General features: G+C 39.4%; 5 protein-coding genes across 5 annotated transcripts; 1 reads left to right on the top strand and 4 right to left on the bottom strand.

Moving 5' to 3' along the window:
- Window positions 1-16,815: 16,815 nt before the first annotated feature.
- On the bottom strand, window positions 16,816-32,815 carry LOC133553593 (probable ATP-dependent RNA helicase DDX41). The gene is made up of 17 exons (XM_061901969.1): window positions 32,648-32,815; window positions 30,289-30,384; window positions 30,050-30,200; window positions 29,881-29,955; window positions 29,742-29,802; window positions 29,288-29,424; window positions 29,135-29,207; window positions 28,671-28,824; window positions 26,460-26,596; window positions 26,132-26,294; window positions 20,211-20,342; window positions 20,052-20,123; window positions 19,870-19,966; window positions 19,526-19,675; window positions 17,757-17,828; window positions 17,238-17,348; window positions 16,816-17,165 (listed from the first exon to the last, which is right to left on the bottom strand). The coding sequence occupies exons 1-17, from the start codon at window positions 32,672-32,674 to the stop codon at window positions 17,029-17,031; spliced, it is 1,845 nt and encodes a 614-aa protein (XP_061757953.1). The 5' UTR covers window positions 32,675-32,815; the 3' UTR covers window positions 16,816-17,028.
- A 2,700-nt stretch (window positions 32,816-35,515) lies between these two features.
- fam193b (family with sequence similarity 193 member B) lies at window positions 35,516-60,125 on the bottom strand. Its single transcript, XM_061901970.1, has 10 exons — window positions 59,768-60,125; window positions 54,246-54,524; window positions 50,070-50,250; window positions 46,842-47,060; window positions 43,370-43,781; window positions 43,118-43,301; window positions 42,785-43,018; window positions 38,836-39,859; window positions 38,670-38,745; window positions 35,516-35,940 (listed from the first exon to the last, which is right to left on the bottom strand). The coding sequence occupies exons 1-10, from the start codon at window positions 59,909-59,911 to the stop codon at window positions 35,844-35,846; spliced, it is 2,850 nt and encodes a 949-aa protein (XP_061757954.1). The 5' UTR covers window positions 59,912-60,125; the 3' UTR covers window positions 35,516-35,843.
- An 8,290-nt stretch (window positions 60,126-68,415) lies between these two features.
- On the top strand, window positions 68,416-77,552 carry mxd3 (MAX dimerization protein 3). Its single transcript, XM_061901972.1, has 6 exons — window positions 68,416-68,614; window positions 73,647-73,746; window positions 73,848-73,877; window positions 73,938-74,052; window positions 74,126-74,291; window positions 76,486-77,552. The coding sequence occupies exons 1-6, from the start codon at window positions 68,545-68,547 to the stop codon at window positions 76,605-76,607; spliced, it is 603 nt and encodes a 200-aa protein (XP_061757956.1). The 5' UTR covers window positions 68,416-68,544; the 3' UTR covers window positions 76,608-77,552.
- Window positions 77,553-77,588: 36 nt separating this feature from the next.
- Window positions 77,589-92,050, bottom strand: prelid1a (PRELI domain containing 1a). The gene is made up of 6 exons (XM_061901971.1): window positions 91,895-92,050; window positions 86,509-86,631; window positions 82,733-82,958; window positions 82,521-82,634; window positions 82,269-82,347; window positions 77,589-79,172 (listed from the first exon to the last, which is right to left on the bottom strand). The coding sequence occupies exons 2-6, from the start codon at window positions 86,598-86,600 to the stop codon at window positions 79,051-79,053; spliced, it is 633 nt and encodes a 210-aa protein (XP_061757955.1). The 5' UTR covers window positions 86,601-86,631; window positions 91,895-92,050; the 3' UTR covers window positions 77,589-79,050.
- Window positions 92,051-100,126: 8,076 nt separating this feature from the next.
- Window positions 100,127-105,776, bottom strand: npy7r (neuropeptide Y receptor Y7). Its single transcript, XM_061899611.1, has 2 exons — window positions 105,456-105,776; window positions 100,127-101,863 (listed from the first exon to the last, which is right to left on the bottom strand). Exon 2 carries the CDS (start codon window positions 101,809-101,811, stop codon window positions 100,699-100,701), a length of 1,113 nt encoding a protein of 370 aa, XP_061755595.1. The 5' UTR covers window positions 101,812-101,863; window positions 105,456-105,776; the 3' UTR covers window positions 100,127-100,698.
- Window positions 105,777-144,179: the final 38,403 nt, after the last annotated feature.

The following is a 144,179-nucleotide window of genomic DNA, read 5'->3' on the forward strand; positions in this document are numbered from 1 at the left end:
TGGGTATTTCAAACACAAGCAATATGTTTGAACTGTTCCAAGATCCTTTACACCAGTGGTCCCCCAAAATCCGGCCCGCGGGAAGTTTAAAGTTTTTTTATTTGTCCGACCGCTTCCACGTTAGCTACCTCTCTTTGTTTATAATGTCTATTTTCTGGTGGATCTACTCTATATTTTATGCTCCCCTCTTTTTGCTGCAGCTGTTTTCAGGGGTGTCCAACTCATTTTAGCTGAGAGGCCGCATGGAGGGAAATCTGTGCACACGCGGGCCGGACTATTAAAATCATGGCATTGAAACTAAAAAAATGAAGACAACTTCAGATTGTTTTCTTTGTCTTACTTTGGCCAAAAATAGAACAAACACGCTCTGAAAATATGACATTTTAAGTATAGAAAAAGATACCCTGCAGTGATAAAGTTTAGATCAGGGGTCCCCAAATTACTGTCCGCAGGCCAAATGCGGCCCGCCAGTGTCCAAAGTCCGGCCCACGGGAAGTCTCAAGTTTTTTAGTTTTTTATTTGTCCTTTCTAATTTATTTTGTATCGCTTGTTACTCTCATGGTCTCCTAGCCGCTCAGGCAAATCACATTGTCTAAAAATTTATTTTGCCATCAATAACGTGACATCATCGTTATATATACATACATACACATATATATATATGTGTGTGTGTGTGTGTGTGGGAAAAATCACAAGACTTCTTCATCTCTACAGAACTGTTTCATGAGGGGTTCCCTCAATCATCAGGAGATTTTAATGGAAGCATTCACATACAATGGTTTGTGTAGGGCACAGAGTGGGTGGGTACAGGGAGGCGTAGGGTGTGGTCATTGACTCGTTACCTAGGAGGTGTTTCCGTCTGTGGCGGCATGTTGAAATGATTTCACTGCGCTTGTTGAGGGATGATAGATCTGGATGATATATAATAAACAGTTTCTCTTTTAAGCATAGGTTGCATCTTTTATTATCACTGTTGTAAGGTGTGCTGGATGCAAGAATTTGCCATGTTATTGAATATTCAACATTATTGTCTTTGAGGTTCCAAATGTGTTTGCTGAGTTCTGTAGAATTCTGCAAAGTCCGGTTATATGCTCCAAAATATATGCCCAAAAGTATATATATATATATATATATATATATATATATATATATATATATATATATGTGTGTGTGGGGGGGGGGGGAAATCACAAGACTACAGCTCTACAGAACTGTTTCATGAGGAGTTCCTGACGATTGAGGGAACCCCTCATGAAACAGTTCTGTAGAGATGAAGTAGTCTTGTGATTTTTCCCACACGCACATATATTGCGCTCTATCACGGTATCGAGCACTGTATATATATATATACATACATATATATATATATATACATACATACATACATACATACATAGATATATACATACATACATACATACATATATATATATACACATATATATACATATATATACATATCCATCCATCCATTTTCAACATTCACACTCACATTCACACACTAGGGCCAATTTAGTGTTGCAAATCAACCTATCCCCAGGTGCATGTCTTTGGAAGTGGGAGGAAGCCGGAGTACCCGGAGGGAACCCACGCATTCACGGGGAGAACATGCAAACTCCACACAGAAAGATCCCGAGCCTGGATTTGAACCCAGGACTGCAGGAACTTCGTATTGTGAGGCAGACGCACGAACACCTCTGCCACCGTGAATATATATACATATATATATACATATATATATATATACATATATACATACATATATATATATATTTTTATATATATATACATACATACATATATACACTTGCGACTGTGTTGGATCCATTATGGATTGAACTTTCACAGTATCATGTTAGACCCGCTCGACATCCATTGCTTTCCTCCTCTCCAAGGTTCTCATAGTCATCATTGTCACCGACGTCCCACTGGGTGTGAGTTTTCCTTATGTGGGCCTACCGAGGATGTCGTAGTGGTGTGTGCAGCCCTTTGAGACACTAGTGATTTAGGGCTATATAAGTAAACATTGATTGATTGATATATATATATATATATATTTTTTTTTTTCAACCCAATGCGGCCCCCGAGTCACAACGTTTGGGGACCCCTGCTCTACGCTCTCAAAGTAGAGACAAGAACATTTCTGTAAATATAGGTAATTTTTTTAAATAATATGTATGTACCAAAAAAGGTACATACACATTTGTGTCATTTCAAATGGTACTTTTAAGGCAATAAAACATATGTCTGGCTTAGATAATACCTATTAAATTAGGGCAGTATACTAATTGTAGTGTAAGGCATTTAAAGACATTAAGATAATAAAGTTTATCATACTTCATTATTGTATCATCTCTATTACAATAACTTTATTCTTAACATGATCTTTTTTTATTGTCACTTGTATCCTTCAAGATTTTAATCATTGTTGTATCCCTAGCTTTTATTTTCTTGAACTATTTAGGAGGTTCCATTGGGTTGTATAGAGTAGAGGGTTTTAACAACAGTACTTAAACTGGTACAAATTGATAAGGTACACAAATGTGTACCTTAATGTGTACCTGCACTCAAATGTACCTTGAGTGCAGGGTAGAGAAACATCTCTCAAAAAGAGGTACACATCCAGCGACAAGCATTGTACCCTTTTAGGTGGTATCTCTACTTTTGAGAGTGAGAACAAGAGCACTTTGTCGTTAAAAAAAACTCGCTATAAAAAGTGATAGTCAAATATCATCTACATGACAGCACCCTAGTGTTTTTGTACACACTAAAAAATACTGGGTTATTTTGATAACCCAATTTATGGGTTGCTAGTGGTGGTTTGAATTTTTGAGTTACTTTATCATAAGTTATCAATTTTTTGGGTTAGAAGGGTATTATTTTCACTCAATTTCTGGGTTTTCAAAATTATGAACCACTTTTGGGTTGTTTTTCAAAAAGTAATGCCTTTTTTGGTAAAAGGCTTTTCTTTAATTAAAAAGTTACTTATTTCTTGAATGGAATTTTATGATGGATTTCTCTCGTTAACATCATTTACAATCACTCAACATTGAGTTAGCTTACTCAACTCTTGGGTTAAATCATTAAACCCAATAGTTTGGTTGGGAGTAACCCAACATTCAGATATCATTACTCAACTTTTTGGTTCAATAATTCAACGCAAAAGTAAAAAAAAATTGGGAAAAAGTTTAAAAAAGTAACCCAAAATGTTGGATTGAAATAACTCCAAAAAGGACTTATTTTCTGAACCAGCAGTTGGGTTATAGTTGGGTTATTTTTCAACCCAACATTTTTAAAGAATGCAATCTGCTGCAAACACGTTACTTCCTCGCAAGTATTGAAACTAAACTCGGGGGTCGGTCGAGTGATATTCCCGGCCTGCCAGTTGGAACCCACTACTTTACATTGTGTCCAAATATTTTAATTTAACGGTGACATACCGTAATAAAAGCTAAATATTAGTGGAGTGAGGGGAAATGTACTGCAGGTATTAGTCACCGCCTGCATTTCCACCAGTTCAACAGTTTTGACATAGATTTTATTCAAGTCTACAGCAGGGAACTACAATATATGCTCAAAAGCAATTTGTTATTTTATTAGTGCTGTCAATATGTTACATTATTTAATCATATTAACCACTCATTTGTATTTTGATCAATTACGAATAGTCAAAGTAAATTATTTGTATATGTGATTTCATTTAACTTAAGAAAACAAATGCTTTGACACTAACGCAATGTTATTGTCAGAAGGTTTTACTGGAAGTCATGTCATTTATTTGTTCAGAACTTAACAGTTTTATATAGTCAGTCTCTTCACTCATCTTTGCACTGACCTGATCGGTGACCGCATAAAAACTTGCTCCACTTTACAGACAACCATTCGGGGTTAAAGTAAAAGAGCATGTATGGTCGAATAAATTGCACGATTAATCTGCATTTAAACATGATTAGTGCAATAATGTTTCGATTTATTGCACGAGTTAGAACGCATTAACTTTGACAGCCCAAATATGATCTAATATACACTCCCTGTCAAACGTCTTAGAACACCTCATTTATTATTCAACATCCTTTGCTGTCAAATGTTTTGTTTTGTAAACACAGCTACTGTAAGGTCTACAAATATTTGGAAAGCGACATTTTTTCAATGCTTTTGTCTTTACAGTATACACCATTCACAATTGATTAGAAATAAATCAGCATGCATTTGAGGTGTAGACTTTCAGCTGTAATTTAAGAGCTGTGACAAAAGGATGTCATTTACCACTTAGGAATTAAAGCTGGAGGTACAGGATAACATTGAGTGTGCTTAAACACACACTGATGACATAAACACTGTTTAAACACTAGGATGGAAACCATTTGCAGTAAATGAAGGCCATAGACATCATTAAATTATGAGTGTGGGGAGGCGCAGCCGGCGAACGAACAGCGGGGCGGGGCACGCTGGGGCCCGGCCCAAGATGGCGCCGAGGAGGCGGAGAATGCGGCTGAGCGGAGAAGCGGGGTGTGCCGGGAGCGACGCTACGAGCGGGATCAGGTGCGTGGCTCACACACCTGGAACAATTGACATTTCTCCTTACGCTGCATAAAAGGGGAGAAGGGGGAGAGATCGGGGCTGAAGGAGTTGGATGAAGAGCGGAAACAAACAGCAGACAAGGACGACGACGACGACGGCGGCTGAAAAGCAGACCGGGAACGAGCAGTGGAGGAAGGAGCTGAAAAGCGATCCGAACTGCAGCCAAGCTTTATTGCAAAATAAAGAAGTCAAACCTGCTCAAGCGATCATCTCCTTCCTGAGTGGCCCATGGAACCCGAGCGACAGGGAAAGTCGTTCACAATGAGTAATAAATGAGATTAATATATTTGCAATTATGTCAGTTGTAAATAAAATGGACGTATCTACATAAAGTAACTGCAGATGTTATTCCTAAATGCCATATTTTTTGTCAAACCTTTTAATTAAAGCTAAAACGCAACACTTCGATCATGCCAATATGTTTAGTGATTTATAATCCATTGTGGTTGTCTAGTTTGAATACAGTAAAGGTAAAATAAATTGAAAAGAAAAACTGTCACTCTCCAAATACCGGTACTAGTTTCAGAACAACAACATTAATGGTAAAGGATGTACCGGTAAAAGTTCTGGTTGAATATTTACACATACTTCTAAAAATGAGGTAGTGCTGTTATTTAATTTCGACAGTGATTGTCACCCAACGTTCTGATAGCATTTCACAAAAGCTATAGTATAATTGGCACGGTGTAAAACAGTACATCATAATGAGAGGTCTTGTGACACTAAATGAGCTAATATATAAACCTATACGCAAGCCAAAGGATGCCTTCTCCAAGAAGAATGGCTTTAACTGCCAGCTAATAAAGCGGCAGACTGTAATAAAGCTAATGATGCTGCATGGTTATCCATAACCGTTAAAGCTGCTCTTTAGTGACAACAATTGGGAACATCCTCTCTGAAGGAGAGGTACTTGGACATTTTCCAGGGCCTTGGAAGTGTTTTCTGAACACCCTGAGTGTCAAATTGGCAGAGGTCTGAGGAGCTGATGGGCTCATCCTCCTCTGCCTTCATCTCCTTCATGTCATACCCTGGCTAGAGGTAGTTACCTGCAGGGGGATGCTACTCGAGCTGGATCAGGAGTTCCAATGGGGACTAAAACACACTGTGAATCTTTCATCTGAGGCATAGACTGCTGAGGCTTTTTTGTAGGAACATAGGCAGGGGGCTCCCAGGTCATAATAAAGGATGTCATCTGTGACATTACCCAGCCTCAGAGGAAAACCTCAATGCATCCTCCCCTCTAGAACCTTTCTCGTTTGCCTTAATAAGAAGAAGCTGCTTTGCAAAGTCTACAGGGGCGTCATTAGAGCGGTCGGCTTACACGCTCATATCCTGAACCTCCGCAAAGCAGCAACAGGTGGGCTGCTTGTGATTGGTAGGAGTAGGAGAATATGTTAGATAATGACCTTCTGAGGGAGCTGGCTGGACACAGGAACTATTTTACACACATAATAGATACAGAATGAGAATAATGTCAGGGACCCACTAGACAGAAGGATGAACAAAGTCACGCTTGCATTCCTATTCCTATTTATTATCTCATGCATACAATTTGAGTGGTATATTGTGCATACAAGTAACGCACGAGGCTAATTGTAAATACAAAAGTCACAGACCTTCACATTATTAATTCTGGCATAGTAAAACAGTAGAAGATACATCAATATCAGATTGTGCGAGATACTTCACGTTACATTTTAGTGAGAATCTTTAAAAAAAAGCTAATAAAGGAATATATTACCAGTTTTGAATCACTATTGCATTAAAGGAATGATTCATCTCCCAGAATTACATTAATATTATGATAACGTCACCTCTCTGTCATCCCCAGCAACCAGGGAGTATCCTGCCAACTAACTGACATCCATCCATCCATTTTCTACCGCTTATTCCCTTTGGGGGGCAGGGGGCGCTGGTGCCGATGTCAGCTACAATCGGGCGGAAGGCGGTGTACACCCTGGACAAGTCGCCACCTCATCACAGAACTAACTGACAATCCATCCATCCATCCATCTTCTTCCGCTTATCCGAGGTCGGGTCGCGGGGGCAGCAGCCTAAGCAGGGAAGCCCAGACTTCCCTCTCCCCAGCCACTTCGTCTAGCTCTTCCCGGGGGATCCCGAGGCGTTCCCAGGCCAGCCGGGAGACATAGTCTTCCCTACGTGTCCTGGGTCTTCCCCGTGGCCTCCTACCAGTTGGACGTGCCCTAAGCAACTCCCTCGGGAGGCGTTCGGGTGGCATCCTGACCAGATGCCCGAACCACCTCATCTGGCTCCTCTCGATGTGGAGGAGCAGTGGCTTTACTTTGAGTTCCTCCCGGATGACAGAGCTTCTCACCCTATCTCTAAGGGAGAGCCCCGCCACACGGCGGAGGAAACTCATTTCGTGGTAGAGGAGTTTGCGTGTCCCAATGATCCTAGGAGCTATGTTGTCCGGGGGCTTTAAGCCCCCTGGTAGGGTCTCCCAAGGCAAACTGGTCCTAGGTGAGGGACCAGACAAAGAGCAGCTCGAAAACCTCTATGAAAAGTAAAAACAAAGGACCCAGATTACCCTCGCCCGGACGCGGGTCACCGGGGCCCCCCTCTGGAGCCAGGCCCGGAGGTGGGGCACGATGGCGAGCGCCTGGTGGCCGGGCCTGTACCCATGGGGCCCGGCCGGGCACAGCCCGAAGAGGCAACGTGGGTCCCCCCTCCAATGGGCTCACCACCCATAGCAGGGGCCATAGAGGTCGGGTGCAATGTGAGCTGGGCGGCAGCCGAAGGCAGGGCACTTGGTGGTCCGATCCTCGGCTACATAAGTTCGCTCTTGGGACGTGGAACGTCACCTCACTAACTGACAAACCATCACAAATATATGATGAAATTAATTAATTAAGGGGTCCTATTACGCAAAACCAACTTTCCTCACCTGTTAGTGCCTGTGTTTGTGTATTTGTGGTCCCCATGAGTCCCAAAAATGTTATAATCAAACCAGAGGCCGAAAAGACACGGCAGAGATATTTATAAAACCATCTTGTCTTTTTCCAAACTAGCTTCAAACCAGCCATTTTTAAAGGGGAACATTATCACAATTTCAAAAGGGTTAAAAACAAGAACAATCATTTCCCAGTGGCTTGTTTTATTTTTCGAAGTTTTTTTCAAAATGTTTACACCTCCCGGAATACCCCTAAAAAAAGCTTTAAAGTTCTTGATTTTCGCTATTTGCGTTGCCACTATCCATTTCCCTGTGACGTCATACAGGGCTGCCAATACAAACAACATGGCGGTTACCACAGCAAGATATAGCGACATTAGCTCGGATTCAGACTCGGATTTCAGCGGCTTAAGCGATTCAACAGATTACGCATGTATTGAAACAGATGGTCGGAGTATGGAAGCAGATAGCGAAAACGAAATTGAAGCTATTGAGCGAATAGCTATTGACGCTATTCGGCCATAGCATGGGTGTACCTAATGAACTGGCCCATAGCATGGCTGCCTTATTAGCATCGCCGGTAAAATGTGCGGACCAAACGATCAGGACTTTTGCATCTTGTGACACTGGAGCAACTTAAATATGTCGATTGGTAAGTGTTTGTTTCGCAATAAATGTGGGTATTTAGTTTCAAATTTAAATACAGCTAGCGTAAATAGCATGTTAGCATCGATTAGCTGGCAGTCATGCTGCTACCAAATATGTCTGATTAGCACATAAGTCAACAACATCAAGAAAACTCACCTTTGTGATTTAGTTGACTTAATCGTTGCAAATGCATCTGCAGGTTATCCATACATCTCTGTGCCATGTCTGTCTTAGCATCGCTGGTAAAATGTGGAGACACTCTGGCACATTCAATGGGGGTCTGGCGGCAGATACTTTCGCATCTTAGGGCCAGTGGTGCAACTTGAATCCCTCCCTGTTAGTGTTGTTACACCCTCCGACAACACACCAACGAGGCACGATGTCTCTAAAGTTCCAAAAAATAGTCGAAAAAACAGAAAATAACAGAGCTGAGGTCCGGTGTTTGTAATGTGTTGAAAATGAAAATGGCGGGTGTATTACCTCGGTGACGTCACGTTCTGACGTCATTGCTACGAGACCAATAAACAGAAAGGCGTTTAATTCGCCAAAATTCACCCATTTAGTGTTCGGAAATCGGTTAAAAAAATACATGGTCTTTTTTCTGCAACATCAAGGTATATATTGACGCTTGCATAGGTTTGGTGATAATGTTCCCCTTTAAATGTTAGACTTTAATGATAGCTCTTGCCTTAGATAGGTCAGTGGACATGTCCATATATAATTTGTTTACCCGAAGAGCTTTGTACGAGTCTGCCATGTTTTATCATTAGTAGTCAATAAGGTCCTTATCTTTTCTCTATCCTCTTTTTGTGGGGCTGAGAACTCCCTGGACCAAAGAACCACAAATACATGTTACGCAGACCACAAGGAAGTGATTTCAAAGGGTGTTAAGATTTTTTTTTTACCCTGTTTTTAAATAACTTTAATTTAAGTCTACATAACATGTCAGGATGGTTCTTTGGTCAACAATGTGAATGGATTTTGTTTAACAGATGTTTGTAAGCCAAATTGTTGCTCCTTTGAAAACAAGCTATTTTGAGAAGTGGAATTGATGGATGCAAATTTGAACCCCTCCCTACCACGCCCTCTCACGCCCAGTTAGCATTTGCCCCCGCCCTGCAGAAATGTTTTGTAGTTATCTGGCTTTTATTTTGCGCTTTGGACATTTCTTTTAAATGACTTTCACCACAACACAACATCGCAGGTTATATGAGACCAGCGGTTCACCGTGTTTTATTGTAGGGGCAATAAGGAGACTATGCGGGTGGATGAATGAAATGAAACAGACGCCAGGCTGCAGGTCTGTAACTACATACTAAGGTTAAACTTCTGCAGAGCCTGTATCTCTCTAATGCTAAATCCTGGACACATCCATGCGTATATTGACAGTAAAATGCTTTTGTATTCTATATCATGTTAGTACTTTCACAGCGGTTGCTTTGAACACTTATAAACAATGGAGGCTCAAGTCGGCTAAAGTAAACCACGCTATGAGCGACGTCGTGAATATGATAAAATATTATATTATTAACTGGTAGGTTAGTAGGTACTGATACAATTAAAAGTAGTTTTAAGGAAAATTATTCTTTATTTTGCCGGTGGACGGTGATTAGAGATGCGCGGATAGGCAAGTATATCATCTGCATCCGAAATCGTCATCCACCCGCCGTCTACCCGAACCGACATTTTATCAGGACCGTACCCGCCCGCTGAATTACATCAGAGGTTGGCCACTTTTACCACTCACAGAGCTATTTAAAACTGTTTCACAGGGTAATGAAGTCAATTGGAGCCACTAACGTCCTCGCGACTATTCAATAGTGTTCATCCTGATTACAAGAATATGGGCGTGCTGTGAAGCCATTGCCTTAGATACCTTCAACAACATGTACGAACCGATTGTTAGTCCAGCGACATGTTGTATGTGGCTTCCGCAATCACACGTATGAGATTGAAAGGCATACTGGGTGACACAGAGTACTCTAATGGTTGTGATATAAACAACTTTAACACTTACTAATACGCACCACGCTATGAAGCCACACAATACAAGATTGACAAACACATTTCAGGAGAACATCCTCACAGTAACACAACATAAACGCAACACAACTAATACCCATAATCCTTTGTATTCATGACAGCCCTGGATATATTTTACACCCGCGCGCCCCCAACCCAGCCCACCTTACCGACGCATGGGGGGGTTTGGGGTGTATAAAATAGTCAGGAAGTGTCATGAATACAAAGGATTATGGGTATTTGTTGTGTTGCGTTTATGTTGTGTTACTGTGAGGATGTTCTCCCGAAATCTGTTTGTCGTTCTTAATTGGTGTGGCTTCAAAGCGTGGCGCATTTTACTGAGAGTGTTAAAATTGTTTATATCACAACCATTGGTGTACTCTGTGTCACCCAGTATGCCTTGCAGTCGTGTGCGTGTTGCCGCGGGAGCCACACACAACATAATGCTGGACTGACAAGCAGATTGTGTAAGATGTAGAAGGCAACAAAGCCAATGGCTTCATAGCACGCACTAATATTTAATATCTGGGTGACTGCCGGCAGTCATTCCAGAGAATAATAGCGTCTCCTATTGTCTTCTTCGCTTTACGACACGGGTCTTAAATGGCACTTTGAATGGCAAAGGATACCGATTGCAGAACCCATCCATCCATCCATTTTCTACCGCTTATTCCCTTTCGGGGTCGCGGGGGGCGCTGGCACCTATCTCAGCTACAATCGGGCGGAAGGCGGTGTACACCCTGGACAAGTCGCCACCTCATCCATGTATATCAAATATCTCCAGATGGTTCAACCGCCACCCGCCCGAATCTAATTAAAATCTATTTTTTCGTCATGTCAACCGCCCGAACCGCGGTTTACCCGCAGATCCCGCGGATGAGACCGCAAACCGCGCATCTCTAACGGTGATGCTATTGTCTTACAGTAGAAGGCTAAGCTAGCTACACAACAAATTAAACAAAAACAAACATTGCTAACGTATCAGTCACACATTTCTAACCTACTGTTATTTCTTACCAATTTACTGCCTCATCTATTACCATAAATAGTAGTCCTCGAGCCCGCTATTAAAAAGTTTTTTCAGAAAATCCATCTTTTTGTGAAGGTCTGTGGTTTAAGCATGACTATTTGCACACGCTCAAAGCGACTTCTTCTCAGATTAACATTCATTGCCCTGAATCATAAAATTTAAAAGTAAGGCACTTTTTACTTAAACTTAAGTTAGTGTAGTGACCTTCAATAGTTAAAGCAAACAAACAGGCAAGTTCCTTCATTGTGTTTCATCGTGGACATGATGTTGTAGCACAGGCAGTTTTACATAAATTTAAATGGGCTGACTCCAGGAAGGTTGTTTGGGTAAATATCTACTATATATGGCTAATGCGCTGATGTCACACTTGAACAAAATGTCAAACTCGAACAAAATTTCAAACGGACGGTTTGGAAGAAGTAGGAAGTAAGGCAAGATTGTTTTATAAATATATCTGCAATGCCTCCAAAGTGTGGTTTCAAAATTTCGAGACTTATGCTAATCCCAAATACATATAAGCAGGTACTATCAGGTAAAAACAAGTTGGTAATGCATAATAGGGCCCCTTTAAATGTAGAACAAAAAAACACACAATGTGACCTGTTTAAAAGAGACTTTTGATGATCTCTGTTTTCGCTGACTTATTAATGTTGTTACATTGTTGGGTACTCGTGTTTAACAATGCCAAAGTGTCAAATTATAAAGTTCATGCATTTGGACGAAAGCTTGCAGACACTTTTGGATGCTTCTGAACACTGTGTTTTGCAGTATTTTTTTAACAGTGGTCCATTTGTGATGTCACAGATTGACGGATGTACAAGCTGTGTCAACCTCCCTCTGCCGCCATGTCATTCCTTCTCGTTTCATACCTTCCCGCCTTTTGTGTTTATTTGTCCACGATATTTTACACAAGAGTGATTTGTCAAGATGGGCCACTACGTAATTGGATTAGCCGCTGAACTCTGACGGAAAAAGACACCGCCGCCTAACATATATTATTCAGACCACAAGAACGTGTTAAAATGTAAATTAGAATCATCAAAACAAGTGAGCCTTGGTGGATATGTATGCAAATATTATGAGAAATTCTAGTCCAACGTGGTAATTACAGTATTTCTACAACAAGGTATCTAACCGTGGGTGGCCAAATAGATTTTTTACATTCCTGCATATATTGTATAAATGGTCATCCACTTATATACATGGTTCCCTCAATTAAACACTGTTGGTACAATCTCCCTATTAAATTAAGCCCCGTTACAAAGTAGTATTTTTTCCTGAGTATCATTTTGCATTATCAAGTACCCAAACAAAGAATCACATGTGTTAACTCAGTATCTGTTAAGAACAGATCATAGTTGTTTTAGAGTTAGGATACTATAGGCAGACTCCAGCCAAAGGAATCAATCTTTATTTCAAGTGTATGTTTAGTTTATTTGTTCATAAAATACACCTCATTGTTGTGTCAGAGGAGGCTCTATCAGAAAAGTGAACTGTTTAAGTGATGAGGCGTTCAAGCACACTGTGTTTGGCAAATAGACAAAGACTGTCTAAAATCCTACCTGTAAATGCACATTAACGTCACTAGTGGGCCTACAGTTGTTGCAGTAGATATCAGATTCATGCTAAAAAAATTACTATTTCAAAATTGTTAAAAAGAAAGGAAGGTGAAGAAGGCAGTACATGAATGACAACATGATGTATTCAAATATTTCTGATCAATGCGATTTGTTAGGAACAAAAAACACCACACCAACCATCTAACCCGAAAGTTGTGTTTCTTTTAAATGTGCTTAACTTTTATAATCAATGTTCTTTTAAGTATATTTCTTATGAGCGGTACACCCTATGAGGTCAAAGCACAAGTGCATCAGCAAAACAGAATAAATGTACTTTCTCACTTTGAGGCAAGGCTGATTTAAAAATGCTTGCATTCTACAAATTACCTCATGTGTCTGTATTTTCTCGCTGACATGTAATCCATTAGGAAAGAAAATAAATAGATGTGTCTAAACCAGCTCGGAATAAATTAGTGGCTGTAGCTGCTGCTCAAACATTTCTGCTGATTTCTGCCGAATTTATAATGCACTGCTTTTTTACAGCAAGCTCCTAGTTTTGCTTCTGGTGTTTTCTTTAAAAGTATAAACAGGCCACTATATTAGATAAACCTGCAAAACAAAATAATACTCAATTTCAATTGACATTGTCAATTTAGCAGTATGTTTATCAATGTGGAGTTTACAGGGGTGTAGATTAGAAATGAGTCATACTTGCCTGTGTTGTTAACATTTTGTGAACCATTAACTAAATAAGGGATGGAGAAAATCCAAATAGATTATTACACGAAGCACCTCTCATCCTGATTTCCTCACAACTATATTACAGGGGATAATTGTGTACTCACATGACGACAGATCAGCCGCCATGGGAAAAGCTCTTACCGGTTGTCTACCTTAAAAGTTATTATCCTTCCGTCACGCTATTTCCAAGAAAGCCCCTCCGTTTGACTTAGCAGGATCCTTCTGTAAACACAGTGGCATGGTAAACATCACATTGAGTACACCAACTTCTTATCACCGTTTTATGGCTTAAAGAGGTAAGATTCAAGCATAAGAATTAGAGAAGTGACATGTCAGGAGTTGGAGCTTCCTCTATGTGCTATCTCGATTGCACGTACCCCACAATATAGAGCATGGGTCACCAACGCGGTGCCCGCCGGCACCAGGTAGCCCAAAAGGACCAGATGAGTAGCCCGCTGGCCTGTTCTAAAAATAGCTCAAATAGCAGCAATTACCAGTGAGCTGCCTCTATTTTTTAAATTTCATTTATTTACTAGCAAGCTGGTCTCGCTTTGCTCGACATTTTTAATTCTAAGAGAGACAAAACTCAAATAGAATTTGAAAATCGAAGAAAATATTTTAAAGACTTGGTCTTCACTTGTTTAGATAAATTCATTTATTTTTTTACTTTACTTCTTATAACTTTCAGAAAGACAGCTTTAGAGAAAAAATACAACCTTAAAAATTATTTTAGAATTTTTAAACACATATACCTTTTTACCTTTTAAATTCTTTCCTCTTCTTTCCTGACAATTTAAATCAATGTTGAAGTACATTTATTTTTTTTATTGTAAAGAATAATAAATACATTTTAATTTGATTCTTCATTTTAGCTTCTGTTTTTTCGACGAAGAATATTTGTGAAATATTTCTTCAAACTTATTATGATTAAAATCCAGAAAAAATATTCCGGCAAATCTAGAAAATCTGTAGAATCAAATTTAAATCTTATTTCAAAGTCTTTTGAATTTCTTTAAAAAAAAAATTCTGGAAAATCTAGAAGAAATAATGATTTGTCTTTGTTAGAAATCTAGAAATCTTGTCCAATTTGTTATATATTCTAACAAAGTGCAGAATGGATTTTAACCGTGTATAAAAAATGTCATCAAAATTCCAAAATTTGTCTTAATCAGGAAAAATGACTAATGATGTTCAATAAATTTTTTTTTTTTATTTTTTCAAAAAGATTTGACTTAGCTAGTTTTTCTCTTCTTTTTTCGGTTGAATTTTGAATATTAAAGAGTCGAAATTGAAGATAAACTATGTTTCAAAATAAAATTTTCCTTTTTTCATGTTTTCACCTCTTTTAAACCGTGTTTTTTTCTATTATTTATTCTCTACGTAAAAGGAAATACCCATTTTTTTATGTATATAGATTTATTTATTTAGCTATTCTTGTTTAAATCATATATGTAAACACTTAAAATGTAAAGTGATTTTTTTGTGTTTAATATTAATAAACTATGACCTAGTATAGTTCAAAGGTTAGAATAGCATGCAATGCCAGGCTTCCCACTAACTGACAAAGAAACAGATAAATGATAAATGGGTTGTACTTGTATAGCGCTTTTTTACCTTCAAGGTACTCAAAGCACTTTGACCCCACTTCCACATTCACACACACATTCACACACTGATGGAGGGAGCTGCCATGCAAGGCGCTAACCAGCACCCATCAGGAGCAAGGTTGAAGTGTCTTGTTCAGGACACAACGGACGTGACGAGGTTGGTACTAGGTGAGGCTTGAACCAGGGACATTCGGGTTGCGCACGGCCACTCTCCCACTGCGCCACGCCGTCCCAGATAACAGATTTGGTGTCCAGTTCAAAGTGTGACATGATTTATGTAAAAATTTGAGAGTTGACTTTTGTATTTTACATGAGTTATTATTTGTACAAACATGCTGCAAAGTAATTCATGATTTGTTAAAAAACGTAAGTGGCTAGCTAGTTAAAATGGGATATTGTGATTTCACAAGACTGTCTTAGAAGTGATCATTTGAAAATGTTCAATTTGAAAAATTTGCACTTAGAGAAAATATAAAAATAAAAGTGTTACATATTGATATTTATCTGTTTCTATATATATTTATAGTGAGAAATCATTAAGATGATCAGTGTTTCCACAAAGATAAATATCATTAATTATTAGTAATAACATAGGGTTAAAGGTAAATTGAGCAAATTGGCTATTTCCGCCAATTTATTTAAGTGTGTATCAAACTGGTAGCCCTTAGCATTAATCAGTACCCAAGAAGTAGCTCTTGGTTTCAAAAAGGTTGGGGACCTCTGATATACAGGATATTATCACCTTAACCTGGTTAAAAGCAGTAAAGGTCCGGTCTAACAGAGATGTTTCCCCGTTGTGTGTGAAACAGGAAAACAACGTCTTTAAGACAGAAGGAACTTTGCAGATATTAATATATACTAGCACCAACACTGAACAGATTGTTCTTAATTGCATGGAATAAACCTAATTACCTTATTCAGTGACACGAGAGTCCAAATAGTAGAAACAGCTTAGATGCGCCCCTGCAAGGTAAAATCACAATAATCAACATTTTGTTAGTCTCACTTAAAATGTAAACCAAAACAAACTATTATTGTGATATATATTTAACTCTGATCATAGTAAATACAATTTCCCATGCTGCCCACCTCTCGTCCCTAGAGTTCCATTTCCATTTTCTACCGCTTATTCCCTTTTGGGGTCGCGGGGGTCCCTGGCGCCTATCTCAGCTACAATCGGGCGGAAGGCGGGGTACACCCTGGACAAGTTGCCACCTCATCGCAGGGCCAACACAGATAAGACAGACAACATTCACACTCACATTCACACACTAGGGCCAATTTAGTGTTGTCAATCAACCTATCTCCAGGTGCATGTGTTTGGAAGTGGGAGGAAGCCGGAAAACCCGGAGGGAACCCACGCATTCACGGGGAGAACATGCAAACTCCACACAGAAAGATCCCGAGCCTGGGATTGAACCCAGGACTGCAGGACCTTTGTATTGTGAGGCAGACACACTAACCCCTCTGCCACCGTGAAGCCTAGTCCCTAGAGTTTCAACCCACTATTGAGAAACACTGCATTAGATGGAGCAAGATTGTTAGTACAGTACATTGAAAATATTTTCAAAAAAAACTTACTCGAAACTTTGGTTTGCCCGGTGATGAAACACAAAAAGCATAAAGTGACATGTATTGACTTGATGATGTGAAGACATTTTGCTTGATCAGCATCTGTTGCAGAGAAGAGATGATACACCCAAAGTACAATGCCTATTGTTTTCTCAAAAAAGATATAATACATTTATTTACAATCATCAGTGTGTTAAAAAATTTTACAAAGTCTTGACTGACGACAGAGCTGGGCTGAAGGTTCAGATCTACTTCCTGGGATAGCCATACCAGGAAGTGTGTTTGTGTAGCACACACAACAGGACACAGAACAGCACCTCAGTTATTGGAGGAGAATCGTTCTTTTCGCAAAGACACTTAAAAGTCCATAGAGCTATGAGCCAAGTAATCTTTCCGCCCGATGTTGGTGACCTGCTTGGTCTGCATGGCCTCCAACTTGGGACAGTCCGTAATACGATGACCAAGACCACCACAAAATGTACAGCCCCTCTCCCCTGTAAAAACACAAGAATCCTGTGTTAAGACAACCACAGTCAAACACTCCACCACGACTATAAATGGCTCACCTCCAATATCAAGCATGGTTTCATCTCCTGACTGGAGCACTTGAAGTACTGGTGGGACTTTTTGCTTGGCTTCAATGAGAATGGCCTTCAAATCCATCAACACAGACTCATCTGTGAGGGGAAACATACATGGATTTCTGCCATTATCATCCAATGATATTGCCGAAAATAGTTTTATACAATTGGTATATACAATGCTAGTTATACAATGTTAGTATGGCCAAATTCAGAATTTTTGTTGCATTCGTATATTCTGACTTGAAAGTGGCAAAAGGCTAACATTGAACAAGCTTGTATTGACAAAATTATACTATTTGACATGTATGTCAAAATGTAATAATGAATGAAGATGGTAAACCTACTTTTTTTTTATCAATGTCTTAGTCTTTTGATATTTTTTTGTACAATTTCCAGTTAAAAAATACCCAATCAGCAAATTTTACATTTGAACTTCAAATTTGGCCCGGTGGATGAAGTATTTTTTTGTAGTTTTGTTTTATTATTGGTGCTCTTCCTTACCACAGCCTTTATTGATGAATGTTGTTGCGATACCAGTTTGACCAGATCGTCCTGTTCTTCCAATTCTGTGGACTGAAAATACACAGAAATAGTTTAAGGGTTACATTCACAGCAATTATGATTAACCAATTTTCCAATGTTGAATTGGAAGTCAAAACATCTAAGATGCTAATGTTTGCTCTGGCAGTCAATGGTTAAAAAAAAGAAAATAATCATGGCAATTTTCTAAATGGACATTTTGGAACCCCTTTTGTCTAAACTGCTTCTGGAGAGACTACTTGGCTGCCAGATTCGGTTCGCCGAGATGGATTATGATATAGGACCTGCTATACATGTTTCATTTATGATAAATATTTAAAACCCTCTTCGATCTTACATACTATGTCCAAGAGGCTATTTGAAGAAATGTCCACTTTGGTCCAGATTTAGCACATAAGTCAAGGTTTGTTCTCACATAAATCCAACGGTCAACATCAAAAAGAAGTGTATTCTCATGTTATTTAGGATGCACTATAAGGGCAAAAGTATTGGGACAGCTACACATTATGTCTACTAGAAGAAATAATGAAGGAAAAGTAAGAGTTTCTTTGTAGCAATAAAAAAAATGTTTCCACACTTCTAGGGACAAAAAGGACTTTTTAATGTCTGAGAAATGTTGTACTTTTTGAGGTCAGATGTAACCAACTCTGTTTATTTAATTCAATGCAGTTTGCTGCACCAGAAAATGGGCATTTCAAGATGATTGATTGAGGGGAAATAAAAAGATTGAATCAACTCTTGCACTACCTGATTAATCAGAATCAGACAAATTATTAATCCCCGAGGGGAAATTGAAATTTTCAGCACAATCCCATTCAAGATCAGACAAACATTACAGGGAGACAGAGAAGGATCGCTGACGGGTCTGCCAACTTCCAGCGTCCCTTATAAAAGAAGGTGAGATACAGGTAAACAAGTGGGGGGGGGGGATAAAAAAATAAAAGATTAAAAAAAAATTCAAAAAAAAAAAAAAAAAAATCGGTCAAAGCCTGGGCCCCTGGAGAGGGGGTCCAGACTGAGTCCAACGGGAAAAAAACAACTCATAGCCATAGTACACATCCCTCTTACATGTGTGTAAGACGGAAACATCAAACGTCAAAGAACAGAAATGACATGAAAGACATTAAAGTAGCGGAGCTGATGCAACCAGCCACTTCTACATCCATCCATATATCCTTTTCCACCGCTTATTCCCTTTCGGGGTCGCGTGGGGCGCTGGCGCCTATCTCAGCTACAATCGGGCGGAAGGCAGGTTATACCCTGGACAAGTCGCCACCGCATCGCAGGGCCAACAAAGATAGACAGACAACATTCACACTCACATTCACACACTAGGGCCAATTTAGTGTTGCCAATCAACCTATCCCCAGGTGCATGTCTTTGGAAGTGGGAGGAAGCCGGAGTACCCGGAGGGAATCCACGCATTCACGGGGGGGACATGCAAACTCCACACAGAAAGATCCCGAGCCTGGATTTGAACCCAGGACTGCAGGAACTTCGTACTATGAATGAAAAGTAAAAGAAACATATACACTGTGGTGGCATTAAGAAGTCTAACACAAAACCTAACCAAGATACTGTGGCAGTGTGAACAGAAGACACCCAACGTTGTCTAAACAATTGGAACAATTTCCCTTGTGGATCATTAAAGTTTGTCTAAGTCTAAGTCTAAAGTGATGCACACTTTCAACGCAACAAAGCACAATCATAAACGCACACTATTATCTCACCATAGTTTTCAATCTCCTCAGGCATGTCATAGTTGACTACATGCTGGATGGCTGGGAAATCCAAACCCTTGGAGGCCACATCTGTGGCCACGAGGACATCTTTCTTGCCTTCTTTGAATGCTTCTATGGCTTTTGTTCTTTCCTCTTGGTCTACAATAGGATAGCATTTGAAGTTAACGTCATCCATCCATCCATTTTCTACTGCGTATTCTTGAACATGTCAAAAAAACATTGAACACAATTCCCCAGAGCACCTGCCGTGACAGATACAATATTGACATCTAGTGGTAATGATGTGAAGCTGCAGGCACCGTTGTAGATTTTGCAATGAACACTATGCATACCTTTTCCTCCATGGATGGCCACAGCCTCCACACCTTTCAGTAGCAGATACTCATGGATGGCATCTACATCAGCTTTTTTCTCAGCAAATAACAAAACCTGTTGAAATGTAAACGAGTTTGACTTTTACCAAATGTGAATTCATTTAATGCGTGTCAGAGCAGTACAGCCGAATGGTACTAACAGGAGGTGTCGTTTTCTGCAGACACTCTAAAAGATACACCATCTTTGCCTCCTCTTTGACGTATTCCACTTCCTATTGGTACGAACAAATCAAGAATCGGGGTCAAGTCTAATTTAAAAGGTTAGTGTTGATTGAATGCTGACATAACGAAGCACAAACCTGTATGACATCCAAGCTGGCAGCCCCGGCTCTACCCACGTTAATGGTGATGGGTTTGACCAGAGCACTCTTGGCAAAATTCTGGATCTTCTTGGGCATGGTTGCACTGTAAAGCAAGGTTTGCCTTTGACCCTAGAGGAAGAATACATTTTAACATTAAATTTCCAGCTATTTCAGCGTGATACAGACGCACTGCCTCCATTAGATTTGTATTCAATTGGAATTCTAACAAATTATATATTTTATGTGATTTCTAGGCCTGCAGCATAGATTATTTTATTAATCGGGTAATCTATTGATTAGTTTGTTCAATTAATCGAGGAATGGATAAAACCCACTTTATAGCCTGAACGTGTATTTTAGGGAAAATATTTTTTTTAATAAATCAACATAAAAAAAAACAGAAGATACACTTACAATTAGTGCACCAACCCCCCAAAAAACCTCCCTCCCCCATTTACACTCATTCACACAGAAGGGTTGTTTCTTTCTGTTATTAATATTCTGGTTCCTACAGTATAGAATATAGTCTGCAAGGGATATAGTCTGTGAAGCCCACATGATTGTGTGTGCTGCTGGTCCACTAGCATTTTCATTAATTATTATTTTTATGTAATTGTTTTATGTAATTGTTTTACTTTTTTTTTTATTCAAGAAAATGTGTTTTATTTATCTATCTTATTTTATTTTCTTTTAAAAAAAGGTTTATCATCACCAGACCAGGTTTTCAATGAAATTAGATTGTTTAAAAGGTTCTTAAAACGAGGTCCAGCCCAGATTATGTCCAGGTCGGGCCCAGCAACACAAACCTTCATTTATGTACACTGAAAATTAGGGAACACAACAACAGATTGCATATTATCTATAAACAAAATTAAATTTTCAAATTAAGCATTTATATACAGCCAGAATCTATTGATTAGTTTGTTCAATTATTTGAGTAAAGGATAAAACCCACTTTATAGCCTGAATGCGTATTTTAGGAAAAATAGTTTAAGTAACACATTTTCTGCTTGCTATATAACCTTCATTTCTTTCCCTAATAAACCCACATCATCAACATTGAAATTACACTTTTGTGGGCATTAAGTATGTGCAATATATACTATATAGTATAACAGGGGTCAGGAACCTTTTTGGCTGAGAGAGCCATGAAAGTCAAATATTTTAAAGGGTATATCCGTGAGAGCCGTATAATATTTTTAACACTGAATACAACTGTCAGCTTCAAACACTGATGACATCTATTAAACAGACAAGAAGCAAGGAATTAAACAGAGACAGAATTCAATTTAGCTCAATGAGGAGAAACCGGTAGACCTGTACCCTTGTATAGTGTCGTCCCACACTCTGACAAGAATATTCTACGCCTCCTCTTTTATTTAGACGTTCCCTGATTACAAAAACTAAATGCGTGTATCTCTTATTCTTTTTAATAACATTATTGTTCTGAAGCTAACCAATAATAGATAAAATACTTTTGACCATTAATGCGACTTCTTGAACAGGTGCTGTAGATGGATTAAAATGCATGAGAATGCAAATCTGTTAAAAATAACTTTGAAGGTTATTTTTAACAATGTAATTAACAGTGAAATTATGAATTACTTATCGTGTTAAGCAACGTCAGCTAAGATTTATCTGAGAGCCGGATGCAGTCATCAAAAGAGCCACATCTGGCTCTAGAGCCATAGGTTCCCTACCCCTGTAGTATAAGAATGATATACATTTGGTTGACGATGTAAATTTGGTTAACAATATATATTTAATTGAGTAATAGCTAAACAGGCTACACTACACACAGTAGGAGGATACAATAAGCCTAGTTAACGGTTGGGCGGATCGCTACAAATATCAACAGTAACTACACAAAGTCTAGTATCAGCGTATGGTCAATATAATAATTTTAGATCGATATTATTCATTGGTACAAAATACTTTTTTGTCGTTTTTGTTATTGTTAACAAACACAGGAAATAAGTCCGTGATCACAGGTGGGCAGAAAAAAATATTCATTTGATATTGTTAGACCGTCATCCTGTGTTTGAACATCAAAAACTAAGTATCAAACAACAGAAGGATAAGTGCTTAGTACATTTTAACAGGAGTAAAGATAGAACAGTGTGACAACAGAAAGTATCCAGATATTAAGAGCAAATTAACAAGTACATTAATAATAGCAGCGTTTCCCCTAATGTTCTTGGTAATTGATCGTGGTACACTGCCACAACAAAATAAATTCTGTAACACCTTAAAAATGTGTGTTTTTACATGCAACAAAATTAAAGTAGTACAATGTAATCTAGCCTCCAGAAAAACTTGCACAAAGTCTGACGCTCTTTTTAAATATTATTACCAATTTTATGCCACAACCGGCCGAATTCCAACACGTATTTCCTCCCGTGCACACATGTCCGTTTCCGTGTTTCATTCCCAGACACACAACACTTCCTCATTTTATGCCAACATGGTGTGTTCACAACCATGGGAAGAATAAACATCAATGATACACAATGGTAACATTAACACCAGCAGGTATTTACAGTATGAAGACATATACAGTAGCCTATTATTTGCGCACTACAACTGACCACCAGAACAGCACTGAAGAAAGCAGATGTGATGACGTATGCCAGTGGTTCTCAAATAGGGGTACGCGTACCCCTTGGGGTACCTGAAGGTATGCCAAGGGGTAAGTGGGATTTTTTTTTTTTTAATTCTAAAAATAGGAACAATTCAAAAATCCTTTATAAATATATTTATTGAATAATACTTCAACAAAATATGAATGTAAGTTCATAAACTGTGAAAAGAAATGCAACAATGCAATATTCAGTGTTGACAGCTAGATTTTTTGTGGACATGTTCCATAAACATTGATGTTAAAGATGTATTTTTTTGTGAAGAAATGTTTAGAATTAGGTTCATGAATCCAGGTGGATCTCTATTACAATCCCCAAAGAGGGCACTTTAAGTTGATGATTACTTCTATGTGTAGAAATATTTATTTATAATTGAATCACTTGTTTATTTTTCAACAAGTTTGTAGTTATTTTTATATCTTTTTTTCCAAATAGTTCAAGAAAGACCACTACGAATGAGCAATATTTTGCACTGTTATACAATTTAATAAATCAGAAACTGATGACATAGTGCTGTATTTTACTTCTTTATCTAATTTTTTCCAACCAAAATTGCTTTGCTCTGATTAGGGGGTACTTGAATTAAAAAAATGTTCACAGGGAGGTTGACAACCTTCTGACGTAGGCAATATGCACAGGATTGTCTGGGGCTCAGGCAGCATGTCTGCAACGTGGACGTACTGTAATATATCCGAGATGGATGCAAGTTACCGGAAGTAGAATTGCCGTTCAGTCTTCTAGCCACCCATAGCATTCACCATTCATCACTCTGAGCAACGTTTTTAAGTTCTTCCAAATATTTTAAACTGTTTATACAAACAAAACCGTACTATGATGATTGTAGAAGTGTTTTCATGCATATTTGTACGTGCTATTGCAAAGTAATGAAGCGTGCGTTGTTTGCATTAGCTAATATGCTAACATGTTTATTAGTGCCTGTATTAGTATTATTAACTTACAACTGCATTCTTTTGTATTGTTTCAGTTTTACAGATTCATTGTAAATTCACCAAGACATCGCCATGGAACTATTTACCGTATTTTTCGGATTATAAGTCGCTCCGGAGTATACGTCGCACCGGCCGAAAATGCATAATAAAGAAGGAAAAAAACATATATACGTCGCACTGGAGTATATGTCGCATTTTTGGGGGAAATTTATTTGATAAAATCCAACACCAAGAATAGACATTTGAAAGGCAATTTAAAATACCGTATTTCATTGAATTGCCACATGCATATAGTATGCGCCTGCCTTGAATTACTGCCGGGTCAAACTCGCTTCCCAAAATAATTAGCGCAAGCTTAGTATTACCGCCCGGTCAAACTCGTGACGTTACGAGTGACACTTCCCCTGTCATCATTTTCAAAATGGAGGAGGCTGATTTCAATACCGGTAATTTGAAACCGCATAAAGTGAAGAAGATTAAGAGCTATTCAGTAGGATTTAGGGTCCAAGCTAACATCACACTCAGATTTTTACTGCATACCTTTGGTAAGTGCCGGAGTGAGAAGAGGTTTTAAAATAATTAGCGCATGCTTACTTTTACCGCATGCCTTTGGTAAGCGCAGGAGTGAGAAGAGGTTTTAAATTAATTAGCGCCCCAGGGCAATTTAAGGAAATACGCTAAATAAAGAATAGTGAACAACAGGCTGAATAAGTGTACATTATCCATCCATCCATTTCCTACCGCTTATTCCCTTTGGGGTCGCGGGGGCCGCTGGTGCCTATCTCAGCTACAATCGGGCGGAAGGCGGAGTACACCCTGGACAAGTCGCTACATTATTTGACGCATAAATAACCAACGGAGAAGGTGCCTGGTATGTTAACGTAACATATTATAGTTATTTGAATGACTGTTACCATAACATATATAACATGCTATATGTTTACCTAACCATCTGTCACTCCTAATCGATTAATCCGATGAAATCTTCTTCCTCGATGTCACTTCTAAACAACTCTGCCAACTCCAAAGGTATGCGCTGCTTTCTCTTGTCGTTTTCTGCTGCATATTTCACTACGTCCATCTTGTAATCTGCAGTACATGATTTCCTTTTCGGGGCCATTCTTTTTCAGCCAGTCTCAGTTTTTATAAGTTACCGCCAACGTTGAAATGGTCCATTTTAATAGCTACAGCAGGAGCATATAGCATATAGCAGTTAGTATCCCATGACCCACAATGCACTTCTGCCATGACCCTCCCCCGCTGAATAGTTATTTGTTGACATGTGTGTGACAATTGCTGACATGTGTGTGACGATTGCTGATGTTTTCTTCGTCTCTTCCGCGAATGAGATAATTAATATTATTTAATATCTAACGGTAATGTGTTAATAATTTCACATATTAGTCGCTCCGGAGTATATGTCGCACCCCCGGCCAAACTATGAAAAAAACTGCAATTTATAATCGAAAAATACGGTAGTCTGTTTAGCAAATTGGAAAGCGAGCTTCAGCAACTAGTGGGTCCATTACAATGACTTTAGTTTTGTTTCATCAGCCGTTTTACAGACACCTTTTGGAAACAATTTAATTAAGGTATATAAATAAAAATTTACAAAATATTTGTGTAAATAACTTATTTTGCAACATATACATCTGCGGCGGCTTCACGGTGGCAGAGGGGTTAGTGCGTCTGCCTCACAATACGAAGGTCCTGCAGTCCTGGGTTCAAATCCAGGCTTGGGATCTTTCTGTGTGGAGTTTGCATGTTCTCCCCGTGAATGCGTGGGTTCCCCCCGGGTACTCCGGCTTCCTCCCACTTCCAAAGACATGCACCTGGGGATAGGTTGATTGGCAACACTAAATTGGCCCTAGTGTGTGAATGTGAGTGTGAATGTTGTCTGTCTATCTGTGTTGGCCCTGCGATGAGGTGGCGACTTGTCCAGGGTGTACCCCGCCTTCCGCCCGATTGTAGCTGAGATAGGCGCCAGCGCCCCCCGCGACCCCAAAAGGGAATAAGCGGTAGAAAATGGATGGATGGATACATCTGCGGCTTATATACAGATGCAGCTAATATATGGAAAAATATTGTTTTTCCCTAAAATTTTGCGGTTGCTGCTGACAGTTTATTTTTGATTTCTAGAAAAGAAATGCAAATTATATGGTGACCACACTCCTAACCATTCCACCACCGGTATCTCAGCAATCAAAGGAAAACCCTGCATAGTTTACTGAAAATAATACAACCGTAAATGAGGCTATATGTAACCAAAATGTCGAAACTTATATATATTGTGCTAAGTAAATGTACCAATAACAAAAGAGGGTTTTACCTTGAAATAAGAAAAGATGGTCCTGATGTCCTCCTCAAAGCCCATGTCAATCATCCTGTCAGCCTCATCTAAAGCCAGGTAGCGACAGATGTCCAGACTCACCATCTTCTTCTGTAACAAGTCCATGAGACGACCGGGTGTGGCGACCATCATGTGCACACCACTGCAAACATGGAGACACACAAGGTCTGATTGCATGCAGCTGAATATCATTGTATGCTAAATCACAAAGCAACCAAACCTTACTAATATCTTCAAAAACTAAAGGTTTCTTCTTCTGGAGTTTTGAATAAAAAACAAGTGACCTCCTACTGCTTCTTACACTTACTGATTCACAACCTCCATTTGCTCCTTGACGGACATCCCTCCAATGCAGAGAGCCGTTCGAAGCTGTGGGGCTCCCTCCTCCTCTAGCAACTTGCAATAGTATTCAATGATGCTGTGTGTCTGTCTTGCGAGCTCTCGCTGGGAAAAGGGAGAGGTTTAAAAAAATAGTTACAACATTGTCCCATTCATTATTTAGCACTGTATGAAAGGTCATTTAAACCAATGAACTAGGGCTGGGCAATATATCGATGTATTGCGGGTTTGTCTCTGTTCGATATAGAAAATGACTATCGTGATATTCGAGTATACGTTCTCACGGAGTTGCTTTTAGCTGCGGACATTACACTAAATGCGTTTCCCACTCTTTCTTCTCTCTCCTTCTCACAGAGACATAAACAAGCACACATTCTTACATACGTCCCACATGCAACGTCACACCTCCTCCCCGAGCAGAGGTAGCTACATGGATAACATTAGCTGTGATGCTAACGGTGCATTGCGAGTGATAATACGAGAGAGAGAAGGTGCGAATCTGGTAACAAATGGAGGAATAATTTAGTCACAAGAAAAACAGCACGGGGTCCATTGTGTGACGGTGGTTTGGTTTCAAGCGGGCATATGTTGAAAAATTATGCGGCAAAAGCGTTGCTACAAAAAGTAGCATTACTGCTAATATGTGGCATCATTTGAACAGTCTCCCGCTAGAGAACGAAGAGTGAATACTCCGCATGTCAACATCTCCGTTCAGTGCCGCGCCCACAAAATGCCGAAGCAACAATTTCCAGATCAACACTGCGTGAAAAAAAAAAAATCAACAAAAGGAGATAACGTCCGCAGGAACCTACCACGGAACGAAGTATATATATATACACTGTTTAATTTCCTATTATGCAGCTCATTTTTATTTAACAGTTTTTGAAATATCTTGTGTGACATCATGTACAAAAGTGCACGTTATTTGTTTTACACTATTGTAGTTGCGTTCTGTACAAAAAGTGCACTTTAATTTTGTGTTGTTTTGATATGTCATCTTAGTGACATCCATCATGCACAAAAGCGCACTAATAGCTTGTTTTATAGTATAAAATACTACACGGTCTAGCTCCATCCTATCTTGCCGATTGTATTGTACCATATGTCCCGGCAAGAAATCTGCGTTCAAAAGACTCCGGCTTATTAGTGATTCCTAGAGCCCAAAAAAAGTCTGCGAATATAGAGCGTTTTCCGTTCGGGCTCCAGTACTCTGGAATGCCCTCCCGGTAACAGTTCGAGATGCTACCACAGTAAAAGCATTTAAGTCTCACCTTAAAACTCATCTGTATACTCTAGCCTTTAAATAGACCTCCTTTTTAGACCAGTTGATCTGCCGCTTCTTTTCTTTTTCCCCTATGTCCCCCCCTCCCTTGTGGAGGGTGTCCGGTCCGATGACCACTGGCTGTCCAGAGTCGAGACCCAGGATGGACCGCTCGCCTGTGTATCGGTTGGGGACATCTCTACTCTGCTGATCCGCCTCCGCTTGGGATGGTTTCCTGTGGACGGGACTCTCGCTGCTGTCTTGGATCCGCTTTGAACTGAACTCTCGCGGCTGTGTTGGAACCACTATGGATTGAACTTTCACAGTATCATGTTAGACCCGCTCGACATCCATTGCTTTCGGTCCCCTAGAGGGGGGGGTTGCCCACATCTGAGGTCCTCTCCAAGGTTTCTCATAGTCAGCATTGTCACTGGCGTCCAACTGGATGTGAATTCTCCCTGCCCACTGGGTGTGAGTTTTCCTTGCCCTTTTGTGGGTTCTTCCGAGGATGTTGTAGTCGTAATGATTTGTGCAGTCCTTTGAGACATTTGTGATTTGGGGCTATATAAATATACATTGATTGATTGATTAATTTTAAAATGTCTCTGAAAATCTTGCACTTTCTGTTTTGGAAATGATATGAATGTTTGTGCCACTGCTTAATAACTGTTTAATAAATACAGTTTTGCCAAATTGACTTAGTTTGGCTTTCCCTCTCTCCATTAAAGTTTAAAATGATTATATATTAATGCAGTATGAACAAGAATATTTTAATGTAGACACATAGAATCATCATACTGCCAAGGCTAAAACATCGCATTATATATTGTGCAACGTGACTTGGCCCAAAAATATTGAGATATTAATAAAAGGCCATATCGCCCAGCCCTAAAATGAACTCAATAAGATATATCTTACTGAAGGACAGATGATGAGTCCGTACGGACCCTCTCTCTTAAAGAAGGGCAGCCTCTTCTCCTGCTCCAGAGAAAACATGATGATGGGTAACGTGAAGACCAACGTTTTGCCCGAGCCAGTGAAGGCGATGCCGATCATGTCACGACCTGACAGACTACAAGCACAGTAATTTCATTGATGTGTGCAGTAATTACACACTGTTGTAAATGTGTCCTGAGAGATCCAGGCCTACATGGATGAGTCATGTTACGAAACCTTTACAAAGAAAATATTGCGCAGTTTTGCTTGACAACGTCAGAGAGAAATTAGGTGAGCAATGTGTTTATTGATGTTAAAAAAATTCTACCATGCCATACTTCAGCTACAATAGAATGAACAGACTGTAAAACGTACATGTTGCCATAACAAACTGAATGGTAATTAAAGTTAAGACTTTTCATTGTAGCTGTGCAAAGCTCACTTACACTGTCGGGATTCCTTGAATTTGAATCGGCGTCGGATGTACGATTCCTTTCTTCTTCAAACCTTTTAGAATAGCTGTAAATAAACAGAGATTTGTTGGCAGAAAGTAACTTTAAAGTTGTTTTGTGTGTGTGAACCAGCAAATGGAGTCAAACCTGGGGGTAACTTCATCTCTCTGAAGCTTTTTATTGGAGGAGGGATGCCGTCTCCGTCAACCAGGATGTGAAACTTCTTCCTGACACGCTCATTTCTGGTCTCTGGCATATTCAGGATGTACCGAGGAGCCTTCCAGCTACAAAGTGAAGTGAAGTGAAGGGAATTATATTTATATAGCGCTTTTCTCTAGTGACTCAAAGTGCTTTACATAGTGAAACACAATATCTAAGTTACATTTAAACCAGTGTGGGTGGCACTGGGAGCAGGTGGGTAAAGTGTCTTGCCCAAGGACACAACGGCAGTGACTAGGATGGCAGAAGCGGGGATCGAACCTGCAACCCTCAAGTTGCTGGCACGGCCACTCTACCAACCGAGCTGTACCGAACAGTCCGGATTTAACACAAGCTACAAACTTTGGTAAATGTATAAATAATTAACCAATAAAAAGCATACCTTGTTTTGATTGGATCATCATATATGATACCCTTGGCCATTTCCTTCACAGACATTAAAGCTAGTAGAGGAATAGATGTGTTGTCAATATTGGGAATTTAGCTTGTTTAAATTCTTCACATCAGTAATGAATTATTACCTCTTCCCTCTGCGACACTTTCAAGAATCTTCTCTTCCTCTTTCAGTTGCTTCTCCTTGGCTGACTCTTTACGTGCTATAAATGCAAAACACAAACATTTTTTAGAAAATGTGCAAAGTTTGAAAAAAACGTTCAAAATCCCAGAGTGGATCCGGCTTGAAATGGAGACCTTCTGCTTTTTCCTTGAGGTGCTGATGCTGGTCCAAGAGACTGACATTGGAGCGCGGACCAAGTCCTTCATCCTCATCCCTTTGCTCCTCTCCGCTGTCTCTGTGCTCCTCATCCACCGCTTTACCACGCAGGCGTAACATCTTCTGAATCTGCCATTCGAGCAACAGATGTGTTTGCGATAAATTTCTATTCCAGGTCAATGTATATACGTGAAGACTCACCAATAAGATGACTTACCATTTGTTGTTTTCTGATTTTGACTGGAACATAGGGAACATAGTCATCATCCTCTGACCCCTTTGAGTCAGAACCGTCATCATCTCCATGGGATCGCTGTCCATAGATTATTAAAACTGGAATTAATACTTTTAGGTTTTGCAAAAGTACAGGGAAAAAGAAAAGAAAACAACTTTTACAGATGACATCGATTGGTAATTCTACAGTGGTTATGACACAAAATATATAATAAACTGGAATAGTATACTTTTATTCATCTAAATTATAATGTACACAGATTTCATCGCATGCAGCATGCTATGTTAGCTACAAAGAACGGAATATGTCTCACTAAAGCACAATTTTCTTAATGTTAAAAGGGTCATTTAAAACACAAATACAAATACATGGAGTAGACATCTCAACAAAGTAAAAGAAATCACATTTTTGTGGAATAATAATGGGAATCTCATTAGAAAATATACAACATTAAGTGACGAGAAATATTTCAATAATGAATAAAGCAATTCCGTTGAGGACCAAAACTCAGTTTGAATGAAGCATTTCCGTCGTAGACTAATAATCACTTTATATTCTCTACTGTTTGCTAGTGGTATCTTATTTGAAGTAATGCACAGAGATATGGGGAAATAATTAAAAAGTGCAATTCATTCACTAACTTTGTTACAAAAAAGGTTTGTTAAAATGATGACATTGAATATTGAAAAATACAAACCCTTTTTCTTTTAAGGTTTAAGGTCAAGAGTCTGGGTGTCATCCTGGATAGCAACTTATCATTGAAGTTCCATATCAAAAATGTTACTCGGTCAGCATACTTCCATCTACAAAATATCTCTCGCCTACACTCATCTCTCTGGCTCACCAGTGCCGAATTTCTGGTTCGCAAGACAAAACTAAAATACTACACACAGGAAAACACCCAAAAACTCCAAATAACTCACGACGTGATGTGACAGGTCGTGACAGTACACCTAATTAGAGACAAGAGCTGTAGTGATGCATAGTTGGTTATTGTTGAATTGCGAGAATTAATTTTTTACAGTAAATATCGGCTGCTGAGTTTAATTTTTTAATGTTTCCTGCTGGTGGTGTGCCTTGAGATTTTTTTCAATTAAAAAAAAATGTGCCTTGGCTCAGAAAACATTGAAAAATAGTGCACTAATGTAATGCTGTTTAACAGGATCTTCAAACTAAAACTGTTTAGAATGTAAAAAAAGGAAAATTGTGGGAAACATCAGGAACTTTATTGAAAATGAGATGTTATTCATCTCATTAGGTAAAACGTAATTGACTCAACTACATATTGAATTGAACTGCACTAACGACGCCGAAATCATTATCTATGTGTTTGTTTCGTCTCGTCTCGATTTTTGGAACGTATTATTTTCAGGTCTCCCCATGTCTAGCATTAAAAGATTACACTTGGTACAAAATGCGGCTGCTAGACTTTTGACAAGAATAAAAACGTTTGATCATATTACGCCTATACTGGCTCACCTGCACTGGCTTCCTGTGCACTTATGTGACTTTAAGGTTTTATTACTTACGTATAAAATACTACACGGTCTAGCTCCAGGTTGCCCTACATATGCGGTCCTCTCCAAGGTTTCTCATAGTCATCATTGTCACTGTCACCGAAGTCCCACTGGGGTGAGTTTTCCTTGCCCTTATGTGGGCTCTACCGAGAATGTCGTTGTGGTTTGTGCAGCCCTTGGAGACACTTGCGATTGAGGGTTATATAAATAAACATTGATTGATTGATTGATTGGTTGGTAACACTAAAATTGGCCCTAGTGATATGTGAGTGTGAATGTTGTCTGTCTATCTGTGTTGGCCCTGCGATTAGGTGGCGACTTGTCCAGGGTGTACTCCGCCTTCCGCCCGATTGTTGCTGAGATAGGCACCAGCGCCCCCCGCGACCTCAAAGGGAATAAGCGGTAGAAATGGATGGATGGATTGATGATTTTATGACGGTGTTACAAAATGAGAACATACAGAGAACAGTGTTAGTACTTGCTATTAATTTAAAAAAGGAGTAGGAATAAATAAGCTTTGCTTCTTCATACTTATTTTCGGACATGTTGAAAAGAGAAATGATAATATGTCAATTATATGACGTTTCACATTGTGACTGCAACCAAACAATTTAACGTGCGTCGTAGCCAAGTTCGCAGAACATTTATATAATTTAAGGTTTTTGAACACATGCATAATTCACTAAACATGTCAACATCGTCAAATAATTAGTACAAATTCTTGCTCAATACAAGTTTTGCTATATATGCTATTAGCTAGTTAGCCAATGCTATCGTAGCTTGTTCTGTCGCCGAAAGAATGAGGGCTTTTAGTTTAATCTTACCTTTTTAAGTCGATTGTCGTCTTCCATTTTAATTTAATTGATATCCTCGTGGGGTGAAGTGTGGCATTAAGTGTTTAAACTATCCTGAATTTGACAAAATATGCATCTGTGACGTACAATTACGAATCAGGGCATTATGGGAAATAAAGTAAGGCGAGCGAAATGGTTCAAAACAAATACTAAAAAAAAAAAACAGTGAGTGACGTCACACAATGGCAGCGAAAGTGCCAAGAAACCAACAACTGCATCACTATGGCAGGGCATCTGTCGCTTCATCCTGGACAATATTTATGACAAATTTGTGCTTTACTTTAAAGATGTGATTTTTGGTTTTACACTGTACGAACAAAAGTTTGAAAAGGAATTCTACCTTTGCAACCTCATTATTTTATTAGCTAAGTTTTATATTCATAAATGTAAGTTTCTTAATACCGGTCCTATCTTTTGTGCCTTTAAAAAAGATCTGGAACTTTACATTAAAACACTCTCTACCTCTAACAACAAAAAAGCTGTGAAAACGATGATGCTGTGTTCCAAATTTAAGTTGTTTGATGAATCTGAATAAGCCTACGGCTTTGCATTTTGTTTATTATTTATATATATATGTTTGTATTCTTTTTTTATTATTTTGAACTTACAACCCCCTGGCGCTGTTTTGTACTGTTTTCATAATGTTTTATAATGTTGTATATTGTTGTTTGTCTTACTGTTTGTAATTGTTGAAATTTATAAATAAACCTTTAAAAAAAAAAAAAAATAAGAAACCAACAACTGCTATTGGCTAAGTTTTATATTCATAAATGTAAGTTTCTCAATACCCGATTGGTCTTTTATGCCTTTAAAAATGATTTAGAACCCTACATTAAAACACTCTCTACCTCTAACAACAAAAAAGCTGTGAAAACGATGATGCTGTGTTCCATATTTAATTATTTACTGAAATTGAGTGAGCCTATGGCTTTGCACTTTATTATATATATATATATTTATATACATATATATATATATTTTTTTTTATTTTAGTTACTTTGAATTTACTTCTTCCGCTTATCCGAGGTCGGGTCGCGGGGGCAGCAGCCCAAGCAGGGAAGCCCAGACTTCCCTCTCCCCAGCCACTTCGTCTAGCTCTTCCCGGGGGATCCCGAGGCGTTCCCAGGCCAGCCGGGAGACATTTAAAGCGGAAGAAGATGGATGGATGGATGGATGAATTTACAACCCCCTGTTGCGGTTTTATTTTGTTGTTTTGTACTTATTTTGATTATTGTTTCTCGTCTGTTTGTAATTTATAAATAAAAGTTTAAAAAAAAAAAAGGAACCGTACAACCACACTTAATTGTATTTTTGCCATAACTGTATCAGTTTTAAGGGCTTCACGGTGGCAGAGGGGTTAGTGCGTCTGCCTCACAATACGAAGGTCCTGCAGTCCTGGGTTCAAATCCAGGCTCGGGATCTTTCTGTGTGGAGTTTGCATGTTCTCCCCGTGAATGCGTGGGTTCCCTCCAGGTACTCCGGCTTCCTCCCACTTCCAAAGACATGCACCTGGGGATAGGTTGATTGGCAACACTAAATTGGCCCTAGTGTGTGAATGTTGTCTGTCTATCTGTGTTGGCCCTGCAATGAGGTGGCGACTTGTCCAGGGTGTACCCCGCCTTCCGACCAATTGTAGCTGAGATAAGTGCCAGTGCCCCCCGCGACCCCAAAAGGGAATAAGCGGTAGAAAATGGATGGATGGATGTATGTATCAGTTTAATCTTTAAGAATGAAAGATTTTTCACAGTATCAAAGTGATATATTCTCAATAAAATAAACCAGACAACGCTCTAAATCTGCATTGAGCTATTTTTAGAACAGGCCAGCTGGCTACTCATCTGGTCCTTAAGGGCTACATGGTGCCTGCGGGCACCGCGTTGGTGACCCCTGCCTTACATGGTACTGTCAAAATCTAAATAATTGTAAAGAACATATTAAATGTGGAAAAATAAATAAATAAAATATTTTGAACTTTTTTTTGCGAGTTAAAAAAGTGAGAACCGATGATTTTCTCTGTTGGCCGGGTATGGCTCCGGTGCCCTTTTCTGCTTTTCGCAAATTACAACTTGTGATTGGATTCTCATTTGGGAGTGACAAGTGAAAATCCCATCACAGTCACTTTTAGCGTAAGGCTACCTAAATGGGCTACTGTCAACAACTCGTGATCTGATTGGCTATCGCAACTGTCTAAACGGCAGAATTCATACAGCCTGGCAACAAGCTAGCCGAATTCTGATTGGTTAAAAGCTCCACCGTAAAAACGAGCCACACTGGAGCCTAATAAGACATGAAGAGAATATGATGAATACTTTATGGAAAGTAGATTAAAATGAACTTTTAATAATATATGATCATGATTTATGTTAGGCCAGCAGAGAAGGCCTTGCTGGCCCTAAAGGCATACCACTGCATCTAAGTGATGTCATCATGGGTGTAGCTTGAGTTAGAATTTTCCTTAGAAGATAATCAACTCTTGGACCAACTGGGGAAGAAGAAAGCACTGTGGTTGACCATCTTTCTGGAGACATACACGGGCTAGCACTTCAACAGACAGAATAATTTAACATGCATGGGTACTCCATAGGATACAGCCTTAGTCATTTGAAGTGGTGTGTATTTTGCCAAACTTTTTTTTATAGGAGTGTATATCACGCTCTATCTTTTTTTGGTAAAAATTAAACTGGAATAAGGAATTAAACTGGAATAAGGTCAAGCGTATATACCGAATATATTGCTTTCTGCTTGTGAGTAAACACATGCATTTTTTTTTCACGTGGACTTAAATGACAACTGATAAGTAACAAGGTCACAAAGAGCACCAGAAGACATGTGGCACGGTTAAAATGTCAAGATTTCTGATAAAAACATTTATTTCATGTAAGGTAAATGTTTACATACTACATACGTCAGCACATGGATGCAGTGGATCAAACTTGTTTCCGGTCATTTAGTGAACAATGTAATAGTAGCAAAAAAATGGGATAGCTGGCCTTGATATTGATCCCTGGCGAACAGGCCACCAGTTGGACTGGTTGGAGTCTTAAACCAGCGTGATGTCGTGAGCGAGGTCCTTCCACTCGGCGAAAGAAAGAAAGGCCTCGGATCAAACAGCTCTACTGAAAGAGTTCGTGGTGGTGGAAGATGTATTTGCTGGCGCTGGGCCGAGCTATTGAGCTGCATTGGAGGGGACTTTTTTGAGGCTGAAGTTGGACCAATTCACTGCTACCTTCTGGCGGGTTTGTTTTGCAGAATCGAGGCAGAACCTAGAGAGCACAATCACGGTGGCAAGGGTAGAAGAGGCATTGGGAAACAACATGACATTGTTGGTTAATTTGAGATACAGGACAGAGCTTGTGTACAGTGCAACCTCTAAAGTTTAATGCTTCTTAAATGATATAGCATATCACACGTTTCAGAACAAACATGTCACAAAAATTGTACAAAAACATAAATTTGAAATGGCTCGCAAAAATTGGTGCTTCTAGACATTATGTCAACAAAAACGATAAAGTAGGAGTTTTTGAACTTACAGAATCTAAAACAAAAAAATTAAACATTCATGTTTCCTGGGCTCCATGGACATGTGCGCAACATTTAAAGATAATGTTCATGTCATTGTACATTTAATACAGGATTGTTTTGTAATTGTAAGACGAGGGCTCTCAAAAAATATCTCTTTCTCAGCTGTGCTCCGTAAGGGCCGCACCAGTACTCAATTATAATATAATTTTCCACCACTTATGGCAGTAATGACAATCTCAAACAAACAGAAGAAGTCTGGAGCTAAAGTCATTGAAGTTTTAAAAGTGCAAAAATTATGACTAAAGTGGTGAAGCTGTAGTTAATTTGCACTTAAATTTGATTGGCAGATTACTTAAGTAACATATAAATTATTATTTTCATTTACTATTAATTCCGTTGGAATTTATTTGTTTTAGCACTACAGGATTGTATGTACAGTTGTGATCAAAATTATTCAACCCCCACACAATTTTGGTGTTTTAGCAAGTTGGACATTTATTCCTTATTTTGTTTATAGTCATATCAAATAAAAATGCATTAAATAGACAAATGCAACTGGAATTACAACATTATATTTTGTAACATACCAAACTGTCATTTCTCTTAATATCTCATTGACAAAATTATTCAACTCCTTGAAGATCATAACTCTTAAGAACAGAATTTGAATAAGGTCTTTTCAATAAGGTGTTGAAAACACCTGTAGATGTGAATAGAACCATAACGAGCAACAATTAAACTGATTGAAAAAGACTGTGACGCTCAGCTTCTTGTAGATGGTCAATGGTGTGTTTGCAACATGGTGAAGTCCAGGGAGTGGTCAAAGAAGTCAAGAGAGGAGGTAATTTCTCTTCATAAGAAAGGATATGGATATAAGAAAATAGCAAAGACATTACACGTTCCAAGAGACACAGTTGGGAGCATAATTCGCAAGTTTAAAGCTAAAGGCACAGTGGAAAAACTACCTGGGGGTGGTAGAAAGAGGATGCTGTTTGCGTACAGTGGTGAAAAACTCCCGGGTAACAGCTGAGGAACTACAACAGGACATTGCAGAGGGGGGAACGCAGGTTTCATTCCAGACAATAAGGCGCGCATTACAAGATGAAGGCCTCCATGCCAGAACTCCCCGGCGCACCCCACTTCTGACTACCAGGCACAAGCAAAATAGACTCCATTATGCCAAAAAACATCTGGACAAACCCTAAAGGTTTGGGGAAACTGTTCTATGGAGTGATGAGACAAAACTGGAACTCTTTGGGCCTATGAATCAACGTTATGTCTGGAGGAGAAAAAATGAAGCTTACAAAAAGAAGAACACCTTTCCTACTGTTAAGCATGGTGGGGGGGTCAATCATGCTCTGGGGCTGTTTATCTGCCTCAGGTACCGGGAATCTCCAGCGCGTTCAAGGCATTATGAATTATATTTCTTACCAGGATATATTAGCTGCAAATGTCATAAAGTCAGTGACGAAGCTGAGGCTTGGGATACGTTGGACCTTCCAACAGGACAACAATCCCAAGCATACCTCCAAATTAACATCAGAGTGGTTGCAGAAGAAGGGCTGGAAGACTCGCCAGACCTAAATCCTATAAAAAACCTGTGGTGGGACTTGAAGAAGGCAGTTGCAGCACGCAAGCCCAAGAATATGAATGAACTGGAGGCCTTTGCCCAAGAGGAATGGGCTAAAATACCTGTAGATGGTTGCAAGAAGCTTGTGTCCGGTTATGTATCACGTTTGAAGGATGTAATTACTGCCACAGGGTGTTCTACTAAGTACTAAAGATGCATGTAACTAGGGGGTTGAATAATTTTGTAAATGATATATTAAGAAAAAAGTCATTTTTTGGTATTTTGTAAAATACACTGTTACAATTTAAGTTGCATTTGTCTATTTGACACATCTTTATTTGATGTGACTATAAACAAAATACAGAATAAATGTCCAACTTGCTAAAACACCAAAATTGTGTGGGGGTTGAATACTTTTGATCACAACTGCATGTATGTAAATGTATCAGTTTTAATGAGTCCCTTCTTTTGCAGAGTATTTGATTAAATTTATTTTGTATTTAGCCTGACCCAAGCCTTGATAATAACCTTTGTGATTCGCACACGGTTATAATATCATTTGACATGGTTTATCCTGTTAAAAGATAAGCAGGTTAGATAGAAGTATTCAATAAGAATAAAATCAAGAGTAAGATTAGTAATTCAGTCTTAATATTTGAGTGGGCATTGGGCCCATCCCACGCGACCCCAAAAGGGACAAGCTATAGAAAATGGATGGATGGAGAATGCTAAATTGTTACCTAAATCCGGTAGCAAACTGACATCCTGGGATGAGTTGAGTTGATTACAATTTACTCAATAAACATAAATGAGAAATTAGAACAAATCTGAGCAGCGTTAACATTATGGTCCACTTTGAAAGTTCCACTGTATTCTGACATATGATTTGTTTTTGTTTACCTTTTGAAGTATTCCACTTCCCGATCAATTTCATCCATTTCTTTTGGATCCACATCTTTTGGCAGAAATACATCATCTGCAGAAAAAGTTACAAATACAGAAAGAAATAAGAATTTGCAATCATGCACACAGTAACATAAAGGTATGTAAATCAAGAATCTCGCACCGATAGCAGTGGATTTTTCCCCCTTGTTCTTGTTCTTCTTACTTTTCGCCTTGGATTGCGCCTGCTGCTGCACATTTGCCGCAATGCTGGGATGAGCTTTGCTCTCGGGATCCGGCTCACATCTGCTTGAACGTATCTCAGGGTCACTTTTAACTTTGTGCACATTTGGGGGGCCCCCGTTTGCAGCAGTGGCTGCATTTCTGGATGGTCTGCTCTCCTCAGTTTTCTTCAAGCCGTTCCTCTGGCTGTCAGGCGACTGCTGGAGCTGCTTGAGTGCTGCTTTTGAGGCATTCCGAATGATTTCGGACACCCTTGACTCGCTGACTTTTGGATTGTGCTCCGAAACAGATTGCTCCTGTTTTGGCTGTTGCTGCTTTTTACTCTTCTTTGACTTTGTACCAGCATTTCCGACGCTGCTGGTTTTAGGATCGGCAATGTCCTCCTTTGTTGTAACTGTTCCTTGGTTGGATACCTGTAACAAACTGTCAAATCCAGAAGAAGTGCATTTTTCCGGGGAGCGCACCCGAATGAGCTTGGAGAGACTTGGCGTAGTGTTCAAGCGCTGGATGTCCTTAGATCCGCCTGTGACCCCTCCAGATGGGACGGTGGTGGTATCTGGGGATGTGTTGGTGTCCTCCCATCCATTGACCAGGTCCAGATGGTTCCTAAAGGTTCCCAGCGAAAGAGGGGCTAAGTCAAGGTCTATCTGCTGCAAATCGGAGGACCCGTTGAGATGAGACAGTAAATGGTTGCCTTCCAGCGTAGCTGCCTTTTTAGGGAAATCATTGACATCTAGATTGAGGTCGTACATGCTAAATGAGGCCCGAATCGAGTCTTTGATGGTGTTTTTAATCTCTTCCAGTCGACTGGTGAGGAAACTGTTGACTCGCTCAAGTTCCAGCTGTGGCCAGTCCAGTAACCGTGAAGCCTCTGAAGTGTCAGACATGGGCTCGTCCGTGGACTCTGATGGATTGGAGAGGGGATCACTGCCTGCAGCACCCATGTTGCCCTGTAGAGCTTTTTCCTGCAAAATAATATGCATGAGGTTGATCACTAATCCAATGAGCGTTAGAGTAAAACCTACACGATTATCTTCCACTGACAGCACTGCATGTAGTGCGCTACTGTATACAGTCGTGGTCAAAAGTTGTAAAGAACAACGTCATGGCTGTATTGAGTTTCCAAAAATTTCTACAACTCTTATTTTTTTGTGATAGAGTGATCGGAGCACATATTTGTTGGTCACAAAAAACATTCATGAAGTTTGGTTCAATGAAATGGGACAATGAAAAAGGAGGATTACCTCTAAATTCGTCTGGACAACCTAAAATTACCAGCCCGGAGGTTGGGTCTTGGGCACAGTTGGGTGTTCCAACAGGACAATGACCCCAAACACACGTCAAAAGTGGTAAAGGAATGGCTAAATCCGGCTAGAATTAAGGTTTTAGAATGCCCTTCCCAAATTCCTGACTTAAACGTGTGGACAATGCTGAAGAAACAAGTCCATGTCAATAAACCAACAAATGTATCGGAACTGCACCAATTTTGTCAAAAGGGTTGGTCAAAAATTCAACCAAAAGCTTGCGGAGGGCTGCCAAAGGCGCCTTATTGCAGTGAAACTTGCCAGGGGACATGTAACCAAATATTAACATTGCTGTATGTATATTTTTAACCCAGCAAATTTGGTCACATTTTCAGTAGACCCATAATGCATTCATAAAAGAACCAAACTTCATAATTGTTTTTTGTGACCAACAAGTATGTGCGCCAATCACTCTATCACAAAAAAATAAGAGTTGCAGAAATGATTGGAAACTCAAGACAGCCATGACATTATGTTCTTTCATCATCATCATCATCAATATCATTTATTTGTATTCCTTTCATGAAAATGCATATTTACAAGCCACGTACAATTGACACTTTCATTGTTTTTTTTTTGTTTTTTTCTTATACATTTCCATGATCAGAAAGGAGAAGATGGAAGAATTATATTTTTATATTTATCTGCCCCTTTTTTAACACAAATGACATTATTTTAAATGACTTTATAACTGTTCCCTCCACCAACACCCAAACTCCAACATACTTTTCCATTTTCCTTTAAGCATTTTCACAATGACACGTCCAATCTAAATCAAAACTCAGTTTGATATAATTTCAGTTTTTTCTTTTTATAACTCTTTTTAAATACAAAGATATTCTTACAGCTTTTTAAGTCTTTGTTTTACATCCCATCCATCCATCCATCCATTTTGTACCGCTCATTCCCTTTCGGGGTCGCGGGGGGCGCTGGCGCCTATCTCAGCTACAATCGGGCGGAAGGCGGGGTACACCCTGGATAAGTCGCCACCTCATCGCAGGGCCAACACAGATAGACAGACAACATTCACACTCACATTCACACACTAGGGCCAATTTAGTGTTGCCAATCAACCTATCCCCAGGTGCATGTCTTTGGAAGTGGGAGGAAGCCGGAGTACCCGGAGGGAACCCACGCATTCACGGGGAGAACATGCAAACTCCACACAGAAAGATCCCGAGCCTGGGATTGAACCCAGGACTGCAGGACCTTCGTATGGTGAGGCAGACGCACTAACCTCTCTCCCACCGTGAAGCCCGATTCATATTTTGTTAAAGTATTGTTTTACAAGTGTATGAAAACTTTTGACCACGACTGTATATATATCAGTCTTGAACTTAATCCAAAGTAGTCAAACTCATTATTGTGCTTACTTTGTGTTCAAATAAATTAACCAACTCTAATCACAATGAAGTGTACGATTCGATACTTCATTTGAAACATTGGCTTTGGTTGTTAAAGAAAGTCATAGTATGTAACTTTTTTTTTTTTTTTTTACAAATATTTATTTTAAATAGAATCGGAATAACAAATACTTTATTAATCCCCGAGGAGAAATTCAGAGCATTTTCAGAGCATTTTCCTCAATTTCAACAGCCAATCATATTGAGTAACAGTTACGTTACAGACTGACCACAGATGTAACGATAAATGATATTAATGATTACCCGATGATAAAACTCCCAACGGTCAGTATGACCGATTTAAATTAAAATTATCGAAAAAAATCATGATTGATAATGAAGTGAAGTGAAGTGAATTATATTTATATAGCGCTTTTCTCTAGTGACTCAAAGCGCTTTACATAGTGAAACCCAATATCTAAGTTACATTTAAACCAGTGTGGGTGGCACTGGGAGCAGGTGGGTAAAGTGTCTTGCCCAAGGACACGACGGCAGTGACTAGGATGGCAGAAGCGGGAATCGAACCTGCAACCCTCAAGTTGCTGGCAAGGCCGCTCTACCAACCGAGCTATAATCACACTTATAAAAACACATTGTCCAAGCAACAAAGCTAATCATTTGTGCGAACTGAACCTACATGCTGTGCTCTCTTACACCAGAATGATTGAGCTATACTCAAAAGAATACGACCCCAATTTGCGTCTATCATTGAAAAATCACTCTTAAACCTTTACAAATTAAGACAAAGGAAGATCAAAATTTAGAAACACTCCAAAAAAAAAAAAAAAAAACATGGCTCTTAGGAAGCCAGAACAGTATTGTAAGTTTTTTCTGACAAGAAAGTATATTTTGTATGACAATATTTTATAATTAAAACTTCCATCGTGTTTAACAACTTTTTGAGGACGTTCAATAATTTTGCTTACAAAAACTGTGAAATGTTCCTATCATTACATCTCTAATACTGACTGAGCAACCGCAAAGGTCAATGTACGTTTATTCTGCCTGCTGACAAGACAGAAGTGGCCAATTCTAGAAATATTTAAAAAACATCACAGGTGGCAATATCATCATTGACTTCTTAGTTATTGTGCTTTTTTTTATCCTTCATTTATTGCAAAACTGAAGTGTAGCACAGCTGGAAAGAAACAAAATAACATGTAACATTTTACAGTTGCCATACCTTCTTTTTTTGTTTGTGCCGAGCCCTTTTAGCTGCTTTAGCGCTGTTAACAGGTTTGGGCTCTGAACTGTTGATGAAGTCCAACAACTCGTCCACATCCCGGTTGTCAATAGCACCAGCCACTGTCAGCTCAGAGTCCTGACGCTGAGGCAGCTCCTCCTTACGTCGGGTCAGTCGCGACCGGAGCTTCTCCCGGATCTCGGCATAGTTTCGACTAGTTGGAGCAGCTGGAGGCTATGACCAAATCAATGTTTTTCAATGATAAAAGTGTCTTTACTTTGACTTCACATCACATTTAAAACGAGGGTGACAAAATAAAAAAAAAGGTTTTACCGCATTGTGTCCGAAGAACTCGCAGTAACAGCAGTCGCAGTACTTTCCGTCCTTCTGGTTGGTGGAAGAGGAGGCGCAGGAGCTCCTCTCAGAGCTGCTGTCTTCATCCTCCACCTCCTCCAGCTCTGGTGACGGGTGACACAGCGTCCCGTTTGTCATTTTGTGCCCCTTACAAGCCTGGTCCCTGCATTTAAAACAAATATACATTTTCTCATTCGACAATCATAGTTAATAATCCTTATGAGTACTGACCTGCAGGCCCCAGTCGACAAACTGCCTACATTGGTCGAGGCCGCTGTTCCCGTACTGTGTCCATTACACGGGTGGTTACAGCCTGCCACCGGTGGGCCCGATTTGCCTTGTTGAGTGTTCACAGCAGGAATGTGGGAGTTTTTGCACGGAGTGGGCTTGTGAACTGATGTTGGGCTGTCTGAATTGGAAGAAGCCATTTTAGCTGTTGACCCATGGAGGTTTGGTACCAGAGGAGAGAAAGGGCTATGAGCTGTGACACCGGAGGGGGATGAAGAGGTTACGTGGTTGTGTTGTCCCGAGCTCGATTTTGGGGGCAGGAGGGAGGAATGTTGGGAAGACAAGCCCGTGGGACTGTTGGGGGGTACCGACAAGTCTGTGTGCTGATGATGGTCGCTGGCGTGGAAGGCTTCACCTGGAATATCACACGTGTCAAAACACATGACGTTATTTTATCTACATTTAAACCTAGTGTATGTCATTGGCTGATAATCTTATTCTAACCAAAAAATATGAAAACAACATTTTATTATAAGAACAGATTAAAATATAAATGCCTGTATTTGTCACAAATAGAATAAACATTTTTGAATAAGATGGCTGGGGCTCATAGTTGTCTCGTAAGGATCGTGTTGCCAACTATTTTGTGTCTTGAAGACTCTGAGCAGTTACTTTCCTAAGCAGGCAGTGACGGGTGCTGTCGGTCAGCTGGTGCTGCCGCAGCGCGAGCAGAGTGGGGACCCTCTCAGGGGGTGGGTGTTGCAACAGTTCGCGCATGCACACGTCTTTCGCCGTCTGGACTTTTATTGTGCGTTTGATCTGTACCGGGTAGATCAACATTTCCAGGTTTGTGGCCGGAAGTTTCGACTGTAATTTTAAATGTAATTGTTTCATTAGTGTCCCACTTAAATAAATCACTGAATTCGATTTGCCCACTGTACACAGCCTAAGTCACTTACTTGCCTTATCTGTGTGTGTGTGTCTTCCCGTTACAAAAGTAGAACATCTATCGAGCTAGCTCATTATGTCAGAGAGGAGACCCCCACGCCTCCAGACTGCAAATGAAAAGCGCATGAGCAAAACTTTTTCCATCTGGGTTTTGCAGAGCGAGATATAAATGTAAATATTTATTTACCGTCTTGTCCAGCTAATACAAATAACAACAACATCCAAATTCCATTGTTTATGGTAATTAGCCATTCATTAGATTTGGTTCATTAGTTAATTTTATTGTTTTGATCAAATTTATACTCTAAAAAACAATGTAGAACACAATTGATTAAAAAAAAAAAACAACAACTCAGAATCAACACAAGAAAGTTAATTTGCAGTTCTAATCATACTTATCATTTTTACTAATCACTTTTGTGTTTTTCCTAAAGCATCCATTGCAATAAATTATGCAAATGAGGCGATGACATCATCTAGCGCAGGGGCGCTCACACTTTTTTCTGCAGGCGAGCTACTTTTCAATTGACCATGTCGAGGAGATCTACCTCATTCCTATTTATAATTTATTTTTATTTATTTATGAAAGAGACATTTTTGTTAAGTTAATGGTGTTTAATGATAATACAAGCATTTTTAACACACATAGATTCCTTTCTTTCATGAAGACAAGAATATAAGTTGGTGTATTTGATTCTCATGACTTGCATTGATTGGAATTAGACAGTGGTGCTGATAAGGTCCGCATTTTCAAATGGAGGAAAAAAAAAGTCCTCCTTTCTGTCCAATACCACATGAAAGTGGTTGGATTTGGCATCTCATTTGTCCAACTTGCATACTCGTTTTTAAACACTTTGTTATGAGAGTAGCATATGTGTGCGGCCCTTTAATGTCTGGCAGCAGGTGAGTGACGTCAGTGACTGTGCGGGTGGGCAAGCAAGTGAGAAAGCGGTCGCTGAGGGCGGGGGAGAAATACATTGGCATCAAACTCCGTAGCTTGCTAGCTTGTGCACGCTAGCTTTCTGAGACTCTTATTTTGTTAGCACAGGCAGGATGAAACAGGTCTTTTATGGTGAAGACAGGAACTGTGCAGTCGGTCTTTAGAGTTTTGACAGTAGGTACGGAGTCTCTAGATATAAAATGTGTTTCTCTGCGTCTGCCCTGTTAGTGATTTTTTTTTTAAATATGAGCTCGCAGCAGCCAGCGTCATCTCACAAGATCCTCGGGTGCCGAGAATGTCAAACAACTGACGAAAGTGAAGTCTTGGTATGATTGATGATTGCTCATTTTTATGTCTATTTTTTAATGCCTGGCTTGAGATCGACTGACACACCCTCCGAGATCGACCAGTCGATCGCGATCGACGTAATGCCCACCCCTGATCTAGCGCCTTTCTTTGCTGAGGGGTTGGTGCTTTTGTAAAGTAACGTTGTATTGTTACTGATCTTCTAAGTGAGTGTGTGTGTGTGTGTGTGTGTGTGTGTGTGTGTGTGTGTGTGTGTGTGTGTGTGTGTGTGTGTTACATGGGGCGTAACTCACATGCTCGAGGCATGAAGTGGGTGGGATATAATGTTTGCAGCATGTTTACAAATTAGAGCAATCTGGACCGCCGTGTAACTGTGGCAAAACGTTTAAGGACATATGAATTAGTATAACTTACAAAATGAATAAACTGGCTATTAACTGATATTATAACTTTGAAAGTAAAAATTAAGCATTCAGCAAAACTTCTAAGGTCAAACACAATCTATTCAACCTCCGATTTGTTCTGATGTTGAAACATCATTTTCCGTAAGAAATAATACAAAATAATCCATTGCAGATTCAATCCTAAAATAGCCGTCTACTGTAGATATGCACCAAAATTACAATTCTTGGCCACAATCTAAAATAATGTAACCGAAGCCGAAAATTGTAAAACAAAACCACAGAAATATAGAATGCAATTATTGTATGTATTGTACAAGCCAAATACAGAGTGGCACATCCGACGTTTTGGCACACATTCCTTTTCAGTGCGGTGTTGATAAAATAATGAAAATGGCAATCGTAATGTTTTGATTTCAGGTGGAGGACATCTTTGCAGAAGATTCCCCTGTTGATATTTTCACATATTGTAGATCGCTGTATGAGGATCTTTCTCGGATTTACCAAAGTGCATTCACACCGCAGTCATTTTGCCTCCACTTCAGACAAGAGCATGCTTCTGCTTACGTCATCACAACATCCTATTTTGGCGCCGTTTCGGTGATAAAAGTATTTTGCTGAAAATTTGGTGCATCACTAATCTACAGGCAATGTTTTAGGTATTATCTAATATTTTCAATTTTCATACAAATGAAAAAAGCAAACAATGAAGCAATTCATCTTCAGATACTTGCTAAACAAATGCACATTTTACCTGAAAACTTTTGTTGAAATCCGAATTGAGAACTTTGATAATACGTTTCTTTATATGTAATAATTCTTTAGAGTCCAATTCATATCCAACCAGGAGATTCTCTGAAACCCAAAAAGTCCTACACACCTGGTGGCGTTGGTCGACGGCACATCGTCTTGAAATGCTTGGGAGTGGTCTTGCACAGGTCCGCTGAGGTAGAGATGGGGTTGCCAGCAGAGGAGCCGCTGGAATTCTGGGTTGACGGATGACTGTAGGGACACACTTTGGCTACCGACGTTTTAGCAGACTTTCCGGGTGCTTCGTGGAGTCCTCTTTTCTCGTGGCAGACTGCTCCCGTTAATAAACCTGCAAAAAGAAAGTAAAACTCAGTCAAAAATATCATTGTTTTTAATTCCAGTGAATGATGATTACTCATCATCTAAAAATACAACCCAGAGAGATGCATCTGATAGTGAGTACAACAATGTGACCTGATGACAATTGAGAAGAGAGTAGAAGGGAGCAGTTTGAAATGCCAAAAGATAAAAAACGTGTCACACTTCCTTCGATTATAAAAGCATTAGAACTTGGACAAAACAGACAATAATGTAAGTAACTTATTTTACTAATGCTTTCCCAAGCTACGAACATTGTGACTAATCTTTAGATTTTTCTTTACCAACGGCTAAATTAGTTTAGTTTATTATTTCTTCGATCAGTGGTCAACAAAATAAACAAAATGTTTTACATAAACAAACAATTGTACATTCATAAATTGAAAATGTTGCAGACTGAAAGGGTTTAGGCTGAAGTTGAACACTTATTGCACCTAACCCTATAAACAATGTCAAATACAAGATGAGCTTCCAAAAAAATATAACATTTCCTTTGCACAACATTATAAATACACCTTGTACAAAACATAAACACTGTTCAATTATATACACAGTAAAGAAATGTGAAATATCCTTGTACACGTGTTAGTTAAACCTTTGTACCAATCATTATTTATATCCCACATTTAGTTTGTAATTAACAATAACCATAGTATAAAATACTGTGTTGATTCAAGAGTGATATATTTTTCCAAGACATTGGTCTTAAAGTGTTTTTTAAATGTGTGAACGGAACTGGAAAATTTTAAAGAATCATCCAAACTGTTCTACAGATGAAGCCCCTTGACAAAAAAACATCTACCTTTTAAGCTTGTTCTTTATGAGCTTTATATGTCACAAAAGCAGTGTTGAATTAGAGAACGGATTAAGCAAAGAAATCAAAGAATGTACTAAACTGATCCACTTTAAGAAACAGTTGAAGCTCACAGTTCTTAAAAAGTACAAGGAAGAAGAATCGTGACAAACATCTTACCTTATCGCCTAATTAAAAAGGGAGAAAATCCTATTCCTTTCGTAAAGGATGAATAAAAACGTCAATGACTTTTTTGTTTTGTTTGATCAGCCGTTTTACTGCCCTGTTACAGGCACTGTTTGGAAACAAGATATGTGAATAAAAATTTAAAAAAATCTTTCTATGCAAATATCTCATTTCACGGTGTACCGTGTATATCTGCAGCATACGGTCTGGTCCGGCTTATGGCCCGGAAAGAACGGCAATTATTAACCAAATTCAACCATACAGGTGCTGTTCATATTATTAGAATATCATGAAAAAGTTGATTTCAGTAATTATATTCAGAACGTGAAACTTACATATTATATCAATTCACTACACACAGTGATATATTTGGAATGTTTATTTTTTTTAATTTTGATGATTAGTAGTGAAAATTACTGAAAATCCCAAATTCAGTATCTCAGAAAATTAGAATATTAGTTACGACTAGTACCAAAAAATATTTTTTAGAAATGTGGGCCAACTGAAAAGTATGAACATGGAAAGTTCCAGCATGTACGGCAATCAATACTTAGTTTCAGCTCCTTTTGCCTGAATTGCTGCAGCAAAACGGCGTGGCATGGAGTCCACCAGTCTGTTGCATTCCTCAGGTCTTATGAGAGCCCAGGTTGCTTTAATAGTGGCCTTCAGCTCTTCAGCATTGTTGGGTCTGGCATCTTGCATCTTCCGCTTCACAATACCCCATAGGTTTTCTATAGGGTTAAGGTCAGGTGAGTTTGCAGGCCAATCAAGAACAGGGATACCATGGTCCTTAAACTGTGTGCAGGTGCCAAGTCATGTTGGAAAATGAAATCTTCACCTCCATAAAATTGTTCCGCGGCAGGCAGCATAAAGTGTTCTAAAACTTCCTGGTAGACTGCTGCATTGACTGTAGACCTCAAGAAACACAGTGGACCAACACCAGCAGATGACATGGCACCCCAGACCATTACCGATTGTGGAAATTTGACACTGGACTTCAGGCAATGTGGATTCTGTGCCTCTCCTGTCTTCCTCCAGACTCTGGGACCTTGATTTCCAAAGGAGATACAAAATTTACTTTCATCTGAAAACATAACTTTGGACCACTCAGCAGCAGTCCAGTCCTTTTTGTCTTGAGCCCAGGCGAGACGCTTTTGACGTTGTATCTTATTCAAGAGTGGCTTTACACAAGGAATGCGACAGCTGAAGCCCATATCTTGCATACGTCGGTGCGTGGTGGTTCTTGAAGCACTGACTCCAGCTGCAGTCCACTCTTTGTGGATCTCCCCCACATTTTTGAATCGGTTTTGTTTGACAATCCTCTCCAGGGCGCGGTTATCCCTCTTGCTTGTACACTTTTTTCTACCACATCTTTGTCTTCCCTTTGCCTCTATATTAATGTGCTTGGACACAGAGCTCTGGGAACATCCAACCTCTTTGGCAATGACCTTTTGTGTCTTGTCTTTAAAGTATCAATGGTCATCTTTTGGACAGTTGTCAAGTCAGCAGTCTTCCCCATGATTGTGTGTCATACAGAATCAAAACGAGAGACCATTTAAAGGCTTTTCCAGGTGTTTTGAGTTAGTTAGCTAATTAGAGTGTGGCACCAGGTGTCTTCAATATCTGACCTTTTCACCATATTCTAATTTTCAGAGATGTTGAATTTAGGGTTTTCATTGTTTGTCAGCTATAATCATCTCCTTTTTGGCAATAAACACTTGAAATGTATCAGTCTGTTTGGAATTAATGTATACATTCTACAAGTTTGACTTTCTAAATGGAATTAATGAAATAAATCAACTTTTTCATGATATTCTAATAATATGACCAGCACCTGTATATCAACTCATCTTTCACAACCCAAATAAAGCCCTGTATTTCAAATTTGAAAATGCATGAAAAGGTCATGAAGTCAACAATCAGTTAGTTACTAAACCTCACATGCATGAGGCCTGAAATCTGATATTCATAGTTGTTAAAGGCAATGCAGTGATGACAGACCTTGTTGTGAGTGTAAAGAGGCGCCGTGGTTGCAGTGTTCCCCCCCATGAGCGGAGTTCCACAGCCCTGACAGTTTGTGGGCTGACAGGAACGAACTTGGGTCCCAATCCACAGTACTTTGCTCTGGGTAACCATTCCCACAGCTCTGGGACTTACAAGAGGAAGAGTGTGACAATGGTACCTGCAATAAGAAAACACACACAACAATTAATCAAGGGCCTTGCATTTCATCCTCAGTAACAACAACCAAATAAGATGTTAGAGACACAATATATGAGGATCAGGGAGAAGGCCAAAAAACGAATACTGTTAAATCACTTCAGGAGACTGCAGCAATGCTCTCAATTATGCTTACTATTTTTGGCATTGGCAACAATGAAGCCAAACGCGACCAAAATAAATTCACTTCAAAAGCTGATTCAGTATTTATTTTAAATGGCATACAGTCGTCTTTTGCCACATTTCGCTTCAAACGGTGCTGCTTTACTCTGTCCTGTTTTTATTTTTTTTTCTTATATTACCAGTGGAGTCTTATTAATATAAAGTAGTTTGATTTTTCATTATTATGTTGTGATCACAACAGAAATATTCGCCATGGGGGACTTCTGTGTTCATGTCAATAGAGCCATTGTTCACATTTACTGATTTTCATCTTTGACTCCTGCCTAATCAAGAACACAATGGTGATTCCTGCCGTGAGCGATGTAGAACGACAACAGCGGTAACGGCTTGTGCCATTCAATGCTAACAACGCGGCTAAAATTCATGCTATATTTGCGGCGACAATCAAGTCAACCAAGTTTTCAACACAGTTTCAACATGTCAAAGCCAAACAACTTAGCGGAATTAGGATGTGACCAAGATTTTTTTGGGGTTGTGACAGTTTTGTAGATACCGCGGTATTGTGATTTCAAAGTCTTCACAATACTACCGTGACACAAAAACCTGGTGTGTAGTTTTTTTTCAGCTCTTCGGCATGGGCCAGGTCTGAAAATATGGAAAAATTTAAAATGGAACGCTTAAAGAGGAAGTGAAGGGTGTGTTCGTAGTAGATGAGCGGAATTGTTGTTTTAGGACATTTATTTTAAATCTGTCCAGAACTTTTTGAGTTATGCTGCTAACAAACACAAAAACAAACCCTGGCGAAAAGATACCCTCTTTGAAGAAGGTAATTAGGTCTGCTGCGCTAGGGCGGAAGGCAGGGTACACTCTGGACAAGTCGCTGTCACCCAGAAAATATATTTGAAGCCAATGAAGCCAAACATCAGTAGGTGAGGTATTTACATTATTACATTATTGTTAGGTAACTTTTCAGGGAAACAGAAAATTCCAAACTGATAAAATCAATGTCCACTGCTGAGGACAATGTTTTTTAGGAAGAAAAAGTTGAAGGACACTAAAGTCAACATTGTTGTTTTATACTTGATGTTAACAGTGTCACTTTAAAGACACTCAACGGTAAAAAAAAAAAACACGTTAGATTTTTTATGGATTGAACTTTCACAGTATCATGTTAGACCCGCTCGACATCCATTGCTTTCCTCCTCTCCAAGGTTCTCATAGTCATCATTGTCACCGACGTCCCACTGGGTCATTATTGTCACCGATGTCCCACTGGGTTTGAGTTTTCCTTGCCCTTATGTGGGCCTACCGAGGATGTCGTAGTGGTTTGTGCAGCCCTTTGAGACACTAGTGATTTAGGGCTATATAAGTAAACATTGATTGATTGATTGATTGATTTATATCGCGCTTTTCTAGACACTCAAAGCGCTCACAGAGAATTATTTTGAAATATTTGCTTGAAAAAGGGGATATTCCTGCACAAGTATGTGGACTAAAAATACATAATAAAAATGATTACAACAATTTAGCATTATGCTTGTATTTAATTACAGTATATGTATTTATCCTAAACATTCTTGCCAATTTATTTTACACACTATGACATTTTTTTTTCCACGACATCTCTCACAATAATATTGTACAGTCGCCTTAATACCGTGTTAATATCGCACAGTGAGATTTTGATATATCCCTCGTATTGTCATAGTGGCCGTGTTGAGGGCATAGGAGAGGGTTCACGTTGAAATGCTCAAGCTGTAATCAGACAACAGTTTTGCAAAGGAAATTCTAAAGTATTGAATTTGAATGAAATATTAATCTGTTTCTTATCCATCTATGTTAAATGTATCTAAATTGTCTGTCTTCTTTCTAGAGGATTAACTTAGATATCTTTGGCTTCCCTGTTTTTTTTTTTTTTTTAAACCTACCCAGAAATGTACCAGCAGGGATGGAACGAAAATAAAACATCCGTGATTGATGACTGCACTTTAAATAACGCACATGCGCTAGCTTAAATTTTAACATAAAACAAGAATTAATGTCTTTCTCCATTAACAAATGACATTCCCAAATAAAATGAGTCAAAAAAATAATAATCAGGTGCGCTCTATAGCCAGGAAATTAATGTACATATTTAGATAACAGTAAATGCCTACATTCATTTTTGTTTTTGTTTTGTGCTAAATGTATACAGAGATTTTCAATTATACATTTTATATTTTCATTCAAAGTTATAAGAAGGGTTCATTACATGCTATACTACTTTACAATATAACAACCTAAAAACACCCCTACTCTGTATTTAGGTTTTTGGATGATTTCAGGACTAATGTTATAATAAACAATGTCAGAAAAAAATAAAATAAAACCTGTAGTCACACATGTGTACTGCACACAAAACAAACCGACCGAAGCGAGAAAAACAGTTTCTAAGGTGAGCTAATGAGATAAACACGCAAGTACAAAAAAACGCAAAAAGACTACTTTGGACTGTAAAAGTTTTTGGGGTGTTTACTGGGGATATAACAATGTCAAAATCTCACGGTACGATATTATCACAGTATAAAGGCCACGTTAATATATTATTGCATTAATGTAAAAAAAAAATGCCATCGTGTGGAAAATTAAGTGCTACTTATGTAAGAATAAACAAACACAAACATAATGCTCAAATGTTGTAATCTTATTTATTACTACCAAGAAGTATTTTCAAAGTGCAAAGAACCGTGAAGGAACAGCGTTTCAAGTAACAAGCTAACGTAAAAATTGTTCAGTTTTAGTGTGTTTCAACTGACAGTGTAAACATGCTGTGATGAGGAAAACTTGATTGAAAGGCCTCACAAATTGATGTTTGGCCTGGCTTGCATTTTGGCTTTTTGTCAAAATTATCTTTTCGGGTGATGATTAATCAGGCGACTTTTCATGTTGTTTGTATTTCCGGATTTGCATACGTTGGCGGTCTGGCAATATCTGCAAACTGTATTTTGCATGTTTGTTACGTTTTCCGTCTTCATTTTTTCTTTACTGCGAAGCCAAAACGCGTCCAAATGTCCAATTTTCACTTTGCGGGTGGATCCATGAGCTTGAGCTTTTTGCTCTGCTCCTCTGTGTGTCCTGCCATCTTTGACTGAACTACGCTTCACGAAGGATTATGGGAAATGCTGTTTGGTGTGCCACAAAAAACTGCACTGGCTGTTGTGATCGTACTTCGCATTTAATTAAGCATTGTGAGAATTTTGAAACTGCATTACCGCGGTACTGACAACAGAGTCACCATCCATGCAGAAACAGTAATCCTCCCTTTTAAGCCGTTGAGTCTTATGTTATGCATTTGCATCTACAAAAATGACTTACAAACTTGTGTATGGAATTTTAAGAATTGTAAATTGCACAACTAATTAAGTTGACTGGCTTTTTTTAGCCATCTCCTCTTCTTGCTTTTGTATTTGGTTTACTTATGTCATGCATCATTAACAGGTGAGAAATGTTATTTTAGCCTAATTTCGTTCGAAAGAGCAGCCAGTTACCCTGTTTTTACCCTTATATGACAGTAAAGGGTGTTTAAAATGTTACCTGAACCATTACCTGTGTAGTTAAAAATGATTTGATCCTGGTAACAGTTTGACCCTGGAACAGACTTGCTCATCTACATCATTTGGTAAGAGGTCGAGCAGCACCACGGAATAGACCTCGGTCAACTAAAGAGGTTCCAGTGTATTTAGTGAGTAAGTAAATATCAGCAAGATCATTGCTGACTACATAACCTCAACCTACAGACAATAGGGCTTAACTAAAAAAATAAAGGATCCATACATATGAGCCAGTTGCATTTACCGGTGTTGGCTGCTCCTGGGTGCTCCGTCTCTCTTCCTCCTCCACACTCTTGCAGCAGCTCTGACAGATCCACAGAGGCACTTCACCCAGCAGGGACTGGGACAGGGAGGGCACCGAGTCGGCCAGCTTACGCCCTGGCGCCTCCCGCAATAAAGCCTGGGAGAGAGCGGGCACGGCGTCGGCCAGCTTGGTGCCGTGGCCACCAGGGAGTCCGTTGACAGAGTTTGCCCCCCAGTCCTTAAATTCGCGGTGGCACAGGAGGCAGCAGGTATGCAATGGCTACATAAGGACATACAAAAAGAGACTGAATTTAATTCAACAGCATGTATAATAATAGCATTCACACAATTACCTGTCAAAGACATCATCTTGTTTGTTAATTACCACAACAGTGACAGGGGTTTGGTGCCTCTTTAAATACCTTCCGATATATGTGATGATGTCAACAAATGAGAGTTCAAACTCAACAACAACAACCAGAGGTTAAAGTGGTCATTTCTTATTAAAGTGGTCATTTTCTTTTTTTACTGAACGGGCCTTCAGCTAAATAGTACAAATGATGAAAAGGGGAGGTCTTAAAATGGAACCTTAAGGAACACTGATAGTACAAAAAACGACTACTGACTGGATACGAGGTAGACAAGCACAGCAATATCTTAGTTACATGCAGTGGGGCAAAAAAGTATTTAGTCAGCCACCGATTGTGCAAGTTCTCCCACTTAAAATGATGACAGAGGTCTGTAATTTTCATCATAGGTACACTTCAACTGTGAGAGACAGAATGTGAAAAAAAATAATCCAGGAATTCACATTGTAGGAATTTTAAAGAATTTATTTGTAAATTAAGGTGGCAAATAAGTATTTGGTCAACCATTCAAAGCTCTCACTGGTGGAAGGAGGTTTTGGCTCAAAATCTCACGATACATGGCCCCATTCATTCTTTCCTTAACACGGATCAATCGTCCTGTCCTCTTAGCAGAAAAACAGCCCTAAAGCATGATGTTTGCACCCCCATGCTTCACAGTAGGTTTGGTGTTCTTGGGATGCAAATCAGTATTCTTGTTCCTCCAAACACGACAAGTTGAGTTTATACCAAAAAGTTCTATTTCAGTTTCATCTGACCTAAGGACATTCTCCCAATCCTCTGCTGTATCATCCATGTATTCATTTTGGTATAAACTCAACTCGTGTACATATACATACATATATATATACATACACATATATATATATATATATATGTATATATATATATATACCGTATTTCCTTGAATTGCCGGTGGGGCGCTAATTAATTTAAAACCTCTTCTCACTCCTGTGCTTACCAAAGGCATGGGGTAAAAGTAAACATGCGCTAATTATTTTAAAACCTCTTCTCACTCTGGCACTTACCAAAGGCATGCAGTAAAAATTTGAGTGTGATGTAAGCTTGGACCTTAAATCCTACTGAATAGCTCTTAATCTTCTTCCCTTTATGCGACTTCAAATTACCGGTTTTGAAATCAGCCTCCTCTATTTTGAAAATGACGACAGGGGAAGTGTCACTCGTGACGTCACGAGTTTGACCAGGCGGTAATACTAAGCATGCGCTAATTATTTTGGGAAGCGAGTTTTTTACCAGCACTAATTCAAAGCAGGCGCATACTATATGCCCTGCGGCAATTCAAGGAAATACGGTATATATAAATCCACACATATACATTTAGGGTGACCGTTTGCAATCCCCTGACGTGCAGGGAAACCTGCAAAACAGGCTGGTAGGGATGTTATAGCCTCTTTTTTTTTCTGACCTAACGTATACATACGCATATATGTGTGAATATACATATCTATACATATATACACATTTATACATATATACATACACATTTAGGGTGACAGTTTGCAATCCCCTGACGTGCAGGGAAACCTGCGAAACAGGCTTGTAGGGATGATATAGCCTCTTGTTTTTTTCTGACCTAAAGTATACATACACATATATGTGTGAATATACATATCTATACATATATACATACACATATATGTGTGAATATACATATCTATACATATATACACATTTATACATATATACATACACATTTAGGGTGACAGTTTTCAATCCCCTGACGCGCAGGGAAACCTGCGAAACAGGCTGGTAGGGATGATATAGCCTCTTGTTTCTTTCTGACCTATTGTATACATACATATATATGTGTGAATATACATATGTATACTTACATACATATATACACATTTATACATATATACATACACATTTAGGGTGACAGTTTTCAATCCCCTGACGCGCAGGGAAACCTGCAAAACAGGCTGGTAGGGATGATATAGCCTCTTGTTTCTTTCTGACCTATTGTATACATACACATATATGTGTGAATATACATATGTATACATACATACATATATACACATTTATACATATATAGATACACATTTAGGGTGACCTTTTGCAATCCCCTGACGCGCAGGGAAACCTGCAAAACAGGCTGGTAGGGATGTTATAGCCTCTTGTTTTTTTCTGACCTAACGTATACATACGCATATATGTGTGAATATACATATCTATACATACATACATATATATATACACATTTATACATACATACATACACATTTAGGGTGACAGTTTTCAATCCCCTGACGCGCAGGGAAACCTGTGAAACAGGCTGGTAGGGATGACATAGCCTCTTGTTTTTTTCTGACCTAACGTATACATACACATATGTGTGAATATACATATCTATACTTACATACATATATACACATTTATACATATTTACATACACATTTAGGGTGACAGTTTGCAATCCCCTGACTAGCAGGGAAACCTGCAAAACAGGCTGGTAGGGATGTTATAGCGTCTTGTTTTTTTCTGACTTAATGTATACATACACATATATGTGTGTATATACATATTTATACATACATACATGTATACACATTTATATATATACACATACACACATATACATTCAGGCTGACAGTTTGCAATCCCTTGACGCGCAGGGAAACCTGCAAAACAGGCTGGTAGGGATGTTATTGCCTCTTGTTTTTTTCTGACCTAACGTATACATACGCAGATATGTGTGAATATACATACATACATATATACACATTTATACATATGTACATACACATTTAGGGTGACAGTTTTCAATCCCCTGACGCGCAGGGAAACCTGCAAAACAGGCTGGTAGGGATGATATAGCCTCTTGTTTCTTTCTGACCTATTGTATACATACACATATATGTGTGAATATACATATCTATACATACATACATATATATACACATTTATACATATATACATACACATTTAGGGTGACAGTTTGCAATCCCCTGACGCGCAGGGAAACCTGTGAAACAGGCTGGTAGGGATGATATAGCCTCTTGTTTCTTTCTGACTTAATGTATACATACACATATATGTGTGAATATACATATGTATACTTACATACATATATACACATTTATACATATATACATACACATTTAGGGTGACAGTTTTCAATCCCCTGACGCGCAGGGAAACCTGCAAAACAGGCTGGTAGGGATGATATAGCCTCTTGTTTCTTTCTGACCTATTGTATACATACACATATATGTGTGAATATACATATGTATACATACATACATATATACACATTTATACATATATAGATACACATTTAGGGTGACCTTTTGCAATCCCCTGACGCGCAGGGAAACCTGCAAAACAGGCTGGTAGGGATGTTATAGCCTCTTGTTTTTTTCTGACCTAACGTATACATACGCATATATGTGTGAATATACATATCTATACGTACATACATATATATACACATTTATACATATATACATACACATTTAGGGTGAAAGTTTGCAATCCCCTGACGCGCAGGGAAACCTGTGAAACAGGCTGGTAGGGATGACATAGCCTCTTGTTTTTTTCTGACCTAACGTATACATACACATATGTGTGAATATACATATCTATACTTACATACATATATACACATTTATACATATTTACATACACATTTAGGGTGACAGTTTGCAATCCCCTGACTAGCAGGGAAACCTGCAAAACAGGCTGGTAGGGATGTTATAGCGTCTTGTTTTTTTCTGACTTAATGTATACATACACATATATGTGTGTATATACATATTTATACATACATACATGTATACACATTTATATATATACACATACACACATATACATTCAGGCTGACAGTTTGCAATCCCTTGACGCGCAGGGAAACCTGCAAAACAGGCTGGTAGGGATGTTATTGCCTCTTGTTTTTTTCTGACCTAACGTATACATACGCAGATATGTGTGAATATACATACATACATATATACACATTTATACATATGTACATACACATTTAGGGTGACAGTTTGCAATCCCCTGACGCGCAGGGAAACCTGTGAAACAGGCTGGTAGGGATGATATAGCCTCTTGTTTCTTTCTGACTTAATGTATACATACACATATATGTGTGAATATACATATGTATACTTACATACATATATACACATTTATACATATATAGATAAACATTTAGGGTGACAGTTTGCAATCCCCTGACGCGCAGGGAAACCTGTGAAATAGGCTGGCAGGGAAGTTATAGCCTCTTGTTTTTTTCTGACTTAACGTATACATACGCATATATGTGTGAATATACATATCTATACATACATACATATATACACATTTATACATATATACATACACATTTAGGGTGAAAGTTTGCAATCCCCTGACGTGCAGGGAAACCTGCGAAACAGGCTGGTAGGGATGATATAGCCTCTTGTTTCTTTCTGACCTAACGTATACATACACATATATGTGAGAATATACATATGTATACATACATACATACATATATACACATATACATTCAGGGTGACAGATGTCCAGCCTGCAGAGCGTGCAATCCCAACTTTCTGCAATTTAGATGCTAATCACCCATACTATTAGCATTCATTCTTTACATTCAAATCGCAAAGCATCATTAGCCGTCCAGCACGCCCCGAAACACATGCACGTTTGCATTCAGGTGACAAAGAATGAATTACGAAGCAACACTGAGGACGTTTTTTTTTGTTTGTTTTTTATCCGGGCAGAGCAGGGAATAGAGTGACGGCTGCTAGCTGGACGCTTTACTACGCCGTTATTTACGGGCGCTAACTGGCCGATTAGCTCGTAGCTCGTTAGCCGTTTCCTGCGGTGTGTGGACGGGAAGGTTGGTAAGCACGTTTGCAGCATGCTAGCGGAGGGGCTAGCCTCCTGGCTAACACTAGCAAGCGGCGTTGGACGTCTGTTGAACAGTCGGAGGCAAAGTCACCTGTCCGGCAGACAAGCACACCGTCCTTACAGCCACTTCAACATGGTTGACGGGCGATGACCCTCTAACGTTCCTTCTCCTGTTATTACGTCAAGGGGCACAATTGATGTATGCAGTTTGACAATATAATATGTACGATTGCAGTCGGGTGATGATGAATTAGTATCGCGGTTAAAAGCCGAACTGGCTTGCCTGGTTCGCCCTGGTGGAGGTGGCCAGCCTATCCGGTCCAGCATCCCCGCCGCCAGTCGCATCGCCGGGGGAGACAGGGTTCTTGGCTACGGTCTGCTGCCCGGGTACCAGCTCCTTCTGAGCCTTGCTTTTCTTCCTCGCCATGGCGATAAAGGGGGTCTGCGGTTACGCTTTCGGGCCAAGTTTTGCAGCAGTTTCGGGGATTTGGAGAGCAGACTTGTCGGTTATTGTCGGACCTGAAATGTTCCCTCTCTCCTCCAGTCAAGACAACAGTCAATATGGCGGAGGGCTGGCACACTCGGGAGTTCAGAGGTTACGCAGCAAGCAAGTGCTGGCGCCCTGGCTTCACTTTCACAAGGGCGACTACCATGGAAATGGACGTGGGAGTTGAAGCAAGCGCCGCCATTTTTGGTGAGGGCAAACGTCTCCTCCCAGTACTAAAAGTACGTTAAATCAAACATGGTTTCAGTATGCTTCAAAATTGTTTTGTACATTAAAAACAAATTTAAATTTAAAAAAATATTTTTTTTGAGACTGTATCATGCTATTTTTGTATATGTGTATTTATTTGTGTATTTATATATCTATGACAATAATTACAAAAAAAACCCCCCGCAACCCCAAAAGGGAATAAGCGGTAGGAAAATGGATGGATGGCATTTAAAGCAGAAAAATAGACTTTTGTCTTTTTACTTTCATTCAAATATTTTATAATTCAGGGTACGAAATATAAATAAATAACACATTCGAATGTTTTTGACAAAAACGTCTCCTCCCAGTACTAAAAGTACGTTAAATCAAACATGGTTTCAGTATGCTTCAAAATTGTTTTGTACATTAAAAACAAATTTAAATTTAAAAAAATATTTTTTTTGAGACTGTATCATGCTATTTATATATATGTGTATTTATTTGTGTATTTATTTATCTATGACAATAATTACAAAAAAAAAAACCCGCAACCCCAAAAGGGAATAAGCGGTAGGAAAATGGATGGATGGCATTTAAAGCAGAAAAATAGACTTTTGTCTTTTTACTTTCATTCAAATATTTTATAATTCAGGGTATTAAATATAAATAAATAACACATTCGAATGTTTTTGACAAAAAGGTCTCCTCCCAGTACTAAAAGTACGTTAAATCCAACAGGGTTTCAGTATGCTTCAAAATTGTTTTGTACATTAAAAACAAATTTAAATTTAAAAAAATATTTTTTTTGAGACTGTACCATGCTATTTTTTATATATGTGTATTTATTTGTGTATTTATTTATCTATGACAATAATTACAAAAAAAACCCCCCGCAACCCCAAAAGTGAATAAGCGGTAGGAAAATGGATGGATGGCATTTAAAGCAGAAAAATAGACTTTTGTCTTTTTACTTTCATTCAAATATTTTATAATTCAGGGTATGAAATATAAATAAATAACACATTCGAATGTTTTTGACAAAAACGTCTCCTCCCAGTACTAAAAGTACGTTAAATCCAACAGGGTTTCAGTATGCTTCAAATTGTTTTGTACATTAAAAACAAATTTTAATTTAAAAAAATATTTTTTGGGAGACTGTACCATGCTATTTTTTTATATATGTGTATTTATTTGTGTATTTATTTATCTATGACGATAATTACAAAAAAACATTTAAAGCAGAAAAATAGCCTTTTGTCTTTTTAATTTCATTCAAATATTTTATAATTCAGGGAGACATGCACCTGGGGATAGGTTGATTGGCAACACTAAATGGGCCCTAGTGTGTGAATGTGAGTGTGAATGTTGTCTGTCTATCTGTGTTGGCCCTGCGATAAGGTGGCGACTTGTCCAGGGTGTACCCCGCCTTCCGCCCGATTGTAGCTGAGATAGGCGCCAGCGCCCCCTGCGACCCCGAAAGGGAATAAGCGGTAGAAAATGGATGGATGGATGGTATGAAATATAAATAAATAGCACATTCGAATGTATTTGACAAAAACATCTCCTCCCATAACTAAAAGTACGTTAAATCCAACAGGGTTTGAATACGTTTCAAAACTTTCAATTGTTTTATACATTAAAAAAAAAACAACAACAACAAAAAAACGTTTTTATAGCTTTATGCTATTTATTTATTTGTCTATGTCATAATTAAAAAATAAAATCCAAAGCTGAAAAATAAACTTGTTTTATTAATTTCATTCAAATATTTTATAATTCAGGGTATGAAATATAAATAAATAGCACATTCGAATGTTTTTGACAAAAACGTCTCCTCCCATAACTAAAAGTACGTTAAATCCAACATGGTTTGAATACGTTTCAAAACTTTCAATTGTTTTATACATAAAAAAAATACATATTTTTTTTCTATAGCCCATGCCATGCTATTTATTTATTTGTTTATGTCATAATTAAAAAATAAAATCCAAAGCTGAAAAATAGACTTTTTTTTTTTTTTTCATCAAAATATTTTGTAATTCAGGGTATGAAATATAAATAAAAAGCACATTCGAATGTTTTTGACAAAAACGTCTCTTCCCATAACTAAAAGTACGTTAAATCAAACATGGTTTGAATACGTTTCAAAACTTTCAATTGTTTTATACGTAAAAAAAAAAAAAAAAACGTTTTTATAACCCGTACCATGCTATTTATGTATTTGTTTATGTCAATGATTAAAAAATAAAATCCGAAGCTGAAAAATAGACTTTTGTTTTTTTAATTTCATTCAAATATTTTATAATTCAGGGTATGAAATTTAAATAAATAGCACATTCGAATGTTTTTGACAAAAACGTCTCCTCCCATAACTAAAAGTATGTTAAATCCAACATGGTTTGAATACGTTTCAAAACTTTAAATTGTTTTATACATCAAAAAATAAAAAAAATAAACGTTTTTATAGCCCGTACCATGCTATTTATTTATTTGTTTATGTCATAATTAAAAAATTAAATCCAAAGCTGAAAAATAGACTTTGTTTTTTCAATTTCATTAAAATATTTTATAAGTCAGGGTATGAAATATAAATAAATAGCACATTAGAATGTTATTGACGAAAACGTCTCCTCCCATTACTAAAAGTATGTTAAATCAAACATGGTTTCAATACGCTTCAAAATTGTTTTGTACATTAAAAACTAATTTAAATTATTTATTTTTTATTTTTTATAGACTGTACCGTGCTATTTTTATATATGTGTATTTATTTGTGTATTTATTTATTTATTTATGCCAATGATTACAAAAAAACATGTAAAGCAAAAAAATAGACTTTTGTCTTTTTAATTTCATTAAGATATTTTATAATTCAGGGTATGAAATATAAATAAATAGCACATTCGAATGTTTTGGACAAAAACGTCTCCTCCCATAAGTAAAAGTACGTTAAATCCAACATGGTTTGAATACGTTTCAAAACTTTCAATTGTTTTATATATTAAAAAATGTTTTATTTTTTTTATAGCCCGTACCATGCTATTTATTTATTTGTTTATGTCAATGATTAAAAAATAAAATCCAAAGCTGAAAAATATACTTTTTTTTTAATTTCATTCAAATATTTTATAATTCAGGGTATGAAATATAAATAAATAGCACATTCGAATGTTTTTGACAAAAACGTCTCCTCCCATTACTAAAAGTATGTTAAATCAAACATGGTTTCAATACGCTTCAAAATTGTTTTGTACATTAAAAACTAATTTAAATTATTTTTTAAAATTTTTTATAGACTGTACCATGCTATTTTTATATATGTGTATTTATTTGTGTATTTATTTATTAATGCCAATGATTACAAAAAAACATTTAAAGCAGAAAAATAGACTTTTGTCTTTTTAATTTCATTCAAATATTTTATAATTCAGGGTATGAAATATAAATAAATAGCACATTTGAATGTTTTTGACAAAAACGTGTCCTCCCATAACTAAAAGTACGTTTAATCCAACATGGCTTGAATACGTTTCAAAACTTTCAATTGTTTTATACAAAAAAAAAATTTAAACAATTTTTTTTATAGCCCGTACCATGCGATTTGTTTATTTGTTTATGTCAATGATTAAAAAATAAAATCCAAAGCTGAAAAATAGACTTTTGTTTTTTAATTTCATTCAAATATTTTATAATTCAGGGTATGAAATATAAATAAATAGCACATTCGAATGTTTTTGACAAAAACGTCTCCTCCCATAACTAAAAGTACGTTAAATCCAACATGGTTTGAATACGTTTCAAAACTTTCAATTGTTTTATACATAAAAAAATAAAAAAAATAAACGTTTTTATAGCCCGTACCATGCTATTTATTTATTTGTTTATGTCAATGATTAAAAAATAAAATCCAAAGCTGAAAAATAGACTTTGGTTTTTTAATTTCATTCAAATATTTTATAATTAAGGGTATGAAATATAAATAAATAGCACATTCGAATGTTTTTGACAAAAACGTCTCCTCCCATAACTAAAAGTACGTTAAATCCAACAGGGTTTGAATACGTTTCAAAACTTTCAATTGTTTTATACATCAAAAAAATAAAAAAAATAAACTTTTTTATAGCCCGTACCATGCTATTTATTTATTTGTTTATGTCATAATTAAAAAATAAAATCCAAAGCTGAAAAATAGACTTTTGTTTTTTTTAATTTCATAAAAATATCTTATAAGTCAGGGTATGAAATATAAATAAATAGCACATTCGAATGTTATTGACGAAAACGTCTCCTCCCATTACTAAAAGTATGTTAAATCAAACATGGTTTCAATACGCTTCAAAATTGTTTTGTACATTAAAAACTAATTTAAATTTTTTTTTAAAAAATTTTATTGACTGTACCATGCTATTTTTATATATGTGTATTTATTTGTGTATTTATTTATTTATGCCAATGATTACAAAAAAACATTTGAAGCAGAAAAATAGACTGTCTTTTTAATTTCATTCAAATATTTTATAATTCAGGGTATGAAATATAAATAAATAGCACATTTGAATGTTTTTGACAAAAACGTGTCCTCCCATAACTAAAAGTACGTTAAATCCAACATGGCTTGAATACGTTTCTAAACTTTCAATTGTTTTATACAAAATTTTTTTTTTTTTTTTTTTTTTATAGCCCGTACCATGCTATTTATTTATTTGTTTATGTCAATGATTAAAAAATAAAATCCAAAGCTGAAAAATAGACTTTTGTTTTTTTAATTTCATTCAAATATTTTATAAGTCAAGGTATGAAATATAAATAAATAGCACATTCGAATGTTTTTGACAAAAACGTCTCCTCTCATAACTAAACGTACGTTAAATCCAACATGGTTTGAATACGTTTCAAAACTTTCAATTGTTTTATACATAAAAAAAAAATAAAAATAAACGTTTTTATAGCCCGTACCATGCTATTTATTTATTTGTTTATGTCAATGATTAAAAAATAAAATCCAAAGCTGAAAAATAGAATTTGTTTTTTTAATTTCATTCAAATATTTTATAATTCAGGGTATGAAATATAAATAAAAAGCACATTTGAATGTTTTTGACAAAAACGTCTCCTCCCATAACTAAAAGTACGTTAAATCCAACATGGTTTGAATACGTTTCAAAACTTTCAATTGTTTTATACATAAAAAAACAACAACAACAACAAAAAAACTTTTTCATAGCCCGTACCATGCTATTTATTTATTTGTTTATGTCAATGATTAAAAAATAAAATCCAAAGCTGAAAAATAGATTTTGTTTTTTTAATTTCATTCAAATATTTTATAATTAAGGGTATGGAATATAAATGAATAGCACATTCGAATGTTTTTGACAAAAACGTCTCATCCCAGTACTAAAAGTACGTTAAATCAAACATGGTTTCAGTATGCTTCAAAATTGTTTTGTACATTAAAAACAAATTTAAAAAGAAAAAAAAAAATAGACTCTACCATGCTATTTTTATATATGTGTATTTATTTATCTATGCCAATGATTACAAAAAAACATTTAAAGCAAAAAAATAGACTTTTGTCTTTTTAATTTCATTAAGATATTTTATAATTCAGGGTATGAAATATAAATAAATAGCACATTCGAATGTTTTGGACAAAAACGTCTCCTCCCATAAGTAAAAGTACGTTAAATCCAACATGGTTTGAATACGTTTCAAAACTTTCAATTGTTTTATACATTAAAAAATGTTTTATTTTTTTTATAGCCCGTACCATGCTATTTATTTATTTGTTTATGTCAATGATTAAAAAATAAAATCCAAAGCTGAAAAATAGACTTTTTTTTAAATTTCATTCAAATATTTTATAATTCAGGGTATGAAATATAAATAAATAGCACATTCGAATGTTTTTGACAAAAACGTCTCCTCCCATTACTAAAAGTATGTTAAATCAAACATGGTTTCAATACGCTTCAAAATTGTTTTGTACATTAAAAACTAATTTAAATTATTTTTTACAATTTTTTATAGACTGTACCATGCTATTTTTATATATGTGTATTTATTTGTGTATTTATTTATTAATGCCAATGATTACAAAAAAACATTTAAAGCAGAAAAATAGACTTTTGTCTTTTTAATTTCATTCAAATGTTTTATAATTCAGGGTATGAAATATAAATAAATAGCACATTTGAATGTTTTTGACAAAAACGTGTCCTCCCATAACTAAAAGTACGTTTAATCCAACATGGCTTGAATACGTTTCAAAACTTTCAATTGTTTTATACAAAAAAAAAATTAAAACAATTTTTTTTTATAGCCCGTACCATGCTATTTATTTATTTGTTTATGTCAATGATTAAAAAATAAAATCCAAAGCTGAAAAATAGACTTTTGTTTTTTAATTTCATTCAAATATTTTATAATTCAGGGTATGAAATATAAATAAATAGCACATTCGAATGTTTTTGACAAAAACGTCTCCTCCCATAACTAAAAGTACGTTAAATCCAACATGGTTTGAATACGTTTCAAAACTTTCAATTGTTTTATACATAAAAAAATTAAAAAAATAAACGTTTTTATAGCCCGTACCATGCTATTTATTTATTTGTTTATATCAATGATTAAAAAATAAAATCCAAAGCTGAAAAATAGACTTTGGTTTTTTAATTTCATTCAAATATTTTATAATTAAGGGTATGAAATATAAATAAATAGCACATTCGAATGTTTTTGACAAAAACGTCTCCTCCCATAACTAAAAGTACGTTAAATCCAACAGGGTTTGAATACGTTTCAAAACTTTCAATTGTTTTATACATAAAAAAAACAACAACAACAAAAAAAAACTTTTTTATAGCCAGTACGATGCTATTTATTTATTTGTTTATGTCAATGATTAAAAAATAAAATCCAGAGCTGAAAAATAGACTTTGTTTTTTTTTTATTTCATTCAAATATTTTATAATTAAGGGTATGAAATATAAATAAATAGCACATTCGAATGTTTTTGACAAAAACGTCTCCTCCCAGTACTAAAAGTACGTTAAATCAAACATGGTTTCAGTACGCTTCAAATTTGTTTCGTACATTAAAAACAAATTTAAATTAAAAAAAAAAAATAGACTCCACCATGCTATTTTTTATATATGTGTATTTATTTATTTATGCCAATGATTACAAAAAACATTTAAAGCATAAAAATAGAACTTTGTCATTTTAATTTCATTCAAATATTTTATAATTCAGGGTATGAAATATAAATAAATAGCCCGTACCATGCTATTTATTTATTTGTTCATGTCAATGATTAAAAAATAAAATCAAAGCTGAAAAATAGGATTTTGGTTTTTTTAAATTTCATTTCAAATATTTTATAATTCAGTGTATGAAATATATATAAACAGCACATTCGAATGTTTTTGACGAACACGTCTCCTCCCATAACTAAAAGTACGTAAAATCCAACATGGTATGAATACGTTTCAAAACTTTCAAATGTTTTATATATATATATAAAAAATGACAAAAAACGTTTTTATAGCCTGTAGCATGCTATTTATTTATTTGTTTATGTCAATGATTAAAAAATAAAATACAAAACAGAAAAATAGACTTTCCTTTTTTAATTTCATTCAAATATTTTATAATTCAGGGTATGAAATATAAATAAATAGCACATTCGAATGTTTTTGACAAAAACGTCTCCTCCCATAACTAAAAGTACGTTAAATCCAACATGGTGTGAATACGTTTCAAAACATTCAATTGTTTTATATATATAAAAAAAATAAAAAAAACGTTTTTGTAGCCCGTACCATGCTATTTATTTATTTGTTTATGTCAATGATTAAAAAATAAAATCCAAAGCTGAAAAATAGACTTTTGTTTTTTTAATTTCATTCAAATATTTTATAATTCAGGGTATGAAATATAAATAAATAGCACATTCGAGTGTTATTGACAACAACGACCACCTTCCAGAGGAGAGCGGGGAAGAGGGCGTGAGAATGACGTTTTGCGTTGTCTTCTGATGCCTTTAAAACAATGCGAAATTTTGCAACCGTACACTCAAGCTACATAATGCACACGCCACAAACTTGTATGTTTCCTGTTTTTTGGCATACTGACAATAAATTAATATACAAAGTAAATATTTGTATCTATGTTTTGACATTTTTTAGGCAGGACTTTGATATTTTGGACGAAGTAATGAGATATCCGAGTCTGGATGTAGTCATGAAGGCAGCACCAGTCAGTGTGGAGGACGTTGCAGTTTGCAGTCAAGTCAGACGCCGCTTTCAGCCCCGCTTACTTCTTTAGCTTCTTCTTTTGAAGTAAAACATATATTTGGAAAAAAAATGGAAGCTTCCATTTGCAACATCCAGGTACTTCTGCGTGCCGCCGAGTTTTTGGAGAGGAAAGAGCGAGGTGAGTGGTTGTGATATTGTGTCGGCGGCGAAGTTTCTCATTGTTAACGCAACAAAATCACACACAAAGGAGCGTAGTGCAAATGTGCTGGTCGAATATGATAAAATGTCAGATTTAATATTTGTTTTAGTGGTGACTTAAAGGGCATGTATTTTGGGACGAGCTTCCCCATATTTGACTCAGTGACCTACATATCGTCCACATCATTGTACGCGAAGGCGCCAATATGGTCCTGGTTCAAAATGACGCCCGACGGCTCTTAAAGTGAATAGAAATTTCCCCTCGATATTTTTATGTTTTTTCTTTCGTTTCTCGCCTTTACGTCGTCCACGTACGCGGTTTTTATGTAAGAACCTCGGGGTCCTTGCAGAAAGCGACTGAAAACGTTGACTGGCCGATGGCGCCAAAATTGAACACAGCTGATGCTGATGACAGGCTATTTATGTCTGGTCACGTGATTACGTTGGACCACTGATGTTATTTTTTAAAAATCACATTAAAACAATCTGCATCAGAAATGTGCTAAGGATGATGAAGGACCGAACTGAAAACTAACAAAAAGACACTAAAAAAGTTGTTAAAGGCCTACTGAAATCAATCAATCATTCAATGTTTACTTATATAGCCCTAAATCACTAGTGTCTCAAAGGGCTGCACAAACCACCACGACATCCTCGGTAGGCCCACATAAGGGCAAGGAAAACTCACACCCAGTGGGACGTCGGTGACAATGATGACTATGAGAACCTTGGAGAGGAGGAAAGCAATGGATGTCGAGCGGGTCTAACAGGATACTGTGAAAGTTCAATCCACAATGGATCCAACACAGTCGCGAGAGTCCAGTCCAAAGCGGATCCAACACAGCAGCGAGAGGCCCGTTCACAGCGGAGCCAGCAGGAAACCATCCCAAGTGGAGGCGGATCAGCAGCGCAGAGACGTCCCCAGCCGATACACAGGCAAGCAGTACATGGCCACCGGATCGGACCGGACCCCCTCCACAAGGGAGAGTGGGACATAGGAGAAAAAGAAAAGAAACGGCAGATCAACTGGTCTAAAAAGGGAGTCTATTTAAAGGCTAGAGTATACAAATGAGTTTTAAGGTGAGACTTAAATGCTTCTACTGAGGTGGGATCTCGAACTGTACTGGAGCCCGAACGGAAAACGCTCTATAGCCCGCAGACTTTTTTTGGGCTTTGGGAATCACTATCGGCAAGATAGGATGGAGCTAGACCGTGTAGTATTTTATACGTAAGTAGTAAAACCTTAAAGTCACATCTTAAGTGCACAGGAAGCCAGTGCAGGTGAGCCAGTACAGGCGTAATGTGATCAAACTTTCTTGTTCTTGTCAAAAGTTTTGTACCAACTGTAATCTTTTAATGCTCGACATGGGGAGACCCGAAAATAATACGTTACAGTAATCGAGGCGAAATGAAATGAAATTTTCTTATTTAAACGGGTACAGCAGGTCGATTCTATGTCCATCCATCCATCCATTTTCTACCGCTTATTCCCTTTTGGGGTCGCGGGGGGCGCTGGCGCCTATCTCAGCTACAATCGGGCGGAAGGCGGGGTACACCCTGGACAAGTCGCCACCTCATCGCAGGGCCAACACAGATAGACAGACAACATTCACACTCACATTCACACACTAGGGCCAATTTAGTGTTGCCAATCAACCTATCCCCAGGTGCATGTCTTTGGAAGTGGGAGGAAGCCGGAGTACCCGGAGGGAACCCACGCAACATGCAAACTCCACACAGAAAGATCCCGAGCCTGGATTTGAACCCAGGACTGCAGGACCTTCGTATTGTGAGGCAGACACACTAACCCCTCTGCCACTGTGAAGCCCCGATTCTATGTCATACTTGATCATTTCGCGATATTGCCATATTTTTGCTGAAATGATTTAGTACAGAACATCAACGATAAAGTTCGCAACTTTTGGTCGCTAATAAAAAAAGCCTTGCCTCTGTTGTAGGCACAATACCAATATGAGCAATTTGCAAGTTGTATAATGCACAATCTTTTTGCAAATTGCTTCCAGCTATATATTTGAATAATGTGTGGTGCACATTTTGCAAATCAATGGGCGCAAATACATGTTTTTGGTGTCAAAATAATTTATTAAATACTTGTGGAAATCTATTCATTTGTAGTCGGGACAATATAACTGAGTATTGCCCTCAAATCAGTCCAACCTTAACCCTAACCACTATACAGTGTACATCCACGACTAAACTACTGACTAAACTACTACCACGACATGGTTTACTATTTCCATCCATCCATCCATCCATTTTCTACCGCTTATTCCCTTTCGGGGTCGCGGGGGGCGCTGGCGCCTATCTCAGCTACAATCGGGCGGAAGGCGGGGTACACCCTGGACAAGTATTTATAAAATATAATGTACGGTTACTGACTAAACCATCCACAAAATCTCGTCTTGCGATATGCAAATTGCTTGCGCACAATGGAAATGACGTATAATTTGCAAAGTGCGCGAGATTGGTGAAATGCTTACAACACCTGTACCGGAAATAGCAGACGATGTGCGCGTGACGTCACGGGTTGTGGAGCTGTTCACATTGTTTACAATCATGGCCACCAGCAGCGAGAGCGATTCGGACCGAGAAAGCGACAATTTCCCCATTAATTTGAGCGAGGATGAAAGATTCGTGGATGAGGAAAATTAGAGTGAAGCACTAAAAAAAAAGAAAAGAAAAGAAAGGCGAGTGCAGTGGGAGCGATTCAGATGTTATTAGACACATTTACTAGGATCATTCTGGAAAATCCCTTATCTGCTTATTGTGTTAATAGTGTTTTAGTGAGATTATAAAGTCATACCTGAAAGTCGGAGGGGTGCGGTGACCGCCAGTGTCTCTGAGAGAATTAAGCCAAGATGACAGCTGCTGCAGGAGGACGCTAACTGCGCACAAGTCTCCGGTAAGAGCCGACTTAACATCACAGGGAGTATAATTTATTCATCTTGAACCCTTTTTTTATTGAGACAAATGTTATATACAATATTTGTTTGCTTTACTATGGTATATTATTTATTTGTTCACTGTTCTGTTACAGAGAACAAAAAAATTGGATAAAATTGCTATAGTATAAAAGAGGTAGGATTAAAAAAAGCTCTGCTTCTTCCTACTCCTTTTCGGACGTGCTGCAATGAAACAACTGGAAATATGTGATGAATTGCATTGTGTCGTATGCATGTTCGAAATAAACTGATTTTGGCCACAGTTGTTTGTAATCCAATATATTTAAATGCTCAGCACCTGTACTGTATTGGCTTTATCATATATATATTGTTATAAACACAAATGTGAGAAAATATCAGAATGGCATTCTTTTTTTTTCCTTTTAAGCAGAAAGTTTGGACACGCCTAATAATACACTTAAACGTTTAACACGTCGCCAATATTTTACTTATTATAATATTTTATTCGTCTTCAGTAATGCGGACGTTGTATCGATCCGTTGTGGTGAAGAAGGAGCTGAGCCGGAAGGCAAAGCTCTCAATTTACCGGTCGATTTACGTTCCCATCCTCACCTATGGTCATGAGCTTTGGGTCATGACCGAAAGGATAAGATCACGGGTACAAGCGGCCGAAATGAGTTTCCAGGTCTCTCCCTTAGAGATAGGGTGAGAAGCTCTGCCATCCGGGAGGAACTCAAAGTAAAGCCGCTGCTCCTCCACATCGAGAGGAGCCAGATGAGGTGGTTCGGGCATCTGGTCAGGATGCCACCCGAACGCCTCCCTAGGGAGGTGTTTAGGGCACGTCCAACCGGTAGGAGGCCACGGGGAAGACCCAGGACACGTTGGGAAGACTATGTCTCCCGGCTGGCCTGGGAACGCCTCGGGATCCCCCGGGAAGAGCTAGACGAAGTGGCTGGAGATAGGGAAGTCTGGGCTTCCCTGCTTAGGCTGCTGCCCCCGCGACCCGACCTCGGATAAGCGGAAGATGATGGATGGATATTCGCCGTTATTTACATTTGTTCCTATTTATTATTCTAGTGTTAAGGTTAGGAATAATTCAGCTCTGCAGTTTCCTATTTCTTTGATTCACTAGAGAAAAAGCCCTATATTTTTTTAATTCATTTTTTGTTTTATTCAGTCATTGGTGGAGCATAATATTGGTATTTAACATGGCTGTGCAGCACTTTGGAAACTTTATTGTTGTTTAAATGTGCTATATAAATAAAGTGGATTGATTGATTGATTGATAAATGTAATTCACTTCACTTTTCGGACACGCTGAATTGTACAATTGTTATGCATGTTTGAAAGAAATGCATACCTCAGTAGAAGCATTTAAGTCTCATCTTAAAACTCATCTGTATACTCTAGCCTTTAAATAGACCTCCTTTTTAGACCAGTTGATCTGCCGCTTCTTTTCTTTCTCCTATGTCCCCCCCTCCCTTGTGGAGGGGGTCCGGTCCGATGACCATGGATGAAGTACTGACTGTCCAGAGTCGAGACCCAGGATGGACCGCTCGTCTGGACCCAGGATGGACCGCTCGCCTGTATCGGTTGGGGACATCTCTACGCTGCTGATCCGCTTGAGATGGTTTCCTGTGGACGGGACTCTCACTGCTGTCTTGGAGCCACTATGGATTGAACTTTCACAGTATCATGTTAGACCCGCTCGACATCCATTGCTTTCGGTCCCCTAGAGGGGGGGGGTTGCCCACATCTGAGGTCCTCTCCAAGGTTTCTCATAGTCAGCATTGTCACTGGCGTCCCACTGGATGTGAATTCTCCCTGCCCACTGGGTGTGAGTTTTCCTTGCCCTTTTGTGGGTTCTTCCGAGGATGTTGTAGTCGTAATGATTTGTGCAGTCCTTTGAGACATTTGTGATTTGGGGCTATATAAATAAACATTGATTGATTGATTGAAAGAAATAAAAACCGTGCCATATTTGCATGACGGAATACGACATTGGTGGGAGTTGACGCATTTGGCTTGTAAGTATTTTTTTCACGTATTTGTGATGTGTGCCATTGGATGTTGTTTTGTGTGTCACAGAGGCGGAACACGGCTACGCTTCCCTGCTGCCTCCCAGCCCGAGTCTGTCTGATAAGGGAAGCAAACAGAAGAGCAAGAAGATGTCTGCTGGTGGCAACAGGTGAACACATTGCATAACTGCTGGCAGGGGGACACGGCTGGTCTAGACTTGTGTAGTTCTTGGAAATCAACCTCCCCCTTTCCCTTGTGTTGTGAATGCAGGTCTGCGCACAACGAGCTGGAGAAAAACCGGTAAGTTGCAGTGATTTCAGTAAGGAGTGTACCTAGTTAAGCGTTGTCGCGCTTTTGCAGACGAGCGCAGCTGAGGCATTGCCTGGAGCAGCTGAAGAAGCAAGTTCCTCTGTCATCGGACACTATGAGGAACACCACGCTCAACCTGCTCAGGCGAGCTCAGCTTCACATCAAGGTACAGTGTCTTCAAGCTTTGTATTTGAAGGGTCTATTTTTAGTGGCTCATCTCTTGCACTTTACCCCGTCAGAAGCTGCAGGAGCAGGACGAGCGCGCGGAGCAGCTGAAGGGTCGCCTGCGCTGGGAGCAGAGGGAGCTGCAGGTGCGTCTGGAGCAGCTGCAGAGAGGCAACGAGCGAATGAGGAACGACAGCCAGGGGTCCACCATGTCGTCAGAGAGGTCTGACTCGGACAGAGGTGAGTTCGACCTTGCAATAATAAGAGTAGATGTGTACCTCAATCACAATTAATATAAGGGAAATTTGATAAGATTTGGATTGGTCTCTTTTAAAGGCCTACTGAAATGAGATTTTCTTATTTAAACGGGGATAGCAGGTCCATTCTATGTGTCATACTTGATCATTTCGCGATGTTGCCATATTTTTGCTGAAAGGATTTAGTAGAGAGCATCAACGATAAAGCAGGGTTTCCCACACATTCATTTATTTGTGGCGGCCCGCCACGAAAGAACTAAATAGATAAAAAAAATTGTTTTTTATTTTTTTTTTACTTCCAGCTTTTAACTTGCTCGACCGCTCATAAAAGCAATGGGACTCTGTCTGTGAACGGAGCTTGTAGTTACAACTCCGGTGCAGTAGGTGGCGGTAGCCTACTATGCATTGTAACTCCGCCAATGTAATTATATTCCAACGCCGTTCTTCTTGGTCATCGCCACCGACTTTTTTTAATGTTGACAAACTCAGCGAAGAAGGACTTTAAGGGTAAAAGCCAAGGATTTCAATGATTAATAACATAGGTTTTGCTTTTGTTTAGTTATCATGTACTGATAACTGTTTTGGTCAAGCTATTGAATGTAAAGAAAAATATCACATTTGAATATTGTGTTGGTATTGTTACACTGTCAACAACATTCACCATAAAGAAAAGCTACTTTCCGGCCTTTAAAATAAATGGCTGTGCATTGCATTCCATCTGACTGCGCGAATAAAATAAGTGTCTCAGAAAAAGAGCTTACATAGTTACTGTTATTATTTGGTACTTGAGTAAACAATACTTTAAATACAATTTGCAGTGATGGGACACTTTCTCTTGCAGTTCCTTTCTTAGTTCAAAATGGAACTTTTGATCCTTGAAACAGCCTTGGTTGGACTTCAATTTACAAGTTTGCACTTACTCTCGGTTTAAAGTGAAGAGTAAAAGTAAAGTACTTTGGACATTTTAACAGAATTTAGACTTTTTCTTTAAAGGCCTACTGAAACCCACTACTAGCGACCACGCAGTCTGATAGTTTATATATCAATGATGAAATATTAACATTGCAACATATGCCAATACGGCCTTTTTAGTTGACTAAATTGCAATTTTAAAAATTTCCAGCGGAGTTTCTTGTTGAAAACGTCGCGGAATGATGACGCGTGGACTGTCAGGAAATATTAGCGCAGCACCATTTGCGGCTAAAAGTCGTCTCTTTTCATCGCGCAATTAAACAGTATTCTGGACATCTGTGTTGCTGAATCTTTTGCAATTTGTTCAATTAATAATGGAGAAGTCAAAGTAGAAAGATGGAGTTGGGAAGCTTTAGCCTTTAGCCACACAAACACACGGTGATTCCTTGTTTAAAATTCCCAGAGGTGAAGCTTTACTATGGATCAGAGCGGTTAAGCGAACATGGTTCCCGACCACTTGTCAACCGGCAGGTTTCGGTGAGAAAATTGTGTTAAAAAGTCGCCACTTACCGGAGATCTGTGGAGTTTGCGCCATCCTTGTATCTGCCGTCGACTTCCCTCAGACACTGGCCTCAAGACACCCGTGGACACACCCCTCCGACTATCAGGTACTATTTAATCTCACTAAAACACTAACAACACAATAGAAAGATAAGGGATTTCCCAGAATTATCTTAGTAAATGTGTCTAAAAACATCTGAATCCGTCCCAATGCAATCGCCTTTTTTTTTCTAGTCCTTCGCTAACAATATCATCATCCACAAATCTTTCATCCTCGCTCAAATTAATTGGGAAATTTCTCGGTGCGAATAGCTCTTGCTGCTGGAGGCTCCCATTATAAACAAAGTGAGGACGTGAGGAGCCCTCACACTTGTGATGTCATCGTCTGCAACTTCCGGTACAGGCAAGGCTTTTTTATCAGCACCAAAAGTTGTGAACTTTATCGTCGATGCTCTCTACTAAATCCTTTCAGCAAAAATATGGCAATATCACGAAATGATCAAGTATGACACATAAAATGCTATCCCCGTTTAAATAAGAAAACCTCATTTCAGTAGGCCTCTAAGTGCAGATATAATAGAACTTTGATTATTCGATGTACAACCTTTTCTGAATCGAATTGATTTAGGAAATAGACCATGATAAACCTGCAATAATCAGTTCAGTTTGAAACATGGCTGATGGCTTTTGTTTGCTCCTTCCAGAGGACGTTGAGGTGGACGTGGAAAGCATTGTGTTTGACTGCATGGACTCTGACGGCCTGCACTATAATACACGCAGCGATGAAGATCACTGTTACTCCAGTCTGGACAAAGCCTGGCTATGACAGCAGCCAGAGAGCGCTTCTTTTATTAGTTTCTCGCTGAGGAAAGGGAGAGGAGGAAGAGAAACCATTCCAAAAATAAGCAGGGTGAGGAGGACGATGCTGCACAACTGAACCCCATTTTTCACAAAGGCAGTTTTTTTTTTAAACATGACACCGTGAGCATACTCATGAATGAGCTTTGTCCACTTGCACTGAAAAGCAGTTCAGATCACTGTGCTGGGATGTAACAAATATATCCAAAGCCACTTAACATTAGTTTTTTGAGGGATTTTACTAATCAAAAACGCTTTTAACTTCACTATGTCTTCACATAATTCAGCCTTGAGACTAGATTTGATCTAGCGTTCTATTCGGAAGCATTGCAACTCGGTTAGGCCATGTGTGGCATGCACTTAAATATTCATCTCTGCTATGGTTTATATATATACACTCACGCTGGTAAGTCTTTTGCTCTTTTTCTTTTGTTGCACAAAAACATCCACACATTGCACTTGTTTTGTCTCCAAAGAGTTGCAGATGTATCAAGTGAGGAAAAACAGGTAACCAGAACGATCTGGTGGCATTTGCACGTACATGCCTGCCAAATCCGGCGACTTGACCAGACGTTCATTTGGTGTATTTGCACTCTTGTCTGTAATTAGGTGATGTGTGATGTCTGGTAGTTGGAGAGCATCGGTTTTTGCACATGCCAGGTTCTTTTTGTTACTGTTAATTTTACAAGTTCAGACAGACGGCTTTTTACACTTGCTGACAAATATGTATCATGATGCTCTATATTTAATAACAGAAGGCACATTTTGCCCTCACTTTTGTATTATGCAAGATGCCTTATTACCTTTTATAATAGTATGTATGCATTAATCAGTCTCTCCGCCCAGTAATATTATGTAGCATTTTTGTAATGGTGTAAGCTTTTTTATGAATAAATATTTTCTATATTTTAAATGAGTACTGTTTTCATTTCAGACAAAGCCACACTGGTGAAAAAGATTGTCCATTTATTGACAAAAGGATACTTTACTGATATACTAAGAGCACATTGTTCTAAATATAAATGTCACATATTAAATGTTGCTTAAGCATAAAGTATGTGTTTTGTAGATAATGCAATTTCAGTCAACAGGCAGGAAGATGTTTTATATTTGTTATAAAAATGTGGATCTCTATTAAAGGGGCCCTATTATTCAAAACCACGTTTTCTAACCTGATGGTATCTGCTTATGTGCATTTCCGCAAGTCCCGAAAATTTGAAACCAAACCATGGAGGCATTGCAGAGATATTTATAAAATGTGGCCTTTAGTCATACTTCCTCCAAACAAGCTGTTTGGAATTTGCTCTGTTCTTTGATATAAGACCTGTGATGTTTGCAGACAACTCCATACGTGGTAAAGGCTGACCAAAAGGGCTTTGCGTGAGTCTGCCATTTTTAATGTAAGTAGGAGCGGTTGTAATCGACATGTCCACGATAAAAGCCAATGAACGAAAATGCTTATAACGGCAGGCTCGTGCCTGCTGTTAATGGCAATGGCGGAGACAATGAAACGGTAAGTAATAATAATAGTAGGTTAGAAATTTGTAAATGATTTGTAAGCAATCTTAGCTCGATTTGATGTGTAGCTAGCTTAGCCTTCTAATGTAAGAGAATAGCATCAACGTCTTCGGGCAAAATAAAGAATGATTTTCCTAAAAAATACTTTTAACTGGATCAGTGCCTACTGCGTTCGTAGCATAGCTGAAAGCCTTTTGGTTGTGATTTTTATTCAAGTGCAAAACTTTAACAAGGTAAATTTTATTGTTTAGTACAATTTGGAGGTTTAGAAGTTCACATTCCAATTATGAAGTTTATAAGAGAAATGCATGTTGATTGCATTTGAAAGGATCTATATTTATTATTTTGTATTAGCATTACATCAGTGATAATTTGGTCAAAAAAAAAAAAAATGGCAATAATATTGTTTACAGGCAATAATATATAATCGAGCAAAATTTGTTTTCCGTCCAGGCCGAGTGATGACGGTTTATTCACATCTAAAAACTCTCTCAAAAAAGTGTATTCCAGATAAGTCTGTTGAACAAAATATATGCAAAACAATTTTCAAATAACCACCATTACGTGTTATGTAAACCACAGGGAAGTGTTTTAAATGTAGAAAAAAAAATCATAATATAACTCCTTTAAACATAGATTGAAATGTTGATCGTGGTTAGTTAGAAAAACATAGCGAACATTCAGTCTGCCAAGCTGCGAGATGAAGTGCAGTCAAAGCAACATGATCAGGTTGACACAGGTGCAAGCCAAGTGGCTTGATGTGGTTCTCCTACCAGATCAGCCGGCTACTTCCTCATAGAGGAATCCACTTGCATTAGTTTGTCCCCCACAGTGCATCACAGAGATGAAGAGGATTTCAAGACAAGAGTCCTTGCAACAGAAACAGGAGTTTGTCACACAAATTGTTTCTTCTGGGCGTGTGAGGCCAAGTCTTTGGCTTTCTCTTTAGCTGCCAGCGCCGTCTCCCTTGCACGCTCTGTCGCCGCTTCAGCCAAACTCCTCGATGGCGTTTCACCTGCAATCAGTCATCAGAGTAAATCTAAGTTCCTATAGCTGACCACATTTTCTGGAAAAATGTACCTCTGGATCACCACAAAAATTGGGTAGTTGAACTGCCATCATGCATGGCGTCAAGCCCGGCGTAAAATGGCTTCATGCACAAACCCCGTTTCCATAAGAGTTAGGAAAATGTGTTAGATGTAAATATAAACGGAATACAATGATTTGCAAATCATTTTCAACCCATATTCAGTTGAATATGCTACAAAGACAACATATTTGATGTTCAAACTGATAACCATGTTTTTTTTGCAAATAATCATAAACTTTAGAATTTGATGCCAGCAACACATGACAAAGAAGTTGGGAAAGGTGGCAAAAAATACTGATTAAGATGACGAATGCTCATCAAACACTTATTTGGAGCAGCCCACATGTGTGCAGGCTAATTGGGAACAGGTGGGTGCCATGATTGGGTATAAAAGCAGCTTCCATGAAATGCTAAGTACTTCACAAACAAGGATGGGGTGAGGGTCACCAATTTGTAAGCAAATTGTCTAACAGTTTTAGAACAACATATCTGAACGAGCTATTGCAAGGAATTTAGGGATTTTACCATCTATGGTCCGTGAAATCATCAAAAGGTTCAGAGAATCTGGAGAAATCACTCCACGTAAGCGATATTACGAACCTTTTATCTCAGCATCAAAAACAGACATCAGTGTGTAATGGATATCACCACATAGGTTCAGGAACACTTCATAAAACCAGTGTCAGTAACTACAGTTGGTCGCTACAGCTGTAAGTGCAAGTTAAAACTCTACTATGCAAAGCAGAAGCCATTTATCAACAACACCCAGGAACGCCGCCGGCTTCGCTGGGCCCGAGCTCATCTAAGATGGACTGATGCAAAGTGGAAAAGTGTTCTGTGGTCTGACGAGTCCACATTTCAAATTATATTTGGAAACTGTGGACGTGGTGTCCTCCAGAACAAAGAAGAAAATAACCATCCGGATTGTTATAGGCGCAAAGTTCAAAAGCCAGCATCTGTGATGGTATGGGGGTGTATTAGTGCCCAAGGCATGGGTAACTTACACATCTGTGAAGGCACCATTAATGCTGAATGGTCCATACAGGTTTTGGAGCAACATATGTTGTCATCCAAGCAACGTTATCATGGACGCCCCTGCTTATTTCAGCAAAACAATGCCAAGCCACGTGTTACAACAGCGTGGCTTCATAGTAAAAGAGTGCGGGTACTTTCCTGGCCTGCCTGCAGTCCAGACATGTCTCCCATAGAAAATGTGTGGCGCATTATGAAGCGTAAAATACGACAACAAGACCCCGGACTGTTGAACAACTCAAGCTGTACATCAAGCAAGAATGGTAAAGAATTCCACTTTCAAAGCTTCAACAATTAGTTTCCTCAGTTCCCAAACGTTTATTGAGTGTTGTTAAAAGAAAAAGGTGATGTAACACAGTGGTGAACATGCCCTTTCCCAACTACTTTCGCATGTGTTGCAGCCATAAAATTCTAAGTTAATTATTTGAAAAAAAAAAAATAAAGTTTATGAGTTTGAAAATCAAATATCTTGTTTTTGTAGTGCATTCAAATGAATATGGGTTAAAAAGGATTTGCAAATCATTGTATTCTGTTTATATTTACATCTAACACAATTTCCCAACTCATATGGAAACGGGTTTTGTATTATACCACAAAAACCTGACACGCCTTTCCACACGGCAAAGTTGAGATGTATTGCGTGTGAACTGAACGGGAAAATGCGCGGTGCCTCACACCATCTTTATGGCTCACGTATGCACATGTTTACATGGTGTGGGTATTTTAGTGATTCACAGATGATGCTGAGTAACTGTTTAAATAAAACAAACAGACTAATTGATGTGCACATCTGAGATATGAACAGTTAATCAACACTTGAATGTGTACAATCATCACACAAAAAAATCATTTCTTGTCTAGCAGGGGGCGGGGGGCGCAGAACTCTAGGAAAAATATTTAGTTGTTCAGTTATGTTTGAAAGCAACATTACTGAATTTTTCTATAAGGCGCACTTAAAATCCTTTCATTTTCTCAAAACTCGATAGTACGCCTTATAACCCGGTGCGCCTACGGAATAATTGTGGTTGTGCTTACTGAACTCGAAGCTATTTTATTTGGTACATGGTGAAATGATAAATGTGACCAGTAGATGGCAGTCACACAAAAGAGACTGCAATATGACTCAAGTAAACAACACCGAAGGTGAGTCACGTAAATAAGACCGCCCACAAAATGAAAAAAAAAAAAAAACTGAAGCGACTGTCACAAAGCGGCTTAAAGAGGATCTGTATAACAATCTATGCACATTTTGACCTAAGAACCACCATTATATGTGATGTAAACCACAAGGAAGTGTTTTCAATTCAGAAAAATGACCCCTTCAATGCGCCCTATAATCCGGTGCATCTTTTGTTTAATTGATTTTTTTCTTACAATGATTTGAGAGTGAACAGTCATGGGAAAAGCAGAACAATCTAAATATGCTTCAGAAAAAAATCTGATTTTGGGGAAATTGGAATTACAATTACATGCAAATGCATCATGGCCATTGATGCACAGACGACAATGTCTACTTGCCTAACAAATAGATTGTCAGTGCATGAAAACAGTTTAAGCTTCTTTTAGTTATTTTTTTGGAAAAACTGGGCAAAAATCCAAATAATTTTGAGTTAAAATGATTGGACTAAGCGATGATATATAGAACAATATGAGAACAAGCGAGTTGTTGTCAAATTGTACTTGGCAGAGCCAACTTTTTTCGTCAGCAGGGGTTTTGTGTCACGTCCCAATTTTTTTTCTAGTTACACAACGAAAGCGTTGCCAGCCGGCAGGTGCAAATGTTTCACATGCGCTCAATAAAGAATACTGTCACACTGACAGGGTTGGATTGGGCACACTACGACTACTTTGATCAGACCTAAGAGTTATTCTTACGTTCCAAATATGAGCCTTCTGCACTTTGACAAATTGTGTGTTGGAATAAGAACACTTGACTTAATGTTTCCTCAATTAAACACGGCAAATAGTTTGTTTGAAGAGAAAGCTTACCTTGCATTTTGGCCAGCACGTATTCAAAGCCCTTCATAGTCTTGGTAACACTTTTCTTAAACCTTGCTAGACCAAACTCCTGGAAAAACACAAAAACACTGCATCAGCCCCATACAAATCAATGCATAAATTACTTGCTTTCTTTCAACGTCCGAGAACCCTTCAGCGTAATAAAAATAACAATATTGAGCATACAAGTCAATTATCTAGCAAGTGTGACGGGTGTGTTGGTTACAAATTTGCTCTGCTGACCTGAACTGCCCTCGAGAGTCCATACACTTTGGAAGAGATCCAAGCTTCTCTTTTTATCTCTGTCCAGCTGCCATTCTCAGGGTTAATTCTGTATTCGCACCGCTCCTCCACAGACTGGGGTCAAAGAAGAAAGCAGGGCAACATGAGGTCATTAAATATACTGTACCTATGTCAACAACAGAGCCTTTGTGTTAACAGGACACTTGTTGTACCATAAGACGAGCATGGGTGATATTCCATGTAAGTGTGGTCATTGTTCGTTTCTGAGGGTCCACTACGGAGTCCTCAAGGATGTAAGCGGAGCTAGCCATTTGTTTTGGAAGATAGCGCTCCATCCAGCGCGGCGAACGGCTCGTTTTGGTCAGCAGACGTCTGGAAATGAGGCAGTTGGCGGGAGTAACCTCTCGGAAAATGATGTCTTCTGTCAATACATGGTTACTAAAATGGACACACACAGAAACAGCACAATGTGCTCAATTATTTGATACCTAACTTGTCCTGTATCCAACACTTATAAAAGATTATTTACACTTTATGTAAAAAGAGGATATATATATTTATCTACATATGCCAATATAAACAGAAATAATTGTATACTGTGTACTAGAGAATGTAAGGCATAATAATTTACTATTAAATTCTGACAGTAAAGTTGTCATTTTATGAGATTTTTATATGGAAATAAAGAAAAAACTCATATATATGAGAATGAAGTAGTAATATTGCAAGAAAACTGTAGTATTTGTGTGAGAATGAAGTAGAATCACATGAACAAGTAAAAACAAAAGTATTAAAATACTACTACGTTAATCTATGGTCATAAAGACAGTATTATATCTTCAAAATGTTTGTTGCTTTTAAATTGTTTGTGAATTCGGTTGTAAGAAATAAGATGTAACTTCATGACATGTAAACTATGATTTAATGAGTTTGTAACCAATAACACCGGTGATACAACAAAGTTGTAATATTAACACAAAATGAATTGTAATTTTGTGAAAATAGTCATAATATGGCAAGGAAAAGGGAATTTAACAAAATTAAAAAGGGCTGTTTGCAACATTTACATGGCTACATAGAGGGCGCTAACGTTCCAAAGTGTTGTTAGCATTATATTCCGCACTGTTTCGGCTTTGAGCATGTAAACTATGAAACTAAAACCCTTGTAACACATAAGGTTGGGCGATACATAGGATATAAATGTTTGGAATTTATGACAATGAATATTAGAAATTTCATGATATATAAAGAATATTTGGAAGGGTACAGTATAACAAAATAACTCAATAAAATATACATATGTTTCTGAGAATATGGTAGTAATACCAAATTTAAACTTATCAGGACCAAATCATAATGCGAGAAAAAGTGCACGCATTTATGAGAATACAGTAGTAAAGTACCACAAGGAATGTTTTCAATCATAATAATTTGAGTATTAAATTGTGTTAAGATAAAAAAATTTACAAAACTGTAATAATATGTACAGAAGGTCAATGTTACAAGTGTAAATTCATATTACAAAGTATGTCATGACATTAATAAGCATAATAACGCGATTGTTGATTATATGGTATCACCTGTAAAAGCTAACTACAGCAAGAGATAACCTAGCTTCTACGTCAACACGAAACGCTTTTGAGCTTGTAATGCACAACACTGCCATAGGACACCAATCACATTACAGTATCTGTAAAGTATTAGCCCAAATTTCAAGTTTTGTTTGTACACAGCAGAGCTTGTCAGACAGCGTATGTCCTGTAGTTGTACTAACACGCCTGGCGTGCTGCGTGTATCATGATCGATATTTAAGTGTGACCCACTCGATGGAAAGTTGTTCGTCTAGTCCAGGAGTCGGCAACCTTTACCACTCAAACAGCCATTTTGACCCATTTCACAAAGTAAAGAAAACAATGGGAGCCACATAACTCTTTTGAAATTTAAAATGAAATATTACGGCATACAGTTTTTTTTTTGCTATGTATAAACCAGGGGTCTCAGATACGCGGCCCCCACCTTAATATGAAAATTTAATGTTAGTGCGGCCCGCAAGTTTTATATGAATGCTGCTTGACAGCGTCACACCTGCCAACCGTCCTAATTTTCCCGGGAGACTCCCGAATTTCAGAGTAATTATTCTCTCGAATGTACGCTGGTGTACACCCAATGAACAATACTAAAGGCGTACAATGATGTCACTACCGCCCTGTACAGCTTGTACGAATAGCTTGCCAGCCCAAAGAATTGTTTGACAAGGCTAATGCAGACACACGTAAGACACTGCAAGGCATCCTTATTCAACAGCAATACAGGTTACACAGAGGGTGGCCGTTTAAACAACTTTAGCACTCTTACTAATATGCGCCACACTGTGAACCCACACCAAACAAGAATGACAAACACATTTCAGGAGAACATCTGCACTATAACACAACATAAACACGACAGAACATTATACACTCAGCTACCACCAACCCAACCCCCCTGACCCCCACCCCTACGTGCGTCGGTTGAGGTGGGCGGGGTTGGATTGGTGGTAACTAGGTGTATAATGGAGCCCGGAAAAGTCAGGATACTTGGGATTCTGGGTATTTGTTCTGTCGTGTTTATGTTGTGTTATAGTGCGGATGTTCTCCTGAAATGTGTTTGTCATTCTGGTTTGGTGTGGGTTCACAGTGCGGCGCATATTAGTAAGAGTGTTAAAGTTGTTTATATCACAACCCTCAGTGTGACCTGTATGGCTGTTGAACATGTATGCCTTGCAGTTGCGTATGCGTTTAGATGTCGCATCCAAAATGTGACCGCGCAGATAGCATGGTGAAAATCCTGGCGCGATGACATGTACAAAGAGGTGTTAGAGGTATTGTCATCATGGCACACTGTTAAAGTTGATATCTGGGTTAAAATCGAAAAATGTTCACCCAGATTTCTGATAGTGACATTAAAATTGGAATTCTACCGGACTTCTTCGGGCGGTTGGCAAGTATGCAGCTGAGCCACATCAGAGTGGTCAAAGAGCCGCATGCGGCTCCGGAACCGCGGGTTGCCGACCCCTGGTCTAGTCCAACCAGACCAGGAACATTTACTGTTGATTTTGGGTAAGCAATCTATTTATGTCGAAATAGATCTGCTCTAATGTCTCACTCTTCCTTCGCACTGGCTTCTATAAGCAGCAGTATATTTAGCTTCAAAAGTATAAGGTTGTGAATCCTCATTTGTCCAAAAATAGTTGTCTACGTTGTCATTTACCAAGTATGCCTTGATTAGAAAACACAAACGTGTTTGATTGCAGAAGTGGCAACACGTGTTTGTTGCCGGGAGTCAGAGGTGCGTTGCTATGGAAACAGAAATCAATGCGCAGAAGAAATCAGTCCTGGAAAGGATTAGAATAATCAAAATACGGTAAATATTGAACATATTACATATTGTTATGAACCTGTCTGTTACTACATTATATGTAGACTTGCAGGGTGTGTATACATATATATATAACTCTGCTGGAGTGTTAAGTTGTTTGAGAGGGTTTTGGTGGCAATATCGGTGACTCCCATTAGCTGCATCTTTCAAGCGGTTTTTTATTCTCTTTAAAATCCTAAAAAAAAAGAAGTGTGTTCTTGTCTCTTGTAATGATTGTGAACGATAGGCAAAAAGAGTGCAGTTCCCTTTAAGTAGAAGTTTGACAAACCAGAGTAAATATTTTAATGTATCATGAGTGTAAGCATGTTTAAGTTAATTGTGACCATTAGGGAGAAACTACACTACACTGACATTTGTATTAACTGTATTACTAATTTTAGTACTATTTTGGTCACTATGTTACCTAGCTTGGCCTTCATATGATATCTTTTTCAATCATATAATTGAATACAGTTGGGCTTTTCCTTAGAGATTGATGCACTGTTGTGTAATCTGGATAAGTGGAATAAGGACATGAGTGGGAACACGTGTGTCAATAACAAATGCATTCTCTCCTGACCTTTGGCCTCACCTGTAAGGGTTTGGATAGCGTTGCCAGAAAGCAAGGCAAACTTGGTCCCAGGAGCTTTTTAGCAAACCTGCGCAGCAGAAATACTTGACCATTGTTCCGTCAGCTTAGGATCCAAGCACCCTGCTGTAAAGAAAAACACGTGCAAAGCTTCAATTGAATTTGAAGATCCAAAGGCACTCCACAAACTGTTAAGGTATCGATACTTTTTTAAATCCTTTGAAGTTTTGCCCTAAAGCAATAGTTTTTTTAACTGTGGCACACGGGCTCCGTCTAGTGGTACGCCAAATATTCTAATAAGTGATTAGTGTTTTATATATTTTAACGCAGTGTTACTGTTCAAACTGTGTGTAATTTTAAATTAGCAAAACAAGTATTAAACATACTTGTTAAATAAATCATTTGCCTGGTTTTAATGCCTACTTAGGCCTACTACTCAACTGTATTTTAATGTTGGTCATTACGGCAGTACTTGGAGAGCAATGTGTGTTCTGAGTTTGAGAAACACTGCCTAAAGTCTTGCTGTTTTCGGAAATTTCCAACAACATAACAAAACACATCCATATCTTTAATAAACATAGTAAAGAAGTAAACGTGAGCTAGTCTGACTAGTATTGGCCCGATACCGATATTACACCGGTATAGATAATATTGCTATGTAGATCGACATACAGTACAGGCCAAACGTTTGGATACACCTTCTCATTCATTGCGTTTTCTTTATTTTCATGACTATTTACGTTGTAGATCGTCACTGAAGGCATTAAAACTATGAATGAACACAAGTGGCGTTATGCACTTAACAAAAAAAAGGTGAAATAACTGAAAACATGTTTTATATTCTGGTTTCTTCAAAACAGCCACCTTTTGCTCTGACTACTGCTTTGCACACTCTTGGCATTCTCTCGATGAGCTTCAAGCACACATGTGAAGTGAAAACCACTTCAGGTTCCAAATTCAGAGCCAGGAATATCTCTTAAGCAACTAAAACAATAATATATATTAAATAATAATACATGACAATAAAAAAAATTAAGGCAAATTGAGCCACAATAACTTAACAGCACCATATGCTCAGTAGGCATTGATTGATTGATTGATTGATTGATTGATTGAAACTTGTATTAGTAGATTGCACAGTACAGTACATATTCCGTACTATTGACCACTAAATGGTAACACGCCGATAAGTTTTTCAACATTAATCATTAATCAATTACTTAATAAATGACCAAGTCGAGGTGATCTACCTTATATATATATACATATACATATATATATATATTAGGGGTGTGGGAAAATATCGATTTGAATCGTTTACGTTGTGCGATTCAGAATCGATTCTCATTTTTAAAAAATCGATTTTTTTAATCAATCCAACAAACCACTACACAGCAATACCATAACAATGCAATCCAATTCCAAAACCAAACGTGACCCAGCAACACTCAGAACTGCAATAAACTGTGCAATTGAGAGGAGACAAACACGACACAGAACAAACCAAAAGTAATGAAACAAAAATGAATATCAACAACAGTATCAATATTAATTATAATTTCAGCATAACAGTGATTAAAAATCCCTCACTGACATTATTATCAGACATTTATAAAAAATAATAAAAAAAGAACAATAGTGTCACAGTGGCTTACACTTGCATCGCATCTCATAAGCTTGACAACACACTGTGTCCAATGTTTTCACAAAGATATAATAAGTTTTTTGGTTCGTTTAATAGTTAAAACAAGTTTACATTATTGCAATCAGTTGATAAAACATTGTCCTTTACAATTATAAAAGCTTTTATTTTAAAATATCTACTACTCTGCTAGCATGTCAGCAGACAGGGGTAGATGCTGCTGAAATCCTATGTATTGAATGAATACAGAATCGTTTTGAATCGGAAAAATATCGTTTTTGAATCGAGAATCGAATCGAATAATCGATATATTATCGAATCGTGACCCAAGAATCGATATTGAATCGAATCGTGGGACACCCAAAGATTCACAGCCCTAATATATATATATATATATATATATGTATTTTGCCGTTTTTGTTCACATGTTAAAGGTGTTTTAATGAATATACATGCATGTTTAACATATACATTCCTATCTTTCATGAAGACAAGAATATAAGTTGGTGTATTACCTGATTCTGATGACTTGCACTGATTGGAATCAGACAGTAGTGCTGACAACGTCCACGTTTTTAAATGGAGGAGAAAAAAAGTTCCTCCTGTCTAATACCACATGAAAGTCGTTGGTTTTTGGCATCTTATTTGTCCAGCTTCCATATTCGTTTTTATACACTTTACAATAAATACATTGGCGGAGAACTCTGTAGCTTGCTAGCTTGTTTGCGCTGGCTTTTGGAGACTCTTATTTTGTTAGCACAGGCGCGATGGAGCGGCACTTTTATTGTGAAGACAGGAACTGTGCGATCAGTCTTTAGGCTTTTTACGGGAAGTACGGTTGAAATAAAAAGTGTCTTTTTTCCTTTACACTTTTGATTGATTGATGGATTGAAACTTTTATTATTCAATTGCACAGTATTACATATTCCGTACAATTGACCACTAAATGGTAACACCTCAATAAGTTTTTCAACTTATTTAAAAAAGTCGGGTTCCACGTGTGACGGTCATGTGACCGCCTGGCTCTGTTTGATTGGTCCAACGTCACCAGTGACTGCATGTGATTGGTGAAACGCAGGCATGCGTAGATCCTACTTTGAAGGTCTAACAAACCAAAACAAACATTAACAGATCGATAAAAAACAGTAGGGAGCAGCGAGCTGAATGTAGATAAATGGAGCGGAGTAAAAGTAGCGTTTCTTCTCTATAAATATACTCCAGTAAAAGACTGTTGCATAAAAACTACTCTTAGAAGTACAATTTATCCCAAAAGTTACTCAAGTAGATGTATAGGAGTAAATGTAGCGCTTTCTTACTCACCTCTGTATATATATATATTCAAATAATCATGAATGAGTAAATCCGTTCGGCCACCGTGTTCATGAAGGAGTATATCCGTTCTGCCACCATATTCAATGGAAAAGTCTGATCTACAAAATTTACAGGCAGCATACCCCTTCGAGCTGTCCTGGATGAACTGAAATTATTTTTTCCAATCATTTTGGAACTTGCAAGCGTACTTTTTCTTCTTACTCGTCGTCACCATGTCTTTTCTTCGTTCTTCTGCTTCCTTTCTGTTATGTTTTTGGACATTACTACTTGCCGCAGTTTTGAAGCAATGCATGATGGGAATCCGGATATTATGTGTCAGCATATTAACGTGCCGGCTGGAATAAACACACGCTGAGAAATAACTCCGTGCCTGCCTACTTTATGGGTTATAGATAAACCTGTGGATAACGGAGATAAATATAACAGTCTTCTTTTGAGAGAGAACGCTAAAGGCAGTGCCTTTAAGGTACGCCCCTAATATTGTTGTCGGGAGAATGGTTGCCCCGGGAGATTTTTGGGCGGGGCACTGAAATTCGGGAGTCTCCCGGTAAAATAGGGAGAGTTGGCAAGTATGGATATACTGTATTTCCTTGAATTGCCGCAGGGCATATAGTATGCGCCTGCCTTGAATTACTGCCGGATCAAACTCGCTTCCCAAAATAATTAGCGCATGCTTAGTATGACCGCCTGGTCAAACTTGTGACGTCACGAGTGACACTTCCCCTGCCATCATTTTCAAAATGGAGGAGGCTGATTTCAATACCGGACATTTGAAATCGCATAAAGGGAAGAAGATTAAGAGCTATTTAGTAGGATTTAAGGTCCAAGCTTACACCACACTTATTTTTACTGCATACTTTTGGTAAGTGCCGGAGTGAGAAGAGGTTTTAAATTAATTAGCGCATGCTTACTTTTACCGCATGCCTTTGGTAAGCGCAGGAGTGACAAGAGGTTTTAAATTAATTAGCGCCCCGGCGGCAATTGAAGGAAATATGGTATGCTGGATCGGTTCGCAGCCGAGTGTGAAGCGACCGGAATGAGAATCAGCACCTCCAAGTCCGAGTCCATGGTTCTCGCCCGGAAAAGGGTGGAATGCCGTCTCCGGGTTGGGGAGGAGACCCTTCCCCAAGTGGAGGAGTTCAAATACCTAGGAGTTTTGTTCACGAGTGAGGGAAGAGTGGATCGTGAGATCGACAGGCGGATCGGTGCGGCGTCTTCAGTAATGCGGACGTTGTACCGATCCGTTGTGGTGAAGAAGGAGCTGAGCCGGAAGGCAAAGCTCTCAATTTAACGGTCGATTTACGTTCCCATCCTCACCTATGGTCATGAGCTTTGGGTCATGACCGAAAGGATAAGATCACGGGTACAAGCGGCCGAAATGAGTTTCCTCCGCCGGGTGGCGGGGCTCTCCCTTAGAGATAGGGTGAGAAGCTCTGCCATCCGGGAGGAACTCAACGTAAAGCCGCTGCTCCTCCACATCGAGAGGAGCCAGATGAGGTGGTTCGGGCATCTGGTCAGGATGCCACCCGAACGCCTCCCTAGGGAGGTGTTTAGGGCACGTCCAACCGGTAGGAGGCCACGGGGAAGACCCAGGACACGTTGGGAAGACTATGTCTCCCGGCTGGCTTGGGAACGCCTCGGGATCCCCCGGGAAGAGCTAGACGAAGTGGCTCGGGAGAGGGAAGTCTGGGCTTCCCTGCTTAGGCTGTTGCCCCCGCGACCCGACCTTGGATAAGCGGAAGAAGATGGATGGATGGTATGCTCTTCACAGAAAATGAGCCAAAGTCAGTGAGTCTCAGTTTGAAAAATTCATCCATCCACCCATTTTCTACCGCTTATTCCCTTTGGGGTGGAGGGGGGCGCTGGTGCCTATCTCAGCTACAATCGGGCGGAAGGCAGGGTACACCCTGGACAAGTCGCCACCTCATCGCAGGGCCAACACAGATAAACAGACAACATTCATACACTGGGGCCAATTTAAGTAGTGCCTAATTAGAGCAAATTAGGAGAAAAAACAGTGTTCTGAGCTAAGTATATAATAAACTCATTTAAGACTATAGTAATTAGGACTCGAATGGGAATGCAGCTGAGATGGGCTTCAGCGACACCAAAAGGGACAAGCGGTAGGAAATGGATGGATGGATCGTGGTAGCTGTCGTGATTACTTTCCTACGTTTTACCACCTAATGTGGCAGCAGCATTTAAAAGAGTAAAACAAATATATTCAGTTATTGCAACAATAACTTGGTCCGCATAGTTAATTAGATGTCAACATGCGACCAGCGTCATGTGTCACGTACACACACTGTTAGCATTGATAGCAGGAGCTAGGCTAGCATAAGAAAACTATGAACGAACGGCACAATTGGGTCAAAAACCAATAGTCTAAGCTGTTCCAGAGACAAATATGGTTACCTGAACGGCGGTCCTCTTCATAGAATAATTATTTGCATGTTTCAACTCCCGTCCGCTCGGAATTTACGGGGCGGCAAATCGAGTGTGACACACAAGCAGGGCGGAAGGTCAAATCCTGACGTCACGTCCGGTCAATTTCATACTGCGATACATATGTCGAACACGAGAGGGTGAAATGGAGCTGTGCTATTTTACATTGCATTTATCTAGAACATTGGTTCTCAACCTTGTTTCAGTAATGTACCCCCTGTGAACATGTTTTTAATTCAAGTACCCCCTAATCAGAGCAAAGCATTTGTGGTTGAAAAAAGAGATAAAGAGGTTAAATACAGAACTATGTCATCAGTTTCTGATTTATTAAATTGTATCACAGTGCAAAATATTGCTCATTTGTAGTGGTCTTTCTTGAAATATTTGGAAAAATATATAAAAATAACTAAAAACTTGTGATTAAATTATAAATAAAGATTTCTACACATAGAAATAATCATCAACTTAAAGAGCCCTCTTTGGGGATTGTAATAGAGATACATCTGGATTCATGAACTTAATTCTAAACATCCATCCATCCATTTTCTACCGCTTATTCCCTTTCGGGGTCGCGGAGGGCGCTGGGGCCTATCTCAGCTACAATCGGGCGGAAGGCGGGGTACACCCTGGACAAGTCGCCACCTCATCGCAGGGCCGACACAGATAGACAGACAACATTCACACACTAGGGCCAATTTAGTGTTGCCAATCAACATATCTCCAGGTGCATGTCTTTGAGGTGGGAGGAAGCTGGAGTACCCGGAGGGAACCCACGCATTCACGGGGAGAACATGCAAACTCCACACAGAAAGATCCCGAGCCTGGGATTTGAACCCAGGACTGCAGGACCTTCGTATTGTGAGGCGGACGCACTAACCCCTCTGCCACCGTGAAGCCTTAATTCTAATCATTTCTTCACAAAAAAAGAAATCTTTAACATCAATGTTCATGGAAAATGACCACAAAAAATCTATCTGTCAACACTGAATATTGCATTGTTGCATTTCTTTTCACAGTTTATGAACTTACATTTATTTTGTTGAATTATTATTCAATAAATATATTTATAAAGGTTTTATGAATATTTGCTTTTTTTTTTAGAATGTTTTCAAAAAAATCTCCCGTACCCCTTGGCGTACCTTCAAGTACCCCCAGGGGTTTGCGTACCCCCATTTGAAAACCACTGATAGAGGCTACAGTTTGGGTTATTAATTAAGAATAGTATAGTTCACACACACTAGCACAATGATTTCACATATATAATGATCACTCCACATCAAATTCGTCACGTATTGTTTATTTCAGTGTGAAGAAGATGCACCCTTGTATGTTAAGGCAGTGGTTCTCAACCTTTCTTAAAAACAACAGGAACTATATATATTGTCACTTTAGTAGGTAGACATTTTCACGTTGCACTTTACTGTTGTGTTTTCTTTTTATTTTGTCTACGCATGGGAGAGTGAGAAACATAATTTTGATTCCTTTGTATGCCTTACATGTAAAGAAATTGACAAATAAAGCTGACTTGACTTGACTTGACATGACTTGACGTGATGTTAAAGGCCTACTGAAACCCACTATTAACGACCACGTAGTCTGATAGTTTATATATCAATGATGAAATATTAACATTGCAACACATACCAATACGGCCTTTTTAGTTTATTAAATTGCAATTTTAAATTTCCCTGGAATTTCTTGACGTCACGGACTGTTAAGAAATATTAGCGCTGAGCACACACGCAGATAAAAGTCGTCTGCTCCAACCGCGTAATTACACGGTATTTTGGACATCTGTGTTGCTGAATCTTTTGCAATTTGTTCAAATAATAATGGAGAAGTCAAAGTAGAAAGATGGAGTTGGGAAGCTTTAGCCTTTAGCCACACAAACACATGGTGATTCCTTGTTTAAAATTCCCAGAGGGGAAGCTTTACTTCGGATCAGAGCGGTCAAGCGAACATGGATCCCGACCAAATGTCATCTAGCAGTTTTCGGTGAGAAAATTGTGGAAAAAATTCGCCACTTACCGGAGATCAGCTGAGCTTGAATTGTACATACAGCTGCCGTCGACTTCTATCAGACACTGGCCTCGAGACACCCGTGGATACACCCTTCCGACGATCAGGTACTATTAAACTCACTAAAACACTAGCAACACAATAGAAGGATAAATAATTTCCCAGAATTATCTTGGAGAGGACCTCAGATGTGGGCAACCCCCCCCCCCCCCCCCTCCCTCTAGGGGACCGAAAGCAATGGATGTCGAGCGGGTCCAACATGATACTGTGAAAGTTCAATCCATAGTGGCTCCAACACAGCCGCGAGAGTTCAGTTCAAGCGGATCCAAGACAGCATGGGACATGTCCACAAAAAAACAACCTGTCAACACTGAATATTGCATTGTTGTATTTTTTTCCGCATTTTATGAACTTACATTCATATTTTGTTGAAGTTTTATCCAATAAATATATTTCTAAAGGTTTTTTGAATTTTTGCTATTTTTAGAATATTAAAAAAAACAACTCACGTACCCCTTGGCATACCTTCAAGTACCCCCAGGGGTACGCCTACCCCCATTTGAAAACCACTGTGTTAAGTTTATTTTGCACATGCATGCAATTTCAATACAGTACCTCGCAAAAAAATCCAGTTTCTCAATACCGAAAAAGGAGTAGGAAAAAGCAGATCATGATTAAGCCTACCCCTTTTTGTTTCATAGCAATGTCCCACACGTTTGTTTGTACTTAATCTGTAACACAAACAGCTCACAAATGAAGAAATAAACAGGGAAGTAAATAAGGTACATAAATAATAAATAAGGTTTTCATAAATAGATAGTTAGGTAGGATGTGATTCACATTAGTAGAAGCATTTAAGTCTCACCTTAAAACTCATCTGTATACTCTAGCCTTTAAATAGACCTCCTTTTTAGACCAGTTGATCTGCCGCTTCTTTTCTTTCTCCTATGTCCCCCCCTCCCTTGTGGAGGGGGTCCGGTCTGATGACCACTGGCTGTCCAGAGTCGAGACCCAGGATGGACCGCTCGTCGGGACCCAGGATGGACCGCTCGCCTGTATCGGTTGGGGACATCTCTACGCTGCTGATCCGCCTCCGCTTGAGATGGTCTCCTGTGGACGGGACTCTCGCTGCTGTCTTGGATCCGCTTGAACTGAACTCTCGCGGCTGTGTTGGAGCCACTATGGATTGAACTTTCACAGTATCATGTTAGACCCGCTCGACATCCATTGCTTTCGGTCCCCTAGAGGGGGGGGGGGGGGGTTGCCCACATCTGAGGTCCTCTCCAAAGTTTCTCATAGTCTGCATTGTCACTGGCGTCCCACTGGATGTGAATTCTCCCTGCCCACTGGGTGTGAGTTTTCCTTGCCCTTTTGTGGGTTCTTCCGAGGATGTTGTAGTCGTAACGATTTGTGCAGCTCTTTGAGACATTTGTGATTTGGGGCTATATAAATAAACATTGGTTGATTGATTGATTGACATTATGAGATGAATAAGATTGTCTAATTTTTCAACCAGGTTCGAGGTGTTGATCTTTCTTCTCCTTTGCACTATGTAAACACTTTATATTGGAACAAGTTTCCTAAAGTTGATCGTGTTTTGTAATTTGCGTGACTTCTTTGCTTAATCCCCTTCCATAATGTAGTTTAACATACTGGGCAGCACGGTGGTACAGGGGTTAGTGCGCGTGCCTCACAGTACAAAGGTCCTGGGTTGGATTCAGGGCTTGGGATCTTTCTGTGTGGAGTTTGTGGGTTCCCTCCGGGTACCCTCCAAAGACGTGCACCTGGGGATAGGTTGATTGGAAACACTACATGTTGTCTATCTATCTGTGTTGGCCCTGCGATGAGGTGGCGACTTGTCCAGGGTGTACCCTGCCTTCCGCCCGATTGTAGCTGAGATAGGCTCCAGTATCCTCTGCGACCCCGGAAGGGACAAGCGGTAGAAAATGGATTGATGGATGGAGTTTTCTATATTGATATACCTGAGGTCTTAATTGTTGTTCCTGATACCAATGTTTGAAGTTTTATTTTTTTCCCCAGGTTTAAATGCTCCTGATTGGTGTATATTTTGGGGTAGCGGGTTATAGTTTGCTTTGTGTATAATTGTAGCAATTACCCCATATATAAATATTTTTGATTGATTAAATAAAGAGTTTGAATGTTCTCCATATCCAACATTATGTATTATTCTGACTCACCTCTTTGGTAACACGGTCAGTGAATGAATTGTGCTTTCAAACTAATTTCCCCATATATCTACAGAATAACTCATATATGATAACACGAGCCAGCAGTAGAGAGTATGGAGTGATTTTTGGTCCCGAACATATTTTGCTTTACTTATTATTAAAGTACTTATTGCCATATTGTATATAATTTTGAGATTTCCATTTTAATGTGTCTTTTATTACTACGCCCAGCAGAAATGTTATTTATTTCACCCTTTCCGTAGGTTGTTTATTTGTGTTTGACTTTCCCTTCTACTTTTACCGAATAGCGTTATTTTAGTTATACTGGGGTTAAAAGATAGCCTGTTTTTGTCAAATGCCGTGGTTCGGTAGACAGAGCGACCGTGCCAGCAACCTGAGGGTTCCTGGTTCGATCCCTCTGCCATTTGGATCTGCTTCCTTCCATTCTGTTTTCAACCGTTGTGTCCTTGAGCAAGACACTTCCCCCTTGCTCCTGATGGGTCATGGTTAGGGCCTTGCATGGCAGCTCCCGCCCTCAGTGTGTGAATGTGTGTGTGAACGGGTGAATGAGTGTCAAAGCGCTTTGAGTACCTTGAAGGTAAAAAAAGCGCTATACAGGTATAACCCTTAAACGATCTCTTTAATTGGTTCATTTCTTCTGTTATTGTTCTATTAGCTTCTGTGTGTTCTCCTGAACAAGATGTAGCTTACCACCACCAGGTGTGAATAAATGATGGGTTCCAACTTCTCTGTGAGCGCTTTGAGTATCTAACAATTGAAAAGCGCGATATAAATCTAATCCATTATTATTATTATAAAATGCTAACTTTAATTGCTTTGTAACTTTACAAATGTTGTTTATTTAGAGAAACAACAATTTTGGTCCCAGTATTGTTCTCTGGGGTACGCCACAGGATACTGTATATTTATCACTTTAGTCATGTGTACTCTTACCTTTACTGTTGGTTAAGTATCTTCTTATCCAGTTGAAGACCAATCCTCTGGTGCCGTACCTGTCATGATCCGCAATTTGATCATGGTATATTCTGGTTTGGTTCTGTTTTGTATATCACATCCTGTTTGTTATTTGACTTCCTTAGTTCCTGGTGGCACTTCTTGTTTTTTTCCGTTGCCTAGTTACGTATTTGTGTCACGCCCACCTGCTTTTTGATTACCTCCCTATTTAAGCCTGCCTTTGTTTGCCATTCGGCCTGGCAGTATAAAACTTGCTTTCTATGCAACAGGTGACGTCGCTATCCCCGATCGTGGTAAATATCTTTTGTACTTGTTAGCCTCCACGTTATTCCTTCGTTTGTACCTGGCTCACATGCTAGCGCTTTCTGTTCTTTCTAGCTCCCATGCTAGTTCTGTTTGTTTTGTCTATAGTGCCTATGTGCAAGTCTTTGTGTTCTTAGTCTATTTTTGTAGTTGTAAATAAATCATCATCCTGACCTTCACGCTGTGTCCATTCCGCATTGCATCCACGAGAGAACGCAACCACACCACGAAGCCAGCAAAGCGTCACAGCACCGTTCTAATTTGTTGATTAAGATGTTATGGATTATGTTAACACAAAAATTATGTGGAGTCAACATCTATTTCTTTTTCCATTACCGAATGAACTATATGCAAATTCTATTGACCCCACGATCACACCTTCTTGTTCTTTTTACCTTTCAATTACAATATGGTAATATGTAGACCAGCTTAAACACATAGGTGAGCAGTCAGTAACTGCAGGATTAAATTACATCTGCTTCCTTCCAGATATATTGGAATAAACGGGTAATAAATTACCATTAACAGGCGCCAGCGCCCCCCGCGACCCCGTAAGGGAATAAGCGGTAGAAAATGGATGGATGGAGGGTCATTGGTTAGTGTTACTATAAATCACACTCGAGTAACTGTTTTTCTTTTCATCACATTGCTGTAACGCACTCCCCATTGAGAAGCAGTTCTGCACACTAGTATTTCTGGGAGCATATACCCAATCTGAAGAATTATCTAATGCCGGGTGCATTGCATGCCCAGTGCCTTTACCCCTCTTCTTCCTCCCATATAGGTCTGCCAGGTTCTATATATGATTCTCAAGAACGTAAAGAAAAATGTAGGCTAAGCCATGAAATTCGCCATGTGGGTGTTAAGATACACCAAGTATGGCTACAAGCATTTTCTCTGCATGGAAATAAAAAAAAAAAGCACGGAGTCAGCTGCGAAGTTAAATGCTTTATTTGCTGCTAAATCCACTGCTGCTTTGTTCGGAAAACAGTCCAAACACATAAAGATGAAATTGTCGCTTGAATAAACGGTCCTCTCATAGATGGATGGTGTTATGTGTGTGTGTAAGCAGGCTGTAGGCAACAACACCGTAATATGTTGTGATTGCTGTATTTACCCACACTTCAACACTCCATGCATCTGCAACAGTGCCCATTCAAGGGTATCTTTTTGACATTACTCGATTTTATGTTTGTTTTTTTTACATTTTGTTCATCAAACACAACGTGCAAAGGTCAACAGGATTCCTTGACAGTCTCACTTCCTTCATTTGGCGTGGAGCACTTTTTCAGGTCAACATAATTAACGTCCTGTTTGGACGGAGAAAAAGCAGCTGCGGGCTGTCAGCGGGGGACCTTGGAAGGAGATTAAAACGTCACTTCAGTTGGCACGTGAATTCAAAGCGGCGTGTCCGCAAATAATGAAACGAGCGTTAAAAAAAAATTGAACTCGTCCCACAAGAGTCACCTTCTCCTTCGTAAACATTAATGCCTTGGAGTTCATTACCAGATTGGACATGATTTACATGAACAGGAAACACATTGTACAGGTAGCGATAATGAGCACTGGTAGGCATCATTTGAATACATTAGATTCACTATTATTAACAGTCACAAACAAAAGCATGACATTAACCTCAAAGGCCAAGTCATCATGGACAAAAGGCTACCTTTGTGCCAGGGATGGGCATAATTATCATTTCCTCGAATAAGTTACTAGAACAATAGAAAAGCACTACATGGCCACGGGTAAAATAACAAGATGGGTAGTGGTTCTGGGTCCCCACTTTATGTTATTCTGCTCAATAGCATGGAAACACGAGTTCAGAACATTCATCGCATTAAAAACATTTTGACCGATTAATTCAGGGGTGTCAAACCTATTCTCATTAAGGGCCGTTTGTAACAGCGGGTATATAAAAATATACATGTATAAGGATTTGACCATTATTACCCAATTGCTTAGGGATTTAGAAATGATACATTTTTTCCTTATGTTGACTTAAATAAAAGAAATTGGCAGCTCAGTCGCCAGACTTTTACCTTAAAATTTACAATAGATTTTAGAGCATAAATGGAAAAACAGTACCTTTTTTTTTTTCTCCTTTCATATGATGGGTAATTTGATGGTTAACTTGCTTAAAAATCATAAGTCAATCAGATGTTTAGTTTTTTTTTTTGTTTTTTTTTACAAAAATAATTTTGGGAATATTTGTTGCATTATATTTATATAGCGCTTTTCTCTAGCGACTCAAAGGGCTTTACATAGTGAAACCCAATATTTAAGTTACATTTTTTTTAAACCAGTGTGGGTGGCACTGGGAGCAGGTGGGTAAAGTGTCTTGCCCAAGGACACAACGGCATTGACTAGGATGGCGGAAGCGGGAATCGAACCTGCAACCCTCAAGTTGCTGGCACGGCCGCTCAACCAACCGAGCTAAACCGAGATAATTATACGGTTTAAAACAGTGGTCCCCAACCACCAGGCCGCGGCCCGATTGGTACCGGGGCTGCAGAAGAATGTTTTATTCATTTTTATTTAAAAAAAAAAATATATATATATTTTTTTATTTTTTATTTATTTCTATTAAATCAACATAAAAAAACACAATATACACTTACAATTAGTGCACCAACCACAAAAACGTCCCTTTTTCATGACGAAAACGTCCCTTTTTCATGACAAAGAAAAAAAAAAAAAAAAAAAAAAGGACCAAAAAAGGGACGGCGTGGCGCAGTGGAAGAGTGGCCGTCCGCAACCCGAGGGTCACTGGTTCAAATCGCACCTAGAACCAACCTCGTCACGTCCGTTGTGTCCTGAGCAAGACACTTCACCCTTGCTTCTGATGGGTGCTGGTTGGCGCCTTGCATGGCAGCTCCCTCCATCAGTGTGTGAATGTGTGTGTGAATGGGTAAATGTGGAAGTAGTGTCAAAGCGCTTTGAGTACCTTGAAGGTAGAAAAGCGCTATACAAGTACAACCCATTTATCATTTACCAATACCCCCCTCCAACCCGGGCCCCGGGACAAATTATTAAGCGTTGACCGGTCCGCGGATACAAAAAGCTTGGGGACCACAGTTTTAAAATACATGCTTGTATATGTATTTGTTTCTGTCAAAATGGAAATAAGGTATATAAGTATTTTGCGGGCCTTATGAAATGACACGGCATTGAGTCTGACACCTGTGGATTAATTGATCAATCATTTCCGACGAACCTTAGTCCACCCCTACTTTGTGCCAGGGGGGAAAAAAATGCAACATTTTCCAAAGTCTTCATGCAGGCGTCTCAGACCGCAGTGGGTGGGTGTCCGCCGTTGCGGCCGTTGAGCGTTAGCCGCCTGGTGGAGCGAGTCCGGAAGGAGCCCTCGGGGTGGAAAGAATCCGGCTTATCCTCGCAGCGGAAGACCATTAGGAAGCCGTTTCTGTAGTTTTTATTCATCCATCCGTACAGCAGGGGGTTGGTGCAAGTGGAACACATGGCCACGATGTGGAAGACGGTGTATATCAGTTTGTACTCCTTAAACCTGAGCACCAGGTCCAGATCGCTGGCCAGCTGGAACACGTGGTAGGGCAGCCAGCAGATTGCAAACACCACCACCACCAGCGCCAGCATCTTGGTGGTCTTTTTACGCCGGGCGATGCTATCGTTGCGTGTAGACGGGCTGATGTGGTTCTTCAGCTTGACCCAGATGCAAATGTAAGCGTAACTGATGATGGCTAAAGGGCTAATGTACTGCAGGAGCAGCATGGAGAGGCTGTAGATGACGCCGTCCCTGCTGGTGCCGTGCGGCCACTTCTCCGAGCACACCACCATGTGCAGATTTAAGAAGGGGATCTCTTCTTGCCGGTACTCCCGGAAGATGGCCATGGGCGCCGCCAGCACCGCCGAGGTAGTCCACGTGAACGCCATGATGAGGAAGCTGGAGTGCCAAGTGAGGCGCTGACCCAGGTGGAAAACGATGCAACGGTAGCGCTCCAGGGCGATGACGGTCATGGTCAGGATGGACACGTGCACGCTCAAGGCCTGGGCGAAGGGGACCATGTGGCAGAGCACGGCGCCGAACTTCCACTCGTCCAGCAGGGTGTAGACCAGCGTGAAGGGCAGGCACAGGGTGTCCACCAAGAGGTCGGCCAGCGCCAAGTTGGCTATGAAGAAGTTGGTGACCGTGCGCATGTTCCTGTAGCGGATGATCATGTAGACCACCAGAGCGTTCCCCAGCAGGCCCAGCACGATGATGAAGGAATAGGCCGTGATCAGGGTGATCTGCACCCCGATGTGCTTGGTGACGTCGATGTGGAAACCGTGCAGGTTGGAATCCATGCTCCCGTTCGCCTGGTTCCACACGTCCGTTTCGTCGGGCTCCCATCCCGTGCCGTTGGACGACTCCCGGGGACTCATTTCTACTCCGGGCTGTGCAAACCCCCGAGAGGAAGCCAGGCCCAGCTTGATTCTACACAGAGGTGAACACATCAAAGGAAGTTGTTATAAAGCCTCCGTTTTGCACCACTCAAATTACACAGCACGAACCAGCATCACAAACAAAAGATTATTTAAAAGATAAATCCCAATCCCTGTGTGGCCCTCCTGCACCCGATTTGAATGTGGGTCACCTTAACTTGTCTGCTATGTACTTGGGCTTACGTAAAATGCTATCAAATCATGTTTGGCAGCACACACTTTAAGTGTCTTTTCCTACCCGCATTGCATAACCACTTCATCGAAAAAAAAGCGCTTCATGATATTATTAAGGAAATGCATGTTGTGTTGTATACAGTAATCATCCAGCTCTTCCTGCCAATTCCTGCATTCACATCCACCTGCTTCCACTCCTTGGAAAATGGAATAAACACCTCGGCGGAACATAAAAATTAAATGAAATCAGCTGTCTTGTCCCGTGAAATAGGCTATGAACATCGCTGGAATTATTCATGTTTGGATTGTTTTCTCTCGGGTACCAACATGTGTGTCATGATCAAAGCTTTAGTGAATGTTTTTCATTAAAAAGACATTTTCAATGCTAAATGCACCGTAGACGAACCTGTTATTATTGACGGAAAAAATACTGTTTACTGTATAATGCATGATGTATAATGGCACTGGCTTACTTTTTTTTTTATTACTGTGCATATACAGTGGGGTAAAAAAAAGTATTTAGTCAGCCACCGATTGTGCAAGTTCTCCCACTTAAAATGATGACAGAGGTCTGTAATTTTCATCATAGGTACACTTCAACTGTGAGAGACAGAATGTGAAAAAATAATCCAGGAATTCCCATTGTAGGAATTTTAAAGAATTTATTTGTAAATTATGGTGGAAAATAAGTATTTGGTCTACCATTCAAAGCTCTCACTGATGGAAGGAGGTTTTGGCTCAAAATCTCACGATACATGGCCCCAATCATTCTTTCCTTAACACGGATCAATCGTCCTGTCCCCTTAGCAAAAAATCAGCCCCAAAGCATGATGTTTCCACCCCCATGCTTCATAGTAGGTATGGTGTTCTTGGGATGCAACTCAGTATTCGTCTTCCTCCAAACACGACGAGTTGAGTTTATACCAAAAAGTTCTATTTTGGTTTCATCTGACCACATGACATTCTCCCAATCCTCTGCTGTATCATCCATGTATCCATTTTGATATAAACTCAACTTGTCGTGTTTGGTGGAAGAAGAATACTGAGTTGCATCCCAAGAACACCACACCTACTGTGAAGCATGGGGGTGGAAACATCATGCTTTGGGGCTGTTTTTCTGCAGGACGATTGATCCGTGTTAAGGAAAGAATGAATGGGGCCATGTATCGTGAGATTTTGAGCCAAAACCTCCTTCCATCAGTGAGAGCTTTGAATGGTTGACCAAATACTTATTTTCCACCATAATTTACAAATAAATTATTTAAAATTCCTACAATGTGAATTCCTGGATTTTTTTTTTCACATTCTGTCTCTCACAGTTGAAGTGTACCTATGATGAAATTTTAGACCTCTGTCATCATTTTAAGTGGGAGAACTTGCACAATCGCTGGCTGACTAAATACTTTTATGCCCCACTGTACATAAGAAATCGTGCAGCTTTTAATTGCATGTATTCATGACTCTGTGAATGTGAGTGTGAATGTTAGATAGATAGATAGATAGTACTTTATTTTCAGCAGAATCCCATTCAAGATCAGACAAACATTACAGGGAGACAGAACAGGATGTGTTCTGTCTATCTCTGGTGGCCCTGCAATGAGGTGGCGACTTGTCCAGGGTGTACACCGCCTTCCGCCTAATTGTAGCAGAGATAGGCACCAGAGCACCCGCGACCCTAAAGGGAATAAGCGGTAGAAATGGATGGATGGATGGATTGTTTTCTCTCGAGTACCAACATGTGTGTCATGATCAAAGCTTTAGCGAATGTTTTTCATTAAAAAGACATTTTCAATGTAAAATGCACTGTAAATAAACCTGTTATTATTGACGGAATAAACACTGTTTATAATGCATGATGTATAATGGCACTGGCTTTTTTTTTTTTTATTACTGTGCATATAATTAAGAAATCATGCAGATTTTAATTGCATGTATTCATGACTCTGTGAATGTGAGTGTGAATGTTGTCTGTCTGTGTTAGCCCTGCAATGAGGTGGCGACTTGTCCAGGGTGTACGCCGCCTTCCGCCCGATTGTAGCAGAGATAGGCACCAGCGCCCCCCGCGACCCCAAAGGGAATATGCGGTAGGAAATGGATGGATGGATTATTTTCTCCCGAGTACCAACATGTGTGTCATGATCAAAGCTTTAGTGAATGTTTTCATTAAAAAGACATTTTCAATGCAAAACTCACCGTAAACAAACCTGTTGTTATTGACGGAATAAACACTGTTTATAATGCATGATGTATAATGGCACTGGCTTACTTTTTTTTTTATTACCCTGCATATACATAAAACATCATGCAGCTTTTAATTGCATGTATTCATGACTCTGTGAATGTGAGTGTGAATGTTGTCCGTCTATCTGTGTCGGTCCTGCAATGAGGTGGCGACTTGTACAGGGTGTGCACCGCCTTCCGCCCGATTGTGGCTGAGATAAGCACCAGCGCCCCCGCGACCTTAAAGGGAATAAGCAGTAGAAATGGATGGATGGGTTGATTGTTTTCTCTCGAGTACCAACATGTGTGTCATGATCAAAGCTTTAGTGAATGTTTTTCATTAAAAAGACATTTTCAATATAAAATGCGCCGTAAACGAACCTGTTATTATTGACGGAATAAACACTGTTTATAATGCATGATGTATAATGGCACTGGCTTACTTTTTTTTTTATTACTATGCTTATACATAAAACATCATGCAGCTTTTAATTGCATGTATTCATGACTGTGAATGTGAATGTTGTATGTCTATCTGTGTTGGCCCTGCAATGAGGTGGCGACTTGTCCAGGGTGTACGCCACCTTCCGCCTGATTGTAGCAGAGATAGGCACCAGCGCCCCCCTCGACCCTAAAGGGAATAAGCGGTAGAAAAATGGATGGATGGGATGGATTCATGACTCTGTTGTATGTGATTATTGTTTCATGACCAAACAATGCATTTTATGTGTGTTTTCCTGAACAAAATAACTTATTTTTTGCAGAGACATGATTTGTGCAGACCTGCCTGTGCATCAGACTGCAAGCGACGTGTGTACTTAACAAAACATTGGACAATTTCGTCAAGCATCATTTTTCACTTAAAAAATAAATAAATAAATAAATAAAAAATCACCTGCCGGAGCGAAATCTGTGATTTAAAACGGCGGTCGTTTCATTCAATCTCCACTGCGTGCGTCATTTCTCTCCATGCATTATTAGTGCATATTATTAATATTCCAATACTTCTAAGCGCTGTGGCTACAATCCATGTTTATCTCTTCCAAGCCGTGACGTGATATTGGAACTTCAGTTTTGCGCTCCCGCGTCCAAATTACGCACAAAAACCACCGACCCCGGTTGCAAAGAAACGAGTACAATTGCGCGTCGTCATTAAAAAAAAAAAAAAAAAAGTGCATGAGCGGACTCACCTTCCTTCTTATATCTCCTCTCCAAAGCGAGTCCTCACTCGACGGCGGCGTGAAGTAAAGGGAGAATATTTCAAGCTCCTCCCAGGCTGCGAGAGCCTGGTGCGCATCTTCGTGGATCCGTCCTGATCGGGCAGGTCCGCGTTATATATGTGGCGAACCGCGAGTGCGTGAGTGAGTCTAGGCTGTCACGCAGGACGCGGATCCATACTCGAATGGGGACGAGCGGGAGGGGAGAGAACGATCAAATGGGGAAACAGGTGCTCAATTATCACCCTTTGATGGTGAGAGTCAGTAAGTCTCATCAAGTCTACGAGGACACTGTGGTGAAGCTGGAGTCCTCATAGTCAAGTGTGCCAGTCTGTACAAAACCCCCAAAACCTTGTGTAATATGTGAATAAACACAGAATACAATGATTTGCAAATCCTTTTTTTTTTGCAAATATATTTTACTAGTTTTTACAGTTAAAGGGGAACATTATCACAATTTCAAAAAGGTTAAAAACAATAAAAATCAGTTCCCAGTGGCTTGTTTTATTTTTCGAAGTTTTTTTCAAAATTTTACACCTGCCGGAATATCCCTAAAAAGAGCTTTAAAGGGGAACATTATCACAATTTCAAAAAGGTTAAAAACAATAAAAATCAGTTCCCAGTGGCTTGTTTTATTTTTCCAATTTTTTTTCAAAATTTTACACCTCCCGGAATATCCCTAAAAAGAGCTTTAAAGGGGAACATTATCACAATTTCAAAAAGGTTAAAAACAATAAAAATCAGTTCCCAGTGGCTTGTTTTATTTTTAGAATTTTTTTTCAAAATTTTACACCTCCTGGAATATCCCTCAAAATAGCTTTAAACGGGAACATTATCACGATTTCAAAAAGGTTAAAAACAATAAAAATCAATTCCCAGTGGCTTGTTTTATTTTTCGAAGTTTTTTTTCAAAATTTTACACCTCGCGGAATATCCCTAAAAAGAGCTTTAAAGGGGAACATTATCACAATTTCAAAAAGGTTAAAAACAATAAAAAATCAGTTCCCAGTGGCTTGTTTTATTTTTCGAAGTTTTTTTCAACATTTTACACCTCCGGGAATATCCCTAAAAAGAGCTTTAAAGGGGAACATTATCACAATTTCAAAAAGGTTAAAAACAATAAAAAATCAGTTCCCAGTGGCTTGTTTTATTTTTCGAAGTTTTTTTCAAAATTTTACACCTCCCGGAATATCCCTAAAAAAAGCTTTAAAGGGGAACATTATCACAATTTCAAAAAGGTTAAAAACAATAAAAATCAGTTCCCAGTGGCTTGTTTTATTTTTCGAAGTTTTTTTTGAAAATTTTACACCTCCCGGAATATCCCTAAAAAGAGCTTTAAAGGGGAACATTATCACAATTTCAAAAAGGTTAAAAACAATAAAAATAAGTTCCCAGGGGCTTGTTTTATTTTTAGAATTTTTTTTCAAAATTTTACACCTCCCGGAATATCCCTAAAAATAGCTCTAAACGGGAACATTATCACAATTTCAAAAAGGTTAAAAACAATAAGAAATCAGTTCCCAGTGGCTTGTTTTATTTTTCAAAGTTTTTTTCAAAATTTTACACCTCCCGGAATATCCCTAAAAAGAGCTTTAAAGGGGAACATTATCACTATTTCAAAAAGGTTAAAAACAATACAAATCAGTTCCCAGTGGCTTGTTTTATTTTTCCAATTTTTTTTCAAAATTTTACACCTCCCGGAATATCCCTAAAAAGAGCTTTAAAGGGGAACATTATCACAATTTCAAAAAGGTTAAACACAATAAAAATCAGTTCCCAATGGCTTGTTTTATTTTTCGAAGTTTTTTTCAAAATTTTACACCTCCCGGAATATCCCTAAAAAGAGCTTTAAAGGGGAACATTATCACAATTTCAAAAAGGTTAAAAACAATACAAATCAGTTCCCAGTGGCTTGTTTTATTTTTCCAATTTTTTTTCAAAATTTTACACCTCCCGGAATATCCCTAAAAAGAGCTTTAAAGGGGAACATTATCACAATTTCAAAAAGGTTAAAAACAATAAGAAATCAGTTCCCAGTGGCTTGTTTTATTTTTCAAAGTTTTTTTCAAAATTTTACACCTCCCGGAATATCCCTAAAAAGAGCTTTAAAGGGGAACATGATCACAATTTCAAAAAGGTTAAAAACAATAAAAATCAGTTCCCAGTGGCTTGTTTTATTTTTGAATATTTTTTCAAAATTTTACACCTCCCGGAATATCCCTAAAAAAAGCTTTAAAGGGGAACATTATCACCAGACCTATATAAACGTCAATATATACCTTGATGGTGCAGAAAAAAAGAACATATAATTTTTCAACCGATTTCCGAAATCTAAATGGGTGAATTTTGGCGAATTAAAGCCTTTCTGTTTATCGCGCTGGAGGCGATGACGTCAGAATGTGACGTTTTCCTTTTTTTTCTTTTTTCTTTTATTTTTTTTATTTATTTATTTTTTTTAATTATCTTTCTAGCTATCATTATGTATACGTATCGTTGCATTCGAACAACTTTATCGTTGATAATAGAGGTAATCTATTGGTTTTGTTCATGATCAATAGCGCTTTTTCTATTGGTATTTGTATCGCTCCAGTTTTAGTGTAAAAATGCTCATTGTCATTACTATATTATTTATTTCACTAACTGCTTATTTGCTATCACTTTTACGATCATATTTTTACATATTATGTATGTGCTGGTGTTGTTCTATTGTTGTTGTTATTGTTGTATTTGCTGTTGTTGTTTTTGTCTCTCTGTCTAATCCCTCTCTTATCCCCACAATTACCCCCTCTGTCTTCCTTTTTTTCTCTTTCTATCCCCTCCTGCTCCGGCCCGGCTGCACCAAATGATAATATAAATACATTTAATAAAGTCAAATTCGAATAAGACAACAAGAGAAGTATCTTACACTTCTCTTTTGTAAAGTCAATCTGAACAGCCGATATGGGCATCTACATCAACTATATGATTTGCCTGAGAAGCTGGACAGGACTAAAAAAAAAAAAAAAAAAGAATGTGACGTCACCGAGGTAACACACCCGCCATTTTCATTTTCAACACATTACAAACACCGGGTCTCAGCTCTGTTATTTTCCGTTTTTTTGACTATTTTTTGGAACCTTGGAGACATCATGCCTCGTCGGTGTGTTGTCGGAGGGTGTAACAACACTAACAGGGAGGGATTCAAGTTGCACCACTGGCCCGAAGATGCCAAAGGGTCTGCCGCCAGACCGCCATTGAATGTGCTGGAGTGTCTCCACATTTTACCGGCGATGCTAAGGCAGACATGGCACAGAGATGTATGGATAACCTGCAGATGCATTTGCAACGATTAAGTCAACAAAATCACAAAGGTGAGTTTTGTTGATGTTGACTGCCAGCTAATCGATGCTAACATGCTACGCTAAATGCTATTTACCAATCGGTTGATTGACGACACCAAATTGGCTCTAGGGCAGGGGTCGGGAACCTTTTTGGCTTAGAGAGCCATGAAAGCCAAATTGTTTAAAGTGTATTACCGTGAGAGCCGTATCATATGTTTTAACACTGAATACAACTAAATGCATGCATTTTTTAAGTAAGACCTACATTTTTAGAGTATAAGTCTTATATTTTATATCATTTTTATTCTGAAGCTAACCAATAATAAATAAAATACTTCTTTGGCAACACTAAATGGTCCCTAGTGTGTGAATGTGAGTGTGAATGTTGTCTGTCTATCTGTGTTGGCCCTGTGATAAGGTGGCGACTTGTCCAAGGTGTACGCAGCCTTCTGCCCAAATGCAGCTGAGATAGGCTCCAGCAACCCCCGCGACCCCAAAAGGGACAAGCGGTAGAGAATAGATGGATGGACTTCTTACCATTTATGTGACTCATTGAACAGGTGCGGTTGAAAAACGAATGGATGGATTAAAATGCATAAGAATGTTTTATATGTTAAATGTTATTTTTAACACCGATTACTGGCGGAATTGTTAGTTACTAATCGTGTTAAGTAATGTCAGCTCAGATGTATCTGAGAGCCAGATGCAGTCATCAAAAGAGCCACATCTGGCCCTAGAGCCATAGGTTCCCTACCCCTGTTCTAGTGTGTGAATGTGAGTGTGAATGGTGTCTGTCTATTTGTGTTGGCTCTGCGGTGAGGTGGTGACTTGTCCATGGGCGTACCCCGCCTGCCGCCTGAGTGCAGCTGCCCCGAAAGGGACAAGCGTGAGAAAATGGATGGATAATTGGATAATTGTCATGGAAACACATCCATAAATCGACGTTGACATTTTAACAAGATTACCTTAATGCACCCATGTTTTGAAATGATCAGTCATTTTTATTTTACTAGTATTTTTAAGATTTATATATATATATATATAATAAAAAATCCGTCTGATTCTACTTGTTTTATCAATAAAGGCTCATTTCTTTTTTTGTATAATATTATGACTAGCATAAATCAAAAGTATCGTCTCGATTACTGTAACGTATTATTTTCGGGTCTCCCCATGTCTAGCATTTAAAGATTACAGTTGGTACAAAATGCGGCTGCTAGACTTTTGACAAGAACAAGAAAGTTTGATCACATTACGCCTGTACTGGCTCACCTGCACTGGCTTCCTGTGCACTTAAGATGTGACTTTAAGGTTTTACTACTTACGTATAAAATACTACACGGTCTAGCTCCAGCCTATCTTGCCGATTGTATTGTACCATATGTCCCGGCAAGAAATCTGCGTTCAAAGGACTCCGGCTTATTAGTGATCCCCAAAGCCCAAAAAAAGTCTGCGGGCTATAGAGCGTTTTCCGTTCGGGCTCCAGTACTCTGGAATGCCCTCCCGGTAACAGTTCGAGATGCTACCTCGGTAGAAGCATTTAAGTCTCACCTTAAAACTCATTTGTATACTCTAGCCTTTAAATAGACTCCCTTTTTAGACCAGTTGATCTGCCGTTTCTTTTCTTTTTCTCCTATGTCCCACTCTCCCTTGTGGAGGGGGTCCGGTCCGATCCGGTGGCCATGTACTGCTTGCCTGTGTATGGGCTGGGGACATCTCTGCGCTGCTGATCCGCCTCCGCTTCGGATGGTTTCCTGCTGGCTCCGCTGTGAACGGGACTCTCGCTGCTGTGTTGGATCCGCTTTGGACTGGACTCTCGCGACTGTGTTGGATCCATTATGGATTGAACTCTCACAGTATCATGTTAGACCCGCTCGACATCCATTGCTTTCCTCCTCTCCAAGGTTCTCATAGTCATCATTGTCACCGACGTCCCACTGGGTGTGAGTTTTCCTTGCCCTTATGTGGGCCTACCGAGGATGTCGTAGTGGTTTGTGCAGCCCTTTGAGACACTAGTGATTTAGGGCTATATAAGTAAACATTGATTGATTGATTGATTGATTAATACTGTTTGTATTGGTCCTGTCGGTTTTAAGTACCGTATTTATCGTACTATAAATCACAGTTTTTTTCATAGTTTGGCCAGGGGTGCGACTTATACTCGGGAGCGACTTATGTGTGAAATTATTAACACATTACCGTAAAATATCAAATAATATAATTTAGCTCATTCACGTAAGAGACTAGACGTATAAGATTTCATGGGATTTAGCAATTAGGAGTGACAGATTGTTTGGTAAACGTATAGCATGTTCTATATGTTATAGTTATTTGAATGACTCTTACCATAATATGTTACGTTAACATACCAGGCACCTTCTCAGTTGGTTATTTATGCCTCATATAAAGTACACTTATTCAGCCTGTTGTTCACTATTCTTTATCTATTTTATATTATCTTTCAAATGTCTATTCTTGGTGTTGGATTTTATCAAGTACATTTCCCCCAAAAATGCGACTTATACTCAAGTGTGACTTATATATGTTTGTTTCCTTCTTTATTATGCATTTTCGGCAAGTGCGACTTAAAATACGGAGCGACTTATACTCCGAAAATTACGGTAACTTGTAGTTGGGAAAGTTTTTTTTATGATCCGTTGCCTGGATCATGTTTTGTTCTGTGAGTTTGACTACCTCAGCTCTGTTTTCACCGCACCTGGGTTTGTGTTTTGGTTTCCAGGGGTGCTGATTAGTGTCCACTGCCTCTGATTAGTGTTCGGGACGCTCACCTTCTCTTGGGCACTAATCAAAGACCTACTTATTCTTGTCTTTCACCAGACCCTGTCTGGCTGTCTTATTTTCTTTTATGCAACAAGTTACATCGTCTACTTATTTAATTCCTCATGTAATGCGAGTGTGAAAGTTGTCTGTCCCATGGCCAGAGGAGTTGACCTTTACTCCTGCGGCGCGCTGATCACAATCCCCTTCCACAGGAAAAAATTGTGACAAGCAGATTTTTAAGTATTCATTTTTGATAACCCCCCCCAAAAGTTGCATGACTGTGTAGAACATTTGCTGTAATTTCTGTGATGAGGTAGCGACTTGTCCAGGGTGAACCCTGCCTTCCGCCCGAATGCAGCCTCAAGGAACTGCTCACCCCCAAATCCTCCACACGACACCCCTTGCTCCGGACAGACTAAGCTTCGAACAATGGGAGACCGGGCTTTCTGCTCCGCTGCTCCCAGTCTTTGGAACGTTCTCCCTGACCACCTGAGGGCACCACAGACTGTGAATACTTTTAAAAAAGGCTTAAAACCCCATCTTTAAAAAAAAAGAGCCTTTTTATAGACATGCATGCTGGTTCTAGCTATTGGGCTGTTTCTAGTTTTATATTGTATTTATTTTATTATCTTTTTACTATTATCATTATTACTATTTTTTACAGGTTGTTTGCTCAACGTAAAGTGCTTTTATTTTTTTTTTTACAAATAAAATATATTCTTCTTCTTCTTCTTCTTCTTCTTATTATTATTATTATTATTATTATTATTATCATTATTAGATAGGCTCCACCACCCACCGCGACCCTGAAAGGGACAAGCGGTAGAAAATGGATAAGTAGCCTCTGGTTTCTAATGTTGTTAAAATGTGTAGAATAAATACTAAATTTCAACAAAGATTTGCTTCACATATCGACACATATTCATTTTGATAGTAGGCTATTATAGCTAAAATTTCGTTTCAGACAGATTTGTTTTTGGTATTTTTGGTCCGATATGGCTCTTTCAACGTTCAGAGTTGCCGACCCCCGGTCTGGTGTGAACCCTAAACCCCTAGTCCAGGGGTAGGGAACCTATGGCTCGCGAGCCAGATGTGACACTTTTGATGACTGCATCTGGCTGTCGGATAAATCTGAGCTGACATTGCTTAACAGGATAAGTAATGAATAATTCCACTTGTAATAAGTGTTAAAAAATAATGTTCAAAACATAAAACATTCTCATGCATTTGTAGTCCATCCATCCGTTTACTACCGCACCTGTTCAAGAAGTTGCGATAAAGGGGAACATTATCACCAGACCTATGTAAGCGTCAATATATACCTTGATGTTGAAGAAAAAAGACCGTCTATTTTTTCAACCGATTTCCGAACTCTAAATGGGTGAATTTTGGCGAATTAAACGCCTTTCTGTTCATCGCGCTGGAAGCGATGACGTCAGAATGAGACGTCGCCGAGGTAACACACCCGCCGTTTTCATTTTCAACCCATTGTAAACATTGGGTCTCAGCTCTGTTATTTTTCGTTTTTTTGACTATTTTTTGGAACCTTGGAGACATCATGCCTCGACGGTGTGTTGTCGGAGGGTGTAACAACACTAACAGGGAGGGATTCAAGTTGCACCACTGGCCCGAAGATGCCAAAGTGTCTGCCGCCAGACCCCCATTGAATGTGCTGGAGTGTCTCCACATTTTACCGGCGATGCTAAGACAGACATGGCACGGAGATGTATGGATAACCTCATTTGCAACGATAGTCAACGAAATCACAAAGGTGAGTTTTGTTGATGTTGACTGCCAGCTAATAAATGGGTTGTACTTATATAGCGCTTTTCTACCTTCAAGGTACTCAAAGCGCTTTGACACTACTTCCACATTTACCCATTCACACACACATTCACACACTGATGGAGGGAGCTGCCATGCAAGGCGCCAACCAGCACCCATCAGGAGCAAGAGTGAAGTGTCTTGCTCAGGACACAACGGACGTGACGAGGTTGGTACTAGGTGGGAATTGAACCAGGGACGCTCAGGTTGCGCACGGCCACTCTCCCCACTGCGCCACGCCGTCCCTTTAATCGATGCTAACATGCTACGCTAATCGATGCTAACATGCTATTTACCGGCGGTGCTAAAGCAGACATGGCACAGAAATGTATGGATAACCTGCAGATGCATTTGCAACGATATTACGTTTTCTTCCACCCACATTTAATGCGAAAAAAACACTTACCAATCGACGGATTTAAGTTGCTCCAGTGTCACAAGATGCGAAAGTCCTGATCGTTTGGTCCGCACTTTTTACCGGCGATGCTAACGCAGCTATTCGGCCAAAGCTATGGCTATGACTAGCGTCAATAGCTATTCGCTCAAGAGTTTCTGTTTCTTCTTCAATATTTTCATACTCCAACCATCTGTTTAAATACATGCGTAATCTGTTGAATCGCTTAAGTCGCTGAAATCCGAGTTTGAATCCGAGCTAATGACACTATATCTTGCTGTGGTATTCCCATTGTTTGTTTACATTGGCAGCACTGTGTGACGTCACAGGGAAATGGCCAGTGTCTTCGCAGAGAGCGAAAATAAGGCACTTTAAAGCTTTATTTAGGGATATTCCGAGACCGGTAAAATTTTGAAAAAAAATTCAAAAAATACAACAAGCCACTGGGAACTGATTTTTATTGTTTTTAACCCTTTAGAAATTATGATAATGTTCCCCTTTAAGAAGTTATTTATATATTAAAGGTTAGGGTGGGGTTTGTCCTCCTGGGGGTTCTTCAGACCACCAAGCACCGACATGAGAGCCCGTTTCAGGGTTGTTTTATTTTTCAACAAGTCTCTCAGTTTGCTTTCCAGCAATTCTATTTTTCTCTTTCATTCTTGCTCGCGCTCTGGCTCCAGCCCCAACCGGGTCTCTCCTCCTGGCTGCTGCTTATAACAGACCGACAGGTGATTAGATAACAAGGCTCAGGTGGGCCATCGACGCAGCTCTCGCTGATTTCCAGGCCGGTCCTGGCAAACCCCAGTTTGCTGCAGGCCCGCGGGCCACGCCCCCTCCACAGTTAGCTTCAGAATAACAATGTTATTACAAAGAATAAGAGACCTATTATACTCTAGAAATGTTGGTCTTACTTAAAAATGCACGCGTTAAGTTGTGTTCAGTGTTAAAAAAAACATTATATGGCTCTTACGGAAATACATTTTAAAATATTTGGCTTTTTGGCTCTCTCAGCCAAAAAGGTTCCCAACCCCTGCCCTAGTCTATCAACATTAAGTATAAAAGAGGTCCATCAAGTGAGACATGTCCACACTTTCCATCACTGAAAGATTTGTGCAGCGTTTGCATATCACTGATTAGTTTTCCATCTCATCTGCACTGCATTTCACAGGAAATAAATTAAATGCCAGATCAGCTAATAAGTGATTCAACTTAACTTTGTTTCCTGGCAGGGCGGGTCCTTCCGTGTGAGCCACATGCACAGCAGCGAATGGACCTTGGAACGGCTGTAAAAATAAAATCTGTAACACTTGACAACAAGTGACATATTTATTTTTTGTAATCGCTTCACGTTCCAACGTATGCCTGATGATGGGTTAATTTATTATGACTAAGGCCAGATCCTCATGTGTTATACATGATCTGTCAATTATTGATGCATTTAAAAGTCAACAACAAAGGCTATAAGATAGACGGATGAACAGGCCAATCGTGCTTCGAATTCTAGCACATTTCTCTTAATGGTTGCCGAGTGTGTATGCGTAGGCCCAGAGCTTTTATAAACCTTCCTGCATCTGCCTTATCTAAAGAGTAAACACGTTGCAGCCAGCGAAGGTGCTACACTTCATTTGTTCCCTTCCTCACCAACGACAAAGGCTCATTAACTAAATGGAAGTTACTTCCAAACTTGTTAAACAGCCCACATTTTATGGGTAATGTAACATTATTTCGAGCAATATTCTATATCCGGGTAAAGTTATTTAAAAAAGACAGTAATATGGGTCAAATGCAGAGAGTAATTTCACCACACCTAGTGTGTGTGTGTGTGTGTGTGTGTGTGTGTGACTATCAGTGGTACTTTAACCTAACTTAACTTAACAATGTTTTGTACAACGTCCATCCAATAAAAGCTATAAAAGGTGGTTTTATTGTCTGTTATTACTGTCTGTTTCAGAATGTAAAACCATATGACACCCAACATGTTCACAGGTGTCAAACTCACTGATTTGGCCAGCAGGTTGATTGATTGATTGATTGATTGAAAAATTTTATTAGCAGATTGTACAGTACAGTACATATTCCATCCATCCATCCATCCATCCATTTCCTACCGCTTATTCCCTTTTTGGGGTCGCGGGGGGCGCTGGCGCCTATCTCAGCTACAATCGAGCGGAAGGCGGGGTACACCCTGGACAAGTCGCCACCTCATCGCAGGGCCAACACAGATAGACGGACAACATTCACACTCACATTCACACACTAGGGCCAATTTAGTGTTGCCAATCAACCTATCCCCAGGTGCATGTCTTTGGAAGTGGGAGGAAGCCGGAGTACCCGGAGGGAACCCACGCATTCACGGGGAGAACATGCAAACTCCACACAGAAAGATCCCGAGCCTGGATTTGAACCCAGGACTGCAGGACCTTCGTATTGTGAGGCAGACGCACTAACCCCTCTGCCACCGTGAAGCCAATTCCATACAATTGACCACTAAATAGTAATAATAATAATAATAATGGATTAGATTTATATCGCTCTTTTCTATTGTTAGATACTCAAAGCACTCACAGAGAAGTGGGAACCCATCATTCATTCACACCTGGTGGTGGTAAGCTACTTTTGTAGCCACAGCTGCCCTCGGGTAGACTGACGGCCCCTCCGACCACCACCAATCATTCATTCACCGGTGTGAGCGGCACCGGGGGCAAAGGGTGAAGTTTCCTGCCCAGGGACACAACGGCAGTGACTTTGATGTCGATAGGTGGGAAGCGAACCTGCAACCCTTAGGTTTCTGGCACGGCCGCTCTACCCACTACGCCATGCCGCCCGAATAATTGTTTCACCTTTATAAGTCGGGGTCCACGTAAATCTATTCATGGCCACATAATTTGGTGTGGTTGGCCACATTATTTTAAATTTGCCCACCCCATCATTTAATGTAGTGCACCACATTCTTTTTCTTCTATGTCCCACTCTCCCTTGTGGAGGGGGTCCGGTCCGATCCGGTGGTCATGTACTGCTTGCCTGTGTATCGGCTGGGGACATCTCTGCGCTGCTGATCCGCCTCCGCTTGGGATGGTTTCCTGCTGGCTCCGCTGTGAACGGGACTCTCGCTGCTGTGTTGGATCCGCTTTGGACTGGACTTTCGCGACTGTGTTGGATCCATTATGGATTGAACTTTCACAGTATCATGTTAGACCCTGTCGACATCCATTGCTTTCCTCCTCTCCAAGGTTCTCATAGTCATCATTGTCACCGACGTCCCACTGGGTGTGAGTTTTCCTTGCCCTTATGTGGGCCTGCCGAGGATGTCGTAGTGGTTTGTGCAGCCCTTTGAGACACTAGTGATTTAGGGCTATATAAGTTAACATTGATTGATTGATTGGCTTCACGGTGGCAGAGGGGTTAGTGCGTCTGCCTCACAATACGAAGGTCCTGCAGTCCTGGGTTCAAATCCACGCTCGGGATCTTTCTGTGTGGAGTTTGCATGTTCTCCCCGTGAATGCATGGGTTCCCTCCGGGTACTCCGGCTTCCTCCCACTTCCAAAGACATGCACCTGGGGATAGGTTGATTGGCAACACTAAATTGGCCCTAGTGTGTGAATGTGAGTGTGAATGTTGTCTGTCTATCTGTGTTGGCCCTGCGATGAGGTGGCGACTTGTCCAGGGTGTACCCCACCTTCCGCCCGATTGTAGCTGAGATAGGCGCCAGCGCCCCCCGCGACCCCAAAAGGGAATAAGCGGTAGAAAATAGATGGATAGATGGCCACATTATTTTAAATTTGCCCACCCCATCATTTAATGTAGTGCACCAATATTATTAAAGGTGGTCAGCCACATTACTTTCTCTGGCCCGCCATAAGTTTATTTATCTGGCCAACCGCATATTTTACGGAACCTCTGAAAGGCTGAAAATAATAAACCACTTTATGACAAAATGTATTTATTTTTTATATTTTTACCAAAAATATATACTGGATGCAATTGCATGTGTCACTTAAAGGCCTACTGAAAGCCACTACTACCGACCACGCAGTCTGATAGTTTATATATCAATGATGAAATATTAACATTGCAACACATGCCAATACGGCCTTTTTAGTTTACTAAATTGCAATTTTAAAATTCCCGCGAGTTTCTTGTCGAAAACGTCACGGACTGTCGGGAAGTATTAGCAGCTGCGCCACTCGCGGCCAAAAGTCGTCTGCTTTAACCGCGTAATTACACAGTATTTTGGACATCTGTGTCGCTGAATCTTTTGCAATTTGTTCATTTAATAATGGAGACTATAAAGAACAATGCTGTTGGTGGAAAGCGGTGGATTGCAGCTGCCTTTAGCACCGAGACACAGCCGGTGTTTCTTTGTTTGTTGTGAAGCTTTAACACAGAGCGGTCAAGCAAACATGTTTTCTCTACGTCAACCAGCATGTTTTTGGAGGGGGAAATTGTGATATATATCTTACCGGAGAAATCATTGGATTATTCGTCGTCCTGCAGCAGCTGTTTAAAAGGCAGCTGTGATCTTGGCTCCTCTGCTTCTCTCTGAGACACTGGTGTGTTCACCGCAGTCATCCGACCTCGAGGTATGTCTTTACAATCTTTAAAATCCCACTAAAACACTACTAAAACAATAAACAGATAAGGGATCTTCCACAATTATCCGAGTAAATGTGTCTAATTACATCTGAAACGCTCACACTGCCGCCGCCCGGAGCCGTCGTTTTTTTCCTTTTTTTTTTATAGTCCTTCACTATCAATATCCTAATTCACGAAGCTTTCATCCTCGCTCAAATTAATGGGGAAATTGTCGCTTTTTCGGTCCGAATTGCTCTTACTGCTGGTGGCTCCCATTATAAACAATGTGAGGATGTGAGGAGCCCTACAACCGGTGACGTTTCAAGTTTCAAGTTTCGAGTTTATTGTTCTTCGGTCAATGGTCAACAAAGCAAAAAAAACAGTTGTACATTCAGAGATTGAAAATAAAAAGTTGTACATTCATAAATTGAAAATAAAAAATGTTACAGACCGAAAGGGTTTAGGCTGAAGTTAAACACTTATTGCGCCTAAACCTATAAACAATTTCAAGTACAAAATAAACTTCCGAAAGTTATAAAAAGTCCTTTGCCCAACTTATTATAAATACACATTATAAACAACATTATAAACAACATGAACGTAGTTCAATTTTATACACAGTACAGGCATGTGAAATATCCCTGTGTACATATAGACCTTTGCACTAATTATATATACAATATATACAAACAATTGTACTTCTATTATTATTTATACGTCACGCCCACATACTTACGGTACAGGCAAGGCTTTTTTATTTGCGACCAAAACTTGCAAACTTTATCATCGATGTTCTCTACTAAATCCTTTCAGCAAAAATATGGCAATATCGCGAAATGATCAAGTATGACACATAGAATGGACCTGCTATCCCCGTTTAAATAAGAAAATCTCATTTCAGTAGGCCTTTAAGTGGATTATTAACTCATATCATGGTTTGCTTATGGTGAAGATTTATATCCGACCTGAAGAAGGCAAACCACCAGTTTTTTTTTAAATAGTGGTCTTTCAGTGTGAGCACATAGTAAAATGATAATTGCAGGTGGATTGGATCACTTCTTGTAGGAAAAGAGGCTCTAATTGGGACTTCGGAATGCAAAAGTGATAGCCCTATCCTTGAGAAGAGACTACCTGTCTATCCCAAAGCCAACAATTAAGTTATGACTTAAATTAGTTGTTTTTCAGACACTTTTACATGAACATCTCCATACATGTGTTTTTATGAATTAACACACACCCAGACGCAGGAAAAAGGAATAAAAGACTGTGATTCGGCCTCTGCAGGTTCAATAAAGCGTCTCCGACGTCTCTTTTAATCCAGCCACATTGCCGTGTCGCCCTTCTGTCCGAACGAGGATGAAAAGACCAGAAATACACATCGATACCAAACATAAATACTTAAATCACCTATAGTATCAGCTTTAGATATGATTTCAAACCAAGTTATCCATCAGTTTGTTAGTAAAACGTATAATAATCAAAAACAGTTGACTATGCAAATTGTGTAAAAAGGCTTTTTCGACGTTTATATTCACATACAGTATGTTCACTGTTAAGAGTGGCCATCATAATTGTGACATGGCTCTCAATAAAAAACGAGTTTGGCACCCGTGATTTGGTTGCTCTGTCTGTTTTTTTCTTCTTAAAAAGATTGCTGACACAAGCGTCACATGTTTTTTGCTCACATAACAGAATGTAAAATAGTAAATGGGTTATACTTGTATAGCGCTTTTCTACCTTCAAGGTACTCAAAGCGCTTTGACACTATTTCCACATTCGCAAATTCACACACTGATGGCGGGAGCTGCCATGCAAGGCCCTAACCACAACCCATCAGGAGCAAAGATGACGTGTCTTGCTCAAGGGCACAACGGACGTGATGAGGTTGGTAAAAGCTGGGGATTGAACCAGGAACCCTCAAGTGCACTCTGACAAGAGGGTTCACTCTGTTTATTTCATTCCGCAAAGAGTGAACACTCCTGCAGCCTGTTAGGAATCAACATACTATCAAATAGCTATTTAATTTATCCTTCGATCAATTATCTCTGCTAGGAGATTAATATTTTTTCTGGGGTTTGTTTGTCTGTTTGCTAGTTAGATTAGATTAGAGTAGATAGTACTTTATTTATTCCTTCAGGAACATTTTAATTTTCAGCACAATCCCATTCAAGATCAGACAAACACTACAGGGAGACAGAACAGGATCGTTGACGGGTCTTCCGGGGGGAATGGGAGAAAAAAAATAGAAGATTAGAATAAAATCAAATAAATTAAAAACATTGCTCAAAAAGTTAGGGGCGGATTTTGATTGAACTTTCAGGAATTTTTAGAAATGGGATAAGAAACAAGTAGTTCAATTTTGGGGGTCATTCCGATCGCCGTCTGGATTCCACATTTTCTGAAAGGATTCTTCGCTAAAGAGAGATCGGGCCTGGGGGAGGTCTGTGCTTGCAGAGTGTTTTTGTAGTTCCTAATACTATGTTTAATTATTACATCTACACTCAGTGCGGGTCTACGCACTGAATTAGCTCAATTCTTTAAATATTTCGGCTCTAAATAAGTCTCCTACAACACATGGAAACAGATCTTAATCCGATCGTGTTTGGTTTTTATACAAAGTCAATTATGTGATTGAAAACCAGATCTCTCGACCTCCCCAAACTCGAGGCAAATTCCTTTACTTTTCTGAGACCCAAAACATGTGTACACAAAAGGACATTTAAAAGATGATATAAACCATGGGTGTCAAACTCTGGCCCGCTGGCCAAATCTGGCCCGCCGTGTAATTTAATTTGGCCCTTGAGGCAATATCAATTTAGCATTAGAGCTGTAACACCGCATTCACCGCTAATACTCATACTTGCCAAGCCTCCTAATTTTCCCGGTAGACTCTCGAAGTTCAGTGCTCCTCCCGAAAATCTCCCGGGGCAACCATTCTCCCGAATTTCTACCGATTTCCACCTGGATAACTATATTGGGGGCATGCATTTAAAGCACTCCCTTTAGCGTTCTCTACAACCTGTCGTCACGTCCACTTTTCCTCCATACTAACAGCGTGTCACATAATATTTGTGGCTTTTACACACACACACACAAACGCACAAGTGAATGCAAGCCATACTTGGTCAACAGCCATACAGGTCACACTGAGGGTGGCTGTATAAACAACTTTAGCACTGTTACAAATATGCGCCACACTGTGAACCCACACCAAACAAAAATGACAAACACATTTCGGGTGAACATCCGCACCGTAACACCACAAAAAAAAATCCCCAGAACCCCTTGCAGCACTAACTCTTCCGGGAAACTTCCAGCAAACTGACCAATAATTAACGTTTTATTCATGCGTTTTCTCTTGCTACTTCAAGGCTTGAATGTTTGGTTCATTTATTATTGTTATTTTATTTTCAAATGTATTATTAGCCTGTGGAAAAAAAATCATAGTTACCGCAGAAGATTGCAAATAGAAAAAAAGGCATAACATTTATATTTAAATTTTATTTGATATGCCATTGGTATTTTTTTAAATTATTATTATTATTGTTTGAAACTGGATTTTGCATGTCACTAAAGTTGTATAAGCCTTGCTCGTTTAATATTTAATGCAAAACTTGTTTGGGTCCCTATTAAAAGTTTAATTTGTTCAACCTTGGCCCGCGGCTTTGTTCCGTTTAAAATTTTGGCCCACTCTGTATTTGAGTTTGACACCCCTGATATAAACTGAATTCAAAGGTACCCAAGGAAGCACCTCGATCCGATCGTGTTTGGTTTTTGAAAAGTCAATTAGGCGATTGAAAACCAGATCTCTCGAGCTCCCCAAACTCAAGGCAAATTCCTTTACTTTTTTGAGACCCAAAACATGTGTACACAAAAGGACATTTAAAAGATGATATAAACTGAATTCATAAGTACCCATGGAAACACCTTAATCCAGGGGTGTCAAACTCAAATACATAGTGGGCCAAAATTTTAAACTGAACAAAGCTACGGACCAAGGTTGAACAAATTAACCTTTTAATAGGGATCTGCGGGGTTTGGGTGTATTTTGTAGCGTCCCGGAAGAGTTAGTGCTGCAAGGCATTCTGGGTATTTCTTCTGTTGCGTTACGGTGCGGGTGTTCTCCCGAAATGTGTTTGTCATTATTATTTGGTGTGGGTTCACAGTGTGGCGCATAATTGTAACAGTGTTGGTATTGTTAATACGGCCACCCTCAGTGTGACCTGTATGGCTGTTGATCAATTATGCCTTGCATTCACTTGTGTGTGTGCTAAAGCCGCATATATTATGTGACTGGGCCGGCACGCTGTTTGAATGGAGGAAAAGCAGACGTGACCACAGGTTGCAGAGAACGCTAAAGGCACTGCCTTTAAGGCACGCCCCCAATATTGTTGTCCGGGTGGAAACTGGGAGAAATTCGGGAGAATGGTTTCCCCGGGAGATTTTCGGGAGGGGCACTGACCTTCGGGAGTCTCCTGGGAAAATTGGGAGGGTTGACGATTATGAGTATTAGCGGTGAATGCGGTGTTATAGCGAAACCGGCGCTGCCAGCTCTAATGTTAATTTGACATTGCCTCAAGGGTCAAATGAAATTACAGGGAGGGCCAAATTTGGCCCGCGGGCCAGAGTTTGACACCCATGCCTTAATCCGATCGTGTTTGGTTTTTGAAAAGTCAATTATGCGATTGAAAACCAGATCTCTCAAGCTCCCCAAACTCAAGGCAAATTCCTTTACTTTTCTGAGACCCAAAACATGTGTACATATAAGGACATTTAAAAGATGATATAAACTGAATTCATAAGTACCCATGGAAACACCTTAATCCGATTGTGTTTGGTTTTTGAAAAGTCAATTATGCGATTAAAAACCAGATCTCTCGAGCTCCCCAAACTCAAGGCAAATTCCTTTACTTTTCTGAGACCCAAAACATGTGTACACAAAAGGACATTTAAAAGATGATATAAACTGAATTCATAAGTACCCATGGAAACACCTTAATCCGATCGCGTTTGGTTTTTGAAAAGTCAATTATGCGATTAAAAACCAGATCTCTCAAGCTCCCCAAACTCAAGGCAAATTCCTTTACTTTTCTGAGACCCAAAACATGTGTACATATAAGGACATTTAAAAGATGATATAAACTGAATTCATAAGTACCCATGGAAACACCTTAATCCGATTGTGTTTAGTTTTTGAAAAGTCAATTATGCGATTAAAAACCAGATCTCTCAAGCTCCCCAAACTCAAGGCAAATTCCTTCACTTTTCTGAGACCCAAAACATGTGTACACAAAAGGACATTTAAAAGTTGATATAAACTGAATTCATAAGTACCCATGGAAACACCTCAATCTGATTGTGTTTGGTTTTTGAAAAGTCAAATACGCGATTAAAAAACAGATCTCTCAAGCTCCCCAAACTCAAGGCAAATTCCTTTACTTTTCTGAGACCCAAAACATGTGTACACAAAAGGACATTTAAAAGTTGATATAAACTGAATTCATAAGTAAGTACCCATGGAAACACCTCAATCCGATTGTGTTTGGTTTTTGAAAAGTCAAATACGCGATTAAAAAACAGATCTCTCAAGCTCCCCAAACTCAAGGCAAATTCCTTTACTTTTCTGAGACCCAAAACATGTGTACACAAAAGGACATTTAAAAGATGATATAAACTGAATTCATAAGTACCCATGGAAACACCTTAATCCGATTGTGTTTGGTTTTTGAAAAGTCAAATATGCGATTAAAAACCAGATCTCTCGAGCTCCCTAAACTCAAGGCAAATTCCTTTACTTTTCTGAGACGCAAAACATGTGTACATATAAGGACATTTAAAAGATGATATAAACTGAATTCATAAGTACCCATGGAAACACCTTAATCCGATTGTGTTTGGTTTTTGAAAAGTCAATTATGCGATTAAAAACCAGATCTCTCAAGCTCCCCAAACTCAAGGCAAATTCCTTTACTTTTCTGAGACCCAAAACATGTGTACATATAAGGACATTTAAAAGATGATATAAACTGAATTCATAAGTACCCATGGAAACACCTTAATCCGAGCGTGTTTGGTTTTTGAAAAGTCAATTATGCGATTAAAAACCAGATCTCTCAAGCTCCCCAAACTCAAGGCAAATTCCTTTACTTTTCTGAGACCCAAAACATGTGTACATATAAGGACATTTAAAAGATGATATAAACTGAATTCATAAGTACCCATGGAAACACCTCAATCCGAACGTGTTTGGTTTTTGAAAAGTCAATTATGCGATTAAAAACCAGATCTCTCAAGCTCCCCAAACTCAAGGCAAATTCCTTTACTTTTCTGAGACCCAAAACATGTGTACATATAAGGACATTTAAAAGATGATATAAACTGAATTCATAAGTACCCATGGAAACACCTTAATCCGATTGTGTTTGGTTTTTGAAAAGTCAATTATGCGATTAAAAACCAGATCTCTCAAGCTCCCCAAACTCAAGGCAAATTCCTTTACTTTTCTGAGACCCAAAACATGTGTACATATAAGGACATTTAAAAGATGATATAAACTGAATTCATAAGTACCCATGGAAACACCTTAATCCGAGCGTGTTTGGTTTTTGAAAAGTCAATTATGCGATTAAAAACCAGATCTCTCAAGCTCCCCAAACTCAAGGCAAATTCCTTTACTTTTCTGAGACCCAAAACATGTGTACATATAAGGACATTTAAAAGATGATATAAACTGAATTCATAAGTACCCATGCAAACACCTCAATCCGAACGTGTTTGGTTTTTGAAAAGTCAATTAGGCGATTAAAAACCAGATCCCTCGGGCTCCCCAAACTCAAGGCAAATTCCTTTACTTTTCTGAGACCCAAAACATGTGTACACAAAAGGACATTTAAAAGATGATATAAACTGAATTCATAAGTACTCATGGAAACACCTTAATCCGATTGTGTTTGGTTTTTGAAAAGTCAATTATGCGATTAAAAACCAGATCTCTCGAGCTCCCCAAACTCAAGGCAAATTCCTTTACTTTTCTGAGACCCAAAACATGTGTACATATAAGGACATTTAAAAGATGATATAAACTGAATTTATCAGTATTTACTGGTTATAGTAGGCTATGCTTATCGATGTCGTCAGTCATCCTGTGTTTGCTCTCCATTGGAATGCTTTGAGCAATCCAAGCAAGGTAGTTCCTACTTCTAACAGCCTGGAATGCGGCGGTAAACTGCAAGGACAATGAATCTGGCCAATGAGGCAATAAAATCGCCCAATTTTACGATGATTGTCCATCACTGACGGTGAACTCCAACCATTTGACAAGGAGCCAAGTTGTTTCAGTTTTTTCATGGTGTTTGCATGCAAAGACAATTGCATAGAAAACTACCCCAGTGACTGCCGTGTCTACCGGAAAATAGTTGACATAATTGCTATTTATAGTTCCGCTGCATCAAACACACGCAAGCGCTATCATGCAAACATACTGAACTTTTCTCTCAGGTCGCCGACTCGGTTTTCCTGTTCTGATTAATGCGACAAACCTTTTGACCTTTAACAGGTTTTGAAACATTTTTTAATACGTAGCTTGCCAGAGGGTTTTTCCTTTATGCGGCATGAGCGAGCGTGGAGGGAGACTGTTTGACAATGTTTGAGGCTTACTTTTGACATTTACACAGCCACAGCTACTGCATTAGCACTTTTCATGGATGAAACAGGATCAGATAAAACCCACAAGCAAATCAATCAATCAATCAATGTTTACTTATATAGCCCTAAATCACTAGTGTCTCAAAGGGCTGCACAAACCACCACACGACAATAATGACCCAGTGGGACGTCGGTGACAATGATGACTATGAGAACCTTAGAGAGGAGGAAAGCAATGGATGTCGAGCGGGTCTAACATGATACTGTGAAAGTTCAATCCACAATGGATCCAACACAGTCGCGAGAGTCCAGTCCAAAGCGGATCCAACACAGCAGCGAGAGTCCCGTTCACAGTGGAGCCAGCAGGAAACCATCCCAAGCGGAGGCGGATCAGCATCGCAGAGATGTCCCCAGCCGATACACAGGCAAGCAGTACATGGCCACCGGATCGGACCGGACCCCCTCCACAAGGGAGAGTGGGACATAGGAGAAAAAGAAAAGAAACGGCAGATCAACTGGTCTAAAAAGGGAGTCTATTTAAAGGCTCGAGTATACAAATGAGTTTTAAGGTGAGACTTAAATGCTTCTACTGAGGTGGCATCTCGAACTTTTACCGGGAGGGCATTCCAGAGTACTGGAACCCGAAATAAAAACGCTCTATAGCCCGCAGACTTTTTTTGGCTTTGGAAATCACTAATAAGCCGGAATCCTTTGAACGCAGATTTCTTGCCGGGACATATGGTACAATACAATCGGCAAGATAGGATGGAGCTAGACCGTGTAGTATTTTATACGTAAGTAGTAAAACCTTAAAGTCACATCTTAAGTGCACAGGAAGCCAGTGCAGGTGAGCCAGTACAGGCGTAATGTGATCAAACTTTCTTGTTCTTGTCAAAAGTCTAGCAGCCGCATTTTGTACCAACTGTAATCTTTTAATGCTAGACATGGGGAGACCCGAAAATAATACGTTACAGTAGTCGAGACGAGACGTAACAAGCACATGGATAATGATCTCAGCGTCTTTAGTGGACAGAATGGAGCGAATTTTAGCGATATTACGGAGATGAAAGAAGGCCGTTTTAGTAACGCTTTTAATGTGTGCCTCAAAGGAGAGAGTTGGGTCGAAGATAATACCCAGATTCTTTACCGTGTCGCCTTGTTTAATTGTTTGGTTGTCAAATGTTAGAGTTGTATTATTAAATAGAGTTCGGTGTCTAGCAGGACCGATAATCAGCATTTCCGTTTTTTTGGCGTTGAGTTGCAAAAAGTTAGCGGACATCCATTGTTTAATTTCATTAAGACACGCCTCCAGCTGACTACAATCCGGCGTGTTGGTCAGCTTTAGGGGCATGTAGAGTTGGGTGTCATCAGCATAACAGTGAAAGCTAATACCGTATTTGCGTATGATGTCACCTAGCGGCAGCATGTAGATGCTGAAGAGTACAGGGCCAAGGACCGAACCCTGGGGAACTCCACACGTTACCTTAACGTAGTCCGAGGTCACATTGTTATGGGAGACACACTGCATCCTATCAGTAAGATAAGAGTTAAACCAAGACAGGGCTAAGTCTGACATACCAATTCGTGTTTTGATACGTTCTAATAAAATATTATGATCGACGGTATCGAAAGCAGCGCTAAGATCGAGGAGCAGCAACATAGATGACGCATCAGAATCCATCGTTAGCAATAGATCATTTCAGCAGATCTTGAAGTTACCGCTGCTGATTTTTTTTTTTTATGAGACTCCAGGTCGGTAGATATTTAACTCGGTATCATCAGATAATTCAGGGAAGGATCTGCCATCACTTGGCGTTCCGCATAAAACAAGAAGACTTTGACCAGATTGAAAGGCATTTCAGCCAGTAAACAAACATTTTGTTAGTTTGATAGGGCATGCACCTGGGAATAGGTTGATTGGCAACACTAAATTGGTCCTAGTGTGTGAATGATGTCTGTCTATCTGTGTTGGCCCTGTGATGAGGTGGCGACTTGTCCAAGGTGTACCCCGCCTTCCGCCCGAATGCAGCTGATATAGGCCCCAGCACACCCCGTGACCCCAAAAGGGACAAGCGGTAGAGAGTGGATGAATGATAGGACAATTGTTGTGATCCAATGGTCGTATCATCACCATATTGTTGCTTTGTTTCCATTTTTGTATCACTCTGCCTTGTTTGACTCCTTAGTTCTTGTTTAGTCCGTCACCATGGTTACATACTATTTCCACCTGCTACTCTGGGTTCTCGCACACCTGTTTCTTGTAATCTCCTCCCTTATTTAAGCTCGCCCCTTTTCGTTGTTCAGCCTTGGATCCTAATTTGCATATACGCAACAAGTGACGACTGCTATTGATTATTATTAGTGAAGTGAATTATTATTTATATAGCGCTTTTCTCAAGTGACTCAAAGCGCTTTACATAGTGACACCCAATATCTAAGTTACATTTAAAGCAGTGTGGGTGGCAGTGGGAGCAGGTGGGTAAAGTGTCTTGCCCAAGAAAACAACGGCAGTAACTAGGATGGCACAAGCGGGAATCGAACCTGCAACCCTCAAGTTGCTGGCACGGCCACTCTACCAACCGAGCTATACCGCCCCATTTTCTCTGTCGTTCCGCTTTTCCTCCCTAAAGCAACACGGTGCTCGGCGGATAATACCGGGGAAGTACCGGGATAGCGAGCGCAGAAAAGTGTTATCCGGCGTCATATAGAAATATATGTAGTGTTCATCGTGTGAGGCAATGCAAATTTAAAACAATAAAAAAACAACGCTTTGAATTGGTCCAGATTATCGGGGACTGTTATTACTGACGGACAGGCAGCCAGGCACGTAAGAAAATCCTCGTCTCCATGGCAACTTCTCGGTCGCTTTCATGCATTTGCCGCTTTTCCACTAAAGCAGGGGTAGGCAACCCAGAACACTGAAAGAGCCATTTTGGACCCAAATAACACAACACTGTCACGCACCATTCATATAAAACTTGCGGGCCGCACTAACATTAAACTTTCATATTAAGGTGGGGGCCACAAAATTACGTCTCGCGGGCCGCGTGTCTGAGACCCCTGGTCTAGAACATGTTTTGCGTTAATCATTATTGAAACGTTTTTGCCCCCTTATGTTGTATATTTTTTTTATGAGATTTCCAGTTCATTCTACTATCATCCTGTTGTGATCGGGCTTACGGATCACACATTTAGTATGTTTTGTCCCCTTTTTGTATTTTCCTATTATGTTTTGATCATGTTTTGGACTCATATCGATCCCGTATTACTCGCTAGCTTTCATGCTACGCTTATTCCTTTTTCCTAGCTCTCATGCTAATTGTGTTGTTTTACCTTTTTGTGCCTTCGTGCCAAGTGTTTGTTTTCCGTTTGTTATTCCTAGCTTCCATGCTAGCGCCATTTGTTTGCCTTTCTGTTAACACCAGTGTTTTTTGTTCCTAGCCTTTTTATTAATTTAATAAATCTTTTACATCTTACCTTACGCTGTGTTTTTGCCCGACGCATCCTTGGAAGAACGAACCCGGCATCGTTATGCCACACAGTCCTCACAACAATGGCATCGCATTCCTTTAGGGGCTTTATTTTTCAGCTTTTAATATTTTGTGTGTGTGTGTGTGTGTATTGTAACTTGAGGGAGATATGTATGCTTGTAGGGACTAACAATGCGTTTAAAATTGGGGGACATCAATGCCATGGTGGGTCCCTACCATGCCGAGCCCCCAAAACCTTAGGTGTCTAAAATGCAGCTCACATTGAGGGATGGACGAGCAGGGGACAAGAAAGGGGGACTGGAGCCCCCTATAGGTGTCCGTGCAGGACAATCCCTCAAAGTCTTATATGTGTGTGCTATAAGTAGGAGAAGCAGAGGGGCTGGACACACCCACCCAGTCCACGCAGGAGGCAACCAAGAACTACAGCCGGGAGCCCCCCCCACCCCACCCCCACCCCTCAGCCCATGACCCCGCAGCAATTTACATCAGTCTAACACGACGCCACGCGTGTCCGCCCCCTGCCAAACAGCTTTTAATTCAGTCCCTTCGAGATTTAGAAAGTTGGGCTAAAAGTTATGATGTTTTAAGGCCACTATTTAAATCATTTTAAATCTATGTTTTAAGTGTATTTTATAACCTTAGCCTCAAAAAGCAAACAATTCTAACAAAAAAGTGGAAAACAAATAGACTGTACTGTACTGCCGTTTCTTTTCCTTTTCTTCTATGTCCCACTCTCCTTTGTGGAGGGAGTCCGGTCCGATCCGGTGGCCATGTACTGCTCGCCTGTGTATCGGCTGGGGACATCTCTGTGCTGCTGATCCGCCTCCGCTTGGGATGGTTTCCTGCTGGCTCCGCTGTGAACGGGACTCTCGCTGCTGTGTTGGATCCGCTTTGGACTGGACTCTCACGACTGTGTTGGATCCATTGTGGATTGAACTTTCACAGTATCATGTTAGACCCGCTCAACATCCATTGCTTTCCTCCTCTCCAAGGTTCTCATAGTCATCATTGTCACCGACGTCCCACTGGGTCATCATTGTCACCGATGTCCCACTGGGTGTGAGTTTTCCTTGCCCTTATGTGGGCCTACCGAGGATGTCGTAGTGGTTTGTGCAGCCCTTTGAGACACTAGTGATTTACGGCTATATAAGTAAACATTGATTGATTGATTGATTGATGTTTTACTAGTTTTACACCAGACATACTTAGAAAACCTCACTAGATGGCAGTAAAAGCACATAATCAGAACCCATTGTCAAATTACTGTAATTGTTTAATCTCTTTTAACAAATTATAATAATAAATGAATTTATAAAAATAAACACCACTAAAGGCTTTCTTATTGTCCGCTGTCTGATCTGTCGTCCACATGTTGTAGACATTATGCATCTTTACTTTATATCTTAACGGTGTCCGTCCATCTTAAACATTCATTTATGTTGAACTTGGGAAGTTGAGAGCAGTCTCTAGTTCTATAGTTGGGGCGGTATGGCTCGGTTGGTAGAGTGGCCGTGCCAGCAACTTGAGAGTTTCAGTTTCGATCCTCACTTCCGCCATCCTAGTCACTGCTGTTGTGTCCTTGGGTCCCAAGGCCACCCACACTGGTTTAAATTTAACTTAGATATTGGGTTTCACTATGACTCTTTGAGTCACTAGAGAAAAAGCGCTATATAAATACAAAGGTGGGTAGTAACGCGCTACATTTACTCCGTTACATCTACTTGAGTAATTTTTGGGATAAATTGTATTTCTAAGAGTAGTTTTTATCCAACATACTTTTACTTTTACTTGAGTGTATTTATAGAGAAGAAACGCTACTTTTACTCCGCTCCATTGATCTACAATCAGCTCGCTACTCGCTACTTTTTTTTAATTGATCTGTTAATGCACGCTTTGTTTGTTTTGATTTTGTCAGACACGCATTCAAAGTAGGAACTACGCATGCCTGCGTTTCACCAATCAAGTGCAGTCACTGGTGACGTTGGACCAATCAAACAAAACCAGGCGGTCACGTGACCGTCACACGTCGAATCCCGCCTAAAAAAGTTGAAAAACTTATAGGGGTGTTACCATTTAGTGGTCAATTGTGCAGAATATGTACTGTACTGTGCAATCTACTAATAAAAGTTTCAATCAATCAATCAAAAGTGTAAAGGAAAAAAGACACTTTTTATTTCAACCGTACTTCCCGTCATAAACATAAAGACTGATCGCACAGTTCCTGTCTTCACAATAAAAGTGCCGCTCCATCGCGCCTGCGCTAACAAAATAAGAGTCTCCGAAAGCCAGAGCATACAAGCTAGCAAACTACGGAGTTTGCCGCCAATGTATTTCTTGTAAAGTGTATAAAAACGAATATGGAAGCTGGACAAATAAGATGCCAAAAACCAACGACTTTCATGTGGTATTAGACAGAAAAGAGGAACTTTTTTTCTCCACCATTTGAAAATGTGGACGTTATCAGCACTATACTGTCTGATTCCAATCAATGCAAGTCATCAGAATCAGGTAATACACCAACTTATATTCTTGTCTTCATGAAAGATAGGAATCTGTATGTTAAACATGAATGTATATTCATTAAAACACCTTTAACATGTCAACAACAACGGCAAAATGAATACATAAATTATATACTGTATATATATATGTATATATATATATATTATGAGTTAGATCACCTCGACTTTGTCATTTATTAAGTAATTGATTAACGTTGAAAAACTTATTGGGGTGTTACCATTTAGTGGTCAATTGTACGCAATATGTACTGTACTGTGCTATCTACTAATACAAGTTTCAATCAATCAATCAATCAATCGATGAATGCCTACTGAGGCTATGGTGCTGTTAAGTTATTGTGGCTCAAATTTGCCTTATTTTTTTTTATTTTAATGTACTATTATTTAATATATATTATTGTTTTAGTTGCTTAAGAGATATTCCTGGCTATGAATTTGCTCGTTGCTATTTTTATGTTTTTGTGCATTATTTGTTGCTGTAATCATTAAACAAACAGGTTACTCATCAGTTACTCAGTACTTGAGTAGTTTTTTCACAACATACTTTTTACTTTCACTCAAGTAAATATTTAGGTGACTACTCCTTACTTTTACTTGAGGAATAAATCTCTAAAGTAACAATACTCTTACTTGAGTACAATTTCTGGCTACTCTACCCACCTCTGTATGAATATAATTCACTTCACTTCACTAAATATTATGATTGCTGTTGTTGAATGAGAGACAATGATTATCATCACGCTTCAACATCTCTAACATGCAAATGCTGCCTCTCTGCCAGGTCAGCATTGCAAATAAAATTTGTCCTTAATTGTCGTTCCCCTTGATCAATATTTGTTAAATAAATATAAACTGGGAAGTGAAAATAACTGTGTGGTACTATATGTTTTTATACTACATTACCCAGAAGGCATAGCGCTGTACAGGAAGTATTTGGTCGCATTTGCGTGAATTGGCGCGATCATGACATGGCAAATTCCTAGAGGGACTGTCAATGGTTGCTTTTTGACATTCTGACCCACACTGATTGTTCCAAGTGAGCAATAACAGAAGTGGTATTTGATATTTGACAACAATGATTGTCTCAGCAATGTGTGATGGTCTTGTATTGATTGAGGCACCTCACTGTATTCTTTTGATTGAACCATCCGCAGCCTTTATGTGAACCGAGCAGTGAAAGCAGAGCAATTTTCTGGCTTGACCTGCAGGCATCAAGGTATTCTCAAATTGTGGTACATGTGCCACTGGTGGTACGCAGGCTTCGTTTAGTGGAATGCCAAAGAATCACTTGATTAAAGAACACTGTTTAATGTTCCTTATTGTTAAACTGTGTGTTATGTTACTGTGGACAAAAAATATTAAATATACTGGTTAAACAAAACCTCCACTTTCTTTTTCTTAAATATCGTATTTGCCGATGAATGGTCTATTTTCGATCTTTTTTCATATACAAGGCAAACCGTATAGGGCGCATTAAAGGAGTCATACGCAAATACGGTATTGGCTTTCACTGCTATGCTGATGACACCCAACTCTACATGCCCCTAAAGCTGAGCAACACGCCGGACTGTAGTCAGTTGGAAGCGTGCCTTAATGAAATTAAACAATGGATGTCCGCTAACTTTTTGCAACTTAACGCCAAAACAACGGAAATGCTGATTATCGGTCCTGCTAGACACCGACCTCTATTTAATAATACAACTTTAACATTTGACAACCAAATAATAAAACAAGGTGACTCGGTAAAAAATCTGGGTATTATCTTCGACCCAACTCTCTCCTTTGAGTCACACATTAAAAGCGTTACTAAAACGGCCTTCTTTCATCTCCGTAATATCGCTAAAATTCACTCCATTTTGTCCACTAAAGACGCGGGGATCATTATCCATGCGTTTGTTACGTCTCGTCTCGATTACTGTAACGTATTATTTTACGGTCTCCCCATGTCTAGCATTAAAAGATTACAGTTGGTACAAAATGCGGCTGCTAGACTTTTGACAAGAACAAGAAAGTTTGATCACATTACGCCTGTACTGGCTCACCTGCACTGGCTTCCTGTGCACTTAAGATGTGACTTTAAGGTTTTACTACTTACGTATAAAATACTACACGGTCTAGCTCCATCCTATCTTGCCGATTGTATTGTACCATATGTCCCGGCAAGAAATCTGCGTTCAAAGGACTCCGGCTTATTAGTGATTCCTAGAGCCCAAAAAAAGTCTGGGAGCTATAGAGCGTTTTCCGTTCGGGCTCCAGTACTCTGGAATGCCCTCCCGGTAACAGTTCGAGATGCTACCTCAGTAGAAGCATTTAAGTCTCACCTTAAAACTCATCTGTATACTCTAGCCTTTAAATAGACCTCCTTTTTAGACCAGTTGATCTGCCGCTTCTTTTCTTTCTCCTATGTCCCACTCTCCCTTGTGGAGGGGGTCCGGTCCGATGACCATGGATGAAGTACTGGCTGTCCAGAGTCGAGACCCAGGATGGACCGCTCGTCGGGACCCAGAATGGACCGCTCGCCTGTATCGGTTGGGGACATCTCTACGCTGCTGATCCGTCTCCGCTTGAGATGGTTTCCTGTGGACGGGACTCTCGCTGCTGTCTTGGATCCGCTTTGAACTGAACTCTCGCGGCTGTGTTGGAGCCACTATGGATTGAACTTTCACAGTATCATGTTAGACCCGCTCGACATCCATTGCTTTCGGTCCCCTAGGGGGGGAGGGGTTGCCCACATCTGAGGTCCTCTCAAAGGTTTCTCATAGTCAGCATTGTCACTGGCGTCCCACTGGATGTGAATTCTCCCTGCCCACTGGGTGTGAGTTTTCCTTGCCCTTTTGTGGGTTCTTCCGAGGATGTTGTAGTTGTAATGATTTGTGCAGTCCTTTGAGACATTTGTGATTTGGGGCTATATAAATAAACATTGATTGATTCATATTATTATTTTTTTTGAAATTGAAAACACTTCCTTGTGTTCTACATAACATGTAATGGTGGATCTTTTGTCAAATATGTTGCATAGATCATGTTTTCCAGCTCATCTTCAAGCCGTGGGCGGTTTTATTTACGTGGCTCACCTTCGGCAGCGTCATCTTTTTTGCGGCGGTGTAGCGTGCAAGGACGGAAGTGGACGAAGTGTCAAAAGATGGAGTTAACTATTTTAATGACATTCAGACTTTACTTAAATCAATAACGGAGCGGCATCTCCTCATCCGGAAACATTAACAAAGCCGGATATGTGTCCTGTGGAAAACAGTCCGACCAGAACTTTCTAATAACTAAAGTTTCTTGGTGAATAATGTAAACTCACTAAACCGGTATGTTTTAGCGCTTTCATGGCGAGTTTATTGACAGATAAATGTAAGATCTTTACATTACTTTATATTAGAAATGGCAACAGCTGAGGATGAATGTCCCATAACAAAAAGATAGAGAAAAAGAAGAAGCTTATCGACTACTGCGTTGTCACAGACTACAAAGGCAGACGCACGCAATTTTTCCCGATTTATGAAGATTCCAAATACAGTTGCTTTTGCATAATATTGCAAAACAAAACGACAGATAATTTGGCTTACTTTATACACACACTATAATAATACTTGTATGTGGAGGCACAGTACAATCCATTAAGCAGTGCGGCTTCATAGCTTACCAAAGTCGTACTAAAACATTTTGATAGATTTTTGAGCGCCGTGTGTAATGTTCTATATTTTCAATCGAACATATAAAATGTTGGTGTTGATTACTTGAGTCATATTGCCATCATATTGCAGTCTACACTTATCTCTTATGTTTGACTGCCATCTACTGGTCACACTTGTCATTACACTATGTACCAAATAAAATTGCTTTGAGGTTTGTAAGCAAAACCAGAATTATTCTGTACATTAGGCGCAGCGGGTTATAAGGTGCACTGTCGAGTTCTAAGAAAGAAAAAATAATAATTTTAACTGCGCCTTATGGTCTGCAAAATACGGTACTAAAGCCAACTAGGCTAATGTATTTCAGTGTTGGTCATTATCGGGGTACTTGGAGAGCTAAGTTTTTTTCTGAGGTTGTACATTTGGGGGGAAAAAAGTTTGAGAACCACCGCATTGTATGAATGAATGAAAAAAGTTTATTTCTGTCATATAATCGACCATTAACCATTTTGTGTGACCGGATTAACAGTACAGATTAGACATATTTAATAATCATACACATTTACATACAATAAGAAAAGAAAAGAAAAAGAATGAAAAGAAAAAGGAATAGTGTGAAGCCAAAGCATATATTTGGCTATTGTATACATTTTCTGAAATTTGGATTGCCTGGAACATCAACGTTTAAAAAAAAAATCAATGGTATGAAAGTAATTCTTACTATATTTTATAATTTTCAATTTTTTTCATCCCTCAAGGTTTTCTTAAACCTTAACAAAGAACTACTTGTTCTACCATTTAACTCCTAAAACTAAAATACATTTGTATTTTATATTCAATCTTAGTTTACCTATTTCAAAAATCAATATCCCCGTAAATTAATTGAAATAACCTAAGAACACAAGTACAAAGGCTGTTGTTCTTTACTCGAAATATAATGTCCATTGTTTTTAAAAACACAATATCTGAACATTTTAACACATCAGAACTTGTAAATAATGGATTGGTATGTTCAAAATAGCACGCTCTGTGTATTACTCTAATGTCCTTTTTTTGAAGTTTAATTATTGGGTCTTTGTTTGTTTTATAAACATTTCGCCAAACTTCAACACAATATGTTAAATATGGAAAAATAAAAGAAAAATATAACATATTCAGACATTTCTTATTCAGCATGTGTTTTACTTTATAAAGAATAGCAATGGATTTGTATAGTTTTCCCTTTATATATTCAATATGCGATTTCCAACATAATTTATGATCAATTATTATTCCCAAGAAATTAGTTTCATACACTCTATCAATTTCCACTAGATTTAATTTCACAATTTGTCCTTGCACCACTTAACACCATAAATTTAGTTTTCTTATCATTTATTGATAACTTACTAATATCAAACCATTTTTTTAGCTGAATCAACTCAACCTCTATTTGTCGGGCGTGTCCATGACAGTTTGATTGTGTTTTAGTTTTTCCTCTGTTGGTTGTATTTCCTGTCAGCGTTCTTGTTTTGGTTCTGTTCTTCCTGTTTGTCTCCCTGAATGCCGTGTCCCCTCAGCTGTGGCTGATTGGCACCTGGCCACACCTGGTGTCAATCAGTCAGTTACTATTTAAACCTGCTTTGTCCTCCACTCGGTGTTGGAGTATTGTCGTGTCGTGTCGATGTCACCACTACCTGCCATTGTTGATATCGTTACAGCTACTACCTGTTGTGCTACTACTGGTCCTTGTCGCTGTCGTCGTAGCGTTCCTGTTTGTTGGTTCCTGTTTCCTGCTTCCAGTTTGTTTGCTCCTGGTTCTTGGTTTGTGTTTCTTTTTTTCTTTTTACATTTTTGGACATTTAATAATGTTTTCCTATTCAATGCCTGCCACCATCTCTGCATTTTGGGTTTCGTCACCAGCACAATGTGACACTATTATCCTCAACACCTCCTTCAAGTCTTCTCCTGAACAATATACATTTGTATCATCTGCAAAAATAATACATTTCGATGTATTAGATCAGGGGTCGGGAACCATTTTGGCTGAGAGAGCCATGAAAGCCAAATATTTTAAAAAGTATTTCCGTGAGAGCCATATAATATTTTTTTAAGACTGAATACAACTAAATGCGTGCATTTTTAAGTAAGACCAACATTTTCAGAATATAATAAGTCTCTTATTCTTTTTAATAACATTGTTTTTCTGAAGCCAACCAACAATAAATAAAAACTTCTTACCATTAATGCGACTTCTTGAACAGGTGTGGTAGAAACTGGATGGATGGATTAAAATGCATGAGAATGTTTTATATTTTAAACGTTATTTTTGACACTGTGATTACCAGCGGAATTATTCATTACTTACCGTGTTAAGCAATGTCAGCTGAGATGTATCCGAGAGCCAGGTGCAGCCATCAAAAGAGCCACATCTGGCTCTAGAACCATAGGTTCCCTACCCCTGTATTAGATACTGAACAAATAAAGTATAAATAACTTAGGTCCCAATACCGAGCCTTGTGGAACCCCACAAGTAACTCTTTTTGGATGTGATTTAGTCTTATTAGTTTCCACATATTGAGATCTATTACTTAAATAACTACTTAACCACTGTTGTAAAACACCTTTTAATCCATAGTTTTTTTAATTTTCGCAGAAATAAGGAACGATCGATTGTGTCTACCATGAATTGACTAACGTGGACCCCGACTTAAACAAGTTGAAAAACGTATTCGGGTGTTAGCAGTTAGTGGTCAATTGTATGGAATATATACTGTACTGTGCAATCTACCAATAAAAGTTTAAATCAATCAATCAAGTCAAAAGTGAAGTGAATTGTATTTATATAGCGCTTTTTCTCTAGTGACTCAAAGCGCAGGTTTGGTGACCGCAGGATTAGGTCTCTGCTTTTTGCAGACGATGTGGTCCTGTTGGCTTCATCTGACCGGGATCTTCAGCTCTCGCTGGATCGGTTCACAGCCGAGTGTGAAGCGACCGGAATGAGAATCAGCACCTCCAAGTCCGTGTCCATGGTTCTCGCCCGGAAAAGAGTGGAGTGCCATCTCCGGGTTGGGGAGGAGACCCTGCCCCAAGTGGAGGAGTTCAAGTACCTAAGAGTCTTGTTCACGAGTGAGTGAAGACTGGATCGTGAGATCGACAGGCGGACGGTGCGGCGTCTTCAGTAATGCGGACGTTGTACCGATCCGTTGTGGTGAAGATGGACCTGAGCCGGAAGGCAAAGCTCTCAATTTACCGGTCGATCTACGTTCCCATCCTCACCTATGGTCATGAGCTTTGGGTCATGACCGAAAGGATAAGATCACGGGTACAAGCGGCCGAAATGAGTTTCCTCCGCCGTGTGGCGGGGCTCTCCCTTAGAGATAGGGTGAGAAGCTCTGCCATCCGGGAGGAACTCAAAGTAAAGCCGCTGCTCCTCCACATGGAGAGGAGCCAGATGAGGTGGTTCGGGAATTTGGTCAGGATGCCACCCGAACGCCTCCCTAGGGAGGTGTTTACTGTCCAACCAGTAGGAGGCCATGGGGAAGACCCAGGACATGTTGGGAAGACTATGTCTCCCGGCTGGCCTGGGAACGCCTCGCGATCCCCCGGGAAGAGCTAGACGAAGTGGCTCGGGGAGAGGGAAGCCTGGGTTTCCGGACCTCGGATAAGCGGGAGAAGATGGATGGATGGATGGACTCAAAGCGCTTTACATAGTGAAACCCAATATCTATTTTTTACATTTAAACCAGTGTGGGTGGCACTGGGAGCAGGTGGGTAAAGTCTCTTGCCCAAGCACACAACGGCAGTGACTAGGATGGCGGTGGAACCCTCAAGTTGCTGGCACGACCGCTCTACCAACCGAGCAATACCGCTCTACATAAGTCAATACATACTCCAACGGTATGTTGCTTTTTTTCTATTGCTGTAGCTATGTTTTCTACAAAGTCCATCACTGCTAGGGATGTAGATCCATTACTCCTGAACCCATACTGATGGTCATTCAGTAGCTCATGATTGTCAATGAATTTATCAAGTCTATTTACAAATAATAACGTCAAACTTGTTGTGATCCGATGGTCGGAACATCACCATATTGTTATTTTTGTTCCATTTTTATATCACTCTGCGGTTTGACATGCTTAGTTCCTGTTTTGTTTGTTTCCATGGTCACTCATTTTTTTTTTTTTCCAAGATGGCGCTGCTGTAATGGCTGCTGTAGGCAGGAGCTCTGTGCTCTTGTGTCATCCTTTTGTGTTTCCCTCTTGTTTTCATGTCTTATTATATTTTTTTGCCTTTTGGTCCGGGACCCTTCGGGACTGTGTGACAAGGGGTGGCACTTTCGTGACCTCTGTGGTGTTTTTTTTGTGGACTTCTGGATCTGCCTCCCGGGAGCCTTTTGGCTATGGAGACCAGCTGCTGGGTGTCTCCCACACCGGAGTCTGTTTGGATGTACTGAAGGAGATGCGGATGAGGGGACAGGACTGTGGAGCTGGCACTGAGCTACTGGGACAGAGAGGCTTCGCGGTGTCTTGACTGGGTGAGCAGGTGTCGGACACCTCAGTCACCTTGGACGTATCCTCGCTCATCCATGCGGACTGGACATTGGCCGAGAGTGGAGTCGTCTGTCTTGGTTGCTTTGTTGGGTCTGCTTCTGTCTCTGGCCATGCTCCCTCCTCCCCCGCAGACGATGGCGTGGAACACCGCAGAGGCCACCACAGTGTCTATGTTTATTTTACTTTTTATTCATAGCTGTATGTAGAAGTGTCTGGTTGTATCTGCTGCTTTAATGTCTTTAATGTCCTCTGTGTTCTTTGATGTTTGATGTTTGTATCTGCTGCTTTAATGTCTTTAATGTCCTCTGTGTTCTTTGATGTTTTATGTTTCCCTCTTACACACATGTAAGAGGGATGTGTACTATGGCTATGAGTTGTTGTTGTTGGTTTTTTTTTTTTTTTCCCTTGGCCTCAGTCTGCACCCCCACTCCAGGGCCTAGGCTAAGACCGATTTTTTAATTTTATTTTAACCTTCTATTTCCCCCCCCCCCCCCCCCTTGTTTACCTGTATGTCATCTTTTTTGTAAGGGGCGCTGGAAGCCGGCAGACCCATCAGCGATCCTGTTCTGTCTCCCTGTAATGTTTGTCTGATCTTGAATGGGATTGTGCTGAAAATTGTAATTTTCCTGAAGGAACTCTCCTGACGGAATAAATAAAGTACTATCTAATCTAATCTAATCATTAGTTTCAGCTTTCCAGCACACCTGTCTTTACTAATCACCACCTTTTACAAGCCAGCCTTTTCTGTTCACTCATTGTCGGATCTTAGTTTGTTCACATACATCTGTTTATGACTTGTCTCTCACTCTCGATTTCGCTAGCTCTCATGCTAAGCTTTATTTTATTCCTAGCTTTCCCGCTAGTTGTTTTGTGTTTCCTTTTGTGTGCCTTTGTGCCAAATGTTTGTGTTTCGGTTAGTTAGACCTAGCTTTCCATGCTAGCGCTTTTATGTGCCTTTTCTATTTGTACCGGTGTTTTTGTTCATGGCTCCTTTTGTTTAATAAATCCCTCAGTTCTTACCTTTCTGCTGTGTTCTTGCCGACGCATCCACGGAGGACCGAATCCGGCATTACAATGCCACACAAGCCTAACAAAACTCATATCATTGTCAAAAACATTAGCGATCTTGAACGCTTCTCTGAATGGTAGTGAGCTGGTTTAATTGAGAGCGGATGCAGCAAAATGCCTTTGAAAGGTGGTTTAAACTGTCTCTTGTTGCCTCACACTTACTGTCAATATAAATCGACGTAAAGCCAAAGTGGGAGTCAGGATAATGCATTTATAACCACATCTAATCCAGCACTGGTCCTGACAGGGGCATTAACCGGCAGATCTGTATGTACAGAGACTTGGGGCCTCAGACCCAAAGGCGTTTGAATCCACACTGCAGAGAAAAATAAATTGCAACAAGTTATTGGAGAGATCAATTAATCAATCAATCAATGTTTACTTATATAGCCCTAAATCACTCGTGTCTCAAAGGGCTGCACAAACCACTACGACATCCTCGGTAGGCCCACATAAGGGCAAGGAAAACTCACACCCAGTGGGACGTCGGTGACAATGATGACTATGAGAACCTTGGAGAGGAGGAAAGCAATGGATGTCGAGCGGGTCTAACATGATACTGTGAAAGTTCGATCCATAATGGATCCAACACAGTCGCGAGAGTCCAGTCCAAAGCGGATCCAACACAGCAGCGAGAGTCCCGTTCACAGCGGAGCCAGCAGGAAACCATCCCAAGCGGAGGCGGATCAGCAGCGCAGAGATGTCCCCAGCCGATACACAGGCAAGCAGTACATGGCCACCGGATCGGACCGGACCCCTCCACAAAGGAGAGTGGGACATAGAAGAAAAAGAAAAGAAACGGCAGATCAACTGGTCTAAAAAGGGAGTCTATTTAAAGGCTAGAGTATACAAATGAGTTTTAAGGTGAGACTTAAATGCTTCTACTGAGGTGGCATCTCGAACTGTTACCGGGAGGGAATTCCAGAGTATGAAATGAAAAAGCTCTATAGCCCGCAGACTTTTTTTGGGCTTTGGGAATCACTAATAAGCCGGAGTCCTTTGAACGCAGATTTCTTGCCGGGACATATGGTACAATACAATCGGCAAGATAGGATGGAGCTAGACCGTGTAGTATTTTATACGTAAGTAGTAAAACCTTAAAGTCACATCTTAAGTGCACAGGAAGCCAGTGCAGGTGAGCCAGTACAGGTATATATGTATGTATATATGTATATAAAAGTATATACAGTACAGGCGTAATGTGATCAAACTTTCTTGTTCTTGTCAAAAGTCTAGCAGCCGCATTTTGTACCAACTGTAATCGTTTAATGCTAGACATGGGGAGACCCGAAAATAATACGTTACAGTAGTCGAGACGAGACGTAACAAACGCATGAATAATGATCTCAGCGTCTTTAGTGGACAGAATGGAGCGAATTTTAGCGATATTACGGAGATGAAAGAAGGCCGTTTTAGTAACGCTTTTAATGTGTGCCTCAAAGGAGAGAGTTGGGTCGAAGATAATACCCAGATTCTTTACCGTGTCGCCTTGTTAAATTGTTTGGTTGTCAAATGTTAGAGTTGTATTATTAAATAGAGTTCGGTGTCTAGCAGGACCGATAATCAGCATTTCCGTTTTTTTGGCGTTGAGTTGCAAAAAGTTAGCGGACATCCATTGTTTAATTTCATTAAGACACGCCTCCGGCTGACTACAATCCGGCGTGTTGGTCAGCTTTAGGGGCATAAAGAGATGCATTCTGACTGTTGCTAATGTGCTCTTGAGCCAGTCACCAAGTCTCAACTCAGTCATGCCGTCACATAATGTGTTCCCCTTTTAGCATATCTTCATGCGTTAGGCCTCACAATACGAAGGTCCTGGGTTAGATCCCGGGCTTGGGATCTTTTTGTGTGGAGTTTGCATGTTCTCCCCGTTACTGTGTGGGTTCCCTCCGGGTACTCCGGCTTCCTGCCACCTCCAAAGACATGCACCTGGGGATAGATTGATTGGTAACACTAAATTGGTGTGAATGTGAGTGTGAATGTTGTCCGTCTATCTCAGGGGTGTCAAACTCAAACACAGAGTGGGCCAAAATTTAAAACTGAACAAAGCTGCGGGCCAATGTTGAACAAACTAACCTTTTAATAGGGACCCAAACAAGTTTTGTATTGAATATTAAACAAGCAAGGCTTATATAACTTTATAGTCACATGCAAAATCGAGTTTCAAATTATAATAATAAAGATTAAAAAATATCAATGGCATAGCAAATAAAATTTTAATAAAAATTGGGGGGGCGGGGTTTGGTGGCAGCGGGGATGTATATTGTAGCGTCCCGGAAGAGTTAGTGCTGCAACGGGTTCTGGGTATTTCTTCTGTTGTGTTTGTGTTGTGCTACGGTGGGGATGTTCACCCAAAATGTGTTTTTCATTTTTGTTTGGTGTGGCTTCACAGTGTGGCGCATATTTGTAAAAGTGTTAAAGTTGTTTATGCGGCCACCCTCAGTGTGACCTGTACGGCTGTTGATCAAGTATGCCTTGCATTCACGTGTGTGTTAAAGCCGCATATATTATGTGACTGGGCCGGCACGTTGTTTGTAAGGCGGGAAAAGCGGACGTGACGACAGGCTGTAGAGGACGCTAAAGGCAGTGCCTTCAAGGCACGCCCCCAATTTTGTTGTACGGGTGGAAATCGGGAGAAATTCGGAAGAATGGTTACCCCGGGAGATTTTCGGGTGTGTTAAAGCCGCATATATTCTGTGTGGTGTATAACACAATATACCCACAGCTGAGTGTGAATTGAATTAGCCTTGAGGGATTACAAACACTACAAGGAATAAATAAGAAATCCACTCACGCAGCCATCACACCCAATGCAGACACAGCTGGGTTTGCTTTTCTCTGTGTTTTCTGTATGCCGCCTTGTTGTTTGTAGGCTGCGTCCGTACTGAATGAGGGCTTTGACATTGAAAAA

The sequence above is a fragment of the Nerophis ophidion genome, linkage group LG05, assembly GCF_033978795.1.
Source record: "Nerophis ophidion isolate RoL-2023_Sa linkage group LG05, RoL_Noph_v1.0, whole genome shotgun sequence".
Lineage (NCBI taxonomy): Eukaryota > Metazoa > Chordata > Actinopteri > Syngnathiformes > Syngnathidae > Nerophis > Nerophis ophidion.

Excerpts from the sequence above, each read along its gene's own strand:
- LOC133553593 (XM_061901969.1), bottom strand. The coding sequence starts at position 32,674 with ATGGAAGACGACAATCGACTTAAAAAG. Across the intron at positions 29,803-29,880 it reads AAGTGTCGCAGAGGGAAGAG|CTTTAATGTCTGTGAAGGAA; the intron begins GTAATAATTCAT and ends TTCCTCTACTAG. Across the intron at positions 19,676-19,869 it reads GGCCATCCATGGAGGAAAAG|ACCAAGAGGAAAGAACAAAA; the intron begins GTATGCATAGTG and ends ATCCTATTGTAG.
- fam193b (XM_061901970.1), bottom strand. The coding sequence starts at position 59,911 with ATGGCGAGGAAGAAAAGCAAGGCTCAGAAGGAGCTGGTACCCGGGCAG. Across the intron at positions 47,061-50,069 it reads CTCTTTACACTCACAACAAG|GTTTATTAACGGGAGCAGTC; the intron begins GTCTGTCATCAC and ends TTCTTTTTGCAG. Across the intron at positions 43,019-43,117 it reads AGTTCTTCGGACACAATGCG|CCTCCAGCTGCTCCAACTAG; the intron begins GTAAAACCTTTT and ends ATTTGGTCATAG.
- mxd3 (XM_061901972.1), top strand. The coding sequence starts at position 68,545 with ATGGAAGCTTCCATTTGCAACATCCAGGTACTTCTGCGTGCCGCCGAG. Across the intron at positions 73,747-73,847 it reads ATGTCTGCTGGTGGCAACAG|GTCTGCGCACAACGAGCTGG; the intron begins GTGAACACATTG and ends TTGTGAATGCAG. Across the intron at positions 73,878-73,937 it reads AACGAGCTGGAGAAAAACCG|ACGAGCGCAGCTGAGGCATT; the intron begins GTAAGTTGCAGT and ends GCGCTTTTGCAG.
- prelid1a (XM_061901971.1), bottom strand. The coding sequence starts at position 86,600 with ATGGTCAAGTATTTCTGCTGCGCAGGTTTGCTAAAAAGCTCCTGGGAC. Across the intron at positions 82,959-86,508 it reads CGCTATCCAAACCCTTACAG|TAACCATGTATTGACAGAAG; the intron begins GTGAGGCCAAAG and ends TGTCCATTTTAG. Across the intron at positions 82,348-82,520 it reads GACTCTCGAGGGCAGTTCAG|GAGTTTGGTCTAGCAAGGTT; the intron begins GTCAGCAGAGCA and ends GTGTTTTTCCAG.
- npy7r (XM_061899611.1), bottom strand. The coding sequence starts at position 101,811 with ATGAGTCCCCGGGAGTCGTCCAACGGCACGGGATGGGAGCCCGACGAA.